The 144,179-nt window shown below is 40.5% G+C and overlaps 1 protein-coding gene across 1 annotated transcript; it reads right to left on the bottom strand.

The window, feature by feature from the left end:
• Nucleotides 1-68,654: 68,654 nt before the first annotated feature.
• ANO6 (anoctamin 6) lies at nucleotides 68,655-137,474 on the bottom strand. The gene is made up of 20 exons (XM_075209078.1): nucleotides 137,076-137,474; nucleotides 128,314-128,396; nucleotides 124,605-124,742; nucleotides 98,749-98,814; nucleotides 98,060-98,338; nucleotides 97,561-97,674; nucleotides 96,955-97,070; nucleotides 96,182-96,316; nucleotides 94,948-95,053; nucleotides 93,943-94,003; nucleotides 89,592-89,737; nucleotides 89,424-89,501; nucleotides 88,616-88,841; nucleotides 85,083-85,252; nucleotides 78,166-78,263; nucleotides 76,339-76,466; nucleotides 74,486-74,691; nucleotides 71,996-72,198; nucleotides 70,515-70,620; nucleotides 68,655-69,779 (listed from the first exon to the last, which is right to left on the bottom strand). Exons 1-20 carry the CDS (start codon nucleotides 137,140-137,142, stop codon nucleotides 69,573-69,575), a joined length of 2,733 nt encoding a protein of 910 aa, XP_075065179.1. The 5' UTR covers nucleotides 137,143-137,474; the 3' UTR covers nucleotides 68,655-69,572.
• Between the last annotated feature and the right edge of the window lie 6,705 nt (nucleotides 137,475-144,179).

Raw genomic sequence — 144,179 nt, 5'->3', positions numbered from 1 at the left:
TTTGCAGACCTGTTCAGTCATATATATATATTGTGCATGTTACTGTGGATCGTGTATAAGGTGCCTGTGTATATCCTGTGTTGCAGTCTCTCCCCGTGCACCTCCTCACATATATATTCAGTGGTACAACTTGCTGATGACAGACCACTGATCCCTGTTCCCTGTATCACCTGTTCCAGTATCCTCTCACATAGCAGTGGTACAACTTGCTACCGCAGACCACTGACTACCCGGATACCTCCACTTGGATTCCATTCCTTCACTCAGACAGCGGTACAACTTGCTATCCGTAGACCGCTGACTCTAATCACCTCCTTGTTTCTGTTGGACATTCCTCCTCACTATAGCAGTGGTACAACTTGCTATCGCAGACCACTGACTACCTTCACGTGCCCTTGTCCATACAGTTCCTCGTAGATTATTACCTCCATATTACCAGTGCTGCTAGTCATAGACTTTCCTGAGCATCTCATCATCTACCATTTCCTGTTCCGTGATCACCCAGCTACCAGAGTACCCTATTACCATCTATATTGCTCTGGTAAGCCTACCACCTGGTGATCCCTGGGTAAAGACTCCTAGTGCCCATGACATAAATGTATCTGGTGTAACTACCATCTATAACTGCCATGTGTATTTGTTACAAAAAAATCTAAATATTTTTACATATTGGGCAATATTAATAAAAAAAAAAAAATATTTGAAAGGCAAGCATAGTTTTACAGTTGTGATTGTAATTTTTCTGTAGATATTAAACTGGTTCACAAGGTCTAAAACTGTTCCAGGCTTGATTTTCATTAAAGTCAGTGGGGCATATTCAATTACGATACGCGACTGCACGGGTCCAAGTACCGCAACATCGTGTATGGGGTGCGCACAGAAATCTGAGATATTGCACTGCCGCAATGATGCTTTATATGCATTGTGACCGCGAATTGTAATTGAATATGCCCCAATGACTTATTACCTTTTAGATACATCCCTCATACACCAGAATAATGTGCCACATCATGTTCCTAATAGGTTACTATTAGTGACTATAAGAGCGTGAGATCAACAGGGGATGCCCGATTCATTAAGGCACGCAAAACAAACATTTGTTTTTAAGACGGCACACAAATCGTCCATACATCATCATCATTTATTTATATAGCGCCACTAATTCCGCAGCGCTGTACAGAGAACTCATTCACATCAGTCCCTGCCCCATTGGAGCTTACAGTCTAAATTCCCTAATATAGACACACACTCCCGTATTCAATCTGGAGCGAATGTAAAGAAACATCTGTTGATGAATACGGTCTAGGTCCACTCTGCTCTAACAGACAATACACTGCAGGATACGTCCAATACATATGTGGAATATAAAGTCACAAAAGATTGCTCAGAAAAAAAACTATTCAATTAATGTCACCTGTTAATAATATAGTCGGAACATTGTTTTGGTTTTTTTAAAAAAAATATTATTCCTATAAGGCAAATTCCTATTAAATACATTAGGATATTCTTAATTGTGACGATTATGTATTATTGTTATTTTCCCTTAATATTCAGGTATGACAATGTATACTGTATTTAACCTTGTAATGTAATCTCAACGTGTTTGCTAGATGACATGAGTCTGAACCTATGCAAGTGTCAATAATCTTTTGAAACTAGCCAGGCCCGGAATAGATAAGGATCTTGGATGAGTTTGGGCACGTCAGAGAATCTGTCACCTCTGCTCTGCTTTGGTACTTCAAACATATATCTTAGTAATAGATAATATACTTTGGAAAGCTACATGTCATTTTGGGAATCAATCTGACTTAATGAAAAATGTAATTGGTGAAGAGCCTGTAAGAATGGTTTAAAATCTTCTCCTTTAGACATTACATTGTGCATTTTCATGAGGGAGTCTATCAAGACTGAAATGTCCCATATTTCTCAATTGTGTTCCCTCACACACACCTAGGGGTAAATGTATCATAGTGCGGGTTGTACAAGTCGCTGGAAATCGGCGAGATGACAGCTTAAATTTAAAGCGGCGCTGCCTTGTAAAGGGAAGTTTGCCTTTACAAGGCAGCGCTGCTTTCAATTTAAGCTGTCATCTCGCCGATTTCCGGCGACTTGTACAACCCGCACTATGATACATTTACCCCCTAGTCTTAACTAGTAAGTAGTGTCTCTGGTTTTATTTCCTATTTTATTTCTGAAACTTATTTGTGTAACTTATTGTATGTCTTGTTATTAAAAAAAAAAAAATGTAATTAAGCCTTGAAAACATTTTTAGTGTGTTCTTCGTAATTCTTTGTGACCTTACGAAGCCCAGGGAGCTTCTTGCTACATGTGTATGTGATTTAAGTGTGAAACATTAATAAGTGGTTTTGGTGAACGTAATGACACCATAATGAATCCTTTGTGTTGGCAGAAAAGGTGTATTTATTGCTAAGTGACTAAGGTGATGCCAGTCATGGCCAGCTGTTCAGATTGCTGTATCTGGGACAGGCTAGGCGTTTGTGACATGAATGTCTTTTGTACATAAAATGCATTTTCATAGTTGCTCATGATTGCCAACACATGGTTTAGCATGCCTACACAGTCGTCATCACTAGTAATCACCACTTACACCAAAATATTTACGCAAGTAGCGTTGTTCATGCACAATGAGCTACGTTACTTGCGTAAGCTCTATGTACAGTATTAGGTGATTCCCCCACTAGCGTGGGAAAATCACATAATACAGTAGTTAGAGCTTACGCAATGAACGTAACCGGACCTTCTACTAAGGTAGGAGGTGTTAGCGTCGGGTCCACACTTTTTTTATTTTTCTGCAATCAAGATGAAAGAGTCGGGATGTACAAATATGGGGCCCTCCTGGCCGAAGCAAAGAAGACTTCAATCAAGAAGGGGTCCCTTCTGGGCGAAGTGAAGAAGATATAATTCAAGCCTGGACATTTTGGAAGTATAATTTTGCTGGGACTGGGGCAAGCCTGGACATTTTGGAAGTATAATTATTAAGGGACTGGGGCAAGCACGGACCTTTTGAAGAAGAAAGAAGACATCTTTGGTTAGTATTTGGGGTGTTTTTATTTTTAATAAATAGATGTGGTTTAAATGAGGGTGGTTAGTGTGTTTATTGTGGGGTTTTTGTTTTTAATAAATATGTGTGGTTTTTACTAGAGTGTTGTTATTTATTTAAGCTTTTTTTTTGTGGAACTACAGGTCCCAGCAAGCCAGGGATGTCAGGGCATGTTGGCACTTGTGGTTCTCCAAGTGCCAACATGCCCTGGCTGCCGTGGGTATGCTGGTGCTTGTAGTTATACAAGCAGCAGCATGGCCACACTGTTTTTGGCAACCTGGCTGGCTGGGACTTGTAGTTCCACAAATCAAAATGGCGTCCATTCATTTTTTTCAATCTTTATCGCCGTATTACCTTACTACCCACAGCCCAGGGGTAGTAGGAAGAGCCCTAGTGCTATCAGCACTGGGCTGGTTCTTTCTAGGAGGGGGGGGCCCGCTCATTTTTTTCAGCGGACCCCACTCCCTAGGGAATCCAGCCCAATGCTGAACAGTCTAGGGTCGGTTAGTCATTATGGCAGGGGGACCCCTGCTGTTTGTCCCACTGCTATAGTGCCGCCAACCCTGGCTGGTTTGCCTAGTGCTGGTAAAGTGAAAATCGGAGGGACCCCATGCAAAATTTTTCCCCAATTTTCACGGGACCAGCACTAGTCAGGCAGAACTAGGGTTAAGCATGAATAGAAGGGGGACCCCACACTTTTTTTTTTTCACTTTGAACTATTCTTTACAGTTTTTACAGCTGCCGGAGCTCCGGCAGCTGTATGACAGGTCAATGTAACAGTGATGTGTTTACAACTCACTGTTACAACACAGGAGAGTTTGCCAAACACAGGAGAGTTAGCTAAACTCGGGAGTGTTTACAACGCACAAAATCGCGAGAGATGACCAGCGATTTTGAACTTCAGTGTCAAAATCGCAGCTTGATACATTTCAGGGTATTTTTTCAAAACTCGCAATTTTCCGCGATTTAAACACGCTGGAAAACTCGCACTTTCATATATTTACCCCCAGATCTGCATCTGGTGTGATACAACACATAAACACAAACCTTTGAGATGTCCAAAGCTTGAATTGGGCGCTGCTGCATATGCTTGAGCTTGGCACGCCCTTAATGTACATTGACTACTACGGTCATTTGCCGATTTCCCACCCCGTTTCGCCTATGAAATCTTAGGCTGTAGAGTAAGGGTCATTTGCACTCGAAGAGGCATTGGACATTGCGGTGTTCTCTGGTGTGTGGTTTGTTTCTGCGCATTTACAGTGCGGTTTTACGGGAAATACGGCACATATTGGCATTTACGTGCTTTAATGAATCAGGCCCCATATTTGTATTTGTTTCAGGACTGTAATGTGCAGAACTAATCATAGTGCACCTCTACCGTGCATCGTGGCCATGGAAAGTATGGGGTTAGAATTGTAATATCTAATTAATGACAGTAATTTTGTTCTAAAATTGCCATTTACAATGCAAAATAAAGTTAATTACTTAATGTAAGAAAACTTAGAAATATATGCTATAATAAGCCTTATTTCTGTCACTAAGATATCTGTTTATTTTTTTTACTAAATGTTTTCATCATTTGAATCTTCATAGTTGTTCTAACATTGACATTATCTAATTACATATACTTGTTTTCATTAAATGTGCCTAAAATGTCCATTATAGTATGATTATATTAAATCAGCAAATTGCAATTATTATTAACAAGTAAGTAAAAGTTTAAACATGCCCCAACCATGCAATCATACTTTATTACAAATAATAATCTGCCTTTTATGTACTGCATGTACTATAGTAAAAGAATGTCATATCAACAGGTTATTTTAGAACATAATATATTTATTTTCTCTTCTCCTCTTTCGCTCTCTGTTCTCAAAGAATTATTGAAATGTATAAAACACTTAGAAAAAAATAAAATGAAATTTTGGACACAAACCAACATAATACTAATTGCATTACAGTTTAATATCCCCCCTCCTCCCCCAATAAAACAAAACACACAACACAATTTAAAACTTAATAATGTCTCTCACAGAGGACAGTACTGAGCTGAGAGGAAGTAAAATGAAATGTTAATGAAAATGTTTTTATTTCTCTATTTTGATGTGATGTATAATCTGATCAAATTAAGAAAACTGATATTTAATGCCTAACACCAGTGAGTGGAGATGTAGGAAATACTTGTGTAGAAATATGGCATTATGTAGTGTGCAGTCTGAATCATTTTCTGACAACTGTTCTGATTTTCAAGTACAGTTCACTCTCCTCTAAAACATGAAAAGATAATTACGATTAGACTGTGTTTATTTGACTTTTCACAACTACAGTGATTGGTTTGTTATTTTGGCTGTTAAATGATGCATAGTACGAAGCGTTGAGGCTTTGCAGGTGTCTGTTGTTATTTCTGCTCCTGTGTCTCAGAGGAAAACTTGTAGTGTAAGATTCACAGACACTAATGTTGTCTACAGTCTTTTTCTAATGTTTCACATTTTCATCATAGGAAAGTATAGTTAGAGGTTGCAGACTTGCAATTGGTGCTTCAAAGAACAAAGACATAATCACAACAAAAACGGTTGGTGAAATCTGATCTTTATGTGCCATCCCATTCTGCCTGGTGTCTTCATTCTTTACCTTCCTGTAACCTCTGCAGAGGTGGGGGATGTACTTCAACACTATTCATGAGGATTCTATTGCACAAATCTCCATCCAGTGCAATCCAATAATAGAATACTTAACCTAACCTAATATTTAACCTAAACAAATAAAATATCAGTTTGAGCAAGAAAAAGGTGGGGGTAGGATCAGTTTCAAGACAGGGAGCAACATTGTTTACTTTTCGAAAGATACATTGTAGAAAATATTAGCTCAAGTTGGTAGCAAAAACAGAGAGAAGAAAGGTAACGTTGTGATAGCAGGAAAACTATACACTGCACACTAGTGTACAGATAACTAAAGGGAAATATTAAAAACAAAAACTGAAATGTTTTTTAACAATGTGTTTTTATTTCAAACTGACCAAGTAATAAACTGACATTCATATACAATTTTATACAGCATATAAATTAAATAACGTTTTGAAAAATATAAAAGTGAATTAGTGTTATATTTTACTTTTGAATATTGTTTAGTGGGGGGGGGGGGGGGGGGAGTAAACAAATAAACAAAACAGGAGGAAATTAAAAGGGGGAAAATAAAGGGTAGCACTGTCTATGCACAAACATTTAGTAAGGCCTAACTGAAAGGAAAAAGAAAGATGCATTGTATCAACAGATGTTTTGTTAAAATCAATTCTCATTACTTATTTTACTAGGGGGTGCATCAGAATTTAGCTATTGTGCAATTAGCTGCTAGTAAAACATAGCATGCTAGATTATTGGAACCTCTACCAGGTCAAGGTATAGGTGAAAAAGGTGGAAAAGGCACTTGTCTGTAGATATCCTTAATTAAAATTTGAATTATTTTTCAAAAGATAGAGATCTTGGGACATGACCACCAAATGGAACAGAAGTCTCCTCTTTGATTACATTCTCACCAGCATATAGGGGAGGTAGATGTAAATATCTTAATCTGACAGGAACAAAATACCACCTATAGTAAATATTACATGCATTTTCTTGATAATGTGAAAACGTAAAACTTAGCTATCCTGTGCCTGATTCATTAAGACATGCAAAACAAACGTATTGAGCATTTTATTGTGCATGTAATTCAACCATGCGCACATTCATATTCAACTACAAGCGGATCAAAAGAAACGTCTCTTATTGAATACGGGTCTAGATGCGCTCTGCCTATACGGCCTTATTGAGGTGAACACAATACACTGCAGGACACGTACAATACATATGTGGAATATAGAGTCCCAGCAGAATGCACAAAAAAATTTGTCATCTGTTAATAATGTAGGGCTTGATTCATTAAGGATCTTAACTTGAGAAACTTCTTATTTCAGTCTCCTGGACAAAACCATGTTACAATGCAAGGGGTGCAAATTAGTATTCTGTTTTGCACATAAGTTAAATACTGACTGTTTTTTCATGTAGCACACATGTTTTTTCATGTTTCTTTGCTTTTGAAAAATCAAACCAGACTAAAGGGTAAATTTAAAAAAAATAGTGTTTGGTGTCTGTTTTAAACCGCCACATATAATAACCGCCATCAAAACCGCCAGAAAAAAAGACAGTTTGTTTTATTTTAATACCTGCTTCTGATTTACTACATAGCTCAAACAGCATGTTTGAGCAATCTTGCCATTCTGAACATAAAAGAAGGCATCCTTGACTTATAAATTATGGGCAATCATTATTTATCGATTAAGGGCCAAAATTAATTTATAATTAACTTATGGAGGCAAATTTTATTTTTCGTTATATTAAGGGGGCAATTTTATTGTATTATTATATTATTGAGGTACTATTTAGTGCCACATGTGTGCATCATCAATAATTATAGCCCCCACTAGCAGTCAAATAATATCGCCCAATTAATAAAATTATATAATCATATTTCCCCATATTTAAATACAATAATATTGCATTCTTAATATAATGAAACATTAAATATGCAGCCATAAATGAATTTAAGTTTTCCCTATAATCCAGTGGTTCCCAAACTTTTGCAGTTCGCGGCACCCTTAGAGTCTCCAAATTTTTTCAAGGCACCCCTCCAAAATAATTATTGAGCAGTCCTGTTTTAGAAGTAGTTGGGTCAAAAAATTGTAATAAGTATTTAGGTCAGGACAGAAATACTTATTTAGTTGTATGCAAAAATGCCTCTCTCACACTGCCCCCTCTGCATCCAGACACACTGCCCCCTCCTCTGCTCTGTCACGCTGTCCTCCCTCCTCTGCCCTCTCTCACAATGTCCCCCTCCTCTGCCCTCTCACGCTGTGTCCTCCTCTACTGCCCCTCGCACGCTGTGTCCCCCTCCTCTGCCCCGCTGTGCTCCTCCTCTGCCCCACTGTGCCCCTCCTCTGCTCTCTGTCTCCCTTCTCTGCCCCGCTGTCCCCATCCTCTGCTCTCTGTCCCCATCCTCTGCTCTCTGTCCCCATCCTCTGCCCCTCTGTCCCCCTCCTCTGCTCTCTGTCCCCCTCCTCTGCCCTGCTGTCACCCTCCTCTGCTCTCTGTCCCCCTCCTCTGCCCCGCTGTCACCATCCTCTGCTCTCCTCCTCTGTCCCGCTGTCACCATCCTCTGCTCTCCTCCTCTCTCCCGCTGTCACCATCCTCTGTCACCAACCTCTGTCCCGCTGTCACCATCCTCCGCTCTCTGTCCCCCTCCTCTGCCCTGCTGTCACCCTCCTCTGCTCTCTGTCCCCCTCCTCTGCCCCGCTGTCACCATCCTCTGTCCCCCTCCTCTGTCCCACTGTCACCATCCTCTGCTCTCCTCCTCTCTCCCGCTGTCACCATCCTCTGTCACCAACCTCTGTCCCGCTGTCACCATCCTCTGCTCTCTGTCCCCCTCCTCTGCCCCGCTGTCACCATCCTCTGCTCTCCTCCTCTGTCCCGCTGTCACCATCCTCTGTCACCAACCTCTGTCCCACTGTCACCATCCTCTGCTCTCCTCCTCTCTTCCGCTGTCACCATCCTCTGTCACCAACCTCTGTCCCGCTGTCACCATCCTCTGCTCTCCTCCTCTGTCCCGCTGTCACCATCCTCTGTCACCAACCTCTGTCCCGCTGTCACCATCCTCTGCTCTCCTCCTCTGTCCCGCTGTCACCATCCTCTGCTCTCCTCCTCTGTCCCGCTGTCACCAACCTCTGTCCCGCTGTCACCATCCTCTGCTCTCCTCCTCTGTCCCACTGTCACCATCCTCTGCTCTTCTCCTCTGTCCCGCTGTCACCATCCTCTGTCACCAACCTCTGTCCCGCTGTCACCATCCTCTGCTCTCCTCCTCTGTCCCGCTGTCACCATCCTCTGCTCTCCTCCTCTGTCCCGCTGTCACCAACCTCTGTCCCGCTGTCACCATCCTCTGCTCTCCTCCTCTGTCCCACTGTCACCATCCTCTGTCACCAACCTCTGTCCCGCTGTCACCATCCTCTGCTCTCCTCCTCTGTCCCACTGTCACCATCCTCTGTCACCAACCTCTGTCCCACTGTCACCATCCTCTGCTCTCCTCCTCTGTCCCGCTGTCACCATCCTCTGTCACCAACCTCTGTCCCGCTGTCACCATCCTCTGCTCTCCTCCTCTGTCCCCCTCCTCTGCCACGATCCCTCTCACTCTGCCCCGCGCCAGCCAATAAAAAAAACAAAACACAGAAACGTACCAATCCGTCGGGCGCCGGGACCCAGCAGTCTCCTCTCTCCTGCAGCTTGTTACTGACGTTGATATTCAGTGACAGCTGCAGGAGAGAGGAGGCTGCTGGGTCCCGGCGCCCGACGGATTGGTAAGTTTCTGTGTTTTGTTTTGTCATGTCTGGCCCGCGGCACCCCAGTGACAGCGCCGCGGCACCCCTGGGAGCCGCGGCGCACAGTTTGGGAACCGCCGCTATAATCAATAAATAATGATTGCTCCCATATTTTATATATCAGTGGTGCCTTCTCCTCTGTATGTCAATACAGCTAAACAGCATGCAATTTGAGAAATCTCGCCTCTCACAACTACCTCTTTTTTCTGGCGGTTTGTCAAACAGCAATGTAGTAAATCTGGCTGTTTGTATTTTGATCATGTTAAAAATCAGGATGGTGATCTGTAAAGTGGTGGCTTGTAAAACTCTGGTTTTCAGCCTTTTAACTGGCGGTATGGCGTTTTGTAAATCCTGCGGTTTTACAACCATCAAAAGATGGATGTTTCATCAAACCGTTTTTAGTAGATCTAGCTCTAAGATTCCTTCCTGAAGCTGGTTACAGGGGAGTGGGTGGGGCAGAAATTAGTTATTAATGGAGGCCCTCCCATGCTGTACAGTTTGTTACTCCACCTTCATATTATATTGAGGTCCCCAATTGTACTTAAGAGAATTGAATACTCCCTGGAATGACAGTTGGGCGAAGTCAAGGCACCCATACAATTAAATACTACTACTAATGATAATTACAATATCTAGTTTTGATAAACTCCTGGATCTTTTAGGTATATTTTAAAGCGAGGCTGAGCTCCAAATCCCGCCATCGGATCTCGCGAGACTCGGATTCTATAAATTCCCCGCTTGCCGCCGCCATCTTCAGTCGGGCTCAGATCAGGGAAGAGGGAGGTTGTTTTTTTTTAGTGCTGCTGTGTCCTGTCACTCTGTCCTGCTGAGTCCAGTGGTTACTTTGTCCTGTGCTCTGTCCTGCTGAGTCCAGTGGTGCTGTGTCCTGTGCTTTGTCCTGCTAAGTCCATTGTTATTAAAAATTTATAAAAAAATAAAAAAAATTTTTTAGAAAAAAACTATAAAAAAAATTCTACTGCAATATATGAATACGTTCACTGTTCCTGCAGTCCAGAAATATTAGTACTGCAATATTAAACTACGTTCACTGTTCCTGCAGTCCAGAAATATTAGTACTGCAATATTAAACTACGTTCACTGTTCCTGCAGTCCAGAAATATTAGTACCAGGGATTAAACTACGTTCACTGTTCCTGCAGTCCAGAAATATTAGTACTGCAATATATAAATACGTTCACTGTTCCTGCAGTCCAGAAATATTAGTACTGCAATATTAAACTACGTTCACTGTTCCTGCAGTCCAGAAATATTAGTACCAGAGATTAAACTACGTTCACTGTTCCTGCAGTCCAGAAATATTAGTACTGCAATATATAAATACGTTCACTGTTCCTGCAGTCCAGAAATATTAGTACTGCAATATTAAACTACGTTCACTGTTCCTGCAGTCCAGAAATATTAGTACTGCAATATTAAACTACGTTCACTGTTCCTGCAGTCCAGAAATATTAGTACCAGGGATTAAACTACGTTCACTGTTCCTGCAGTCCAGAAATATTAGTACTGCAATATATAAATACGTTCACTGTTCCTGCAGTCCAGAAATATTAGTACTGCAATATTAAACTACGTTCACTGTTCCTGCAGTCCAGAAATATTAGTACCAGAGATTAAACTACGTTCACTGTTCCTGCAGTCCAGAAATATTAGTACTGCAATATATAAATACGTTCACTGTTCCTGCAGTCCAGAAATATTAGTACTGCAATATTAAACTACGTTCACTGTTCCTGCAGTCCAGAAATATTAGTACCAGAGATTAAACTACGTTCACTGTTCCTGCAGTCCAGAAATATTAGTACTGCAATATATAAATACGTTCACTGTTCCTGCAGTCCAGAAATATTAGTACTGCAATATTAAACTACGTTCACTGTTCCTGCAGTCCAGAAATATTAGTACCAGAGATTAAACTACGTTCACTGTTCCTGCAGTCCAGAAATATTAGTACTGCAATATATAAATATGTTCACTGTTCCCGCAGTCCAGAAATATTAGTACTGCAATATTAAACTACGTTCACTGTTCCTGCAGTCCAGAAATATTAGTACTGCAATATTAAACTACGTTTACTGTTTCTGCAGTCCAGAAATATTAGTACCATAGATTAAACTACGTTCACTGTTCCTGCAGTCCAGAAATATTAGTACCAGAGATTAAACTACGTTCACTGTTCACTGTGCCAGGATCCGAGGGTGGTCACTCTTTTACAGTCAGAGGAATACATTCTGGCCACCGTGCTCGATCCTTGGTTTAAAGCGTATGTTGTGTGTCTGTTTCCGGCGGACACAAGTCTACAGCGGTGCAAAGACCTGCTGGTCAGGAGATTGTCCTCTGAAGAGGACCGTGACATGCCAACAGCTCCTCTTTCATTTTCTTCCACACCTGTGGCTGCGAGGAAACAGCTGAGATTTCATAAATGACCCGCTGGCGGGGATGCTGAGAACATCTGGTCCGGACTGAAGGACCTGCCAACCATTGCAGACATGTCTACTGTCGCTGCATTGGATGCTGTCACCATTGAAAAAATGGTGGAGGATTACTTTGCTGACACCATCCAAGTAGACATGTCAGACAGTCCTTATTCTTACTGGCAGGAAAAAAAGGCAGTTTGGAAGCCCCTGCACAAACTGGCTCTATTTTACCTGAGTTGTCCCCCTCCAGTGTGTACTCCGAACCTGGTCAGTGAGCGGCGAAGGAGGTTGCTTCCGCAAAACGTTAAGAAGATGATGTTCATAAAAATGAATTATCAATTCCTCAATCAAGTACAGCACTGCCCTCCAGATAATACAGAGGGACCTGTGATTGTGGAGTCCAGTGGGGACGAATTGATAATGTGTGATGAGGAGGAAGTACACACTGAAGGGGGCGAGGAATCAAAGGATGAGGATGAGGACGACATCTTGCCTCAGTAGAGCCAGTTTAGTTTGTACAGGAAGAGATGAATAGCTTTTTTGGTGTGGGGGCCCAAACAAACCAATCATTTCAGCCACAGTTTTGTAGGCCCTGTGGCTGAAATGATGGTTTGTTAAAGTGCGCATGTCCTATTTCAAGAACATAAGGGTGGGAGGGCCCAAGGACAATTCCATCTTGCACCTCTTTTTTTGGCATTATGTGCTCTTTGGGGCCTAGTTTTTCAAACTGCCATCCTGTCTGCCACTGCAGTGCCACTCCTAGATGGGCCACGTGTTTGTGCCGCCCACTTGTGTCGCTTAGCTTAGACATCCAGCTACATCGCTGCAACCTTTTGGCCTAAAAACAATATTGTGAGGTGTTCAGAATAGACTGGAAATTAGTGGAAATGATTGTTATTGAATGTTATTGAGGTTAATAATAGCGTAGGAGTGAAAAAAAACCAAAAAACTGGTTTTTAGCACTTTTTATGCTTTTTTTTTAAAAAAAACAGAACCCAAAACCCTAAATCAGAACCAAAACCTTGAGTGGGGTGTTTTGGCAAAACAAATCAGAACCCAAAACCTCAAGCTAATCAGAACCCATGTGCTACATGAAAAAACAGTCAGTATTTAACTTATGTGCAAAACAGAATACTAATTTGCACCCCTTGCATTGTAACATGGTTTTGTCCAGGAGACTGAAATAAGAAGTTTCTTAAGTTAAGATGCTTAATGAATCAGGCCCAGTATCTTTAAATATAAACGTAGAAACAAAGTTTGTCCACTTGCAGATTGAATATAAGTTCCAAGCTGGGTTTGAAATAGGGTCTTCAATATATTGTATGGCGGTGGTCATTTAAATTCTAAAGATCACTGGGTCCAGCTGGACAGACAACAAGTTTTTTTACTTCACATGGAATTTCAATGCATACTTGGTTTCCTGAGCTGGAACTTCCCTAAAAATGACCCCTGTGCTCTCCTTTATCTCCTGCGCTGTGCCAGAATTGTACCTACTCCATACATTGCTAGAAACGTCTTCACTCTACCCAGCTCCACCCCTCTGCCCGTGCTACCATCTACTCCTCCCCAAAAGCCACCATTTTGCTCTGTAAATCCAAGCACCTCGTGAAAATCTATGCACACTTGTGCAAATCGAGATGCACTGCAGTAGAAAGCTAGTGTTGCACTGCAGTGGAAGATTAGAACTATGTAAATGACCATCTTAGGCTACAGATAAGCCAAAGAGTACAAATATTGACATATCATGTTTTCTCTGCTGAGAGCTAATACATTAAACATGTTTTTTGCATGAATCTTTGGCAATTAACGGCATCACTGTGGCTTAGTGGCTATCGCTTCTGCCTCACAGCACCTGGGTCATGAGTTTGATTCCCGACCTTGGCCTTATCTGAGTCAAGTTTGAATGTTCTTCCCGCGTTTGACTGGGTTTCCTCCGGGTGCTCCGGTTTCCTCCAAAAATCCCAAAAACATATTAGTAGGTTAATTGACTGCTATCAATTTGACCCCAGTATGTCTGTGTGTGTGTTAGGGAATTTAGACTGTAAGCTCTATTGGCACAGGGACTGATGTGAGTGTGTTCTCTGTACAGCGCTGCAGAATAAGTGGTGCTATATAAATAAATGATGATGATGAATTCTAACCTAACTAATGATTTATGATTCACCATTTTGGCAGTCAGGATTTACTGCTTTACAAACGTTAATAGTTTTCATCAACAAAGAACAATTCATCTATGTTTGTGGAGTTGTAATATGATTACTACTAGACAGACTCCAAAGAAAGAATGCCTATATCTCATACTTGCCAACTACCTCCACACAACTTGCGTTTAAAAAACGAGCATGGAACTTGAACGTAGTTATGACCGTATTCAAATTCATGAAGATGTCAAGGTGCATTTCTATTTGAATCTGGGTGTAAGTCCGCTCTGCCTTATGTAGATATACAGAACAAAGTGCAGGGTACGCACATGCATATGTGCAAAACAAATTCCCACTGGAACACATGCAGAAAAAAGTGTAAATATAATAGTGAATACATAAATCAAGATGTTCTTAATCTGTACTGTACATACAGGGCCTGATTCATTAATGTAAATGCTGATATGTGCTGTATTCTACGTTAAAATTCCTCTGCACATGCCCAGAAACAAACTACGACAGATAATATAAGTGTATGCAATTCGTCTTCAAACGCAAAGGACACTTACAGCAGCTTAAGATTTCATGGGCAGAACAGGGAAGGGAAGGGAATGGGCTTATGCACGTAGTCAGAGTACAGTAAGGGTGTTCCAAGCTTAATCGCATGCAGTAGCGTCCCATTCAAGCTTTGGGCATCATTAAGATTCCTTTTTTTTCTTCGTATAACTTGCCCCAGCTACAGGGCAGGTGTAAGTGCCAAGTAATAGTGTTAGAATTACCAGTGTAAAATCCATGGACAGTAGTTGTGAATGCAAACAGAGTATCTTTATTTAGAACACCAGTCACATATTTTATAACCAAATGCAGATAATGGTAATATAGCTATCACCAGTCCATAGTGCGGAAAAAGTAACCACAATTGAACCTGTCCAGGAGGGAAAGGTATAGAAATGGTTAATGATCCTGCTGTTACCTTGATAAAGGAATTTACACACAGGTACTCGACATGAGTGTGATTACTGTCAGGGGCAGGCTGGCCCAGGGGGCAGGGGGCAGGTGCCTCCCGGGCCGGAAAGAAAAAGTGTGTTTCCCTCCCTGGGACCAGCCACCATCTATATTGGCTGTGGATCCTTCAATCTGTCCCCCCTCCCACTCAGTGATAGGCCAAACATTCAGCCTACACTGAGAGCTCGTGTGACATGGGACACACACCTTGTGAGAGGTGCCATGCCATGTCTGAAGATTGCAGAGCGTGTGGCACGGATGGAGATAGGTAAGTGCGGGGAGGGGGGAATATTAATATAGTGTGTGTGTGGTATATTGTATGTGTGTGTGTGTAGTATGCTATGTGTGTGTCAGGATTCGAGCCCAGAGCTTCTGCCTCCGTGGACTGCTGCTCTGCTGACTGAGCTATTCTGGCTGCTGGATGTTTCCTTGCCTTTATTCGGTGTTCTAGATCAGTTCTAGTGATCTCCTGATCTTCCAGCATGCCTTAGCTCCACCCCTTGACTTCCTATAAAAGCCTAGCCAGTTCCTGTCTCCAGTGCCTGATTATTGTGCTCTGTGCCTGTGATCTAGCTCCTGCTCCTATTGCTGTTCCTGTCTACCCACATCTACTACACGTGTACTGACCTCGGCTTGCCCTCCACTACGCTTCTGCCTCAACCTTTGGACCTCTACGCCTTTCTGTGTACCGAACCCGCCTTGTTTGACCTTTCTTCCATCTATTCTCCTGTTAGGCAGCCTTCCTCCCTGCCACTGGGCTCCTATCCAGTCTCTGGACGTGACAGTGAGTGAGGGGGGTATATACTGTGTGTGAGTGAGGGGCTAGTGCATTTTGTGTGAGTGAAGGGCAATATACTTTGTGTGAGTGAGGGGCCAGTGTATTTTGTGTGTGAGTGGGGGGCCAGTGTATTGTGTGTGTGTGTGTGTGAGTGAGGGGCAAGTGTATTGTGTGTGTGTGAGTGAGGGGCCAGTGTATTGTGTGTGTGTGAGTGAGGGGCCAGTGTATTGTGTGCGTGTGTGTGAGTGAGGGGCCAGTGTATTGTGCGTGCATTGCTATTTTATTTGTGCTGTGATGATGGGGCAATTTAATTTAATAGTGGGGCCTATAAAGTTAAGATGGGGTAATTGGACCTTTAATGTAATGCTGGGGTGGTTTGGGATCTATTAATTGAATGGGGCACTGTTTGGGGAAGATGAGGTCTATTTATTAAAAGTGATTATGAATTATTTAATGGCTGGGATGGTTGTGGGAAATGGTTATATTTATTAAATGTAAATGCTATTTAATGTATTGCTGGGGCTGTTTGGAGGGAGGTAAATAGGTCTATTTATCAAATGTGAATACTATTATTGGTTGGAGTTTTCTACATTTCATGTACCCATTTTTTTCTCCAAGTAGGGCCTCCAATATTCCAGGATCCAGACAAGCGGCAAATGAGCTAAAGAAACCAGCAGCCACAAGTGGTGACAGCAACAAGAACAGGTAGGAGAGAGCAGGACAGTCTGCCAACTGTCCTAAATCTGATGGGGCAGTCCCGAATTTGGTTACTATCTCGCTTAGGACAGCTGGGAGGTATGTCCCGCTTCACCGGGTTCTGCTTGTGAAGGCAAAACTGTGTGCACCTAACAGTAGTGCACACAGTATTGCCTGTGTATTTGTCTAAAATGATAACCATGCTACATCATAGGGGGTTACCCTGTCTAAAGTGCCCAGTCCCCCCAGAGCATTAATCCAGGTCTGGGCCTGGGCATAAAAATATATATATGGATTAAGCAACAATAAAATAGCCTCTTTTATATAGATAAATATATATTATACCAAAAACCACCATTTAAGGTTGGGCCGCTACTTATGGGCCAGTGCTGTGTGTGCCTGTGGGTGAAGCTAGTGTTTTAGGAAGCAGTGGAATCTTTACCTTTTGTGTTATGCTGTTTTATGCTGAAATCAGACAGCTACTGCTTAAGAAGCATGAAGTAAGGAGTCTCTTAATTTCTACAATAGGTACAACAGGTAATGCTGGTAAAATAAATCTGCAGACAGAACAAGGCACTTGTGCTGGTTAGATATACTGTAGACAGGAACAAAGTACTTGATAATGCTGTTTACCAGAATTAAAAGATGAACTGGAGACCAGGTAAAATAGGTGAAGTGCAGATTCAGATTACCAGGTTTAGCAGATGAAGTGCAGCCACAAGGATACTAAATAACAGGTTAGTCAGGAGGCATGAGGCACTGCATGATCCATGGGAGAATAAGGCAAGCCAGGGTCAGAAGTCAGGAGATGCACAAACAATACCAGGGAGTAGACAGGAGCAAGGGCAAATGAAGCCAGGGTCTGGGTCACAGGCAAAGATGCAAAACATTGGAACAAAGCGTCAGGGACAAGTCAGGATCCAAACAGAAGTTTCACAGAGATACCAGCAGCAGCAAAGACGAAATGGCACTGGTCTGTTGGAAAAAGCAGTCTCAAAAAGGCCAGCCACAGGTGATCACGATCCTGAGCAGATGATGAAGGCTTAACCCCTTGCAGGCGAAGAGAAACTATCCAGGTATAGCAGTAGCACTTCTGGTAGCACAAACGTACTGCAGGCCTAATTCAAAATAAGGAGTCCTAACAGATAATGATGACAGCATGTCAACTACAAGCTGTCATAATGATGAAAAAAAAAACGCACAATACATTTCTTTTGTGTGCTTTAATGAATCAGGCCTACAATGCGTTTTTATTTTCTCTCTTACTTGCATACAAATGTTCTTTGCTAGCTATTGGCACGCATATATGTACTTTTTAATACAAAGACGATACTGTGACAGTCATCCATATCATTCATAGTTGGCACTTTCACCTGCCCTGTAGTTAGTGCAAGTGATATAACTACAAAACATTTACTTATGAAAAACCCAGAACTTGAATCAGCCGCATCTGTGTTAGCATGCTCTCTGCACACCCATACTGTACATTGCCTACGTTCACCCGCCCCTTCCTACCCTTCAAGTTGTAGGCAATCATAAGTGTAATTTGCGTTCAGATGTAAGGTGGATGGGGGTCTGGGACAAGAAAGGAACTCACATTTACCCTACCCACTGCGCCACTCTCTGGTCGTCCTCGAGAGAGTTTCCTTTCTCAATGGTGTCTGCCCGTAAGAGAGGGGGGAGATGTCTGAGTAACCAAACGCAACAGGGAAGAGTGCCCCTTGTCTCGTAAGCCGGGCGCTCATTTTGCTGTAAAGGGGTGGGGTGAAAGGCGGGGAGGACAGTTCCACAAGGGGGAACAGCCCTTGCCAGACTATACTCACGGAAGCTGGTCCACTATGGCGATGCCCTCTGTCCCCGCTACTACAGGGGGGTCTCACTGGCTGGGGCCTTACAGTGTCCTTGTCTGCTGACCGATGCCTGTAAACAGAGCACAAACTCCCTACCTAGGCTGTCCCTATCTTAACTGCTGCTAAGTTTCTAAACTCGCTTGCACACCAAACCCTGATAACTATCTGTCATACACAATCCGCAACAAGAGATACACAAGGCACACCAATGATACAACCAAGAGGACAATTAGAGATAGAGGGAGAGGGTACAGTGTGCAGTATAAACACTAGGCGTATAAACACTAGGCGATACAATCGAACACAATCACTACGTGCGTTAGGCTACTGGTGACCTACTAAGGTGTTCTTGGAGTAGGGGGTACTGGCCGAGGGACCTAGAGAGGCCAATGGGGCTGAGCTGGAGGTCTAGGGGTAGTGGCTGTGGCCTAGGGGCAGTGGCTGTGAATCAGACCTGTGAATGTGAATCAGACCTGTGACTGTGGTTCAGGCCTGTGGCTGTGGTTCAGGCCTGTGGGCAGTGGCTGTGGCCTGTGGCTGTGAATAAGGCCTGTGGGCAATGGCTATGAATCAGGCCTAGGGGTAGTGGCTGTGAATCAGTCCTGTGGGCAGTGGCTGTGAATAAGGCCTGTGGGCAGTGGCTGTGAATAAGGCCTGTGGGCAATGGCTATGAATCAAGCCTAGGGGTAGTGGCTGTGAATCAGTCCTGTGGGCAGTGGTTGTGAATCAGGACTGTGACTATGAATCAGGCCTGAGGGCAGTGGCTGTGGTTGTGAATCAGGTCTGTGGGCAGTGGCTGTGAATCAGGCCTGTGGGCAGTGGCTGTGAATCAGGCCTGTGGGCAATGGCTATGAATCAGGCCTAGGGGTAGGGGCTGTGAATCAGTCCTGTGGGCAGTGGTTGTGAATCAGGACTGTGACTATGAATCAGGCCTGAGGGCAGTGGCTGTGGTTGTGAATCAGGCCTGAGGGCAGTGGCTGTGGTTGTGAATCAGGTCTGTGGGCAGTGGCTGTGAATCAGGCCTGTGACTGGGAATCAGGCCTGTGGGCAGTGGCTGTGGCCTAGGACTAAGCTTAATGGAGAGGAGACTATGGAAGGCCGGTCTAAGGGTTAAGAGGCCAGAGATGGGAGCTGGTGGTGGAGGCCTGAAACTACGCTGGGGCATACACACAGACAAAGAGCACTTAACTGTTTTTTCCTGGTCACAGTGTCCTTCTGCAGCTGATCTCCGCCACGTGGACCGGCAGAACAGTCTTCTTCCTTCTCTTGTGGCTGATGCTAGTGGGGCACTCCTTCGCTGCTGTTTTTCCCTTACTCTGCAGGAAAACACTTCCGTTCTTGAGTCTCCTCTGTGGACTGCTTCTGTTGCTGCTGTTGCTTCAGAGCTGTCTCTGTGTCTCTCCCTGTGTCTCCCAAAAGACTGCTTCTTTGTTCTCACTTTCTCTCCTCTTTGAAAAGCCCGCCCGGATACAGGGGGCTGAGCTCTGGCTGGATGGCTCGTGATTGGTGGGTTGCCTGATGACGTCACCAAGGCACCGCCTAACAGCCAGGAATGCAACCTTGCAACGCTGGCCCCGGATTCTACACAGGCATGAATTGCATGCAATTGCGTTCATTTTAAGGTTCATGTCTGATCATGCGCAGAGCTATTAGATACAGTATGCAAATTGACTTACATCCAAATATTAATCAGGCCCGATATGTACATCTCAGACACAGCTTATTTACATTTTTGAGATCCCCAGGTCCATTTTGTTGTGTTTATAGACTACAGTCCTGAGGGTGCAAGGTTTTTTTATATAGTTTATGGCCTTTGCTTATCGTGTATGAGATAAGCGGAAAGACTGAGTATGCATTTTAGTGACACACAATGGTCCTAAATCTTCACTGATTCAGTTTTAATTTACACAACTATATCTACTGAGTAAACTTTTACAATGGTTCACAGCATTTATTACACCTCAGATTATTTATCAGTTATACCTTCTCTGACAATACATTGCAGAGGATATAACAAGCCAAAGTGATTTTGGATTTGCCAGGAGTCGGATTGTTTTGGCATAAATAGACAAACAGTCATAGTGAGAATAAACAAAGTGGGCCTGATTCAAAAGGGATGTAAACGCGCACAATTAATCTGCGCATGAGCAGAACCAGACAATACGCAAAAGAACACAGCAACATTATTTAATCTTTGAACGCGAATGACTCTTACTACAGCCTACAATGTCAGGGAGGGAACAGGGCGGCAAAGGGGTGTATGCCCCTAGTCAATGTACAGTAAGGGCGTGCCAAACTAAAGAGCACACAGCAGTGTCTGATTCTAGCTTTGGGTATCCCTCAGGTACTTGTTTTTCAGTCGTCCCTCCTGCTCCAGCTACTAGTCTAGTCTAAGTGCAGATTACTATGATCACGGCTGTGTATGTATGCTATCACATGTTTGCAATCAGGAACAACTGTAAAAATGTTTTTTTATGTACAGTAGACATTGAAAACATCCTAATAAATGTATTTCATGGAAGGAGAAACAACACTTTTTATTTCTTAATATTTTCTCATTAGTGCCTATATTTTTAACTGGTGACATTAATTGAATAGTTTTTTTTTTCTTATGCATTCTTTTGGGACTTTATAGAAAACATATGTATTGAATGTATTGTGCAGTGTATTGTCTACTACAGCAAAGCAGACCTACACCTGTACTCATTACCACAAATACAGTATCTTTAGATCCGCTCCTTGTTGAATTCAGGCGTACGCATACCCGATTTACATTGTGCTCAGTGTGCATATTTTAATGAATCTGGCCCAGTGTGTATTTGGGAGTAATTAAAGGCTTGTTCCGAATTTAATGTCAAACAAAATCATTTAAAGCCATGGCTAGATCAATCACTTGGCTCTCATTTAATTCAGAATTCTAAAATATCTAGGATGCTTCTATAAATAACATTATTTGATCTTTAAATATAAACAATCTTTTTTGATTTTTGACTTTGTTTATTTAACTTATAAATTATATTTATGCTTTAGGACTAGTAAGTGATGTAGTTTGCTGATTTAAGATTAATTTTTATATCTTAATTTACTTTTCACTGTAGTTATCTAATATTTCTGTTTGGTAATTTGGAAAATATAAAAATATTGAACTGAGAAATATTAACACTTTTGGAGAACAAAATACAATTCTAGCTATTATAGACATACCGGGGTACCAGTCCAGATACACCGGTAACGGGGTACACCCGCAGAGTCAGTTACCCAGAAGAAACCCGGTTCAAGATACCGGTAAGGAGTCCCTCCCACTGCAGCAAGAGGGTGCACTTGGGATAACAAAAGGGAACAGTGGCAAGGTAAGCCCAGCAGCAACAGACAGGGTGGTATAGGCGGTCCATCCTGTCCCATTGAGGTTAATAATAATGTAGGAAAACAAAATAAAAATAAATAAATAATATACAGATCCAAAATACGGGGGTCAGTGACATACCCATTACTATCATCTTACTTTACATTGCTATAATTCCATCACTTTGCAAACACAATACCGCTATATGTCATGTTGTGCTGTATTTATAACAATAATAGTTGCTAGCAAAGCAGTCATTTCCCCACCTTACTCTGAGAATGTAACTTCTCTTTTACTGATTAACAGATGGGGCCTGTTTCCTGGTGGTTTCCTTGAGGCTGATTATCTCCGTTATATGGAATGCCTTCCCTCTACTGGGTATTCAGTGGATAGCACAAGCACATTTGACAACCATAGACAGAAGAGCTACAATTATATTCAAGGGAAAAGTTTATTTAAAATTCATTATTATAGGCATATATTCATTCTTTTGAAAAGTGTTAAAACAGCGTTCTAAAAAACCCTGCCTTTGCTCACTTGGTGTTGCCATGTTGGTCTTTTTCAAAACATACACTATATGGAAAAAAGTATTTGGCCACATCTGTTATTTATTGAATTGTGGTGTTTCAATCAGACCAGTTGCCAGAGGTGTATAAAATCAAGCACCTAGCTATGCTGTCTCCATGTGCAAACATTTGTGATACAAAATGGGTCGTTCTGAAGATCTCAGTGACTTCAAGCGTGGTACTGTGATAGATGCCACCTTTGCAATAAGACAGTTCATGAAATTTCATTCTTGCTGGATATTCCACAGTCAACTGTAAGTGATGTTATTAGAAAGTGGAAGTGTTTAGGAGCAACAGCAACACAGCCACGAAGAGGAAGACCACGTAAAAAGACAGAGCAGGGTCAACGACTGCTAAGGCACATGGTGCGTAAAAGTCGCCAACGCACTGCTGATTCCATAGCTAAAGAGCTCCGAATTTCCACTGGCATTAATGTAAGCACAAAAACTGTGCGGCTGGAGCTTAATGGGTTGAGCTTCCATGGCCGAGCAGCTGCATGCAAGCCTCACATCACCAAGACCAATGCCAAGCGTCAGATGGAGTGGTGTAAAGTACACAGACACTGGACTGTGGAGCAGTAGAAAAGTGTTCTGTGGAGTGATGAATCACGCTTCTCTGGCAGCCAGATGGGAGAGTCTAGATTTGGCAGATGCCAGGAGAACTTTACCAGCCTGCCTGCATTATGCCAACTGTAAAGTTTGGTGGAGGAGGGATAATGGCATGGGGCTGTTTTTCAGGGTTTGGGCTAGGTCCCTTATCTCCAGTGAAGGACAATCTTAATGCTTCAGCATACCAAGTCATTTTAGACAATGCTTCTAACTTTGCGGCAACAGTTTGGGGAAGGCCCTTTTCTATTCCAACATGACTGCCCCAGTGCCCAAAGCAAGGACAACAAAGACATGGTTTGATGAGTTTGGTGTGGAAGAACTTGACTGGCACGCACACATCCCTGACCGCAACCCCATCGAACACCTTTGGGATGAACTGAAAAGGAGATTGCGAGCCAGACCTTCTCATCCAGCATCAGTGCCTGACCTCATAAATGCTCTACAGAATAAATGTGCACAAATTTCCACAGAAACACTCCAACATCTTGTGGAAAGCCTTCCAAGAAGAGTGGAAGCTCTTATGGCTGCAAAAGAGGGACCAACTCCATATTAAAGTATATGTATTTGAATACAATGTCATTATAGTCCCTGTTGGTGTAATGGTCAATCGTCCAAATACTTTTGTCCAAATAGTGCACTTACAGCAAAGAAACTTGCATGGTATTCTGTGCACTGATTATCTATTACAAAAATAATATGAAAGCAGGTAAAAGAGAGTACAAAAATATAGATAGCAGGTCTTTTTTTACTAATCCAATCACGTTTTGTTGTTTACCTGCAAACAAACACATCAGTGACTTATTTCACTAAACACATTCGTAATTGCACAGATCCAGATGCTCAGACACCACACAACTGGATTGCAGTGCAGACTTGATACTTTCATGTCAAACAGTGACATCATCAACATCATCAATATTTATTTATATAGCGCCAGCAAATTCCGTAGCGCTTTGCAATTGGACATTACATGTTTGGCGATAAAGGTGATCTTTCAACAAAGTTTTCCATTATACTCCTAAAATCCGATCCATTCAGATTTTGATCAGGCATGAAAAGCCCACATATAGTAAAATGATCGGTCGATTTGGAAAACCTGATAACTACTAAGCAAATAACAGTTGACTTATCTAAAAGAGCTACAGATAACATTCAGAAATTGTTTAAACGTTTCAGAAGCTTATCAGAAGAAAAGATATTAAAGATAAAGTTATTGTGGGGAAGATATTTCCTATGAATACAAGACTTCCTGTCTCCAATTCTATTGGTAAATACTGTAGTCAAAGTCCCCTCAGTCTGATATGACTGATTATAGAGACCAATACTTTACATCTGTGTATGTTATTTGTAAACAAATATGTAAGGCACCTTGTGTTATAGTGGTAGTGGTTATTTAAGATAATACAGTTCCCATTGTACTGTAGCATATCAAAATTGTGTTTTACTTTTTATTTCAAAAAATATGTTAGAAATTGCAAGAATATGCATTATATCAAATAGCTTGGTTTATGCAAATGATAATAAACAATAATACTTTATTTATTTGCAGTTAATATTCTAGTTGTGAACACACTTCTTTTACTTCAGTAACAACATAGTAGACTGTTTAAAATAACTATTCAGGAGGGGAAAATATACAAATACATTAATGCAATAATATGTAATATTTATACCATTCTATTAATTTTTATATATATTTTGAGATTATATATATATATATATATATATATATATATATATATATATATATATATATATTATATATATTGTGGCAAAAGCCCGCTACTGCAGAAGCACACGCGAACAACTTCTTCCTTTTTATGTAGTTTTATTGTCAGGATGGTAAATGTTTTGACACCGTACAGATTTCACAGCATTTCTTGGAGACCCTAAACGCTAGCTAGACATAGCTCAGCTCTCTCAAGACCAGCCAGCTTACCCAGCGTTGATCTCTCTGCACAAATGATACAAACAAGCTTCTATACATGTTACTCCTCCCCCAGCCCTAGCCCGATGGACAGGTGACACACCCACCTTCTCTCTAAAAGAAAACACCCATCAGTGGCTCTGTTTGCACAGACACACCCTGTCTGTTTGCTGAGAGGAAATCATGTAAGTTAACAAACTTTAAACTACACATACGTTTTTACCTGGATTAATCTCAACCTAGGTGCATAACTGTGCCAATGTTTTATTCTGTTTGTATACTTTCTCTGCCTCTTGTCAGAAAAATGCCTCCCTTTGTTACAATATATATAAATATATATATATATATTTGTTTCAGAATTTCGTTCAAGCTCCTTACCCTCACTTACAAAGCCCTTACCAGCACTTCTCCCCATTATATCTCTGACCTTTTCTCGTGGTAGATATTCACCTGGCCATTCCACTCTGCCTCTGACCTCAACCTCAATTCACCTCTCATTACCTCATCCCATGTAAGTCTCTAAGACATTTGCCGTGCTGCACCCTATCTTTGGAACTCTCTACCTTGCCTCACTCGACTCCCCCCCAACATTCAATTTTTCAAACACACACTGAAAACCAGTGTCAGACATGAAGGGCACACCGGGGAATGCAGTAGTAGGGGCCTACCAGAGGGGGTGTGGCCAGAGTGTGTGACTAGAGGGCCAGCCCACAGAGAACATGACTAGTGCCATATTGCAGCATATTTGAATGCAGTGAATATAAAAAGTTCACAGTCTGGGACCCAGCCCTTAGATCGGGACAAAGCTGAGCAGAACAGTCACCCAAAATCAGGACTGTCCAACCAGAATCAGAACAGTTGGCAGCTCTCCTGCTCTCTCCTACCTTTTCTTTCAGCTTTCACTTCCTGGTGTCTAATGCTCAGTAGTTGCTGGTTTAGATCCTGGAATGTTGGGCCTATTTGGTGAAAAAAAGGATAGGTACAAGAAATATGATAGGCCAAGTGAACATTTTAGCCCTCCCCCTTCTCAACCAGCCCAGATGTTACATCACATGGCAACCATGTTTAATAATTAGGCCTCCCCCTCTGCAACCTACACTCACATTAAATTAAGAGTATTAACATTTAATAGACAGTATTTACCCCAAAGCAGCCACAACATTCAATTAATTGTATTTACATTTAATAGACATATTTACCCCCAATTAGCCCTGACTTTAAATGAATAGTATTTAATAAGTAAATCTATCTCCCTCCCTAAACAGTCCAATATTAATTAACAAGTATTAACATTAAATAAATAGCTATCTGTATCCCTAAGCTCAGACCGACATTCAATTAGTAGACTCCCAAACCACCCCAGCATTACCCCACTTTAAATTAATACCCCCCACCAATAAATCAATATCTCCTGCCCACTGTTAAAATATGAAAATATGACCCCCCACGTCCTTATCAAGAAATTATTAGCCCATCCCTCAACTACATTACATTAAAATCACATATCTTCCCAACTCCCTTTACCCTATTCAAGTCATTAATTACATCATTATATTAGCCCACGGGACAAGGGCCATGGGAGAGATGGGTCTCTTTTGCTTTGTCCTGGTGGGACATCCTGTGCTGTCTCAGCGATATCTAAGTCACATCTCCCCCTAACTATATGAGACATGACATTTTCATGGGCAATACTTTGGCACAGGAATATGGAGTGTTGCTTTGAACCACGTGTAAGTAGCATATTAGGCAGAGGGCATTTTGTACAAGTTTCTCTGTCCCCCATCTGCACCTCTCTGCCTAAGAATTTTGACAAAGCCAAAACATTCTTCTGTCATCTCATTTATTTATTTTTAAAGCTATATTCTATTAGAGTCTTTGCAAATTTATAATAAGTCATTATAGAAAACCCTAACAGAAATATTTACATACCATTTATTAAACTTATGTACCCAATGTAGTAAGAATTAATATTACCTTATAAGTTACCCAGGGATGGTGTGGCAGGGAGAACTGTAGGAAAGTGCTTATGGGTTTGGATAGCAGAGTGTTCTAAATTAGTCAAATTAGATATATAGTGGAATATGTTATATGCTTGAAGTTATGCTACCATACGTTTTGCTTTATAAAATAATTAATAATCCTCATTTATTTACTTTGTTATTTTTAATTAATTTTTAACTGAGAAGTTAAAACTGAGAAGAATTTTAGACATATTTAAGCTACAGACACATGTACAGTCTAAAATTAAGCTACTCCAGAAGGTAAATATACTTAGTTGGTCGCAACTTAAATGGCTTTACCCAGAACTCTGTTCTCTTTTTCAGTGTCATTATTTTTGTGATTGGTGCATTAAAAGGAATTGAACATTAGATATGAATGATATATGTGTTTCCATATAAATTACATTTTTGGAAAATAGAATTAAAGCATGCATGTATTTAAATCATGTATCCTTATTCTAAATTAAAAATTTGTATAAACCGACAGCAAATGCAGGAACCAGAGTACAGTATTCATCTACTTTCTGTATGTCCGTCCCGTACCTGCATTAGTGTTCAAGTAGGGGCCCATTTATTCCTGATGGAGTCAAGTACTTTACATTAATGTGTAGAGAAGAAGGAACACAGGCAACGTGCGCCTAGAGGGAGGACCACAGGCGGCGTGCGTCCAGAGGGAGGACCACAGGCAGCGTGCGCCCAGAGGGAGGACCACAGGCAGCGTGTGCCCAGAGGGAGGACCACAGGCAGCGTGCGCCCAGAGGGAGGACCACAGGCGGCGTCCAGAGGGAGGACCACAGGCCACAGGCAGCGTGTGCCCAGAGGGAGGACCACAGGCGGCGTGCGTCCAGAGGGAGGACCACAGGCCACAGGCAGCGTGCGCCCAGAGGGAGGACCACAGGCGGTGTGCGTCCAGAGGGAGGACCACAGGCCACAGGCAGCGTGTGCCCAGAGGGAGGACCACAGGCGGCGTGCGTCCAGAGGGAGGACCACAGGCAGCGTGCGCCCAGAGGGAGGACCACAGGCAGCGTGCGCTGAGGGAGGACCACAGGCCACAGGCAGCGTGTGTCCAGAGGGAGGACCACAGGCAGCGTGCGCCCAGAGGGAGGACCACAGGCAGCGTGCGCCCAGAGGGAGGACCACAGGCAGCGTGCGCCCAGAGGGAGGACCACAGGCAGCGTGCGCTGAGGGAGGACCACAGGCCACAGGCAGCGTGTGCCCAGAGGGAGGACCACAGGCAGCGTGCGCCCAGAGGGAGGACCACAGGCAGCGTGCGCCGAGGGAGGACCACAGGCAGCGTGCGCCCAGAGGGAGGACCACAGGCAGCGTGTGCGCTGAGGGAGGACCACAGGCAGCGTGCGCCGAGGGAGGACCACAGGCAGCGTGCGCCCAGAGGGAGGACCACAGGCAGCGTGTGCGCTGAGGGAGGACCACAGGCAGCGTGCACCCAGAGGGAGGACCACAGGCAGCGTGCGCCCAGAGGGAGGACCACAGGCAGCGTGCGCTGAGGGAGGACCACAGGCCACAGGCAGCGTGCGCCCAGAGGGAGGACTACAGGCAGCGTGCGCCCAGAGGGAGGACCACAGGCAGCGTGCGCCCAGAGGGAGGACCACAGGCAGCGTGCGCCCAGAGGGAGGACCACAGGCAGCGTGCGCTGAGGGAGGACCACAGGCAGCGTGCGCCCAGAGGGAGGACCACAGGCAGCGTGTGCGCTGAGGGAGGACCACAGGCAGCGTGCGCCGAGGGAGGACCACAGGCAGCGTGTGCCCAGAGGGAGGACCACAGGCAGCGTGCGCCCAGAGGGAGGACCACAGGCAGCGTGCACCCAGAGGGAGGACCACAGGCAGCGTGCGCCCAGAGGGAGGACCACAGGCAGCATGCGCCCAGAGGGAGGACCACAGGCAGCGTGCACCCAGAGGGAGGACCACAGGCAGCGTGCACCCAGAGGGAGGACCACAGGCAGCGTGCACCCAGAGGGAGGACCACAGGCAGCGTGTGCGCTGAGGGAGGACCACAGGCAGCGTGCGCTCAGAGGGAGGACCACAGGCAGCGTGCGCCCAGAGGGAGGACCACAGGCAGTGTGCGCCCAGAGGGAGGACCACAGGCAGCGTGCGCCCAGAGGGAGGACCACAGGCAGTGTGTGCCGAGGGAGGACCACAAGCAGTGTGTGCCGTGTACAGAGAAAGACTCTTGGACAGTGTACAGAGAGAGAATGATGGACATTTGCAGCATGCTCCTGCATGGCTCTGTGAGCATGGTTAAGATGTAACCAGTGGTGCAGTTGTATTTAAAGCCCGTGGAAATGAGAGCCAGACAAAAAGTTCCTCTTATCAATAATTAATATAAAAATCTGTAACTATAATCACTTTTGGGAAAATCTCCCTGATGGGTGTGCTCCTGATGTTGCCAAAACTGATTTGACTATCTGTTGCTGACAATACATATATGCTGTATATTTTTGCAGACTTCTCTTATAATGTATGAGTTGTTGGGGATTGGATTTAGATTCATTCAAATATTCTCTTGCCTTGTCCTTTTGGATTTGATGACAATCTCAGGCAATCCTACTACTCTGTACATTATCCAGACCCTGTTAGCCAAGAGTCTCCAGTAACAGTGGTCATTGCTTTCTTCAGGCTTCCTTCTATATACCTGTCAGAATATCCAAGCCTAAGTATGGAAGCTGCATAGTCTAATGTCCTGACTACCCTCTCCCAGCAAATCACGGCCCTTACACAATGAGCATGAGAGTTTGTGCTACTTCAGGATGAAATGTAAGATCTTCAGTCTACAGTTCCACTGCTACACTTAATGTGGTACCCCAAAGCCCTGTTGAACAGCACAGAGGAAGTGCATAAATGCTTTTAAAATGCAGGGCTACAAGGGGTTAATTGTGCTCCTGAAAAGTTGTGCCCAGGAGTGATTGACAGGAGAAGGATGAAGGCCCTGATTGGCTGGGGGAGTAACAGGAAGAGGTTGTGCAGGAAGGAGGAGAGGGAGAGAGCAGCATGGTAGAAGGAACAAGGGGGAGGATGTGCAGCCGAGCAGAGAGAAGATAAGCTGCTGCCAGAACTGTGACATTGCCAGCAAAGCGGACGGAGAACAGCTGGGGACACGCAGCGGGGCGCCAAAGACAATCTCCACTAACTGCAGAACCGTCTCCAGGTGAAACCCTAGCCTGCAGTGTACTGCATACACCCCAGTGTCAGAGGGAAGATTGATGAGAGAATCTATCCAAAACTGACATTGCATTCTTGTACAATGAAGGATTGTGAGGGCTTTTCCCCCAGATCATACCTATACACAGACTGCAGGGAACAATTAAGACGGTCGTGTGTGTGTGTGTGTGTGTGTGTGTGTGTGTGTGTGTGTGTGTGTGTGTGTGTGTGTGTGTGTGTGTGTGTGTGTGTGTGTGTGTGTGTGTGTGTGTGTGTGTGTGTGTGTGTGTGTGTGTGTGTGTGTACATTATACCCTGCTGCAGAGCACATGTGCTGATATTCATTGACTGTTGAGAGAACAGCGCCATCTTGTGGCTGAAATGAGCAACAGCCCTGCTTTCTACTATAATACTTAACCCTTGATGGAAACCTCTGCAGGACATTGGAACACTACCCAAACTCCTGTGCACAGGTCAGCCCAGGACTGAGTGGAAAATATGGTAACATTACCGGGGATAATATTGGTGCACCAAATGTTTTAGATGATGCTAATGTTATGTGATTTACCTAAGAATTGATTTAATAATATTGAAGGTGTGACATTCAGTGTTAGTGGTACCACTGCAATTCAAGTTAACTCAGCAGTAGATGCTAAAAGTGGGGCGCCTGAGCCATAGGGAATAGCACGGTACCCCAAATACCTGAATAAGAAGGAGCCCTCTAGTGGGCGCGGTAGTGACCGCAAGAGTCTTGATGGGCTATTATTGATGGTTATTGCATCATCACCAGTCAGCTATTGTTAACGTGAAAGTAGTACCTGTGATTACCAGTGTGCCTTATTAGACAATGTGTATTGAAGATGTTATCGTTATTCTGCCTTATACTCACCAGGTGTATGTTATATGTTAAATGCTATTGTGCTCTATGCTGATCAGACGCATTATTTTGTCATTACTATTGAGCTGAAGGGGTCAGTGGCGCGGTGGCTTACCAGAACTATCCTTACCGCATTCTCAATAAACCCAAGTTGTTTGACCAATCTTTGTCCCTTTCATTGAAGTATTTATCTCCTGACCACCGGATATCCAAAAGAGAAAAGAACCTGACTCGTATCTGGGAGACAAGGTAAGGGAAGGATTTCCCATCAGTACACGACCACCACACTAATGCTTCTACAGACACCTCAGCAGCACCTATTCAAATGCTGCCTCTTGTTTTGCTGCTCCACAACCTAAGTTGCCTGGCTTGAGAACGTTTCTGTGGACCACGGTGCATTCATTTACAGTTGGTTACTATGTCTTTACCTAAAGATGAGCCCTTGTTATAACACCACATAAAACAAGAAAAGTCCCCTCTTGCCAAACTTTAATGCATTTGTAGATGCCGTATCTCTATTGTGTGATGAAGCAAGAAGTTTTTCGACTGGCTCTCTCTCTGTATACAGTTACCTTTGTTCATCCGGCACTGCACAAGCAGAGACTTCTGACTTCTTTTCTCCTCTTCTGCACATGTGCACTAGTACGTGATGAGCCAAGACGTGATGAGATCACTACAGGAGGCCAGGAGGGGAGAATCCGGATCATTACACTCTGCAGAGGCAAAGCATTAAGGCGACTGGTCTTGTGGAAAGGTCCAGCCTGTCCATCAACTATAGTGTAGAAGATGGGGCCATCTGGCATTGGGGCCCTCCGGGGGATATTTTCCCGTTGGGCCAGTCCGACCCTGTGCTGACACACTAATACATTTCTCATACACATTATTGCATTTCTTGCACACACTGACTCACACCCCCTCTCTCATACACACATTTATTATACACACTGACTCACACCCTGTAACACTTGTATAATGTGCAGGGAAATAGATAATAAATATGGAGTACTTGCCTTACTCTAGATCAGCGCTGGCCGGCTGGTGGTGCAGAGTCTAACGAACCCCATGGTGTTCACCAAAAACCGCCGCAAGGCGGGATGGGCTTTGCTGCGGAGGAACGCAGGTCGCGGTCCACTGGTCTGCCTCTAGAGGTAAGGATGTGGGAGGTAGACTGAAAGGTAATATAGGAACCACTCCGTGGTCAGGATAACTGAGGTCTGGTACACTGGACATAGAGATATGCGTGATACAGCAAGCCGGGGTCTGGTGCACTGGAGCAATGAGGTAACGTGGTCAATCAAGCCTGGGTCTGGTACACTGGAGTAATGAGGTAACGTGGTCAATCAAGCCTGGGTCTGGTACACTGGAGCAACGAGGTAACTTAATCAATCAAGCCTGGGTCTGGTACACTGGAAATCACGGGAAATCGCTAAGTCAGGAACAGGAGAAGTTGCTCTGACTCTGCCCAGGCGTCAGAGCAGGTTTTTTATAGAGCAGTTTTGAATTCCCCGCCTGCAGGGTCATGTGAGAGCGCTGCCGAGACCCGGAAGTAGCGGAGATCGCAGCACTGGAACGGGGACAGGTAAGTGTGTAACACACCCCCTCTTTCATACACACATTTCTTATACACACTGACTCACACTCTGATACACACAAACTGACTCACATTCTCTCTCATATACACAGACACAAACTTACATTTTCTGGCAGTATGGGTAGTCGGCGTGTCTGTACTCTGATTGGCTGAGTGACTATCAGCTAATCGGAGCACAACACAGTCAGTGAGGAGTTTCTGCATGAGCAGGAAGCTCCTCTGCATTACAGAGCACCACAGGTTGCTCCTACACTGCTTCCACTGTGAGGGCACTGGTGATCGCATTCCAGCCCCGCTTCCTAGCGAAAGAGGATGGGACCATCGTGCAATGGGACCTACCGGGGATCTCCCCGTTACCCTGGTGGGCCAGTCCGACACTGTTCAAAACTCACCTTTTCAAACTCGCCTATCCTACCACTTTCTGACCATCTTCTCCATCACTTCCTCTTCCTTCACCTGCCATCACCATTTTCTTCCAGTCTCTCACAACCCCTCCCTCTAGAATGTAAGCTCTCATGGACAGGGTCCTCTCTACCTATTGTCCTATATCTGACTACAATCTGACTCCTTTGTATGTCCTGTCATGTCTTTTGTTGCACTCTGTCCCCATAGCATTACTCATACTCATCTGTGCTGCTTGTATATATATTACCTCATCTATATGTTAGTTGTGTCCATACCTGTCGAATCTATGGCACCTTATAAATACATATGCAAATATTGAGATATAAATATTATAATAAATCATTTAATAAAAGTACATTGTTAAGTGAACTTCTTTTGCATGGTGTGAATGTAATCTGTAATTGTTTGAGAAGTCCTACCCTCCCCTTAGATTGTACGCTCCTCCGAGCAGGGCCTCCTCTCCTTCTGTTCTCCACCACCTTAACTCTGCTCTCCAGCTCCGTGTCTCCTCCGTGAGGTCCTCTGGCCCCTGTCTCTACCCCGCTGGGGGCTCTCACCTCTAATCTAGCTGTTCATTGAGCTTCTGAGTTACTGTGATTTCTGTTAACTGTACTGTGCTGTCTCACCCCGTATCGTGTTTCTGTCTGTCCCTGTACGGCGCTACGGATACCTAGTGGCGCCCTATAAATAAAAATTAATAATAATAATAATAATAATAATAAAAGTTCAAGGCAGCATAGTGTTGCTCATACATTCCATTTCTCTTTCGAAGTTACTGAGGATTGTAGAATCTCTTAGAGCAGCTGCTTGAGGTTGTTTTCGTTTGTTTTTAAATTGGAGTGCTGTAAGAAATTTACTTTTGTTTTAGTTCTCAATATCCAAATGTGCAAAACATGAGCAAGTAACCATTATTTTCAGACATGCAGTTGAAGGAGCAGGATATATGTTCAAAGCAGAGTGGGATTAAGGCTTTGGCCTAAAATCATATATATGATAAAGTTAAAAAATAGATTAAAATTAGTTAAAAAAGAAAAATTAATAAAGAATGCTTTTAATCTTTGGATTTTAACAAAGGATAAAGATTTTTTTAAAAACTATCCTGAGATCTTACCCATTCTAAAGCAATCTTACTACCAGCGATAGAGATTCACACATAGGGGGAGAGAAAAGGGGACACAAATATCACACAATTTGGTGGAGCAGATAGAAACACACTTGGGGAGATAACTTTATTTTGCATAACATACAAAAAAAACAGACTTAAGACATTACATTCAAGTATACTATGTCACAGTGCAGCTGAAACACAATACACTGTGAAACATAAATCAGACATACTTTATGGTACAATATAAGACATATGGCACAAGATATGACATCCTATTCTATACATCAAGTGCTGCACTAGTCATGCATCACTTTAACAACTGTTAAACTGTAAACTGTTTTAACAAGCCATGGATGTGAGAGGGATGTAGGTGAAGGGAGAAAGGGAGGGTGTTCACAGGCTCTAAGCGGACATACATGGGCAGGGGGGAGAGGTGCATGTGGGCAGAGGCACACATGAAGAGGGAATAATGCAGATGGGTAGGAGGGTGAGCTGACATGGAACAGGCACAGGCTACTGCCATTTGGGTCACAGATTTCTTCTGAGCACCTCTTTTACTATATACCGCAAAGAAGCTACTCAGATTGCCTTCTGCCAGACCTATCAAAATTAGAATCATAAGGGAATTTGCATTTTCACCAAGCACACACACTTCAGACCCGGCATACAGGGATAGATAAAGTAAGAGGTTCAGGTTGTGCAAAGTCAAGAAATCAATAAGGGCAGATATTTCTGTGCAGTCCAGATAATCAAGGGCACTTTATGTTGAGGCAAGAAACAAAATAAAAGCTGTAAAGTAGTAATGTTAAGATAATAATGCTTAATGTATTTACATTGACTGGTCAAATATATTATTAAGAACAGCTACCAAAGCTGTTCCCTCATTTGTTTTCAGAACAGCCTGAATTATTTGGGGCATAGATAGCAAGGTGTAGAAAGTGTATCAGAGGGATGCAGGGCCATGTTGACCTCATTGTGTCCCATAGTTGTTATGAATAGAATGTTTCTGACCACAAGAGTCGTTGGCTGGATGCTGTTTGCGTGGCGTCACTTTCAATACACATTTGACACTGTTATGCGTAGAAATATTATTGATATGCCTATGCCATATTATGTGGAGAGTTTATATACACACAGAGATTCAAAACAAAGACAACCCCCCGACCTTTCCTTCTCCAGACAAGCATTTTTCAAGATGCCCCAAACAATCTAAAAGGGGATTCATCATAGAAAATGACTTTACCCCTGTCCTCAGTAGTCCAATCCCTGTAATTTTTGCAGAATATCAGTCTGTCCCTGATGTTTGTTCCTGGAGAGAAGTGGCTTATTTGCTGAGTGAGCTCTGTACTGGTGGTGCCCCAATCCCACAGCTGAATCCACTTTAGAAGACGGTCCTGGCACTTGCTGAACATTCTTGTGCCCCCTGAAGCCGCCTTCACAACTATTGAACCTCTTTCCTTGAAGTTCTTGATGATCCGATATATGATTGATTTAGGTGCAATCTTAGTAGCAGCAATATCCTTGCCTGTGAAGCCCTTTTTGTGCAAAGCAATGATGACTGCATGTATTTCCTTAAACGAAAGAACGTTACCAAACCAGGTGGATTGAATACTTTCCCAGGAAGATAATAGTATACTTTATATATATATATATATGTATATGGGAGATTAATATAACTCCTAAATAATGATAATCCCACTGGTAAAGGGGCACCCACACATTCAAAATCACATAGATACACAAAAGAGAGAAGAGAGGGAGTGTATAAGTGGGGCACTTTGAACCCTAAAGTAATAACATAAAATTATCTTTTATTAGTATCCATTAAAATAATGACAAATTATATAAGATAAAAAAATAACAAAAATAGCGAAATAATTAAAATTTGAACAGAAATTTTAAATTTTAATTATTTCGCTATTTTTTATCTTATATTATTTGTCATTATTTTAATGGATACTAATAAAATATAATTTTATGTTATTACTTTAGGGTTCAAAGTGCCCCACTTATACATTCCCTCCCTTCTCTCTTTTGTGTATCTATGCATGCGTTTCCTTGCAGATAACCATGGTTAAAGGAAGAACAATGATTTCAAGCACCACCCTCGTTTTAAAGATTCCAGTCTGTTAGTCTAACTTAATCAGCATGACAGAGGGATCTCCAGCCTTGTCCTTGTGAACACTCTCACCTGTGTTAAGGAGAGAATCACTGACCTCATGTCAGCTGGTCCTTTTGTGGCAGGGCTGAAATGCAGTGGAAATGTTTTTGGGATAAAGTTCATAGTCATGGCAAAGAGGGACTTTGAAATTAATTGCAATTCATCTGCTCACTGTTCATGACATTCTGGAGTATATGCAAATTGCCATCATAAAAACTGAGGCAGCAGCCTTTGTGAAAAATAATATTTGTGTCATTTTCAAAACTTTTGGCCATGACTGTACAGCTGCTTGTGATCACCTGCAATGCCCAGAGGAGCATTGTCTGATCCCTGGGAGTTACCTATTTAACATTTTGTCTTCCTCACAATAAATCAGTCTTGAATGTCATATACTATGCTCTTCTTGCTTATCTGTGCCAAAAAGTATTGCATTTATTAGGACAATAGTTTCAGGATTCCTAAATTAATCATTTAAACATATATCAAGCTATTGCAATACAGTTAATCTACTATCAAACAAATTCTACCATGTGGCTTTTTTTTTTACCAGTTTTCTGTTAATAATGGAAATATGCACTGTAGACACGATATAAAAGATCTACATGGCACCACTCTCCACCTAGTGGTTGTTTACTAAACTTCTTGTACTTGATTTTCCTCAATCTGTATATATTGCATTTTACACAAAATATATATAAACAGTCAAATATTGGCATTTCTGACATCTATTTATGAAAAGTGTAAAAAATGTGATATAAAATGTAGAAATTAAGGTTATAGTGAATTAACTTGGGTAGTATAGATCGCCTAACTTCTGTATTGTAAGCCTTCCCACAAAATGTCCCTCACTGTAAATTGTGTGGGTTTTGTACTATAAAACCCTAAAGTTAGCACTATGTAAACACTGATAATTGTACAGTATATTGCGTGTGATTAAAGTATACAAAACTGCTGAATATGCTGGTGCTTTGCAAATAAATCATACTTATCAACCTATGGTAAATTAATTCCCGGAGATCCCAGACAGGGGGGCGTGGTTGGAGGGCGGGAGGGGCGGGGAGCGGTAATTCACGTAATTTTGGCTCCACCCCCGCGACCAATAGACATTTTGGTCACGGGGACGGGTCTCAAATGACGCGATTCACCGCAAATTACGTCATTTTGAGGAGCAAGATGCCATATGCAGGATATTTGCTTGCTCTCTCGGGAGCCCGGGAGACCTACCCAAATTTCGGGAGTCTCCCGGTCATTCCGGGAGAGTTGGCAAGTATGAAATAAATACATTACAATATGGTCATATGATTTACAGTATATGGATTCCAGGTGATCAGACATCCACATAAAGTATTAACCATCCTTGCAGACAAAGCACACAGCAAACATAAGAAGTTGGCATTATGTTATTGTAGCCCCTGCATTACCCTGCACCTGAAGGGAAGTTTTAACTCACAATTAGATTCGTCTCACCTTTTCCACATTTTCTTCTTGACACAGTGCCTCTAGTGAGTCAATTTCACTTACGTTACGTATAGCAAAAGTCTTGGACTATGATGCTGGATAATAAAATGCAATGGAATAACAATTGACTGTAAAATGGACATAGAATATGAATGCAATAGCAATACACATGGACAGCAATAATGCAGTGATAATGGTATGGAGGCAATGTAATAATAGTAACTCACAACATGTATCAGGCTAAGACAAACAATGCGGTCTTTAATAATGTCTCTGCTAGGTAGATGCTTTAACATATGCAGAAACAAATAATAAGGGTGATAGTCTGGGTCAATAGAAAATTTAGCACACTGTAAGAATACACTGTGCCTCTACAGGTGGGGGGTTGATGTAGTAAAAAGGGAGGAGTAATCCCTTAAATGGTAATCACTAATAAATGTCTGGTAGGGTTAGGTGAAGACTGTGAAATCCTAGCAGTGTAGGGCAATGCACGGTGGTACCTCTGTCTCAAAGAGACTGTCATATGGGGCAAATATCTCTGGGTGTAATGCAGTGAAGTATTGGACAGGTTACTCACATGAGCAGCGTACACTGACCAAATCTGGAAAGTTAAAGGATTCTCTGAACATGAATCAAAGATCTACACTGTCTTCCAGTGATTCTCCACCTCAACACATGGCTATGTGAAGGGAGCACTCTCCGAGAAATAGTCCTGGGGGTATATTTACTATTTACTGTCATTTTGTAGAATGTACTAAAAAAATGATTACTAGAATCTGATTGGTTGCTATAGGCAACATCTCCACTTTTTCAAACCTACAGTTTAGTAAATATACCCCCTAGACTCTCCCTGGGTCTCTAATGCATCTGGGACCTCTTATTACCTCTGTACTGGTGTCTTGCTTTTTCTTTTTCTCTGGACCGGTATGTGGCTCTCACTCTCCTCTTTTTGCAGGACCTGGATTCCCTGTGCCCCTGTCGCAGCTTGTGCAGGATCCTGCTCTATAGTCTCACTGTAGATTCTGTCTGCCTTGCTTCAGCACCTCTAAACAGACAGTAGTTTCTCTTGCTGTGTGTGTCACAAACTGCAGCATGGATTACTTTAGCACAGGCTCGGACTGGCCTGCAGGGCAGCAGGACTATCCACCGGTAGGCCCCGCCACATTATAGCCATGCCCCCTCCATTGTTAGGGAGGAGCTAAGAAAACAGCTGACTCCCGACTTGCATACAATTCATCTTTTGGACATACGCGAGAACAGGAAGGGACAGATGCGTTCCACGCAGGCACCTTCCTCTCCAACAGTAACAAGCATGGACCACGAGAAACATCCTCTGATTTCAGCACACTGGGTACCCGGCCACCATCTCTATGTACATCGAAACTGCAAGTAAACAAAGCTAAATTTGAAAGCATCGCAGCAATAACCATGTGATATATGTGGACAGTGATCTGAATATTTATATTGCACTAGCAGAGACTTAAAGAAATACCAATTCCCATCTACTGGACTTGTATGCTATGAACATTATTTTATTGAGATATCAGTGACTAGTCCAGGTCTATATACCTAGGTTTGTCTGATTTTTTATGTATGTTCAATTGATGCCATACCATATGTATGTATATAGAAATCAATGCCTCATAATATAAATACTGTGGTTTAATTGGAGTATTTTATTTGTCTATATTAATGTATTTTAATGTATTTTAACCAGGATTCAATAAATTGTGATAAAACTAACATTAAATGTTATCCCACTAATTGAACCGAGCCTCTTGCTCACAACCTAATACAAGATATAGAAAAATACGAATTGTATTCAAGATAAAAGAATACAAATTTTATTATTAGCATTACACTTGGAATAATACATAAGTCAATGAGTGCTTAACTTTCAGTATATTATTAGTTCGTAAAGAGGGATAACCTGTGTTAATGCTGCTCTTGCAACAGTAGGGGTAGAGCGCAACTCCTCCCCCCCCCCCATTTTTGCCAAACACTCCCGTTAAACTCACTACCACACAGGTGCAGAGAGTCGCGTCTGGGCTCTCTGAACCTGCGCGGTAGTGTGTTTTTTACTTTGAGCAGGGCAGATGAGAGTAGGAGTTCCGGATATCCAACTGCCAAGAGGAGCATGAGCAGGTTAGTAACTAAGTGCGCAGTCAGCCTGTCATTTTAAAAGAGAAGGATGAGCACACTACATTCTTTATATACTACACTATGGTGCTAGCTGTCCTTCGTGGGCTGACCACTCTCCCTTTAGTGTCTGGTCTCGCCTCTATGATGGCTGGCCACACCCCCTCTGGTGGGCCCCTAGCGTTGCAGTCTCCCGGTGGGCCCTTCATGCCCCAGTCCGACACTGCTTTAGCAGGTGTCTCTATGTGCTAAAGAAAGGTTGTTATAGAAGGTGGTCAGGAGGATATTAGTCCTCCTGCTTACTAGCAAGTAGATTGAGGAATCACAGCTACAGGTGAGCGGTGACATTAGTAGATGAGACTGGCACTGCTATAAAAGACCAACACTGGCAAAACACAGTTGACAGAATATTAGTGACTGATCAGTATCTCGCTGCTGTCTCCGTTCCTTTGTGTACCGGACCTGTGATTCTCTACTCCAGTGTTTCCCAATCCTAGTCCTCAAGTACCCCTAACAGTGCATGTTTTCCATATCTCTTTGCTGGAGCACAGGTGTAATCATTACTGACTGACACATTTTGAAAGATCCACAAGTGGTATAATTTTCTCACTGGTCACCTGGAAAACCTGCACTGTTAGGGGTACTTGAGGACTAGGGTTGGGAAACACTGCTCTACTCTGAGCCTCCTACATCTGATGGCACAGTCCATCTCCGCTTCCAAACCTGCATAATATCAGGTTATAATCACCATGGTCTCTGTACCATTCATTCCACATGCTTCATGTCAGAGTCTGGTGCTGCTAATTACCAAAGCCTGCATATTTGAACTTTTTACCTGGGAAGGGGGGGGGGGGGGAGATTGGTGAGAAGGGTGAAACTCTCAAAAACAGAGGTAGAGCTACACAAGAACATGAGAGATTACACCACAAACTAACAATATAAAATTATAGGGACAAAGAGAACCAGAGAACATGTGTAAAACTAGTACATAACAATATCAAAAGATAAATGGAAAATGAGAAATACCCCTAGATGTAATTACGGTATGATTTACTGGTAGTTGCCTTTTGTCCATTGCAGATACTTCAGTCTTCATTATAGGTATCAAGCCTTGCCAAAACTGAAGGCTGTAGAGGACTGAAAAACAATAGAACAAACAAATAGAAAAACATTACTGTAAATAGCGAGCAGAAATATAAGAAAGGTAATGTTTTCATATTTCCTGTCTCAAATCAAAGGTTGTCCAGAAGTCGCAGAAAGGATTAGAGATAGGTTCTCGAACAGGCTACTGAAGATAGTGCATGTTTTATAGCTATAGAAGCTACTTATGACCATAGTCGATAAGGACAGCCATAGTCTCAAAGGTTGCAATACTAGAAGTATTCAGGTATCCAGTGGCCATTGGATTGGGTGCCCAGACATTCTGCATCTCATTGTGGACAAAAGATTCCAGTTAAGATAAGAAATTAGCTCGTAGGCATGTCACCAAAGGCATTGCGTGCATTGCATTAGTTAAGGTTAATTGTCTGAAGAGTGTAGCTTTAAGGGTCTTGAGACTGTGGATTTTTGTCTTTTCAGTGTGGAAGGACGTAAAGTATTGTTGCTGAGTTGCTCAGATTCAGGAGGATTTCTCCGAGCGAAACCAATCTTATGAAGGAGGTTTTAGGTTTCTCCCAAACACCTAGCTGGAAGTTGCTGAAATTGGTGCTAGAGAAATAGGTAGAAAGGAAAACCATATCGATATTGTACATTGTCTTCCCGGAGAAATTAATTGATGGATTGGAGTTCTCTTCTGCAAGCAATGGTAAAGGGGAAAGATCCTCAAAGATCTGGAGGGAACAACCCTCATAGGTTAAGGTTTGACATTTTACTCGCTGTTTGTAAGATAGCTTCTTTGACTGTAAAAAAATTAAGGCATACAATCTTTTGTTAGGGCCTTCAGGAATTCCTGGGGCAAGTTGATGGAACAATTTCCATAGGTAAGGGTCCAGATGTACAAGTTTTATGGATTCAGGAGTCCCCTTCATCCTAAGGTTGTTCCTCCAGGCTCGATTGCCCATATCTTCATGACAGTCATTGATAACATTAAGCTCCTATGAAATATCTTCTTCCATGGGTCTGGTACGTTACTGTGTTCTTCATTCTCCTCTCGATTTGGTCTTATGAGGGCCTAGTGAGGTCACTTTAGATATAAGAGTGTAGAGGGAATAATGGAATTCAGCATGGATTGAAGAGTGTAGGTCTTTCATTTCCTGAATGGAGAGGAAGTCTCTTTTAGAGACAAATGCTCATCAGTGTCAGAATCAGCAAGAGACAGATGAGAGTCTGATATTTCTGGTCTGGCAGTGGAGGAGAACTTATTAGGGTAGTACTGGGGAATTCCCTTAATGTGAGATTTTTTGCTTTCCAGTATAATTTGTAGAGGTAAATTGGGTAAAGGTAGGAAATCTAGGAGGGTAGGTCAAAGCTTGTAATCACCTGAGCAGAAAAGTCTGTCAGCAAAGGCCACTTAAAAAGGTAACTTAAAAAAGATGCAGTAGCATGGCAGTAGAGAGTCCACACCTCCCTGACTGATCATAGAGGTTCATTAGAGCAAAAGGTTGTCTTTCTATTGGAAGAATGCAGGTAATATCGGTTGCAAGTGCACATCTGAAGGAGAGACAAAAGATTAGAAATGTTGGTCAGAGGGTCAGATGGTTGTTCGAGTATAAAAGAACGCATGCAAATTTTGTGTGAACTGTGTAGAGGGTTGGGAATAGGGTAGAATAGCCAAGGGATGTTAAGAGGGTAGTTGAGGAAGTTGAGGAATTTGATAAGCGTGCCTGAAGAGGTGGGTTTTCAGAGAACACTTTAAGGTTTAGAGACTAGAGGAAAGTCGTGTAGGGGAAGGGTATTCCACAGAGTGGGTGCAGCCCAAAAGAAGTCCTGTAACCAGGTAGCATGTAATGAATGTGGATGAGAGACACAGATTGTGAGAGGATGGACAGCCTATGCCACCCTGTCTGCTGTTGCTGGGAACTGGTTGGGCTTGGACCCTTTCGCTATCCCAAATGCGCCCTCTTGCCGCAGTAGGAGGGACTTACAATGCTGCCACCACTGGACTCCTTACCGGCATCCAGAACTGGGTTTCTTTGGGGTGACCGACGCTGCTAGCGTACCCTGTTACTGGTGTACCTGGGCTGGTACCCCTGACCTTGTCCTATAGATCAAGGTGCTGTAGATGGATCCCCCTGGCCTATCACACTGGCCAGAGCTGCTAGGTAGCGGCAGAGCGGTGGTACTGGTTGCTGGGTCCAAACCTCAGAACAGCCGGGAACGGATTAGATTTGGGTCTAATCTGTAGGTCACAGGATAGAGCAGTTTTGTTTAAGGCCTTGCATGTTAATAGAAGTATTTACATACGTATATTGGTTTTGGTAAAAAAAAACATGCAACCAATATAAGGACTGACAGAGCGGAGCAGAAGTGAAAGAACATTTTTCAAGGAAAATCAGTCTAATCACTGCATGCAAAATAGATTGTGGGGGTGAGAATCTGGTTCAGGGGAGACCATATAGGAGGATTTTGCATTGTCTTGTGTGACACATGTGCATATTCTTGAAATGTTTTTTAGATGTATGTAACATGATTTAGATAAAGAGTCAAGGATAACACTTAGGCAGCGAGCTTAGGGTTTATCATCATATTGTCAAAATAATGAGATATGTCAGATATGTAGCTTCTGTTGGCTGGTAGAAATATTATTAGCTATTTTGAAATATGGCCTTTGAGGTGGTGACATCCACCATGAAATGGCAGAAAGACTGATAAAGGAAATGGAGATGTACAGTATCCTGAAGACCTAGGGTTTGTAGCAATTGCATGAGAAGAGAATGGTCAACAGTGTTAACTGCAACAGCGAGATCCAAGAGAATTAGAAGCGAGTAATGGCCTTTAGATTAAGCAATGATCAAATAATGCACCACCTTAGGCAGTGTATTCTCTGTGGAGTGCTGGGAACAAAAGATTGACTGAAGACAGTCCAATAGATTGTGTGTGGAAAAATAATATGTGAAGTGAATGTAGACAATTCTCTCAAGAAGCTTGGAGTGGCGTGGGAGCTGAGAGATTGAACAGTAATTTGAGCAAGAGTTGGGTCAGAATTTTGCTTTTCAGAATAGGCATAATAACTGTGTGTTTGAATAATGATGGAAAGTTAACAGTAGAGCGGGAGATATAACAGATTTTAGTTAAGGTTAGAATGAGCACAGGAAACAGAGATCAACTGATTTGTAAGGGTGTGAAGGAAGCAAGATCTTGGGCATTGACAGTAGTCAGAGGGTTTGGGGTGGGAGGTTTGAGAAGAGATTTAAATGCTTTAAAAAGGCGTTTGGGATTAGAATCCTGAGCGAAATTGAGAGATTGGAAATATGTTCGTTTGTCAGTGTCCAGAGCATTTTGATAGGAGTAATATATAGTTGTGCATGTGAGGAAATAATTAGAAGTACAAGATGACATTCTCATTGCAAGAACATTTTTGAAGATGTTGTGTTACTTCAGTGTGCCACAGCTAATATTGAAGTCTGGGTGGAGTGTGAAGTCTAGCTGGGTCTGGGAATTACACTATCATAACACAACAGCATCACCAATATTCATATAATTCTGCTCGTTAACTAGATAATTCTTAAGACAGGTCTGTGTTTATCTATGGCATATTTTTTTTTAAGTTTCAAATAACTTATAGTGACTCACAGAGAGATTACCATTCTAATGCCCATTAAAAAACAATTTTCCACCCTCTATAGTTCATTTTCACCATTTATCAAAAGGCAGAACTACTGTGGTTGCAGGGGCTGCAGCTACTACCATGCCCACAGCTGGGGAGGGAGGAAATGTGGAGGGGGTGGCAGGGTGGCTTATAGCCCAAATGGGGGCTACACTGCACATGCACATTATTAGATTATTATTATTATTATAGAATGAACTGCGCAACCATCCTTACCTAGCTACCTTATTTAGCCCCTTCTACAATATGAAATTGCAGTGTAGGATGCCTGGCTTTCATCTGCCTAACAACCATTTGACATATGTGGACACTTGTATCTCCAAGGTGCTAACTTGCTGTCCCTGTATCAATATCAGGTGCTGCTTTCAGATGTGATAACATCTTATAGTAAAGTACAATGCAATCATCTCCTACCACATATAGCATAGTATTTAGGCACACAAAGCAGCTAGGCAGCATGTTGGAGATGCAAGTGTGCAGATTTATCATGCTGTTGCCAGGTAGAGCTGAAAGACCACCTGCTATTCGATATAACTGATGTGGATAAGTAATGATGGGGGCACAGTTATTTTATAATAATAGTAACACTCTGTTAAGAATTATGGGTGAGGGATTAAAAAGGTTTAATGTTAAAATGTGATTTATCTCCACACCCATCGCAAACTTAAGTCAGCTCTCTAGTAAAACAGACTTTTTTTTTTAAATTTATGAATGAAACTGTTCAGCAGGTTTCACAGTTGTCTCAAATTTAACAGATTCAAGACACAATACACAATTCACAGATTTGGATGAGATCCACCATTCATTTTTCTTTAACCGACAGTTAAATATTGGCAATTGAAAGCACACAGGTGACAACAAAATATGTTGGCAGTCACAGAGCATACTCTTAAAGCAGGAACTTTTTCCTTTATTTGTTTCTTCAGTCTGCTATTAATGATTTATGATTCTTCAGACTTTCCAGTGTAATGTGACATGAGAGCCTGTGTCTATGTCTGGCAGCCATAATTGTTTTCACCTCCAGACAGATTTTAAGAAGGAGATGATGATTTATAGAATAGCTAGGAAAAATGACTATAAGATGCATACTTAATAGATACTTAACTTAAAGAAAACAAACCTTTGATGTGGGATTTCTGCTTTAATTATTTTTAACACACTGGTACATTTTGGCATTACTTTCCAACCTGCTTATCTCAGTCATGCCAATTTCCAGAGGAATGAATCAAAGAAGTAGAAGGCCATACAGGACTTGAGGAACCAGTTGGCAATTTGTTTGGTTTGGGCCATTCTACTTTTATTAGTGCACAATTCTGCCACTACAAGGGTTGCCAACCTATCAGTAAGTCTATTGGCAATGAAAATAGTGAACTTCTTAGTAAAATGATCCTACTGGCACCACCACCCTCTATAAATGATCAGTCACCATTAAAGCTTGAGAAGGTCAATTCCTCTTTGCAAAGGTAGACAATCAGACACCTAGCACAAACCAGGCAAGGCCCCCATAATTGCAGTCTCTCCACTTGTTAAATATGATTTTAATATCTCTTCTCTGAAAATGTATTTTTTGCATGTGGACGTACCATGAGGAGCTCACAGTTGTCTAGCTCCAACCAGTAGAACATGCTAAATGCTGTAGCCCTGCAGATACTGCGACTATTATATGCAAACTTCATGCACAAAATCTAGCCTAATCATTTAAAAATTTCACGACAACACAAAACATTTTACACTGCATGCTTTCAATTTTGCACTTTCAGAAATGATCCTTACTATTCCTGGTAGCAATAAAGTAATTGTAAGAAATATATGATTTTGGTTCATGTATAATCATTTTAGGTTTAGTTGGATGTTTAAAACAGAGGACAAACTGAGTATGAATGCCCCCCTCCCCCCGCCTTCCCCCATCACACACAATAGCACATACACACACCCTTCACAATAGATAACACTGATTCAGACACACCCTCATGCCACACAATGCAAGCTCACACACCCATGAACAGTGATTCTGACACACATACACACATATATACAAAACATATATTTGTCAAACAGGCAATGAATGTAATGTATTGTATTAACAGCTGTCAAATTTCACTAGGAACAATGGACGTGTTACTAACTAGTAGTTGAGACTACTGAGCAAAAAGTCTAAAAGACCCCCGGTATTCACCAGGGACCATTGCAAGGAGGCATAGTCTTAGCTTAGTTTGAAGGCACTGTCCTATCCTGGTTCTCATCCTACCTATCTAATCGCTCTTTCAGTGTTAATTTCTCTGGATCCACCTCTGCTCTGCTTCCTTTATCAGTTGCAGTACCACAAGGCTCAGTCCTAGGTCCTCTGCTATTCTCTATCTACACCACTTCTCTTGAAAAACTAATAAACTCATTTGGATTTCAGTATCATCTCTATGTAGATGATACACAAATCTATCTATCCTCTCCTGATCTTTCACCATCTGTGTTGTCTCACGTTACTGACTGTCTTTCTGCCATTTCATCTTGGATGTCTTCTCGCCAACTCAAACTCAATCTTTCAAAAACTGAATTAATAATATTCCCACCCAAAAACAGAAGCTTTCTGCCTGACATATCTATTGATAACATGACCATAAATCCCACCCCGCAAGCTCGTGGCCTAGGTGTAATCCTTGACTCACAACTGTCGTTTATTCCCCACAACAGCTCTATATCTAAATCATGTTACATAGACCTAAAAAACATTTCCAGAATACGCACATATCTCACACAAGACACTGCAAAAACATTAATTCATGCACTCATCATCTCCCGCATCGACTATTGCAATTCCCTCCTTACTGGTCTTCCCAAAGTCAGACTTGAACCCCTACAATCTATTTTGCAGGCAGCGGCTAGATTGATTTTCCTTGCAAACTGTTCTTCCTCTGCTGAGCCACTCTGTCAGCCTCTACATTGGCTGGCTGTATTTCAACGAATCCAATATAAAATTCTTCTACCAACATACAAGGCCGTCAACAAAATTGCACCGACATACATTTCCTCACTTGTCTCAAAAAATCTCCCAAATCGACACCTCCGTTCTGCACAAGAAATACGTCTCTCTTCCACTCTCATCACATCCTCCCATTCCCGGTTACAGGACTTTTTTCGGGCTACACCCACTTTGTGGAATTCCCTCCCTCGCACAGTAAGACTTTCCTCTAGTCTTCAAACCTTCAAGCATTCTCTGAAAACCCACCTCTTCAGACAAGCTTATGATATTCCTCAACCACCATCTTAATCTCCCTAGGTTACCCTATTACCACCCTCTACACAGCTAACACAAGACAACAATCCTCTGACCAACATTGCCACACACACTGCCCACTCAATACTTTTACCTTTGCATTCTAGTTGGTCCATTGTGCAATATGATGTAGCACATGCCCTTGTGTTTCAAACTCCCATTGTTCTATAGATTGTAAGCAGGGTTCTCTTACCTCTCTGTTTGTATTACCCAGTATTTTCTTATTAATGTTTGTTCCCAATTGTAAAGCACTACAGAATTTGCTGGTGCTATATAAATAAATGATGATGATGATGATAGCTTAGTAGAACTTACAGGTCGTGGCTCTCAGAGCAAGTTGCTAGCGAAGTAGCTGAGGTTACCTAGTAGAGAATATTAAACAAGCCAGGTCAGTACAAGAACAGACAATGGAAGTACTGATGGATTATCACAAGAGTTGCCCGGGTAGCCGGGGTCAGAACCAGGAGATCCAAAACAGAACCAATACATGAAGCAGAAGGATAGTCAGAAACAATGAACGGTCGGAACCAGCATAATCAAAGACAATCTGAACTAGAGGAGAACTGAGGAACTGGATGCACACAGAATCAGAACAGCAATGCTAGAGTCTGCCTTAAATAGGCAGTCCAATTACAGTTGCAGTGGTCAGTGGCGTCACCCTGCCCACTGATAGGATGCTTGAATCACATCCTTTTGCCTAGCAACAATCTGGCCAACAAACCACAGAGTTCACGTTCAGTTGCTAGGCAAGGGCACGCACTGCTGGCACAGAAGCTGCGTCTCCCTGTGGCAGAGGAGATAAACAGAGACAGTGCCTGGCAACATCTATGCTATACCATCTATGCTAGTGCAGTACACGAAACTTGTTGATGTTATATCATATTTTTTGTTTAATACACTGTTTTATATTATGTATAGGATTGTTACAATTAGAATGATAATTATAATACAACACATTTTAAATGAAACTACATATTGTGTGGAGTATTTCTTGATAATATAAGCATAAGCTAATGATATACAGCAATCAGTCACAACATTAAAACCACCTGCCTAATATTGGGTGTGTGATCCTCGTGCCACCAAAACAGCTCTGACCCTTCGAGGCATGGTCTCCACAAGACCTCTGAAGGTGTCTTGTGGTATCCAAAGGCAGATTGGTCATAGGTCTTACCGGGAATTTTCCCGATATGCCAGTGGGTTAATGAGGCTGTCCGTAGGCAGACTTGTGTTTTGTTTATTACATTTTTTTGTGTTTTATCTTTTTTTCAAACTTTACTTATTTGGCTCCGCTTCAGTGCCGAATTAGGGAGGGAAGCACCGGGGACACATGCCCCAGGCACCCCTCTTTCATTTGGCTTCCTGGACCAGGTATACCAGCCGTGGTGACAGCATAGTAGTTGGTGGCTGGCCCCTTCCCAGGACCAGCCACCTCCCCCTATGCTTGTCCTCGTCCTATCACAGAAGAAACAGATGGGACGCGCACCATGTGACAGATGCCATCCCATGTGTGGAGAGATGCAAGCGCAGCTGCAACAGGGTGCGTGTCAATGTATGCGTGTGACGGTGGGGGGGGGTCTTATGTCAATGTATGTGTGTGACAGCACGGGGGGCTTATGTCAAGGTATGTGTGTGACGGTGGGGGGGGGGGTCTTATGTCAATGTGTGTGACAGCACGGGGGGCTTATGTCAATGTATGTGTGTGATGGTGGGGGGGGGGTCTTATGTCAATGTATGTGTGTGACAGCACGGGGGGCTTATGTCAATGTATGTGTGTGACAGCACGGGGGGCTAATGTCAATGTATGTTTGTGACGGTGGGGGGGGCTTATGTCGATGTATATGTGTGACGGCAGGGGGGCTTATGTCAATGTATGTGTGTGACAGCACGGGGGGCTTATGTCAATGTATGTGTGTGACAGCACGGGGGGCTTATGTCAATGTATGTGTGTGACAGCACGGGGGCTTATGTCAATGTATGTGTGTGACAGCACGGGGGGCTTATGTCAATGTATGTGTGTGACAGCACGGGGGGCTTATGTCAATGTATGTGTGTGACAGCACGGGGGGCTTATGTCAATGTATGTGTGTGACAGCACGGGGGGCTTATGTCAAAGTATGTGTGTGACAGCACGGGGGGCTTATGTCAATGTATGTGTGTGACGGTGGGGGGGGCTTATGTCGATGTATATGTGTGACGGCAGGGGGGCTTATGTCAATGTATGTGTGTGACAGCACGGGGGGCTTATGTCAATGTATGTGTGTGACGGTGGGGGGGGGGTCTTATGTCAATGTATGCGTGTGACGGTGGGGGGGGGTCTTATGTCAATGTATGTGTGTGACAGCACGGGGGGCTTATGTCAATGTATGTGTGTGACGGTGGGGGGGGGTCTTATGTCAATGTATGTGTGTGACGGTGGGGGGGGGGTCTTATGTCGATGTATATGTGTGACGGCAGGGGGGCTTATGTCAATGTATGTGTGTGACAGCACGGGGGGCTTATGTCAATGTATGTGTGTGACAGCACGGGGGGCTTATGTCAATGTATGTGTGTGACAGCACGGGGGCTTATGTCAATGTATGTGTGTGACAGCACGGGGGGCTTATGTCAATGTATGTGTGTGACAGCACGGGGGGCTTATGTCAATGTATGTGTGTGACAGCACGGGGGGCTTATGTCAATGTATGTGTGTGACAGCACGGGGGGCTTATGTCAAAGTATGTGTGTGACAGCACGGGGGGCTTATGTCAATGTATGTGTGTGACGGTGGGGGGGGCTTATGTCGATGTATATGTGTGACGGCAGGGGGGCTTATGTCAATGTATGTGTGTGACAGCACGGGGGGCTTATGTCAATGTATGTGTGTGACGGTGGGGGGGGGTCTTATGTCAATGTATGCGTGTGACGGTGGGGGGGGGTCTTATGTCAATGTATGTGTGTGACAGCACGGGGGGCTTATGTCAATGTATGTGTGTGACGGTGGGGGGGGGTCTTATGTCAATGTATGTGTGTGACGGTGGGGGGGGGTCTTATGTCAATGCATGTGTGTGATGGTGGGGGCAGCTTATGTCAATGTATGTGTGTGACAGCACGGGGGACTTATGTCGATGTATATGTGTGACGGCAGGGGGGCTTATGTCAATGTATGTGTGTGACGGTGGGGGGGGCTTATGTCAATGTATGTGTGTGACAGCACGGGGGGCTTATGTCAATGTATGTGTGTGACAGCACGGGGGGCTTATGTCAATGTATGTGTGTGACAGCACGGGGGGCTTATGTCAATGTATGTGTGCGACAGCACGGGGGGCTTATGTCAATGTATGTGTGTGACGGTGGGGGCAGCTTATGTCAATGTATGTGTGTGACGGTGGGGGCAGCTTATGTCAATGTATGTGTGTGACAGCAGGGGGGGCTTATGTCAATGTGTGTGTGACGGCGGGGGGGCTTATGTCAATGCATGTGTGTGATGGTGGGGGCAGCTTATGTCAATGTATGTGTGTGACAGCACGGGGGACTTATGTCGATGTATATGTGTGACGGCAGGGGGGCTTATGTCAATGTATGTGTGTGACAGCACGGGGGGCTTATGTCAATGTATGTGTGTGACAGCACGGGGGGCTTATGTCAATGTATGTGTGTGACGGTGGGGGGGGCTTATGTCGATGTATATGTGTGACGGCAGGGGGGCTTATGTCAATGTATGTGTGTGACAGCACGGGGGGCTTATGTCAATGTATGTGTGTGACAGCACGGGGGGCTTATGTCAATGTATGTGTGTGACAGCACGGGGGGCTTATGTCAATGTATGTGTGTGACGGTGGGGGCAGCTTATGTCAATGTATGTGTGTGACGGCAGGGGGGCTTATGTCAATGTATGTGTGTGACAGCACGGGGGGCTTATGTCAATGTATGTGTGTGACGGTGGGGGGGGGGGTCTTATGTCAATGTATGCGTGTGACGGTGGGGGGGGGTCTTATGTCAATGTATGTGTGTGACAGCACGGGGGGCTTATGTCAATGTATGTGTGTGACGGTGGGGGGGGGTCTTATGTCAATGTATGTGTGTGACGGTGGGGGGGGGGTCTTATGTCAATGTATGTGTGTGACAGCACGGGGGGCTTATGTCAATGTATGTGTGCGACAGCACGGGGGGCTTATGTCAATGTATGTGTGTGACGGTGGGGGCAGCTTATGTCAATGTATGTGTGTGACGGTGGGGGCAGCTTATGTCAATGTATGTGTGTGACAGCAGGGGGGGCTTATGTCAATGTGTGTGTGACGGCGGGGGGGCTTATGTCAATGCATGTGTGTGATGGTGGGGGCAGCTTATGTCAATGTATGTGTGTGACAGCACGGGGGACTTATGTCGATGTATATGTGTGACGGCAGGGGGGCTTATGTCAATGTATGTGTGTGACAGCACGGGGGGCTTATGTCAATGTATGTGTGTGACAGCACGGGGGGCTTATGTCAATGTATGTGTGTGACGGTGGGGGGGGCTTATGTCAATGTATGTGTGTGACAGCACGGGGGGCTTATGTCAATGTATGTGTGTGACAGCACGGGGGACTTATGTCGATGTATATGTGTGACGGCAGGGGGGCTTATGTCAATGTATGTGTGTGACAGCACGGGGGGCTTATGTCAATGTATGTGTGTGACAGCACGGGGGGCTTATGTCAATGTATGTGTGTGACAGCACGGGGGGCTTATGTCAATGTATGTGTGTGACGGTGGGGGCAGCTTATGTCAATGTATGTGTGTGACGGCAGGGGGGCTTATGTCAATGTATGTGTGTGACAGCACGGGGGGCTTATGTCAATGTATGTGTGTGACGGTGGGGGGGGGGTCTTATGTCAATGTATGCGTGTGACGGTGGGGGGGGGTCTTATGTCAATGTATGTGTGTGACAGCACGGGGGGCTTATGTCAATGTATGTGTGTGACGGTGGGGGGGGGTCTTATGTCAATGTATGTGTGTGACGGTGGGGGGGGGGTCTTATGTCAATGTATGTGTGTGACAGCACGGGGGGCTTATGTCAATGTATGTGTGTGACAGCACGGGGGGCTTATGTCAATGTATGTTTGTGACGGTGGGGGGGGCTTATGTCGATGTATGTGTGTGACAGCACGGGGGGCTTATGTCAATGTATGTGTGTGACAGCACGGGGGGCTTATGTCAATGTATGTGTGTGACGGTGGGGGGGGCTTATGTCAATGTATGTGTGTGACAGCACGGGGGGCTTATGTCAATGTATGTGTGTGACAGCACGGGGGACTTATGTCGATGTATATGTGTGACGGCAGGGGGGCTTATGTCAATGTATGTGTGTGACAGCACGGGGGGCTTATGTCAATGTATGTGTGTGACAGCACGGGGGGCTTATGTCAATGTATGTGTGTGACAGCACGGGGGGCTTATGTCAATGTATGTGTGTGACGGTGGGGGCAGCTTATGTCAATGTATGTGTGTGACGGTGGGGGCAGCTTATGTCAATGTATGTGTGTGACAGCAGGGGGGGCTTATGTCAATGTGTGTGTGACGGCGGGGGGGCTTATGTCAATGCATGTGTGTGATGGTGGGGGCAGCTTATGTCAATGTATGTGTGTGACAGCACGGGGGACTTATGTCGATGTATATGTGTGACGGCAGGGGGGCTTATGTCAATGTATGTGTGTGACAGCACGGGGGGCTTATGTCAATGTATGTGTGTGACAGCACGGGGGGCTTATGTCAATGTATGTGTGTGACGGTGGGGGGGGGCTTATGTCAATGTATGTGTGTGACAGCACGGGGGGCTTATGTCAATGTATGTGTGTGACAGCACGGGGGACTTATGTCGATGTATATGTGTGACGGCAGGGGGGCTTATGTCAATGTATGTGTGTGACAGCACGGGGGGCTTATGTCAATGTATGTGTGTGACAGCACGGGGGGCTTATGTCAATGTATGTGTGTGACAGCACGGGGGGCTTATGTCAATGTATGTGTGTGACGGTGGGGGCAGCTTATGTCAATGTATGTGTGTGACGGTGGGGGCAGCTTATGTCAATGTATGTGTGTGACAGCAGGGGGGGCTTATGTCAATGTGTGTGTGACGGCGGGGGGGCTTATGTCAAAGTATGTGTGCGACAGCAGGGGGGGCTTATGTCAATGTGTGTGTGACGGCGGGGGGGCTTATGTCAATGCATGTGTGTGACGGTGGGGGCAGCTTATGTCAATGTATGTGTGTGACAGCACGGGGGGCTTATGTCAAAGTATGTGTGCGACAGCAGGGGGGGCTTATGTCAATGTGTGTGTGACGGCGGGGGGGCTTATGTCAATGTATGTGTATGACAGCTGGGGGGGAGGGCTTATTTCAGTGTATGTGTGTGAGGGCATGTGGGGGCTTATGTCAAAGTAATATGTGTGAGGACAGGTGAGTTTATGGTAATGGCTATTTATTAAATGTGACTATGAATTAGTTAATGACAGTGATTGTTGTGGGAAATGGGTATACTAAATGTAAATGGGGGGTCTCTATTGTAGTTTGGGTGGGAAGTAGGTTATGAATTTAATGGTAGACTGTGGGTCGGAGATAATTATTTAATGGTGGATGCTATTAATTTATTTGTGGGGTGATGGTGGGGCTATTTAAATTAATAGTGGGGCCCATTAATTTAAGATGAGGTGGGGGGACCTTAAATTTAATGCTTGGGTGAGTTGGGGCTATTAATTGAATGTGGGGCTGAGTTTGGGGAGGAGGACTATTTATTAAATGTGAATATGAATTATTTAATGGCAAGATCTGCATGCAGCCCTCTGCAGCACATGCTGCTTATTGGCAGCTCCTGCTTCCAGGACCATGGACTTGTTTTTTTTTTACGTTTATTTTGCAGTACTCTGTTCACCAGAGGTGCTGCTATTTTGCCTTTTTCTTTGTTATTACTAGGGGTTAACCTGTCTCACTAATTATCTCCTGCACCTGGGTGTTCCCTACTTATACCTCCCTCTCTTCCTCTCCTGTGCTGGTCATTGTTGTTCTTCCTATGGGTTAGGTGCCTTCTGATCCTGTAACTTGGATCCTCACATTTTGCTGCTATACCACTTCTCCGGATCTCTCACCACATACCTTGCTACCTGTGCAGGGGCGGATTGATCATAGGCCTTATCAGAAAAATTCCCGGTAGGCCGTTGTTCTAATGAGACCGTCTCTCTTTTTTTTTTTTTTGTGCCTGTGACTTGATCACTTATAAATAATTTATGGTATAAATTTATTTTAAGGAAATAGCGCAGGGCGCTTATTTATGTAATTGCACATGCACTTATTTTTGATATTGTGTATATTTTGGTAAGGGAAATCTTTATGAAACCAAAGGAAAAAATTATTTTCATGTTTAGCCTTGCTAGAGGAAATGTATTATTTCTTAAGGTATATATCTGATACAATAAGCCTTTGTGGATGGAAGGCTTTTGTGTATTATGATGTGGGTAAATGGCTTGCTTGGGGTTTGTGACATTTTGTGTGAATGTGTATTCTGAACTGTCTGAAGAAAGGTCCGTATGTTAATCAGGCCTTTTGATGTGTGAAGCCTTTTGAAGACAGAAAGGGTTAATTAAGACATTGCTACTAGATTTTCTGTGTCTAAAAACAAGATACAGGACATCACTGAATTTGTAAGATATCACAGATAAGTTTAAATATTGTTTGCTTTTGCTATGCATGTAAATCTATGTTTTGGTAAACATGTTACATTCTGATTCTAAAAATAGCATGTGTCCAAATCTGTATAAAAAACACTGTCCTGTGCACTGCAATGTATCATTCTGATGTTCCATCTGACCTGACCACTGATACCTTTAATCAGTGGAACTGTCCTTGTCAGGGCACCTGAGCAAAATAAAACATCAGTCTTTGCTTCAAGATCCTGCTTGACAACTTCTTCAATATTGCTGTAATACTGTGATCTGCAGATTAGACCCTAAATCTAATCCGTTCACCGGCTGTTTCTGAGGTTGGACCTAGCTCTCCAGTACCACTGTTCTGCCGCTACCCTGCAGCTCTGGCCAGTGTGATAGGCCAGGGGGGATCCATCTAGAGCAACCCTGATCCATAGTAAGAGGTTCGGAGTTACCAGCCCAAGTGTACCAGAACAGGAGTACACTAGCAGTGAGTTACCCAGAAGGAGCGTTCTGACCGCCAAAAGGAGCTCAGTTGTGGCAGCATTGTAAGCCCCTCCTACTGCGGCAAGAGAGTGAATTTGGGATAACATAAGGGAACGGTGGCAAAGTAAGCCTAACCGGTTCCCAGCAATAACAGACAGGGTGGCATAAGCAGTCCATCCTGTCACAGTACTATATATATATATATTTTTATTTATTTTTTAACACAAAGAATGTGGCTGGTTCCTTTGTCCGGGACCAGCCACATACCTTCTACTGGCCGCAGACCCATCCCTCCCTCCCCGTGTGTGAAGCCTATCCGATTGGACATGGATATCACATGGGATGCGCACCATGTGACAGGTGCTGTCCCATTGTGAAGAAGAGAACAAGCGCAGCCAGAAGCGGTAAGTTTAAGGGCAGTGGGGGGGCCCTGATGTTACTGGTGTGTGTGTGTTGACAAGAGGACTTGCAGCAATGTGTGTGTGTTTTGACAAGGGGGCTTGTGGTAGTGTGTGTGTGCTTTGACAATGAGGCTTGTGGAAATGCGTGTGTGTCTTGACAAGGGGGCTTGTGGTAATGTGTGTGTGTGTCTTGACAAGGGGGCTTGTGGCAATGTGTGTGTGTGTCTGTGATGACAAGGGGGGGTTGTGGCAATGTGTGTGTGTGTGAGGTAGGTGTTGGCTAATTAATGGGTGCTATTTTGTTTGTGGGGTGATGGTGGGGAATTTATTTTAATAGTGGGGACTATTTTAATATGGGGTGGTTTGGGGGCTATTAATTGAATGTGGGTGTGAGTTTGAGAAGAATGAGGTCTATTTTTTAAATGTGAATATGAATTTCTTAATGCCGGGATGGTTGTGGGAAATGGTTATATTTATTAAACGTAAATGCTATTAATTTATTGCTGGGGCTGTTTGGAAGGAAGAAAAAGGTTTATTTATTAAATGTGAATGCTAGCATTTTAATGTTGGGGCTGGAGGAAGGCCTATGTATTAAATGTGTTTTTTTTTATTTGAGTTTTCTAAATTTCATGTACCCATTTTTTCCCCCAAATAGGGCCCCCAGCATTCCAGGATACAGACAAGCGGCAACTGAGCAAGAGAGCTCTGTTCTTGTAGCTTTCCCTAACCATAGGTAGGGAAAGCAAAAAGAACAGGTAGGAGAGAACAGGACAGTCTACCAACTGTATTTTTCTATACGGGCAGTTCCTCTGCACCATGTTATAAAATAAACACAAATATGTATATATTGCTACCGGTTTACTACTGCTGAATTTAATTACTTATTTTGTCCTACTTTCTATGTATCAGTCAAAGTGTACCCATCACTCGTACACAGAGGAGGCAGCCATTATGTTTAGACAGATTGTACCTTTGTCTCTTACCTGTTCTTGCAGCTTTGTTGTCTTCTTGCTGGCTTCTGGAAAGTTAGGGTCCAGTTTTGAAAATATGCAAAAATTGTTTTATAATCAGTTATTTATATAGCGCCACTAATTCCGCAGCGCTGTACAGAGAACTCATTCACATCAGTCCTTGCCCCATTGGAGCTTACAGTCTAAATTCCCTAATAAAGACACACACTCACCCACAGACACAGAGAGACTAGGGTCAATTTTGATAGCAGCCAATTAACCTACCAGTATGTTTTTGGAGTGTGGGAGGAAACCGGAGCACCCGCGCACACACAGGGAGAACATGCAAACTCCACACAGATAAGGCCATGGTCGGGAATCGAACTCATGACCCCAGTGCTGGGAGGCAGAAGTGCTAACCACTAGGCCACTGTGCTGCAAAATGTTTACAAACCCGGAGTGATTAGGCTCTTTAAATCAAACACAACACTCCATTAGGTCAGATAAAACTACCCCACAGCACCAGCATATATAGGCAATATATGAACATTTGAGGTCAAAGAATAATATAATCAAATACAAACACATACCAGAACCATCTACGCAGTATTTAGCATTTCAGTGAATGCAGAGACCACAGAGAGCGTCCAGATAACCGCCAACGAATTCAGAGATCATGCCCCCTCAAAGCTACTCTGTTTTGTACATACCCCCTCAGCCATTTCATTACCTCCTTAAGCTGATTTCATTATCTACCTCCCTGCAGCCACCCCCCACCCAGACTCACTTACCTCATCACAGCAGACTTCCTCTTCTACATGACAGGCAGTCTGACAGCAAATCTTCTTGCTGTTGGCTGCCTGTCAGTGCAGGGGCGGAGAATACTTAGTCAAGTCTCACGAGATGTAATATCGCGCGACCTGACTAGGAGCAGCCTGTCTGTGCAGCCACAGAGCTAACAGCATGAGATTTGATGTCATACAGCCACTGAGCATATAAAGTAAAAAAACAAAAAGGTAGTAGTCTGCGCGCACTCTATGTGTAAATTGATAATGTGAAACGGTGTAGTAGTGTGCTAATTAGGTTATAAAAGCTGAATCAAAAATATATTAAAAATAGCCTTTAATTATAATAAATAACAAGCAGTTCAAATCTTACTATAAAACAAATGAAAAAAAAAATAAAAACTATATGCATAAGCACATGGCACAGTTTGCAAAAAGCTGTGTAATTTTTATAATCAGAGTCTCAACCCATAGAAAGAAGATTTTATGACCACACAATACTTAATCTGTATGCTAAATCAGTTAATAGATATTAACTAATTCCTTCAGGAACTTTCTATATCCTCCATTTCGTGTAGAAATTCCCCTTGGGGGGCAGACGGGAAAGTGGGGAGGGCTGTAGGGTGGAAAGAAAAGTGAGGAACATATCAGGCGGTTGTTCCGCAGTACAGCACTTACAATAAGGTGTCTGGTCACCAAGAAGTGCAGTAATGTCCAGACCACCCAGTCTAGCCACCTCGTAGGAAAAAAAAAAAATGAGGCAAAGTCCTCCCATTCTTTCCCTGTTGTATACACTATCTTGCATAATAGTTGTGTTATCTGTCTACACATTATGTAGTCGATCTGGTACTCGGGCAAGAGCAGGATCCAGGTTAGTCAGCACAGAATGTACTTCAGCACACAACACAAATCAAACGCTCTGCTTTCTGAAAAAGGTAGTCTGGACTCTGTTTAATTGGTGGAATTAGAAATAATTAATAAATCATATAGCCAATTGTCAAATAATGTATGTTAAGTAAATAAAAATGATTTTGTTTTTTATTGATTTTCCTCTTTACCATTATCCTGAGTTTTCCGTGTGTTGCACAGGATCGGACTGGCCATCTGGGGGCAGAATAAGTGAAAATGACTGCATCGGGGGAAAGTGAATGAACAGGGCCGCTGAGGGGGGGTGGCAGAGAGTGAGTAAACTGGGCTGCTTGGGGGGGGCATTGAGTGAGTGAACAAGGATGCTTGGGCAGGGGCAGAGGGTGAGTGAACAGGGTCACTGGGGGGGGGGAGTGAGTGAACAAGGCTGCTTGGGGGGAGCAGAGGGTGAGTGAACAGGGTCACTGGGGGGGAGTGAGTGAACAAGGCTGCTTGGGGGGAGCAGAGGGTGAGTGAACAGGGTCACTGGGGGGGGGGGGAGTGAGTGAACAAGGCTGCTTGGGGGGAGCAGAGGGTGAGTGAACAGGGGTGCTGGGGGGGGGCAGAGTGAGTAAACAGGGCTGCTGGAGGGGGGGGGCTGAGAGTAGAAATGGATGTTAATATAGTAATATAGTGTGTGCATGCTATGTTAATCTAGTCCACAGTATGTTAATGGCGCGTGTGTGGGTGGCCGCAGTATGCTAATATGGTGTGTGTGTGTGTGTATTGGTGCAGTATGTTAATATGACGTGTGTGTGTGTTGGAGCAGTATGTTAATATAGTGTGAGAATTAGGCCATTTAATGGTGGAGTGTAGGTAGGGGCTAATTATCTAAGGTGAGGTGATGGAACCTTTAACTTTAATGCTGGGACTGTTTGGAGGGTGGGAAATAGGTTGTGATCAAATGGGTATACTGTTAATTTAATGTAGGGGCTGGTTGGAGGGAAATAGGTCTACTTATTAAATGTGAATATTATTATTGTGGGGACTGGAGGGAGGCCTAATTATAAAGTGTGAGTGCTATTGTTTTAACACTGGGGCTGATTGGAGTTTTCTAAATCTCATGTACCCATTTTTTTTTATATATAATATTCCAGGATCAAGACAAGAATGAACTGAGCTAAAGAAACCAGCTGCTACAAGTGGTTACAGTGACAAGACAGGCAGGAGAGAGCAGGACAATCTGCCAACTGTCCTGAATCTGGAGGGGCAGTCCTGAATTTGGGTGACTTTCTCCCTTAGTGAGGATTTGATCCGACTGCAAGGACAATTGGGAGGTATGTCCTACTTCACAACGTACTGCTTGTGAAGGCAGAGCTGTGTGCTTCTAACAGTAGTGCACACATGATAAATGATAACCATGTTATGTAATAGGGGCCCTGCTGTCTTAAATACCCTTGGACCCCCCGATCCTTAATCCAGCTCTGGTTAAGTGAAGGGAGTTGATAGCAGCTCCCGGTCCTTGGACAGGACACAGCCTACAGAGGAAGCCAAGAAGCTCTATGTATCACAAGATTTGGTAATCTCGTGAGACAAAGAGCTTCCCTGCTCACTCTACAGGTTCCCACCCTGATGGATGTCAGCTGCACTAGAAGCATAGGTAAGTACAGTGGGTTGGGGGTGTTAGTGTGGCTGGGAGGGCGTGATAAAATGTAATGTTTTATTACAACACAATGTGGTCACACCCTTTTTGTCCCCGCCGCTGCGTGGCGGAACAGTTTATTTGCTACTCGTCTATGGAGGAGGACCCCAAAAATTCCTAAATTTTTCTCGCTGGTCCTGTACATACCATAAGCTGATACTGGTAAGCCCTATTGCTACAAATAGAGAGTCAAGCTGCACGTAATGAATTTGTATCTCACAGGACACCATATAACAATGACCTTTGCAAAAAATACTGTAATATTATTATTATCTAGAATAGAGGTGGGCCTGTGTGCTTTAAATGCCATGGCTGATTTTTAGTCCCAGTCTGGCCCTGGTGTTGCACCAATTGAATTGGTCCTGGAAACATGAGACAGCTGTTTGCTCTTGCTTTAACTTCAAGCTAGCCCTGCCTTCTGCATTTATATTTGTTACAATGGGTCATGTAACATCCAACAAGCAGCCTCCAGTCCCCAGAGAGGAAATGTGTAGGGCCCATCAACCAGCACAATGTTTGGGTGGCGATGTGGAGGACTTTGCAAAAAGCTAATTTTTAAAGCTAATTACCTTTAACTGAAAACATTTCTGTTTTCCCTCTTTTAAACACAATAGTCTTTTACTCACACTTATAACTATAAAACACATGACTGGGATATTCATTTGACATGACATTTGGGAAAAAAAATGCAAAATGTAGGAAATCCGTATACCTTTAGAGTTCAAGTGGTGGAATCTTGTCCTAGTAAATCAGTGTACATGGTAACACAGGTAATGTAACATTATATATTACTGAACTTGCATAGGCTTTTAAGTGACATCATGTAAAAAAAAAAATACAAATAAAAAAATTATATCAAATACTTTATAATAAACCGAAGATAAATGGCTTTAACATTAAATCTTGTTGAAATATGCAAACAATAATGTATACATATTAAAATCACATTTCAAATCAACCTTCAGTTTTAATTATGCATTGACACTGGACACAGAACACAGCTCATCTATAATACACAGACTTATATAATTATAAACAATGTAACTCTTATAGGCATAATTAGACACTGAATTATAAAAATAAAATAAAAAACATAGTAGTGGGGTTATGACATGAACTGCATGCGTTGTTAATTGCCATCACAGTTATTCTCTTGTAAGTAACCAAAACATGAGATTGGGTGACATTTACAGAACTGTGTGGTAGGGATAATTAAATCCATGAGCATACTTGACAACCAGTAAGGGTCTATTTAATGTTGTCCAGCCATGCAAAATGTAGAACTCTTGTATTAAAGTCTGCTCAATAGCATTTTCAGATGGTTTGTACTGTAGATGTAACAATAAAATTCCTTGCTTATGCGGTCCATATCATAAGAGATAAATTTAAAACAATGTAGTCAATTGTTGTCAAATTTTTTTAGTTTACACAGTTATGATAAATTGTAAGTGTTAACTTCTGAAAGGTACTCAACAATTTGAGTAGTAAAGCAAAAAAATTAGTAACTTTGAACCTTGGCAAAACTGTTACAATGCAAGGGGTGCAAATTAGTTTATTATTTTGAACATAAATGAAATACTGACTGTTTTTCATGTAGCACACAAATACTTGATTGCTTTATTTTTACACCGACATTTAAAAGTTGATCTGGGACATGTCCTATCCCAACTATAAATCTGTCCCCACATTTTACATTTACCTCCCCTCCAATGCAACATGGTTTTGCAAAGGTGCAAAGTTACTCATTTTCTTTGCTTTCCTTTATGAATCATGCCCAATGTGATTATATAATTGTAATGGCAAACTCCAGTAATTTACTACATCAATTTGCAAATTTCTATGCATATCTGTAGGTAGGCATCAAGTAGCAGGACCCCTCCACCCTTTATGAGCCTATCGATTCTTATATAGATATGAGAAACATTGGAGTTTTATTATAATATTCAGTACCTGCAAAAACAAACCAAAGCTAATCTGTTTTATGGGTTTCCTGTAACACCGTTTGGAAAAATCTATCGGAATAAAAGCGTAATTGCATTGTACAGTTAACACACATACCATTACTGAGAAAATCAAATCTAAAACTTTATCCTGCTAAACCGCTCTAGGCGTTATTTAGATTAGCTGTTGCAGGGGTTTTACCGTGATCCAAGGAAACACTAATCTCAAATGATCATCATTTACAGCCAATCAGGAGCTTGTGTGGAAAGCTTGAATACTATGTGACATAACCTGTAGTGTCTTCTAAACATTTTTACGCCTGTAGTTATGGGTTGTCTGTTGAGATATTGTTTTAATACCTTGTTGTTTGTAGGTAACAGCTACTGTTTAAAAGAACCATGAACTGCAAATTAAGTGTTACAGATTAGTAAAATTACTGTCCTTTAAATGTAAAAATGGATTTGGCAAGTGTTTGTATTTTCAGATTGTAACAATGGTACAAACAATAAACATGTACACATTTATAATATTACATATTTTTGTTACAAGTTACTTGTACATTTAACAAGTGTGTGCATACAGTGTTTCCAAATCTCTCATGACAAATGTAATTTCATTTTTCAATACACCAGTGTTAAATATTGCAGCAAATAAGACCGAACCACGACCAAAATGTGAGAAACCAAGGGAATCGTGCATAATGTTCTATTAAAATTTATTTCACATATCATTTTGCATACTGTTACATCTGTAAATCTTAACACTGTTGCTTGGCAATCCATTGGTTGTAAGGCTTGACTCAGCAGCCTATTAGGAACATTTTTCGGGGAAAAAATACAGATGGCCCAGTGACCCAGCCCAAGGTAGCCCCCTATGAGACTGACATGGGGGGCAGATGCCCCCAGCCCAGCCTGCCCCTGCAAGTGGCAATTTATTATACATTTCAAAGATATGCCGTAATTCCCAGGCAGTTCTTCACAGAAATAAAGGGGATTCCACTTTAATTATGTTGGGCTCCTTCTCCTAGGGCAGTGTTGGCTAACCTGTGACACTCCAGGTGTTGTGAAACTACAAGTCCCAGCATACCCTTCCAGCAATAAGCCGCTATATATATTGGCAAAGCATGCTGGGACTTGTAGTTTCACAACACCTGGAGTGTCATAGGTTAACCAACACTGTCCTAGGACTTCCACCATTTGCTGTATTTATCAAGCCCCGGGCCTTACAAATGGACGGGATCACGTTTGGCTTTCTCTATAGCAAGGTAGCTCCAATGTAATGTCAGATGTCCCCTGTTCTGGATAAAGCCCATTAGTGCTGAACGTGACTGGCAGTACTCCCGACTATATGTAAGTGCTGGTCCCATGTCAAATACAGCGAATGGTGGGAGGGAGATCCAACTAGGTACTCTTACTAAGAAGGCGGGGAATAACTCAAATTCAAACTTATTTTAGAAAACCCCTGAAGATAAAATAATAGTTGAACAACTTCATTATGAAAAAAATATTTACTATAGGGTGGCATTTATGAAGTGTATATAAATCCAAACTAAATTGGAAAAAAGGTGAAAGGCAGTATTATCCCCCATTAACTAAAGTGCTGTTTGACTAGGAAATTAGTGTAATTTCCTAACTAGGACACAAATATCAGTCAAAATGCCAGCTGGCCACCCTGTCAATTATATTATACAAGTTATTTATTTTTAATCTTAATATTGTGCACAAGTGCCTAGTTTCCCTTTCATTTACAATAATTATGTAGACAACTGGGAATTAATTCAAAAGTATATCACTAATAAAAATAATAATAAAAAAAAACCATGATTGAGACTTTAAATGAGTCCTAAATGTAAATGGTTAAGAGCTCCAGTTTAGTCACAGAGAAACTTCCACCAACAATATAGACTTCATATTACCCAACTAACTCTATTTGAGTCTGGGATAACACGAAATGATTGCTAGTTTGAATCTAAGACAAGGAAGCAACAATATAGGAACAACGAGAGAACAAAACAAGGATATTTATATTTGAAGGAAACTCTCAGATCCAATATATTACATATGTTATTTTAGTCCAAATATAAATTGCTAAGTGGCATTAATAATATCAACGAAAGGTTGAATATTCACCCAAAAAATTTTCATTCTTTTGTTCCCATAATGGGTTCTGCAAAGCACTATAAATCCAAACCAGCTGAAATTACATCTTTGCAATTCATCTCTAAGGTGATCAGTGCTAATATATCAACACCACATTTTAGAGTTATTACAACACCATGAAGGTCATTAACAAAAGAACAAAAACAAAACAAGGGATTAATAATTAAGGGTGTGCACCGGCCACTTTTAGTGTTTTGGGTTTTAGGTTCGGATTAGCTTGAGGTTTTGGGTTCTGATTTGTTTTGCCAAAACATCCGACGAAAGGTTTTGGTTCTGATTTATTTTTAAAAAAGCATAAAAAGTGCTAAAAAACAGTTTTGTGGGTTTTTTTTTCACTCCTACGCTATTATTAACCTCAATAACATTCAATAACAATCATTTCCACTAATTTCCAGTCTATTCTGAACACCTCACAATATTGTTTTTAGGCCAAAAGGTTGCACCGAGGTAGCTTGAGCACATAATGCCAAAAAAAGAGGTACAAGATGGAATTGTTCTGGGCCCTCCCTCCCACCCCTCGCGAGATTCGACGCGAGACTTGGACGACAGAGCCTCGTTTTCAATTTTTTGCCCGCCGGAAATATCCGAACAGTGCTCGGATCCCGTTCGGATCCGCACTGTTCGGGTGGGCTCGGATTAGCGGAATCCGAGCCCGCTCATCTCTATTAATTATTGAAAATACCTAAATAATCATTACTTTGTACTACTAGTTGTATCAACAAATTAGGCTTCTTGTAAATTTGATTTATAAATAGTTACATCAGTAATCACAGTAAGGGTCATTACTGAATGTATTAAAATGTACCCTCTTAAAGGTGCACACGGGTGTATTTACAAGAAATGCATAGTCTATGTATCAAGTGTGGCATATAAGCTTTGGATCTTCTGATGACCCAATGACTGGTCATTCCTGGTTGTTAACTGTTGGTTTGGTTCATGAAGACACCTAAGATTTTGCCCACATGCAAAGACAAGCTGTTTGTGCCTTATCCAATTTTCAATAAAAGATAGTTAAAGGAGAGTCACATTTATGGGGACATTCCCTATTTAATGGGTGTCTGCAGAGCTTCTTTATCCCTTCAAAAAGTGTTTTGTTTGTTTTTACATGTGCTCAGCAGGTGCCAGTAAGTGTGAATTATATTATATGTTCCATAGAATAGCTGTTTTACCAACCAAATCACATTTAATGTGAGCACATTCACATATGCACCCATGTAATACAAATATTCACACACACAAGGGACATGTAATAAAAGCAGTTATAAAAGCCATTCACAGTTGTGATTTACTTAAGAAAAATGAGGCTGGAATGAGCAGTATTTTAGGAGAAACATTAGTAAGTTTATTTCAAGGAAGGGGTGGTAAAGATTTTCATGATGTCCACCAGGCACATTTTCAGCTGGGATTGCAATCCCAAGCTACCATATTTGCTCTTGCAATGTAAAAACGAAACAAAACGTACATCTAATAAAAAGAAAAAGGACAGTTTCAAGTAAACCTATGATCCTACATAAATCTTATTACTTAGTAAATTCCTTTTTGAAAGAAACCAGTTTCAAAAAGAAAATGTATTCTAAATGAGACTTAAGGGGTGAGAGTATGTATTTGTGGAGGGATTCACCGGTTGGCTTTTCTCATCCCACTAAAGGACTTTATGTCTATAGTCCTTAGAGCCTTTGGAGATTGGACCTTAGACTATACTTTTAATTAAGTCTTTTGCATTTTCCAGGCACACTATATGCACACCTGTGCATTTCTAGACATATTTCTACTAATGTATTTAAATGTACAATAGCAAAAGAGTAGCAGGAAATATTTGAAAAGAAAAATTATACATTGAAGTTAATGAAGGGGTGGTCCAAAGGCTATAGGAGGTTGGACTTTTATGTAACACATTGACTCTGCCCACCATGTGCATTTCCAGCTTGACCCACAATCATACAGAAGTAGCAAAGGGATTTTACTGGGGCAGTTCCAAAAAAAAAAAAAGGCAGATTAATAGGTAGATTTGTGCAAAATTATAAGTGCAGTTGGTGCATTTTTAAGGTCTGAAATTAACTCCAGAATGTTTATGAAATATATTGTCTCTTAATGTATGTCCATAAGAGGTGAGATTTATTAAAGAGCAAATGTAAAATATGTGGAGTAGGTGAATTCGGTTTGTTAAATAGATACTTCATGTACAAATCATTGATGGAAATGCCACATAATTCATGTGTCCCCCCCTTTCCCCTACAGCACCCCCTCTCTTCTACAGCACATGCGCCCCCTCCCTTTTACCCTACAGCACTCCCCTCTCTGCTCTACAGCAAGAGCCACCCCCCTTCCCCTACAGCACCCCCTCTTTTCTCTACAGCACATGCCACCCCCTTTCACCTACAGCACCCCCTCTCCTACACCACGAGCCCTCCTTTCCCTACAACACCCCTTCTCTCCTCTGCAGCTCATGCCCCATCCCCTTTCCCCTACAGTACTCCCTCTTCTACAGCACAAGCCCCCCCTTTCCCCTACAGCACCCCCTCTTCTACAGCACTAGCACCCCCCCTTTCCCCTACAGCACTCTTCTAGTGCACCCCCTCCCCAAAAGGTCCCAACTCAGCTCTGAGCAGCGGAGGCTCGGAGGCTAGAGCAGCATCGCATTGCCTCTACCCAAGTGTTGCTATGGGGCCTAGTGATGCACATGTCCTCCACTGATTCAAACACATTACTCTGGACTCTAATTAGGGAAAATTAGCATAATTGACAATTGGCATGGCGAGGGCTTAAATGCATGCTTTATAAAAGTGCAATAAGTATAAATATCACATACACCAGGTATATAATGAAATGTTATAATCACAGGCGCTTTCATTGTGATCGTTATTTAAAATAGCTATGGGTTAGATTTTCTTTTTCAGTTACATATTACCAATTATATATAAAGTTTTTACTAAATATATAGCTGATTATGTCATAAATGAAACAATTTGAATCTATCATTATGCAAAACACAGTAAATGTTTTCACTGACTTCAATGTCACAACAAGGCAATTTTTTTTCTTAATGATAAAATGGATTTTTAACTTTGATATAGTAGGTAGATGTGAAATATCTTTCATTTATTGACCAGAATTCTAAAATACAACTTGTGTTTATATGACAGAATGAAAGACCTGCTAATGAGAGAACATTAAACAAATATATTTGGAGATATTTCAGAAGTAGGTTAGAACTAAATATAGTTGATTTTTTATTTTAGAATAGTTTACATTTTAGACCGCGTCACCTTCATTATAAGTCTTAGAAATGAAGCATATAATAATACACAAAACAAAATATAGAAGTTATGAATTGTTGAAGGGCCAAAGAGTCAAATAGTCTTTGTATGTCTCAGAACAACAGTAACTGTAAGGGCAGCATGGTGGTTTAGTGGTTAGCACTTCTGCCTCACAGCACTGGGGTCATGAGTTTGATTCCCAACCATGGCCTTATCTGTGTGGAGTTTGTATGCTCTCCCCGTGTTTGCGTGGGTTTCCTCTGGGTGCTCTGGTTTCTTCCCACACTCCAAAAACATACTATTAGGTTAATTGACTGATATCAAAATTGACCCTAGTCTGTGTGTGTTAGAGAATTTAGACTGTAAGCCCCAATGGGGCAGGGACTGATGTGAGCGAGCTCTCTGTACAGCACTATGGAGTTAGTGGCGCTATATAAATAGATGATGATGACTTATTAAGGGTACTTAAAACAGCAAGAGCCTATTGCAATTTCAGTCCACACTAGGTTATTGGAACATGTAGTGTTCCTGCATGATAAAGCATTTGTGAAAAGTGTGTATGGACATCCCTTTCATTATAGAGATCAATGGGCTCTATATTCCAGCTGTGGTGACTGTATGAGCCCTTAGATTAAGGCTCCAAGCTACAATGTACACCCTGTACTTTATGAATTGCTTAATGGTAACAATTTGGTTTTCAAAGGCAACTTGAGGTTATCCAACAAGACTTCCTAGATAAATACCTGATTTATTGATTTGATTAATCTATTCACATGAGTCAATATGGATAAAAAGCTTACCACAGTGTTTATGTTCATAATTACAATCATATCAATCATATTTGGCACGGCTAAGAGAGGTTACATTAGTTGAAGAGGTCAAGCCACAATCCAGCTGTGACTTTAAAAAAGAATATAGTGGCACACAGAAAATAGGAGATTTCCTTGGTAAAGTTCTGTAAGGCAATATTCTTAGCTATGAAGTGGTTTTACCCTTGCAAATTATAATCAACTCCCCTTCTCAAGGCAAATAGTCCACTGCTCAAGGCACTAAGGCCATGTAATATCCTGGTTATTTTACACATAGATAAATTCATGACTCTGAATATTGTAGACCAAACTTATTTGACACATGAATTATTATGCCTATATTGGATGGATGACGGTTACAGATGTGGCAGTTTTCATTGATGTTTCAGGTCACACAAGTGGTCTGTGAGCCACTTGGGAAACAGTCGTACACCCCAATATTGTGGGACTTCTAGGAAAACCTCAGAATATGAAATGCTAGCCTCTATAATAACCATGCCAGTGGACATATAGAAAAAAAGGCAAGTTATCATATATTAAGGTATACTGGCTATTGTATAGCACCTGCAAATACAATGTAATACAAATATAAAATATTTAAGTATTTTTTGCATGTGTGAAAACATTTGTAAATGAAAAATTACACTGTAAAGAATTAATCTGTAGAGAAATATTTTTGAAAGTATATAGTGCATAGGCATGCTCATGTTCCTTCTATGTTCCGCTCAGATAACATCCTAGACACACTTGTACTGCGTAAGGTCTTGAGTGATGAAGAGCAAGAAATGACTGTAGTCTGCGATGTACTTGGCTTGTACAACTTAGACCTATAGAGATCTAGTCAGATTTGTTTACAATCAGGTTGTCCACTCCTTTCAGAATCCTGTCAGCAATATTTCCCATCTGTTTTTTCGCAAGCTTCAGATGTCTCTCATGTAAAAGCTTCTGGATGAGGTACTTTTCCCTCTTGATATTGGCTTTGGTTTGGTCTGACACATCTGGGATAATGTAGGCTATAATGAACTTGACAAAGTAGACAATATGCTGTGCAATGGAGGAGAATGGTAGAATTAAGTTAGAGACTGGAAAGAGGACAAAAAGATCAAAATGTAATTATTACTTGAGGCAAATCTGCACCCACTAACATACTGATATTGTGGCAAACATTTACATTGTAACTACAATGTTAGCAAAACACTATTTGTAATCAGTGGAGTCATAAGCAGACACTCCCAACATTGTTTTACTTTCAGAACACAACAGGCCTAACATAGCATTGGTATTCATATGGTAGTCATGCTTGGTTAATGTAGGATACAATTGAGTCATCTTATACTTTATTTTGCATTTGTAGCATACTTGTGCCTACATTTTTAAAACTAAATAAAATAGCAATGTACAGTGATATCCTCATGCAGGGAGAAACACATAATTAAATTTGCTATAAACAAAATTGCTTGCATGCTCATTGTTAACATACACATATACAGATTTGCCAACTGATTGGTAAAAATGATTACTTAAAATAAAAAATACCGGATTATTATGAAATAAACCTTCACGTTTACCAAAATTCTTACAATCACAGAAACAATGCTTATACAGGCCTTGCGAGATTTTGTTAACTTGGTATCCTACTTGCAGAATGAACAGGATTTCAATATAAAGTGGATACGAGTTACTCACTCTTGTGTATAATCTGGTAATTTTATTGTAGCAGCCATATAGATGGTTAATTGTTTAACACAAAAAAAATAATTATTTATGCTGTAACCTTACCTCCATAACAATAAGAAAAGAGAGCTTGGCAGCAATAACATGCCAGTAAAATATACTGTGCTCATACTGGTGCTCATTACCAGGTGGATATCGGAAATCACGGTATCTGGAAAATATTTAATAAAAAGTGAATTTAGCAACTGTAGTAACACATAATGCCCACAAGATGGAGCAAAGAAGTTACTGGCACAACACACACAGTTTTATAATTTCATAGCAGCTGGAATAACTTTCAGCATTGGCAAATGGCAATGACATGTGTAAGTAATTTTCATGTTATGTTGTATAGGCCTTCAGAAAAATCAGTTTCTACAGTGCTTGCTTTGTAAAGCTTGGCAGACATATAATCAAAGAACAATGCCAATTTTTCTTCTTTTATTTAATATCTTTTCAGACAGTGGGTATGTTTATCTGTTCATTGTTTGTTTCTTAAGAGAGGAGAAACAATAGGGTGTTGTTCAAAAATATGTTCAAAATATTAGTAATAAAAACAGAAAACTGAAAGAAAATTGTGATACATTTAGCCAGAACCTATACAATTATGATGTTTGTAATTATTGTTTTCTATTAGCAAGGCACCACAGTGCTCCTCAGCACCGAACAGGAGAACTGGGCGCACACAGTCCGATTGTGTGGTTGAAACCAGAAGTTGTGATGGAAAATTTCTTCATTTACAATTTTCTTTTTAATAGTACAAGTAGTACTTACTACACGTGCAAATATTCTCTGTTAAGAGCTGTATAATATGTAGGAGCTATATAAAAATAATAAATAGCCATTATCATTTTTGCACTTGATAAATTAGTTTATAAAATTTATTTTAGTTATAAAGGAAAACGTTCAAAGGAAAAAAAAAGAAATAAGCTAAAAACAAAGTAAAATGAAAATGTACAAATAATTAAAACAAATCTATTAATGATGCACCACGCTATTTAATTACTCACAGTCACAAATGTTAAATTCTATGTTTGCTCTCTTAAAAAAAAAGGCTGTAATTGACCCATTATGTGGTTGTGTACTTTTTTGCTTACTAAAGGTTTAGCAGTTTCATTTTCAAATGACAAGAGAGCCAGCTTCCCATGTGTACTTATTGTCTGCCGATGTCCTGCCGAGGCAGGAAAGTATTGCTCAGCTACTTTGGTGGTATTTTATTGATAAATTGCAGCAGTAAGCCGTTGCCACTGCTACACTGGGTATAATGCTAAAAACGCTTTATGCATTTCCATACCTTAAAATAGCTAATGTGCTGATTTGGTGACAAAGCCCTAGAAATGTGAATTTCTATGTAAAACGGAATGCATTACTTTACCAAATATAAAGCAAGAAAAACTAGATTTGTATGAGCCAAATACAGTTCAACTGACAATAATTCTTGTGATCTGATTTTGCGACAGATGTTTTTTTATGACAAGTTGCAGAGAAATGCAGCCATGTAACACAGGACTATAATGTTAGCTCAGGTTGGTCTAGTCAGTACTTGCCTGCATGTAGTTTGAGTGCCAAACCAAGCTGGTGGAACCGGTCTGCTTTCATTTTTGAAATCGGATATGCTGAAGACTGAAAGTGTGTTATTAATGTATCCTTCCATGGTATAGGAAGTTTGTGTGCCATAGGGTGGTACAGAGAATGACCAGTAATAAACCAAACGGGGTATCATATCAGATGTAAAAGCAATGATCATAGCCTACAGAATAAAAAAAAAAAGTGTTAAAATTAGCCTGCAGTGGCATCAACAAAAAAATTCACACAATTGCATTTGGTTGGGTTGGAACTAACATGTCCATGCCATTAATTATATGGGGATTAGGAATGTTTTTGTGATTGATGAATAGGTAGGGTAAAATAAGGATTGAGGATGTAGAACTTTTGAGCAAGACTAAATATCTGTGTGACGAGACTAGTCATTACATGGTCAATCATGAGTGTCACAGAATTAGAGTGACAGATTCATTTCAGACTCAAGCTTTTACACTGCAATAACAACATCTCAGTCTCCCTGCATGTACACGTTATTTTCCTCTGTGGAGGCAATTTAACTTCAGAAGATATGACCTCCAGTAATTCATCGTTCTTCTGAAGTTTAACCCAACCACATAATTCTTCTTTTATGTCCCAGCAGGTTAGCAAACATCTTTTTGAGAACCACAAATATATGCTGGTATTTTATTTTGGGAAAAGCAACCATACTACCAACCCTGGTTCTTTGAGTCCTACCACATCATCCTAATGTACCCACCCACCACCCATCTCCTTAGATACCATATCCTTTCTCCTCCCATATCCACCTATTTTCCTATTGAGGTCTTCTGTGTAGCATGTCCCAAGACACGACTCATGATAGGGGGTTGAATGATCGCTGTCAGTTTGACATGGTTAGAGAAGTGATCGGAGCAGTTGGACAGTGGCTAGAATTAGAGACCGAATAAAGTGCGTCACTTAGCTACTCTAAGAATGGAGTTTGAAATATTTCTGCAAGGTATGATCAAAAAAGTAGATCACCCATTATACAGATATTGGAGGACATTTCTGAAAACTGATTGACAGGTAAAAGAAATGGCGCTGTAACCCACAGGAATCTACTGTAACATTTGCTTTGACTTTTTAAACACTACTAGAAAAATGACAGTGGTAATAGCACTGCAGAGATAGCACTGCCTGTCCCACTGTCAGGCATTGTGGACACAGTTGTCAGTTACACAGTGGCTGGAAACAAATGACCATGGTAAACAGCTAGATTACTATGAAATTCCATGATGATGTGGCCATTTTTCATGGTAGCGTTTCATAAGGGAAAGCAAGGACGTTGAACTTGTCAATTCTGCTAGAATGAAACTAACTTCATGCAATATATACTAAATTATTTATAGAGTGTAATATGAAAAATTATATATATATATATATATATATATATATATATATATATATATATATATATATATATATATATATATATATATATATACACACACACACACACACACACACACACACACACACTGCTATAACATCCACTCTTCAGGGAAGACTTCCACTGGAGTTTGGAACATGGCTGCGGGGATTCACATTCATTCAGCCACAAGAACATTAGCAACGGCTCTCCAATTCATCACAGACTACTTTCCTCAACCCTATCATTGTTCATTCAGTTCTTCCACATCAAATTTGGGAAACCATTTTTTGATGGAAAGAGCACAGTTCATCATACATACAATGACACAGAATGTCATTGTATGATGTTGCATTAAGATTTCCCTTCACTGGAACTAAGGGGACCAGGCTAAACCATGAAATACAGCCTCAGACTCTAATTACTCCTCCACCAAACTTTACAGTTGGAAGTACACATTTGGTAAGGAAGCATTCTCCTTGCATCTGCCAAACCCAAATTCATCCGTCAGACTCCCACATGGTGAAGCATGATTCATCACTCCAGAGAAGGTATTTCCCAGCAGTAGCAATTGTTGCAACCAAGGACAGACTATTTTTGTGCGATATGCGCTTCATCACTCAGCCGTCCCATTCTGTGATCTTGTGTGGCCTATTGCTGAGCAGGTGTTACTCAGACATTTCCACTTCATAGTAACAGTATTTAGAGTTGATCAAGACAGCTCTAGCAGGAGAGAACTGACTTAGCGCCTGTATATACACACTCAGCAACTACTGTGAAATAAAGAAATCTGAAAGGCCCACCTATTTTCCAGTTTGCTGACGGGAACATATTTTGGAAGCTATTGAAATATATATATATATGCATATAATAATGCCAATGACAAAACTTCAGAACAATTTAAATCAATACTCCCAGCAACAAAGTTCAGATTTGGCATTTTGTGCTCAAACATTCCATTAAAAGACTGAGCGGTTTCGCCAAATCAGACATGTTTAATCCCGACAAAGCCTAATCAGGGTACGTCTGTGTGTTCTAATTATTATTTTATAAAATAAAACGTAATTAAAAAACATGAACTTACATTTGTCACCACAGCAAGTATTGCTACTCCTTGCATGATTGGCTGCCAGGCTCCGATGTGCTGTGCTTTTTCCGGTACCATTCGGCGGAACTGAGTAGTAAGCTTCCAGGCATCCAGCCGAATTTCCAATAAATTATTCACAAGGGCCAAAAGAGGGGCGAGAGGAAATGATGCCACAAACAAAGTAACAAATCCAAACTGAATCACTGTCAGGAGGGAGAGATAAATACAGACAGCTGAGCAAGTGCGCTCTGGAGTAGAACAGTGTATATTGGCGGCACTGCATTTTCTTATGCAAGTATAGGTTTCATCTTCTCCGATATGAAAATACTAATAAATTCATTTCTTTCATGCAGTAATGGGTGAGCTGAATTGTCTTACCTTTCTTTTAATATCAGACCAGGGGGTAAATGTATGAATCTCCGGATTCTTCATCTCCGGCGTGTTCAGCCTCTTCAGCGCTTAAATTTAAAGCGGCGCTGCATTGTAAAGGGAAACTTCCCTTTACAATGCAGCGCCGCTTTAAATTTAAGCGCTGAAGAGGCTGAACACGCCGGAGATTAAGAATCCAGAGATTCATACATTTACCCCCAAATGTCTTTACTACAGATTTACAGCTCATGTTTTTTTAAAGTAAGTGACTTGTTTTTCTTTCAGTCTAAACAGCATAGTACTGCCCTTTGCAGGGGCAAACGCAGGATTTGTAGAGGGGGATTTCCACACCACGCCGCCAGTGGGCGTGACCAGCATGCATAGGGGCATGGCTATATTTTAGAAAGTGCTTGGCTGCTCTCCAACTTTTCCTATCCCCATAATATACATGGGCAATGCTGCGTGCACTACTGTTAGGTGCATGCAGCTCTCTCTTTTCAAGCAGTGCTGTGTTAAGTGGGAGCAGGGTCCAGCCACCTCAATTATACATTGCCCCAGGCTTGGAGGGGGTTTCCAGGCACTAGAAACCCCCCCCCCCCCCTTGGTTTGCCTATATTTTGCTAACTGGGTGGTGCCACAAATGTCACATTAAATGGCTGAAATTGTATATAGCAAGTAATAAAATCTTTAGTGAGTGGTGGAAATCAGTCTCTCCAGTAAATAGCTGGACATTGGCAGCCATGGTGGAGACAAACTACCAAGTATGGCATAATGCTACAGGATGGGAAGAGGAACTCCAGTATCTTTATAACGCATAGCATATTTTGATTTATGTCTTCCATAACTAAAAACAGTACAGTGTTGGTGTAGTATATTAAAGTTATTTTGAAAAAAATCTGACTAAAAAGCAAGAAAATTATGTGAAATTAAGTAGGAGAAATTGTGGAAGTTTAGGGAGAGAATTAAGCATTGTGCGTCTCCGGAACAGTCCACGGAGACACATTGTGCCAAATTAGAGGATGGAACCTTGTTAATTTTTCCTTGCATCCCATAGAGGTGCAAGGAAAAATGAGCGTAGATTCCTTACCATAATGACCAGCAATGTGCGCAGCCGGTCATCACTGCAATGTCCTGCTGGACTTCTCGCACCTTAGCTTCTTTATGTCATGTCTTCCTTGTTTTAGGTGGGTTTTTCCAAAGGCAAGAAACACCCTCAGTGTATGACATCAGCCATACCGCAAATGGGTTAATGTGCAAATTAACTTTATGTATAAGTTTGTACATCACAACACACAGATTGTAAAGCTATTTGGCGTAAACATGTACAGGTATATTATGGTCTATATGGATTATAGAACAATGAGAAATCGGTGTTAATAGGAGTATGGCCAGCCACTGATTACAGTCATCTTCAGAAGGCTGCATTTACATGGACCATGCCAACAAAAGAATTTGGAAAGAAGGATATACAAACAACTTACCCATCTCAAGATATTCATAGAATAATCCCAGTTTCCCCACAGGTTGCAAATGGTAATCCTGTTCCCACCGTGGTTTAATCGTTTCTATCCCTGATGAACGACATCGGCCAATAAGGTTTTTTATCCAGCTATTAGATGAAAAGTAATATCTGTATTACTTAACACTGCATGAATACCATCACATACTAATAACTAGAACAGCAGATAAAGTTAATATTTGACATTGTATATCCTTCTTGAATAAACTGGAAAAGAAAACCTCATAGAAACTTTGTTACGATTTGATTTCTAAAAGAGACTGAGAAGCACCTGACAGTCATTGTAGGGGAGCTGTTGTAGTAGTTGGCTCAGGGTGACTTCAATAACTACAGGCTAAGTATAAAGATAGAACTGTACTATGTGTAGGTAGAAAGCCTTTGGGTAATTCAGTCATTAATAAGGAATGGTACAGATAACCCAGGACCATTTCTTCCCAGAAATATTATATGCATGAGTATGTATGATTGTGACTTTTATTCTGTTTAAAGTGTACTTTTCAGGACCCCATATATTTTAGCCTGCAAAAGGTCTTCCCTATGAGTCACCTTAGTTTGGCATTTCAGAGAGTGACCTACCTACCATAGAGGCCTAGGTAGAAGGCAGCAGAAGCACAGGGGTGGCACCCTACCCACTGTGCACAAAATTGCATTTAGGTTTTTCTCAAATTGTATAATAATAATCAGTTATTTACATTTTCTGAACATTTAACATTGGGATTTGATTGGGCCAAATGACATCCCTTTGAACTATATAAATTGGGTTGGAACCATGGAGGGCTAAGATTGTGTTTGAGGGGGGAGAATAGAGCAGTATTAAAAAGAGGTCTAGGGTGATAAAAAACGTAAACCCATCTCTGAACGCACGGGAAATGTGTCTCTAAAAGCCAAAATTCTGCTACCACCTTGTGACTGTAACTGAGACCCTGATGCTTGAGCACATTTTTTTCAACAACAGTATAATCAGTTTTATGAGAAATATCCGTATTTTCTAAATTTCATGACTGTAAAATCACAATTACCAGGATGCCCAAGTGAACACTATAATAACTATCAAATAATTCAAAATATACTTCCTTTTATGGCTTATAATTATGCAAACCAGCAGTGGACAGTAAGTATATTATGCATGTTTAAGCTTGTTTATTATGCTTGTTAACAGTATGGAAATCTTGAAGTGTTATTTGGATAAGATGTTTTTACTGATGATTTTAGCACTATTTCTGGCATATCTATGCATCTGCATATCCTTACTAGAACATAAAGCACCTAACTGGGAAATCCTAATCATTTAAATACATCACTCTGATGGATGCTAAAGGACACCGACCATTCCTGAATAATGTGGTGAGGCAATAAGTGATTTTAATTGATTGAGCAGGATTCATTTAGATGAAAGGTAGGATTGACTGTACTACGGATGGCACACTCCCATCAAGGGTAGAACTGCCCAATCAGACACATCCTTCTAGCTATGGAAATTAAGCAGAATCTCCACACAAAACATGCTCCATCTGTATATAAAGGCCACTGGTGGGCCAGATCCCTGGGCCTAAATCTTGACTTGCCAAGACCAGGAAAACAAGTCTGAAGAACTGAGGTAGAAGAGGGGTTTAGGTCAGTGGCTTTCATGTATAATTGGTAAGATCTGATGTCAGGGTATACACTTTATAGAAATATAACCTTTATAGAAAAGTCAAATGTACGTTAAAAGAAAACATTTTGTAAATATTATGCACCTTATGTGTACAATGTGTAAAAAAATGTTATTTGTAAGAGGAAAAGAACTTACGGTACAAGAATTTCCTGGATATTATTCCAAATAGCTTTGCCTCCTATTATAATTGTCAGTTGTGTTGTAAGTTCAAGAAGACATCCACCAGGATCACACTAGAAATATTGAAAAAAGCCACTTTGTTTTAATAGATTAAAACGTAATACACGTTTTATGTTTGTTACAAAGATCATACATGCAAACAGCAATGGACAGCTGGTCTTCTCTTCAGGATTCTTCACTTATTCTGTTGTTGACAGACTAATGTCACTAAATATACCAGCACCAACTTGCATATTTTGTTGTATTGATAAATACATCACATTGGCTTTCCATTCACTATAGAATAAAGTGGATATAGCAATACTCTCCAAGCCCTTTACACTTGGAGGTCTTAAGAGTTCTTTCTATATAATCCCTTCACATCACCAACACCCTGAATGCATTTTACCAGTAAAAAAAATTATATAAAAAAAATTTCATACAAATTACAAAAATGCATGTGCGCACACACATTTATCACCAATTTGGGATAGAAGGGAATAGGATATGGAGAAGAAAAGTAGAGACGGGGGAAGGTAAATGTACTACCAATATATTTTACTCATCATTGTATTATCTATAAGTTTTAAGGTGTGTTTTGGATCATCAGGGATTGGCTCTGGGAGAAGGTAATATGAAAGATTAGGTGTAAGCAGAAATGTAGTAATTGCACGGACAAGACCGCAAACATCTTGCCAGAAGCTCTCAACTTAGGACAACTCCACCAAATATGAGACAGGGGGGTAAATGTATCAAAGTCCGTTTTTTTCATCTTGCGGGAGATCGGCATCTTTGCAGCTAAAATTTAAAGGGGCGATGGCTTGTAAAGGCAAACTTGCCTTTACAATCCATCGCCCCTTTAAATTTTAGCTGCAAAGACGTTGATCTCCCGCAAGAGGAGAAAACCGGACTTTGTATATGTATGTATTGTGTGTTTGTGGCGGCAGTATGTGTATGTATTGTGTGTTTGTGGTGGCAGTATATGTATGTATTGTGTGTTTGTGGTGGCAGTATATGTATGTATTGTGTATTTGTGGGGGGCAGTATATGTATGTATTGTGTGTTTGTGGCGGCAGTATATGAATGTATTGTGTGTTTGTGGCGGCAGTATATGAATGTATTGTGTGTTTGTGGCAGCAGTATATGAATGTATTGTGTGTTTGTGGCGGCAGTATATGAATGTATTGTGTGTTTGTGGCGGCAGTATATGTATGTATTGTGTGTTTGTGGCGGCAGTATATGTATGTATTGTGTGTTTGTGGGGCCAGTATATGTATGTATTGTGTGTTTGTGGGGCCAGTATATGAATGTAATGTGTGTTTGTGGCAGCAGTATATGTATTTATTGTGGGGGCAGTATATGTATGTATTGTGTGTTTGTGGTGGCAGTATATGTATGTATTGTGTATTTGTGGGGGGCAGTATATGTATGTATTGTGTGTTTGTGGTGGCAGTATATGTATGTATTGTGTATTTGTGGGGGGCAGTATATGTATGTATTGTGTGTTTGTGGGGCCAGTATATGTATGTATTGTGTGTTTGTGGCGGCAGTATATGTATGTATTGTGTGTATGTGGGGGCAGTATATGAATGTATTGTGTGTTTGTGGGGGCCAGTATATGAATGTATTGTGTTTGTGGGGGCCAGTATATGAATGTATTGTGTGTTTGTGGGGGCCAGTATATGAATGTATTGTATGTTTGTGGGGGCCAGTATATGAATGTATTGTGTGTGTAGGGGGGGGCGGCAGTATATGAATGTATTGTGTGTGTCTGTGGGAGCCAGTATATGAATGTATTGTGTGTGTCTGTGGGGGCCAGTATATGAATGTATTGTGTGTGTTTGTGGGGGCAGTATATGTATGTATTGTGTGTGTAGGGGGGGGGGCGGCAGTATATGAATGTATTGTGTGTTTGTGGCGGCAGTATATGAATGTATTGTGTGTTTGTGGCGGCAGTATATGAATGTATTGTGTGTTTGTGGCGGCAGTATATGTATGTATTGTGTGTTTGTGGGGCCAGTATATGTATGTATTGTGTGTTTGTGGCGGCAGTATATGTATGTATTGTGTGTTTGTGGGGCCAGTATATGAATGTATTGTGTGTATGTGGGGGCAGTATATGAATGTATTGTGTGTTTGTGGGGCCAGTATATGTATGTATTGTGTGTTTGTGGGGCCAGTATATGAATGTATTGTGTGTTTGTGGCGGCAGTATATGTATGTATTGTGGGGGCAGTATATGTATGTATTGTGTGTTTGTGGGGGCAGTATATGAATGTATTGTGTGTTTGTGGGGCCAGTATATGTATGTATTGTGTGTTTGTGGGGCCAGTATATGAATGTAATGTGTGTTTGTGGCGGCAGTATATGTATGTATTGTGGGGGCAGTATATGTATGTATTGTGTGTTTGTGGGGGCCAGTATATGTATGTATTGTGTGTTTGTGGGGCCAGTATATGTATGTATTGTGTGTTTGTGGGGCCAGTATATGAATGTAATGTGTGTTTGTGGCGGCAGTATATGTATGTATTGTGGGGGCAGTATATGTATGTATTGTGTGTTTGTGGGGGCCAGTATATGAATGTAATGTGTGTTTGTGGCGGCAGTATATGTATGTATTGTGGGGCCAGTATATGTATGTAATGTGTGTTTGTGGCGGCAGTATATGTATGTATTGTGGGGCCAGTATATGTATGTATTGTGTGTTTGTGGGGGCCAGTATATGTATGTATTGTGTGTTTGTGGGGGCCAGTATATGAATGTATTGTATGTTTGTGGGGGCCAGTATATGAATGTATTGTATGTTTGTGGGGGCCAGTATATGAATGTATTGTATGTTTGTGGGGGCCAGTATATGAATGTATTGTGTGTGTAGGGGGGGGGGCGGCAGTATATGAATGTATTGTGTGTGTCTGTGGGAGCCAGTATATGAATGTATTGTGTGTGTCTGTGGGGGCCAGTATATGAATGTATTGTGTGTGTTTGTGGGGGCAGTATATGTATGTATTGTGTGTGTAGGGGGGGCGGCAGTATATGAATGTATTGTGTGTTTGTGGGGGCCAGTACGTGAATGTAGTGTGTGTGTGTGTGTGTGTGTGTGTGTGTGTGTGTGTGTGTGTGTGTAGGGGGGCAGTATATGAATGTATTGTGTGTGTGTGTAGGGGGCCAGTATATGAATGTATTTGTGTGAGTGTGGGGGCCAGTATATGAATGTATTTGTGTGTGTAGGGGGGACAGTATGTGAATGTATTGTGTGTGGGAATGACCAGTCTAGGAATGTAGTGTGTGTGTGTGAGGGAGGGGGTCTTAATATAATGTGGGAGGTAGGCTATCAATTTAATTGAGGAGTGCAGGTGGGGGCTAAGTATTGGGTGCTATTTTATTTGTGGGGTGATGGTGGGACAATTGAATTTAATAGTGGGTCCTATGAATTTAAGATGGAGTAATTGCACCTTTAAGTTAATGCTGGGGTGGTGAGCTATTAATTGATTGTGGGGCTGTTTGGGGAGAATGAGGTCTATTTATTAAATGTGATTATGAATTATTTAATGCCTGGGATTATTGTGGGAAATGGTTATATTTGTTAGACGTAAATGCTATTTAAAATAATGCTGGGGCTGTTTGAGGGGAGGGAAATAGGTTTATATATTAAATGTGTTTGCTATCTAATGTCAGGGTTGGTTGGAGGGAAAGAGATCTATTTAGCAAATATGAATATTATTATTTTAAATGGTTGTGGCTGGAGGGAGGCCCAATTATAAAACGTGGGTGCTATTGATTTAACACAGGGACTTGTTGGAGTTTTCTAAATTTTATGTACCCATTTTTTTTTTCCCAAATAGGGCCTCCAATATTACAAGATCCAGACAACCAGAAAATGAGTTAAAGTAACCAGCAGCCGTAAGGGGTGACAGTGACAAGAACAGGTAGGAGAGAGCAAGACAGTCTGCCAACTGTCCTGAATCTGGTGAGACAGTTCCGAACTTGGGTGACTGTTTCCCTTAGGACAGTTGGGAGGTATGTCCCACTTCACCGTGTACTGCTTGTGAAGGCAGAACTGTGTGCACCTAACAGTAGTGCACACAGTATTGTCTGTGTATTTGTCTAAAATGATAACCATGTTACATCATAGGGGGTTACCCAGTCTAAAGTACCCAGGCCTCGCAGAGCCTTAATCCAGCTCTGGGCCTGGGCATAAAATATATATATGGATTAGGCAACACTACAAATAGCCTCTTTTTATATAGATAAATATATATTGCACCAAAAACCACCCTTTAAGGATGGGCCGCTGCTGTGTGCTTGCCCCCCGAGCTGAAATCAGCCAGCCCTCCCCTGTCAGGAAGTCCTCTTGGGGGGAAATTAGCTGCGTTGATATATGGCAGGAGGCTGGCAGACGCATATGCTTGGTCATTTCTGAAAATGAAAAGTAGCTGAGTAACACGAAAAAGCCCTGTCTACAGGATGTCAATTTCTCCATATATCTTTTATTTGTAAGCTTTGCATGACAGAACAAAATTCCTCAACATGGCCTGGACATGGTACATTACAGGAGAATGTCTGTTAGCTCCTCTGCAGACAGACTACTTTGAAACATCCCATCCATAAAGGATATATTTAAATGGTGGGAGGACATAAACATTGCAGACATGTATGGTCACCTACTATACATAGCATAACTATATATCTACCTTGTAGCTAGGTGTACTTCAAACCTGTTTTCTTTATCAATATAGACACTCCCCTAGAATAGTTTGAGTAGATAGCTCAGCGATGGGCAAAAGGTGTCCGGCGGCTGCCAGCGGTTCTCCAAGCCTTCACCTGTGGCCCCCCAGCCAGCTGCTTCCAATCGTCTCAGAACAGGGGCAGCTGACTTCCGCGTCACATGATCGCCTGTTCACTGCAGGGAGATTATGTGGCATAGCTAGAAGAGGAGGAGGGAGTCCACCGTGCTCTCCCTCCTTCCTCTCAGTGGCCGCTTTGAAGGTTCTTTCAAGTTATGCATGGCAGAGATAGCATGTATGGTGCATCCCACCCAAGGACGTTTTATAGATTTGACTAGGGCATTTGTTAAATTTATTTCCTGCAGACAAAGAATGTCTGGAGCCTATTGCTTCAGTAACTGGAACACTAAAGATCTTTAGATTTTATCATTTAGGCCCCTGATGTTCCAGAATATATCTGTGAATCCTCCTCACGGTCACTGTTACCTGTCATGTCTGATTATGCATCTTATACATACTTGTCTACTGTCCTGGAATTTCCGGGAAGCTCCCGAATTTCGGGGAGTCCCCCCGGACGAGTAGGCAAACCTCCCGGACCCTGTAAAATGCCAAAATTCACGGCATTGAATAGCGGCGGCGGGGCTTAATCGTACCATTAAACCCCGCCCCCCGCTATTTAATACCTCAAATTTCTGTATTTTATGGTAGGGGCGGGGCTATAGTGATATAATGATGTTGTCACGCCCCCTCCTACCCTCTGTCACATGACCTGTACTCCGATCACCCAGCGTACAGATTTAAAAAGTAGTAATTATGATCTTATATAATAGGTGTGCGGACTAAACCCCCTATTCTGTTTAGCACTTTGAAGGCTGCGACTGTCACTTTGGCCCAGCACCCCAACCATTTATTCATAGGTGTTTTTATTTACGGTAGCTTTTAGCTAGTTAGGTCCTACAAACTGTATGCAAAAGCAACAAAAAAAAGGTATGTACCCTTCTATAGGAATGAATTGTTAGTGTAAGTAACCATTTGAATGAGGTCACCTTGTTGATCACTTTTTGCACTAAGATTTTAGCATTTTTAAATAACACTTTCCCTAGCTTCCTGGCAGCATGCTGAATGGCACCTAGATTCCTGAAGTCTCAACAGGTTGTGATGAATCAGAAGGGGAAGGGTGAGTAGGAACGTGATAGGCTCTTTCCATAATCACACAGATGGTCATAGAGGTGAAGTTCAGGACTTGTGTAAATAATTTTCAATTTTTCAGGCAGCCTGACAATCAGGGGAGGGCTGGCAAATTTTAGCCTGGGGGGCAAAACTTGACTCAGTAGCCTATTAGGAACATTTTAAAGAAAAAAAAAATGCAGGTGGCCCAGCCCAAGATATCCCACTGTGGGACAGGCCTGCGGGGCAGATGCCCCCCTGCCCTCCAGCCCAGCATGCCCCTGCTGATAATTTTCAGCATCATAGACCTTTGCTTCTGCCATCGCCATATGCCTCCAGGTGCTGTAACAAATCCTCCAAATTGGATATTCATCACTGCACCTCTGAGATTCTATCGGTCACTGAACAATTTGTGGCCCTTATTTACTCTGTCTTGGTGGTTACTGTATCTGACAAGGAGGTTTGGCATTGGCTGCCAGAATCTGTCATTGCGAGGTCAGCAGCACGTTCTGGCATTGAGGCCTCCTTATCTTCTAGGTCTGTAACCTGGGTCTAGATTAGAGCAGCTGACCTGGAAACTGGTCCAGTGAGGTGGTAGCAGCTGAGCTTCACTTTGGCTGCCATTCTTCCATGCTCTTGATGATTCTGAAGATTTCTGGGACTGCTAAACGGCAATTTTCACTGTTTAAATAGCTTTTAATCGGCAGCTTGCCAGTATTAAGTAACGGAGCTCGGCTATGATGCTCCAGGCTCCCTCACATGACCACCTGTCTTTGATATCCAACCCATACTTCAGTTCAAGACCATATGTCCATGGCTGCTTTATTTTGAACAAACATACACTTTAGGGATAGGTTATTCAAAATAAAAAAAAAGGTTTATTTCCTAGTGGTCCACAATAGATTTGCAAGAAAATGTTCATGGGAACCTACCAAACATTGCCTGAGAAAGAAAAATAGATTACCCTGAACTCTTTATAAATGGTAACTGGAAATAACTTACTTCCTCATTACGAAATCTTCCAAACCAATACACTGGATCTCCAGGGTACCCTACAACTTTCCCCTTGAAGAAGGCGATGTAGAAACAAGAAGAGTAGTAATTGACAAACTGGAATAGAAACATCTTTGTGGTAAGACTGTTTTCATACTCGGTCTTTGTTCTTGGTAGCTCTGCAATAATACAACATGTAACTAATAATATTTTGATTTGGTACAACACAAGTAAAGTAAACATCCTAATAAAAATGTAACATGAATAATACATTTATTTAAAACCAATAAAATAAGTAAAATTTTATTGTAAAAGTATAACGAATTTGTGTGTTTCATTGAAGAAATGTAAAGGAGCTTTAACAAACATAATGGTAGGCAGGGCCGGCGCTACCATTAGGCAGCCTTAGGCAGCTGCCTCTGGGGGGCGGCACTGTGGCCGAGGAGACTGATTATTAAAAAAACAATCATTCATTAGTTAATTTTAAGCGGGCGGCGCGATCGCCCAGGACGGATCGTCCGCCCGCAATATAGTGGTCCTGTAGACCTAAGCGGTGCTGCACTGTAGCAGCACCGCATTTTCAAATGTGCCCGGCGCCCGGCAGCGTCGTGACGTCACGACGCTGCCAGTGTAGAGAGCCGACAGGAGTCTGACAGAAGTAAAGAGAGAGGAAAGAAGCAAGAAACAAGAGGCGGAGAAGAGAATGGAAGAAAAGTGAAGGTGAGTACAGAAAATTGGGAGGGGTAGTGAAAGTATGCAACAGAGAAACAGAAGGGAGAGAGAGTAGTATGCAACAGAGAAACGGAGGGGAGGGGGAGTGGATGCTACAGTAAAAGGGGGAAGAGGGAGAATGAATGCTACATAAAATGTGTGTGGTGGGGGGAGAATGGATGCTACATAAAGTGTGTGTGGTGGGGGGAGAATGGATGCTACATAAAGTGTGTGTGGTGGGGGGAGAATGGATGCTACATAAAGTGTGTGTGGTGGGGGGAGAATGGATGCTACATAAAGTGTATGTGGTGGGGGGAGAATGGATGCTACATAAAGTGTGTGTGGTGGGGTTAGAATGGATGCTACATAAAGTGTGTGTGGTGGGGGGAGAATGGATGCTACATAAAGTGTGTGTGGTGGGGGGAGAATGGATGCTACATAAAGTGTGTGTGGTGGGGTTAGAATGGATGCTACATAAAGTGTGTGTGGTGGGGGAGAATGGATACTACATAAAATGTGTGTGGTGGGGGAGAATGGATGCTACAGAAAATGTGTGTGTGTGGGGAAGAATGGATGCTACATAAAGTGTGTGTGGTGGGGTTAGAATGGATGCTACATAAAGTGTGTGTGGTGGGGTTAGAATGGATGCTACATAAAGTGTGTGTGGTGGGGGAGAATGGATGCTACAGAAAATGTGTGTGTGTGGGGAAGAATGGATGCTACAGAAAGTGTGTGTGGGGGGGGGGATAATGAATGCTACAGAAAATGTGTGGGGGGGGGGATAATGAATGCTACGGTAAATGTGTGTGTGGGGGGAGAATGGATGCTACAGAAAATGTGTGTGTGGGGGGAGAATGGATGCTACAGAAAATGGGGGGAGAATGGATGCTACAAAAAATGTGTGTGTGTGTGTGTGTGGGGGGGGGAGAATGGATGCTACAGAAAGTGTGTGTGGGGGGGGGGGGAATAATGAATGCTACAGAAAATGTATGGGGGAGAGAATGGATGCTACAGATAATGGCGGGAGAATGGATGCTACAGAAAGTGTGTGTGGGGGGGAATAATGAATGCTACAGAAAATGTGTGTGTGGGGGGAGAATGGATGCTACAGAAAATGTGGGATTACACCTATAAATGTCCTTAAGTTAGAGACTATGGAGTCTATGTACTAAAATAGTGCCGTAACAAATTGCAGCTATGCAAGGGCATATGTGACATATGTGAGAACAGCTAGTGGGCAGATGGGCATGTGTGAGAGAAGTTGGCGGGCAGCGGGGTACATGTCAGTCTGTAACAGGTGAGTGATGTAAAGTTTTCTTTTCTTGTTTGTTTTGTTCTGAAATCTAACATTTAGAGCCTTCCCTCTAGATATCCTGTGTTTGCTTCTGGGCAGCAGTGAAGCCTGGACAGCATTCTGCATCAGACATCAGTGCTGCATCCTAGCCAGCCAAGAGGAGAAGAAGAGGTAAGAGTTATTTTTATTTCAAAAATTTAGGGGCTGTGAAATAAAAAAAAAAATTTTTATTGGGGAGGGGGGGGGGGGGGGGGGGGCGACGAGCTTAAGTTTTGCCTAGGGCGCCGGGCAACCTTGCACCGGCCCTGATGGTAGGTTATCCAAAGTCCTCTGCAAAGTTGCTTAGTTATATCTAGGCACAGTCATTACAGTGTCTGTATTTGCTTCTAATTAGCATTTAAAACTCATATAGTGCTCACATGGAAAAGCAATCAATACCACCAATTAATTCATCAAGTGTTAAAGTTGGGAAAAATGTATGACTATTACTATTTACTATACTAATAATACTAAAAACAATTGTGTGGTTATTGCAGAAAGTAGACTGGAGGTATGGGGGAGGTCTAACCGGACAGTCACTCTCCCAACTAGGAGGTTATTTACTGGTTCACCCCCTTGGCGAAGAATTACAGAGTTGTACTTAAAAAACACTGGGGTCCTAAAATATGGATTTCTCCCCGTTCTTCTAGTCATATGACACTTTTGTTGTTGTTTTTATATAAATATTTCATAATTTCTTTCTTAAAGTAGTATTAATAATGCAAACTTATAGACCTCTACATCACACGCTCTATCCTGGAGGACAAGCACCAGAAACAATTTCCCCCGATCATAGTTCATTTTCGAAAAATATTCTGTGTAGTATCAGCAACACACAATCATTAAAATAGAAGGAATAATGGATACCACCCAGGGGGCACATAATTATGCTGAAGCTGATGAATGACTGAATGCACTGACATTTGGGGCACATGATGATAATGCTGCCTATGTTATGGAAATAAGGTAGACTTAACTATTTTATATAGTACTAAGGTAGCTATTATTTCATGAGTATTCATGTAAACAAGAAACTCCATTTTGTAGTCAGAATACACAGTAACAGTGTAAACATCACTAAAGTATAAAACACACATTATATGTGTATATATTCCTGCAAATAATATTTGAATAAACAGTGAATTCTAATATCGCTTCAGTGTTCATGTAGAAAACTTAGGATATAAAGAAGTAATGCACCCACTACTGTAAATCATTATGAGTTTTAGAAGACACCTCAGACTTCCATGACCTATATAAAAGCACTCAGTCTACAGCCTCGTGCCTTCGTATGCTCTCAGAACTGCTCGGTGACTTCTAATATCCATATAGTTTACAGCAGGAGAATACATTATGGTACAAGAATGTATGACAGTAGCACCAGATATATATTGGTAAAGGCACATCCCTTCATTATCATTTTCACACATATAATATATGATAATTCCTCTTCAGGTGGCTCAGGAATCAATGCAGAGAAAGAAGCGGTTATTCTTACCAAAGTCTGTGATCATTATTGCTACTCTTTCATACAGCATGTTTAGCAGCATGATAATGATGAAGCTGATTATTGATGCAGTGACTGTGGTGGCAGTCTGTGGAGTCAGGTATTTCTGAACTGCTTCTATCCCATTAATATTCCTTGGTAATGATGCAGAAAACACCAGGAAAACAGAAAGTCGATATACAATGATCCCAACTACTGATGCAATGATTAACAAAATCTGTGAACATGCAGAGAAAATGTTACACTCGGCCATAGAAAAGGCAAAAAAAATAAGTGAGAGGCAACAATGGTTAGGTTTACAATTACAAAAATAAAAATCTGATGGACGCTAGTGATATATATAAATGAAACAAGGCATGTCATCTGTGGTTGAGGAGCCAGGGCCATAACATACATATTATATAAAGATTTTTTTATAATAAAAACACACATTTCAGACTACACTTATGGCTCTCATGTAAATAAAATACTCACCAATCACTCACATTAAAATTAAGTAATTTGGAAAAACTGACAATAATACAGCCTGAGCAAAATAATCAGCTATGAATCTGTGCCGCTCCTTCTTTCATAAGGTATTATTGCAAATTATATGTTTATGTTGCACAAAAAAAATATTATATATATAAAAGAAAGAAAAAAATCATCAATGACAATGACGAGAGGATGAAACGGCTCATCTAGTGTACCACAGACAATTACTTGTAACCAAATCCCTAAGATCTATAGGCAGCACAAATGCCACATATGGTAGTATATATTATTTCTTTTCTTGGAAGAATAGATGAAACATTATTACCCAGAATAAGACTGCACTTGTACAGAAAGCCATCCTCAGACATTTACCACAGGCAGTGTAAGGCACATGTTCTTCTTGCTGCAAACAGAGGAAGCAGAGTACAATCAAGTACTTTGACAGAGCACATACGTTATATACCCCAAGTATAAAATGTACAATATTATTTACCTGAGTAATGGGATTCACAACTACATGGGTACATTTTGCTTCATATTCTGGAAGAGGCTGTTCTTCTTGCTCTAAAAACTCAACCGTGTCCCATTCGTATTCAAGTTCAGCTTGTCTGCGCTTCCAAAACTCAAGAAACAAAGTAACTGTAACATATGAAACACATTTGTGCTAGAAAAATGGAGCGTACCTTAGAGCTTCCATACATCTTGTATCATCTCCCTTTGCTATAACAAAAATGTTGATGTGTTCAATTCTTATAAAATATACATACATACAGCGGGTGAAATAATACTCTCCACCCGCTCCAAGGACAGTTGCAGGTGGGGAGGTTGACTGGGGCGGTACACCTGTCAAACGGTAGCACAGGTGTCCTAAGGCGAACTCAGGGAGGACAGAAACCTCCAGTGAAGCAGTAAATATATATTTAATGTGGCTAGCGTAATGAAATTTACAACAAATGTCAGCAATAATCCTTGCAATCCACTCATGCAAAGGAATCAAACCATAGATGTCCATACTTTAAGTTTTGTGTAATAATGTGAAATGACACAGGGAAAAAGTATTGAACACATGAAGAAAGGGAGGTGCAAAAAGGCATGGAAAGCCAAGACACCAGCTGAAATTTATCGGTAATTAGAAAGCAATCCTTCCAGCTGGTTCAGCCACAACTGATGGCCTATAAAAAGGTGTCTCATTACGAAGGTGTCACACAAGAAACATCTCATGATGGGTAAAAGCAAAGAGCTCTCTCAAGACCTTCACTACTTTATTGTTGCAAAACATACTGATGGCATTGGTTACAGAAGGATCTCTAAACTGCTGAATGTTCCAGTGAGCACTGTTGGGGCCATAACATGGAAGTGGAAAGAACATAATTTCACCATAAACTGACCATGACCAGGTGCACCTCGCAAGATTTCTGACAGAGGAGTGAAAAAAATCATCAAAAGAGTTGTCCACTTGTGGAGAGCTTCAGAAAGACCTGGAATTAGCAGGTACAATTGTTTCAAAGAAAACAATAAGTAATGCTCTCAACCGCCATGGCCTGTATGCACGCTCACCACGCAAGACTCCTTTGCTGAAGAAAAAAACACGTTGAAGCTTGTTTAAAGTTTGCTGCACAACATTTGGACAAGCCTGTCAAATACTAGGAGAATATAGTGTGGTCAGATGAAAGCAAAATTGAACTCTTTGGATGCCATAATACACACCATGTTTGGAAGAAAAATGGCACTGCACATCACCCCAAAAACACCATACCAACAGTGAAGTTTGGAGGTGGGAACATAATGGTGTGGGGCTGTTTTTCTGCACACGGTACTGGCATACTGCATGTTGGTGTTCAATACTTATTTCACCCTCTGTATTATAAGAAATCTTAATGTATATCTCATCATCAGATTTATACCTGATGATGATGATGATGATGATTAGATATCATAGGGAGGGAGAGGGAGAGAGAGAGAGAGAGACACACACACGGGTCAATTTTTGATAGCAGCCAATTAAGATAGTAGTATGTTGTTTTTGTTTTGTTTTTTGAATGTGGGAGGAAACCGGAGCACCCGGAGGAAACCCACGAAAACACGGGAGAACAGACAAACTCCACACAGATAAGGCCATGGTCGAGAATCAAACTCATGACCCCAGTGCTGTGAAACCGGAGCACCCGGAGGAAACCCACGAAAACACGGGAGAACAGACAAACTCCACACAGATAAGGCCATGGTCGAGAATCAAACTCATGACCCCAGTGCTGTGAAGCAGAAGTGCTAACCACATATATATATATATATATACACGCAAGTCCCGTTGCGTGTCGTTTCTTCAATGAAATAGCTCTGCGCATGCTCAGACATGGACCTTACACCAGTGACCACAAGTGCATGCAATTCCAGTCTGAATGCAAATGAACTTACTTGAGAGGTGGAACAGGAGAGCTAAGGGGTGAGCTAACATAGGCAATGTACAGTAAGGGCGTGCCAGCACAGATGCGCCCAATTCAAGGTCTGCGTTTCTCGAAAATACATTTCTTTTTAACTGTATCTTTTGCACTACAGGGCAGGCGTAAATGCCAAATGATAATGATGACTGTCACAGTATTATCTTTGTATTAAAACTACACATATATGCGTACCACTAGGTAACACAGAACATGTGTATGCAAGTAAGAGAAACTATAAAAACGGACTATGTACTGTACGCATTATGAAATCCTTATGTATTTAAAGTACAAAATAAAAATTTTGTAAAAATTTTTTTTAGTTAGTTACGAGCACACGTACTCTCAAGTTTCGTTTTAAAAATGCAACTTGCATGCGTTGGAAGATGAATCAGGCCCACTATGTCTATATCTGGGCCTCAGCAGAGTATTCGCAAAAAATAATGTTTCATGCTTGAGCAGAAAGCTAGGGAAAGCACTCCTATCTGCTAGCAAGTGAAACGCTGCTTGAAAAGTTTTACATATTATCTAACCAGGTTTTCATCAGCTGTTTAATTGCTTGTGTGACAGGTGCAGAAGAAACAACAGTATACTATAAGCTGCATGAGTGGTTATGCTGCTGGTCATAAATGGCATTTGTATCATTTTTACAGCTAGCGCATGTGACCACCCACTAGGCATTCCATAAAATGCAGTTTTTTTTAAAAAAGCTGTAGGAATTAAAAAATAAGTAAAAAAAAACCTTGTTTGACACTAACTTAAGCCGTGAAATAGATACAGGTGTAATCCAGGGCCTGGCAATGCTGGTCCATTTACTCCAGAGGCCTCCACTCTCCTGAGTGGTAGAACTGTGCTGGAGCGGATGGACCACCATTGCTGGACTGGTCTGGTGGTAGCTCTGTCACTGGGTATAATCATCTGTCATGTATGCGCAGGAGGAGATAAAGGGCAGATAAGTGAGTGCAGTGAAAGAAGAGGAAGAGGTTGCTGATGAAGCTATACGTGAGAAATAGGGAAATGAGACAATTTATAAAGAAAAGGGAAGAAGAACAAGACAAATGTTGAGATGAAGAGATTATTAAGGGGTTAGGCAATATTATGGGTGACGGAAGGGACAGAAGAGGGCATAGAGAATAATAGCAGTCTATGTCTCTGCAAATGTATTCTGATATAGAAGGGGATCAGATACTAGTAAATAAATCTGGATGAATGTTAGAATTCATTATAAAAATTGAATAAAGAATTATTGACTACACATAAATTAGATTGTGATATACACTGGAAATATAATGGATTTTAGAATTTTATAGTTAATTGGGATCTCTGTAATAGGATTGGATGTTATTTGCAAATTACTAGGAGTTTTATTTTAATATTGTTGTAAGTTTCCATAAGTTTAAAAAGTTATTTGCAATGAAATTGAAACCAATAGAAGTGATATGTATTACAGATTACTCCAACTGTAGATTGATCACATCCCTTTTTAGCAGTAAAGTCACCTTATTATGTTTTCTCATTTCTATAGAGTTCCAGCTCTATTTACATTTTCACTCACATTTATACACTAATATATATATTATATATAATTATATATATATATATATATATATATATATATATATATATATATATATATATATATATATATATATATATATATATATATATATATATATATATATATAGGTTTTACCAGTTAGAGACAGCCCAGATTGATGCTCTTGTAGTAAATCAGTGTATTCATTAATTAGCATGGGAGGCTTGCTGTACTTCACTTATGAACTTAGAACTGCAAATGTTTGTTAAAAACTTGGTGCACTATACTTTTTGTAATGATTTGTCCTGCTTAACGTAATGAGTACATAGCACTTTGAATACAGTTATTTGACAGGGGACATATGTATTTTTTAATAATAATCCTCTATTTAATACTTTGTGTAAAGGTATTAATTTGGCTATTTCAACAGATTAATATTATACCTTTTTTAAATCACTAAGCTGTTACATTTTTAAAGGGCAACAATTGCCCACTGTAATAACATACAATTGTGTTTGTTATATGTATTCCCTACATGCATTATTTTGTGAAGTTTTTGGTAATGATGTATTATGTTATGTCAGCAATTAATATATGTTAACAACTGTTAAAACACAAAGAAGAAGGATGGCGCCATGGGAATGAATCACTACCCCTGTCTGCACCTTTGGTTTTTCAGGCATATATTTTGAACTTAGCATCTCACAGACATGGAAGAATCCTTTATTAAATCAACCAGCTAAGTCATGCAAATACATTCAGAATAATAATGCATTATTATATTGTTAATATGAATGGACCATGGACAGTATACCATTATTATAGCAAACAGTATAGTACTGGAAATGTGAGACCTTCTGCAACCTTACCCCATATTCCCATGAAGACTGCAAACACAAGTGTTCCAAAACTGTCAAAAATGCATAGTTTCTGAAATAGAAAAATAATTCAATTTACAAAGCAGAAAATCATCACAATCAAGTGGACAACAGTCACTGGGGGGAATTCAATTGACCGTGAGATATTTTTTAAACACCGCGTTAATTCATTTTAACGCTGTTTTGTAACATTTTCGAGCGGGTTAACTTTACCCTCGATTCAATTCCATTTTAAACGCTCCGTTTTTTTAATTGAAACGGTCCTCTCACGCTCCAGTAGAAGGTCTAGTGATAGTATAGAGTGGGTGAGAGCCCTCCGCGTTAAAAGCTATTCAATTGTTATTTAATGCGGCGCCTTAAACAGGCCAATATGCTGTTGTCTAATGTATGCCAATCCTTTTTTTTTGTTATACATGACCACGTTAAACACTCCTCTTCACTCCCCTAAAAACTCGCAAACACCAATGATTAATGCGCAGCGTTACTTCTTTTTCAATTGAATTGCACGAGTTTCAAACGCTGTGTTAACTAGAAATGGTCGTTATAGCAGTTAAAAACCCGCGTGGGATTTTTTTTTTTTTTTTAACGCTGGGAAAAAAACAAACAAACTCGCGGTCAATTGAATTCCCCCCACTGTGTTTTGGGACAAATAGCATGTATGATATAGGGATAGTTTTTTTTTCAAAAATCAGAAAACAATTGTTAATTCATTGTAAAAAGGTGCAAAATAAAAGCTTATTTCCGTTTTAAAAACATACAAAAAGTCATCAAGCTTTAAAAAAAACAAATGACTTTTTACTTAACATAAAATCACACTTTAGGATACAAAATGCTGTATTGAAATAATAGCTGCCATACACAGTGTATTTTTTCCAGCTTGAAGCTAAATGGCTGATAAAATAGCAACACCATATAAATGTAATAGACATGCAACTCCCACATAAATCAGATTCATATTAAAAAGGATCCATCCTATAATCATTTTGAAAACATTACCTTCGATGACTCACAGGTGATATTTAGGTACCAATATGTACACTCCTTGTCACACTGTGGACACATAATGATGTTTCCTCCAATATTGGGGTCACAAACTTCTTTGCTGAAACAAAAATAAATTACAGTTCCATAATTATGCATTTTAGACACAAAGATAACAAATATGCTTTAAGATATACAACAGTATGCAGTGTCCTTAACCATTAAACAGAACGTGTACCTTCATCCTATTGTGTGCAGTGCGCTATGTCATAAAAGCGCATGTAGCAGAACCGCCAATAAATGAAGTTTATACCTAAAGTTTCATTGGCAAAATCTAAAAATAAGTGCAGCTTACTGCCAAAAAAATAAAAATAAATAAATGAAAATAATAATAATAATAATAATAATAAAAAATAAAAGAAAATAAATAAAATCGGTAAATAGATATGGGAGCTATTAAAGATGACATCTAGGTAATTAGCAACAATACGGTCATCTGTGGCAAAATTACCATCACTGAAGGGGGTGAATATGATTTCTTTTTTTGTAATTAAAAACTCAGTAATGTACATGTTATATGAAATATGGCATATGCTCTGAAAAAAAACAAACCCTAAAATAAAAATACCATGCAGAGGCAATAAGATCGTATCACATACATGCCACAACTGTCTTAGAAACAGTACAATGTCATTGGCAAGCAATATATATATTTTAGATATTCAGCTGTTGGAGTGAATTGTTTAATTCAATAACAATAGATATACAAACCGGCCAGTGCTATTTTTCAGGATGACGACTTTTTAATACCGTAAGAAAAAAAGAACGTTTAAAACCAATTCCTCACCACAAGATAAGAGACACTTGTATTTTACTTTAAAGCCTATACTGATCATCGTTCTTCTTTAAGGAAAATCATTTCCTTGAAAACACATACAATTTTGGTTATTCAGTCTACCTTTCGTTGGAACAATTGAAAGAATACTATCAGGTATATTTAGTTAATGTTTGAAAATGGCTTCATCCAATGAGGTTTTTGTCATTTTTAGGAAGAGTTGTATTGGCAAGAATGTGTAAATTATAATATAGATCATCATCTATTTATATTGCGCCACTAATTCCACAGCCATGTATAGAGAACTCACATCATGTGGAAATAATCAGACTACATGAGCCAACTGGATTTATTTCTGCATATAATTTCACATTTCCAGCATTTATTTTACCCACATGGATACTTTGTGCTTACCTCCAGGTGCATGATTCCTGAGATTTATAGCCATACAAGAAACATCCAAGTCCCACTACTCCTGCCAGCAACAACATGCGAGTGTAGAAACCGAGCCAAGCAAAATAGATTCCAATTTTCTCACCATAGTATTTTCTGTGGAGTAAATACAATAACACATTGTTTTTTTTTTTAACCGTTTAGCTCAACGCCCTTGTATCGACGATTAAAATATTTACCAGCACCTGCTTTATAACCCTCTCAAGTTCTATAGTTTTAAAGGCAAAAACTAATAAAAATAACTTTCAGGGATCATCACTAGATCATCTCACTTTCTAGCAGCCCAAAGCGCACTCAGTTGCCACAGAACAAGCCAATGTCTTATCAGTTGGAGTTATGTCTTGCACTAGCCCGATCAAAGCAAATGTTATATTGATCATTATGTATTACATCACTCTTACTATTTAATCCTATTTAATAAGTCATATTGTGTCATAACATTAAATTTAGAAATAATGCAGCTAGTGGATTTTGAAAGAAAAACATTAATTGACGGATTTTATATCCTCTATTACAGTGAAATGAATCTGTTATGTTTACAATGGCAGACTTATCCCCTAATAGGAAGGCCTGATAACTGGAGAGTAAATAATGCAGTTACTTCTTGATAGGCACAATATATGTTGCCATTTAACTGCAATAATGACAAAAAGGTTCCATGGATACATTCCACCATCATGAATGAATGATTGAAACAACTTTTGTATGATTAATACAAAACCTATTGTTCCTACCTTACAAGATCCAAAGGCTGTAATTTGTAAAAGCTACAGGGGTGGACCCATTCTTTGTACAACAGATTTCTTTCATTGGGACATCTGGGGTCTTCTGATGGAACGTTAAACCTACACTACAAAATAAATAAATAAATAAATCAATCAGCCACTGTGGGAAAATATGCAGCTTATTACTGCAACTAAATGCCAAATTCCATGTCTTTGGAATTGTGATTTTGCTGGCAGTAGTTTGTTATGCAACCCTTCACAGACTTATGATTGGTTCAAAGATAACTCACTTTTTACATTTGCTCACAGACACGCAGCGTAGATGATTAATACGTTTAGGAGCCAATGGAAGAGTTTGTCTATACCAATCTATACATTTAAACCTATAGAAGGTCAACAGAGAGACACCTTTTCTGCACCCAAAGAAGAAAAACTGAGTTATGGTTTGTTAAGTTGTGTTGTAGAATCAATGCTCCGGTTTAAAACTTCTAAAATTACAGGGAGAAAAGAACTTACAGAAAAACCCAAAAAGTCCCAAGAGTCTAGGGAAAAAGTCATACAGCTGTACTATAGTGTATGACGTTCAATGAAATCCTAAATATTTAAATGCCTTACATCGTGAAGAGGAAATGCTGCCTTGTAGATGCCAGAATCCAGGAGTTTGTTAATGCCAAATTTTTTCACATGATCCTTTACTGCATACTCAACCCGAGATAGAATGAACTGGACCTGGAAAATGGGAAAATGCACAATGGTGAAAATATCCAGAATAGGTGCCCTTATAAAGCACGTTCTGTAATAAACCTTTTTATCCATCTGATAATAAATACAGGGACGATTTTTCTTTAAAAAAATAACTGTCTAAGATAATGGATTATGCCTCTATTCAACACGGAATGCTACTGGCCTAAATGATAAATTGTACCATCATGTCAGATAATAATAATTGATTGTGACTGGTCCACTTTAACAATCCTATATTTAGTGGTCTACAGCAATACACTTGTGGCATAAATCAGCAGGAAATCTAATTCATTTGCCAGATGTCATGGGAGAAATGACAGAGCTTGGGAGGCAGACTAAGAGGGACAGTTTAAAGCTTGTAGTTACTTACAATGCGGCTTCTTGTTGCTGGAGTGAAAAAAGTCTCTCTGTCTTTGATATAAAAGTCAACCATACGATCCTTTTCAAATGGTGCTGTGAAGAATTCTTGTTCTGGCTTTATTACATCTTCACTTACACTGAAGATTTTTCTAAACCAATTAAAAGCCGATTGTCGTTGCCTGAGGTCATTGGGTTGTATAGGCAGCTTGATGTGCATCACTTCTGCATATGTACACAGAACCTCCCATGGCGCATGGACCTTCACAAACACTAGACCATGATCAGCCACCTACAGCGGGATACATAGAGCTAGTTATGCAACCACTGGTTTAAGTACTACATTTTAAACCAGCTTAATTGTATCCATGCAGAAATCAAAATGCAAAGAATTTAGTATATATTTTCATCATTCAAAATTAAAGATAACATCTAATAAATGTCACCACTGCAATACAAGACACCTACTACATATATTATCAGACAGCTGTGTTTTAAACAGTCAAAAAATGCCCTACAAAAACTTAGTCATAGGCATATTTTCCAGAGGTAATGCAAACAGCTTGTACACATTTATAGGGCCAATATACTAAATGCTAAAACATATGACCAATAATGATTTCTCTGCACACAATTATATGTATTGTGTGTTAGAAACTTGTGCAGTGCTTTGGGAAATGTCAAGATAATTTGGAAACTTACAGATTTTGTTGCCTCTAGCTGCAAGCCATTTCTCATAAGATTGGATTCGTAGGCTTGTCGTTTTTTCTGCAAAGTGATATTAGACAGGAAATATTTCAGTATATGGGGACAATGGCCTTCTTTTACACTCAGATACAGAACTAAAAAGCGGCAGTATACATCTTAAAGTCTGTATAAAAATGTAATTAAATGGAGGCAACATTAAAAACATAAGACAACAATTGCATGGGAAGTACCAGGAGCCGACATGTTTGCAGTCCAAGTATTATGCTAAAATAATCTTAGGCTGTCGGAAGTGTCATTTACGTGCGACCATGACGTTCATTCTTTGGCGTATGTTTCGTGTATGCTTGGATTGAAAAAACGCAAGATATGCCCGTAAATGGACTTGCATTCTTTAATGAATCAAGCCCTGAAAGAGGGAAATAAGAAACCAAACAAGTTCTTCATAGTATGTAATAGATTTGCTCATGTGTATCATCCGCACATTGAAAGAAAACATAAATCACACATAATAGATGAGAATATTTCAGCTACTGTATGTTTTGCAGAACGCGAAAGTAGCAATTTTACTACACTGATATTCACCAATATTGATCCGGTTTCAACCACTATTGGAGGAGGAAAAGATATAAAATGCTTCTCAGAAGGGAGATTTATTGGATTCAAGAAATAAGAGCCTTTGCAATAAGGAGGTTTGATTTCAGTCTATATTTGTTGTTTTCACCTTTGCTACAATAATAAGTTTCAGTATTTTGATTATTTAGATTTGTATCAGTTGTATGGTAATAGGTATTAAATGCTTAATTGTTAAAAAATGATTTTGATATGTTTGTTCTACTAAAAAGCTCATTTTTTACTGATATTTATATATGATATACTCTTATAGTGGACAATGATCTAGACATAGCTTGATCAGTGTACTATTACAAGTCTCTAGGCCTATTATTGATAAAAAAAATAACTAATACAAACATATCCTTTGTAGTTTATAATCATAAGTACTGTTGTAGTTACTATCATTTGCACATTTCTAGTATACGTAATAGAAAAGAAGTACTTGCATTGTTACAACAACATGTTCAATTGTGAAATCTGTATCAGTCTAACCACGTTGTGATTCTTGCCAATGTAACAGTCATGTGATCGAACTGGTTCTCTTTAATACACATGACTCACTGTGTTCAACAATTCTTTTAATAATATGTCTTGCAGGCGCTGAAACCAGTAAAGGAAATCATTTGTTTTCATACGTGTAATAAATGTATTACACCTGGAGTCACTGCAGTTTCCAGTAATTTTCACAAAGTTACCAAGGGGGACCACTTTATCATTTACCAATGACGGGTATAATGTAAGAAACTGAAAATCAGTTGGGCTGCCAAATTTCAGAGAGCAATGATGCCGGGAATTCCCAATAGAAAGACATCCGTTATTGAGCATTTTACACCCGAAATTTCAATGGTATAAAACAAAGAGAAGATAAAAATGTGAGCATATTGATGTAATAATGTTGTAATGTTGATACTATAAAGGAATTATATAAAGTAAAATGTATAATCTAGTATTCTGTGTATAAAAGTAAATTGCTCATTGCTTCTTTGGTCCTCCATTTTTTGGTAGTTTGGCTCACAGGTTTCATGAAGCTTGCATAGCAACTGCATTTTTTGGAGGGGGTGGGGATTGTGGTGGGGCCTATTTACACTTTAAGCCACCGTCTGCTTTGTCTTTTCATTAGAAGTTTGGATAATTGTATGTTAATTACTTGCTCTGTACTAAATTATGATTACAGCAAGTAGATAGCATCTACCACTTCATTTCCTAGATCCCAGCTCCATCAAATAAGTTGCACTAAAAAGTACTTGAGCATTTACAAACAATCTGTGTTATAGTTACCACACCTTAACAGAACCTGAAACGTTTGGCTTTGTATTGCTTTTTTTGTGCAGCAAAGTTTAAGCAATTTTCTGTTAGCAATCATTTCATTCTCTGAGATACTAAAATACACTTCTAAGACAAATGGGTAAAAAGCCTTATTCTCACTTTGCTCTATATACTAACTGATGACCCACTGGCTCTTTTCTTCTGTGCCTCTTTAAAGTGAATAGAGCTATTGTCCCCTCCTCAACCCAGAAAAAAATGATTTTCTTGTGGGAGAAGAGGAAAGATATAATATAACTTATTATATGAATATACAGCCAGTGGTGGAACTGGGGGTGTATACGGAGGTATTCTATACCTCCATGGTAAAACTATGAAATTCCATTAATTTACATTCCCATTACATTTTTCCTATAGCACTTTTAAATTTACATACCACCACTACTAAATTCCACTTCGACCACTGTCTACCGCTATATTATAGTTCCTCCTTGAGTGGGACCTCTATCTAGAGCATTAAGTCCTTCTTATCCCTATAGACAGGCTTCGCTATGGGCATAACACTTTTTCCCTTTGCTGGCAGCATCAGGCTGACAGTGAACAGAAAGAAAGGTTTGTGGCTGTGATTTGCAGCGATACCCAATGATTGTTACTGCTGCCGTATCATAAATAGACCCCAAAAATGGTAAAACAGTGATGAGTACTTTACTACTGCAATAAGCCGTGAAAATTACCTTTTTTGCCCTCAAGCCCTCTCCCCCTTCCCCAAAATTACAACTTTACATCAAGTCATGTCAGTTCCGATATCCTACTACAATGTTGAATGTTATTAGTATTTCTTTTTACTATACGACAACTTGTATTTCAGGATTAGTGGACCCTTAAATAAATGGCTGTAAAAGAGTTTTTTGTTCACCATTATATCAGCCCCGGCTAATGTAAAGTATAAGGGAAGCAGGAGAAGGTAAAATGAGGCACATAAGAATGTATACATACACAAAAAGTACCGTTGCTATGCTTTTGTGTTTGTTAGTCAATCCTCAGATTAATATATTACAAAAATAAGGTGTGTTTTTAATGCAGCTTGACTCACTCTGGGCATGTTCGACATTTTCCGAGGTATAAAAATATTTAAAAGTGAGTACATTAGTATAGTTATATTTGGATAAATAAGATAAAATTTTGCCTCCCCGTAAAGAATTGTCTTGCAGTGATTCACTCATCAACAATGCAGGTGTGTATGGCTAACATAGAACAGCACTGCAGTCTGTGATATATACAAATACAATTTGTAAGCAACTATGGGAAACAGCAGTGTCCAGATTTAGAAGAAAAATGAAAAAGATGTTCGAGTCTAATTTTTAGTACTTAAAAGTAAAAAGTGATTTCTTTTTGTGCAGTGAGATAAGGAGCAATCACCAGGTTTAAATGAGCATCTCCAATACCTCTCTAATTAAAGTCACTGTTTTTCACTCAATACATTTAAAGTAAACACTAAAGCTATACAAAGCAAAACCATGTAAATAGCTGCCATAGTCTGTAGTTTGCAACATGCTAGTACAGGAATAGTAGTTGCATTCAGTTATAAATGATTCTCAGTAAGGCTAATTGTAAAAGGGGAGTATTTTTGCACTTTAGTAACAGTTTTATGACAGTGCTTTTTTGTGCTATTGCTCCTGTTTTTATATGAAGAGCATTGATCTTATTAATATCCAACAGTTTGCAACGTCTGATGGAAAATCGTGGGAGGGCATTGGCCGTTCTTTGCTAAACATGATTAAATACACATTGAATTCTCTCTCACCTTTCGCAAACATCTCTTTTCCCATTGGGATTTTTGGTGGTCAAACCACAGCTTGATACATTGCACGATTTGCATTCTTTTTTTTTTTTTTTAAAATCCAGTATTTTTATTGAAATTTTTTAAGATATAAACATACTAAACAACAAAAAGAAAAGAAAAACAATCGCATACATATCAGAATTAAATGATGGAATTTACAAGATTACATTAAAGCATAATAATACGATTTGCATTCTTACTGAGAAATTAGGGCGGCGACATATAATGTGACGTATAATGTGGTAGTTTCAAAATACAAAAGGTTTAGTGAATCAGACCGATCAAACTTGGTGATCAAAGGAGTTGTTATAAAATTATATATATATATATATATTTGAATGGTGCCCATAAATTTGAAATTGCCAAAAATAATAGTCTTTTGTGTCATCTCGGACAACACTTTAGTTCTACATCTAGGACCTATAAACCATAATATAGCAAACAATACTAAGATTACTTTACTAGACAATTTGGGTTTCACACTCAGCTGAGGGGGAAAAAGCCCATCTACCATGAGAGTGGAGATGAAGCATGCCCCTTGATGTATGCTGGGTAAACCATTTGGTGCTGCTCCTCTCCTCTTGTGTGTCAATAACAGGCTGTGAGTGTGGCACTGAGCTGTAACATGACAGTTGAATCCACCCCACGCTTTACTCCACACATCCAGTCCCCTGTGTGGTCTTCTCGTCTCCTTCTTTGAAACAATGCCAGAATACACACTCACTGAAGATGTTGCCAAAAGCCATATCCAGTATTTCATCAACTCTTACTATGATTACTCAAATTTCTTCCTATCCGACTTTGCTAGTCTACCTACTCCAATCCATCTTCAATGCCACGACGTGGCTGATCTTTCTCTTTCACAGTTCCACATCTGCTACACCATTCTGAAATTCCCTACACTGGCTTTCCAGAACTTACAGAAACCAATTCAAGCTGCTTCACCTCATACATCTCTGACCTTATTACAACATACTCTCTCTCATGCCCTCTTAGATCTGCCTGGTTCCTGTACGATTACCACTGCAAATACTTCTCTTGTGCTTCTTCCCTCATTTATATGCTCACAATAACCCATGTAAAATAAAGACAATCCCAATACCTCCTCACTCTCATCATTAATAGATATAAACAAGGCTTGAGTTAGCAGTGTTTTAAGAGAGAAATAAAATGAAAAAGTTTAAATAAAGGGGGGATCCTAAAGTGTTAGCAAACAGGACTTTGAGGTGAACCTTTTACTGTGTTCACCATTTACCAGACCAATAATACTGCAAAAGTAGGTATCATGATATATATGTGCAAATAGAAATTTATTACTGTTTTGCACTTTATTAAAATGACCCTTAAAAGTATTTTTACACGCTACATTTTTTACAAATCATTTCAACACTAGCCATGAATCAAAATGTTGATGAACTATTTGAATGAAATCAGCACTTCCCCATCTTAATCCAACAAAGGTTTTTAGGTATCCAGTCTTGACTTAGATAAGTGTGGTTCTCTTCTCAGAAAGTGAAACAAACCCATAAAACGGGCGGGGAATTGTTTAACGAAAGGGGAAGACAGGATTATGGGGGGACGACGACACAGAGAAGTTAAGTGGGAGTCAAAAGAGTATACCAAATGCACCAGGTGGTGTAGACAACTGTGTGTGTTTTGCGAATAAACCTAGAAAAAGTGCATTTCATCTGATTAACGTGTGGTCCAAGGATCAAGAGGACAATTTTAATCTGCAATTTTCTTTAATTCTAGCCATGACAACCAGGTTTTTACATAAACTGTAGACCTCTGGTTATATAGAATTACCACTTTCTTCATGTTTTCTCTGCAACCAGCAGAGGAAGGACTCTCAGTTATGATAAATAGTGAAGGGCAGTTAGAATTGCCATGATTTCTTCAGTGACTGGCTTATCTTTCAGGTCTCTGCCTTCTTCGGTTTCTGCTTGTGCCAACCATACTACACCAACAGTCTCTGCACAGAACTGCCAGTCACCAAGGAATATTTTAATATTGGAGGCTGATAATACTGCAGCCTAATTATAGCCCCTGCACTTTCCCCACCAGCAAACACAATTGTTATTCCATTGCATTCCGTATAATGTGTTCCTCCCCTTCTCCGATTGCAAGCTTATTTGGGCAGGGATGTCTTCACATTCTGTTTCATGGCATTATATATAATTGTCCATGGTCTCATTTACCTTTTCCACTCAATGATGGATAATGTATCGGATTCCATTAGACCAGGATCAACGGTTGAACATGTACATCAGTAATTTAGATATCTTCACTCAGTAGGTGTTATGATGAAGAGAAAGGGCCAAGCAGAATGTGATACCAGTAATCAGTCTCTGAATTTCATGCCAATATGGGGGGTTGGGGAAAGATGCCTCCTCCATAGGTGTATAATTTGCCACACATTTCCAACATCTGTCTGAAACCTGTAAAGATAGCTTTAATTGTAACCGTGAGCAGTACCACTGGAGAGTAGATTCCTGTGTATTTTGTATCAACATGAAAGTCTTTTGCCACGGTTTGGTGATCAAGGTAAGACACAGGTCTCCCCCATTCTGTAGCATAGGATGGTAGAGGTATAGGTTTGTCTAAAAATAACAACAAACACCTAAAGGACAAAGTCTCTTCAAAGTGTTTCAATACCGTCCCCTGACTTTGGTGCTGTGACAAGTTCAAAACTTAGTTCTTGGGGATTTGCTCGCCCAAATGAAGCGGGAGAAGTTTGATTTTACAGGTTGGTACTTTGATTGTATGGCAAGGCTTGTAACATCTATAGTACTCACTGGAGCTTATTCATATTCAGAATGCTACACCTGCCAAATCTTGTTTGCATCAGTTGACAAGAAAGCTTTGAAGAAGAGTATATGAAGAATAAAAGCATATTTTCCAGCATTTTAGTAATTCACGTTTAATAAGGAGATTGGGTAGATGCTAGGGTAAAGTGCTGGTTTCTTGCCTTCCTTAGGGAGAACAAATATATAGGCTTGAAAGGATGATGTAGACGCTGAGAGCCGTATATATATGACTTTAGGAGAAAATATTGACCAGGAGGCCTTAAGGCTGCTTGTAATATTTTTTTCCCTACAGTGCATTGTGATAAGGCTAGAGCAAACTTTTGTTGTGTCTGGATTTCCACCATGAGGCCACTGAAGACTAAAAAGTCTATGGGGTATAGTTACTAAACTGTGGGTTTGAAAAAGTGGAGATGTTGCCTATAGCAAATAATTAGATTCCAGCTATTTAGTACATTCTACAAAATGACAGCTAGAATCTGATTGGTTACTATAGGCAACATCTCCACCTTTTCAACCCCACAGTTTAGTAAATATACCCCTATGATTACTTCTGTCTGGTTTGGCCTCTGCAACGTGTGGGTAGAAAGATTATAAAGTGATAGATGGTACTCTAAGCAGTACTAGGCAATCTCTCTCAATGAATTAGAGGTTTCAGACCTATACAATTAAGCACACACACACACACACACACGTAAGTATGAGCTCTTGTTAATACTTTTCCACGCAGGTAGATGCATTTGTTGTAATGTTTTACACTACTCTTGTTTTGTTTTATGTTTCGCCACATCCTTGCAAAGGTAGGGCTGAAAGAAGACTTAGCAAAACAAAGCTTCAACCAAGCTGACAGATGCGTGAACACGATATCTCAGTGCACGCACTGAAACATTACCAAGGTAGGCAAACCAGTTTTGCCTTATTTTCATACCTGTGCTTTGTGTTGCAAATAACAGAAGAAAACTATGACATTGCTTTGTATAACACACACCTAAAACGAGTACATCTTTTATATAATATGACTGCTGATTTCAGAAAGATTACCGATTTACACATATCTAGTGTATATTGGGGCATGAGGATATGGGCTTTCCTAGATTTGGTTTGACTTAACCAACATATCTTACCTTTGTTTGTTTGGGGCTCCCTCCTCACCATTTTCATGCCTTTTACTTTCTAGTTATATTGTCCTAAGTGTCAATAATTATGACACCTTACCTTTCTGACGGGACAACCATTTTAACCATCATCCCAGCCTCAACCCTAACACCAATTTTAGGTGTATTAGTTACTTAGTTTTCTAACCAAATATTGTCATTCAATTACTTTTGCACATGCTTTTCTTCTCCATTTAGTGGTATACAGTATTAAAGTACTTATAACAGACTTCATGGCACAATTTAACACCTATTTTTTATATTTTATAAACTTCTGCATTAAATTATATTACAGCAAACACATTGGTTGTCAATGTTTGACTATTTTGATATAGCATAACCAATTGTTATTAAAAAAATTCTGATCATGTAGATATATGAAACTTGTCTACTCTTAGTGAAGATCTGGGGTACTCCCTGCTGTTTTTCTAGTGAGGGACATGACTATTTGCAGTAAATCATATCATCATGGCCCTGCCTATGTTGTGCGATGCCACGAATGCGGCATTGCGCAGAGCTGGCGGAGCCATGGCGAGTAGAATCCTGTCACCACAATCTCTTGCACTTGCCAAGTATCATATGTATACAATTTTTACTTTTACATCGGGTTACAGTTGTACTCACTATTTTTATCCTGAAATTAAATCTTGTTTACCACTGCATATTATTTGAGGCTTTGATTTTTAGATCTTTACTTTTCTCAGGCACAGTTTTGATAATTTCTTAAACATGAGACGACATTTACAAATGAACTAGTGAACCTCGCTTTTCCATCCAATGCACATTAGGGGGTATATTTACTGAACTGTGGGTTTGAAAAAGTGGAGATGTTATCTATAGCAACCAATCAGATTCTAGCTGACATTTTGTAGCATGTACTAAATAAATAACTAGAATCTGATTGGTTGCTATAGACAAAATCTCCGCTTTTTCAAACCCGCAGTTTAGTAAATATATCCCTAGGACTCCTCTGTCCTTAGGAGCAGTTTATGCAAACTGAAAAGGCTGATGAATGTAGGAGGAGGAAGGAGGTTTATAAATGTTACGAATAAAAGTCCAATCTGCTACACGTTTACTATAATTCCTTTCAATTATATAAATAATACATCATTTCTGTCATTTTATTGTCCTTACTGCTCGGTTTAGCCTTTACTATGGCTTAAAGAAACCATAGATAAATCATGAGCATTAGACTGTCTTTATTACACCTGGTCCTTTGTGTGTGAAGATTTGTATTACATAGTTTGGAGTACACCTACAAAATGTGCATTTGCAGGCGCACTCACATGTAATAAAACATTACACACGTTTTCCTCAACCATCCCCAGACAACTGGGCTGGTTTCTACCATGACAAGGAAAACATGTGTGGGGTTCCCCCCTGGTACATTGAAAATCAGTGCAGAGCTGGTGCCTATGCGGGATTGTGCCAGCGTAATTTATAAGATTAGGACCCCTTGAGTGGAAAACAAAAAAAAATATAAATAAAAATAAATCGCTAAACAAATACATAACACCTCAAAACTAAAATCATGCTTCCATTAATCTGGCTGCAAATAGGAACTCTTTAAGTAGAGATGCTCAGGCTCGGTTCCCTAGCACCGAACCCACCCGAACTTAGCAGATCCGAGTACCGAGCCGAGCCGACTCAGTACTTTCGCACGGCCTCAGAAATGAAAACGAGGCAAAATGTCATTGTGACGTCATCGGATCTGGCAAGTTTTGGATTCTATAAGTACCGCCCTCCATGGTGATCCAGCGCCATTTCACAGAGAGACACAGAAGGGATAGTGCAGTTCTTGGCAGTCTCTACTGCAGTTGAGCAGCGTCATAGCTATAAAAGAAAGAGGAGGGGTAGCAGCGTTCTTCAAAGTCTCCAGTGACATTCTATCTAGTTATAGCTCACACAGAAACAGGAGAGCTCTATTGCTAATTGTCATTGCTGAAATACAAATAATTAGTTTTCTTCAGAATCTGCAATCACATTTTACTGTGTTATCAAAATGGATTTACAGCAGTACACAGAAGACCAAAAGCACCAAACAGCTGCTGGCACCAGTCAAGATGATTGTAATCCCTCTACGTCATCTGCTAAAGCCTATGTTAAAGTGCAGTGTTTTTAAGTCAGGGAAACAAAAATATAAAAAACAAAAACAAAACAAGACACCTTTTACCTTGGTAAAGAAAAAAAAAACTGTAATCCAGGCAAAGTTATCTGCAAAAAATAAATAAAAAATTGCCAACATGCCATTCTACACATGCAGTGGTGAGGAAAGAATGAGGTCTTCGCCTATCTCTATGAGTGCTAGCTCTGTAACTGTCACTGAGGCATCTTCTTGTAAGGTCAGTCATGACCAAGCAAGACCTTGTCATTCTGACTACAAAAGTTGTCTCCAAATACTTTTACGCGTAAAAGCCGACCTGGAAGAAATCTGGAAGGCATTAGAGGAAAATATATGTTCAGATTCAGAAATGACACAAATCCCTTAGGAGAGTGCTATGTGTAATCCTGACCTTTCTGATAGTGTACCCATAAAGAAGGCCCCTTTCAGCATTTCTGCAGATGTGTGCCTGAACAGCCTGAGTGTAGCCGCGAATACACCAATTGAGGATGCCACTTTGGAATTGCAACAGGATGAGGGGAATATTTGTGTAGCAGATGAGGGAGCTAATGAGGACGTTGATGAGGATGATGTTGTTTGTGTAAGTCCTGCACCAGTGGAAACAGTTCTGGCATGTGATAAGAAGAAGGTCGTTGTCATGCCTGGACATAAGACCAAAAAAGCCACTTCTTATGTGTGGAATTATTTTTACCCAAATCCTGCCAACAGTTGTCTAGCTATTTGTAGTGTATGTAAAGCCACAGCCAATAGAGGGAGGGACCTTAACCATCTAGCAACCTCATCCATGTTATGCCATTTGACGCAAGTTCATCACTACACCATTTTACTAGAAAAGCTATTTCTCACCTCTACCAGAAGGTTCGTAAAAATGTAATTATTTGGCTACAAAATGCCATTCTACCCACTGTACACTTAACCACAGATATGAGGACAAGTGGAACTGGGAAAACTAAAGATTATAGGACTGACAGCCCACTGGGTTGGTGATTCGCCTTCCCAGCAGGAATAGCAGCAGCAGGTACCCAAGAATGTTACATTTGTCAGAGGCAGGCTACTCTGTATCACTGGCTTCATTAAGAGGCATACAGCTGACAATCTGTTGTTACAAAACGAATGGATGTCATTGCAACATGGCTTATCCCGCTTCGACTCTCCTCAGGATATGTATTTTCTGATAACGCCACCAATATTGTGAAAGCATTATAGCTGGGTGAATTCCATCACATTCCCTGTTTTGCTCACACAATAAACTTGGTGGTGAAGAACTTTTTATAAAATCACAGGGACGTGCAAGAGATGCTGTCTGTGTCCCATAAAATATCTGAACACTTCCAGGATTTGGCAACAGCGTGTAGGAGATTGCAGCAGCTACAAGAGCAATTTAACATGCCCTGCCACCAACTGAAGCAAGAGGTGGTGACAAAGGAGAATTCCACCCTGTATATAGTTCTGAGGATGGAGGAACAGCAAAAAGCCATCCACGCTTACTCCACAAGCCATGAGAGAAACTTATGCTAAAAAAAAAAACTAACAAGCAGCAGAAAGAGGGGGGGGGGGGGAAGGGGTGTATTTTACTCAAGCAAGGTGCTGAGACCATTCGAAGTAGTCACATGTGAAGTGAGTTCCGGCACTGCTAGCCTAGATCAAGTGATTCCCTTAATTAGACTATTGGAAAAGCAGCTTGAGAAACTGAAAGGAGGAGATTAAACAAAGCAATTATGCCAAGTATGTCGGACTTGTAGATCAAGTACTTTATTCGCTTTGCCACAAATCAAGCGTTATAAAAATCTTGAAATCGGATCACTACATTTTGGCGACTGTGCTTGATGCTAGGTTTAAGAGCTATGTCTTCTCTTTGTTTCCAACCGACCCAGATCTGAAGATATGCAAGGAGCTCCTGGTGAGCAAGATGATGACAGGTCAGATGACAGGGGGAGTCAGCGCCCGTCGACATTTATTAGCTGTAGAATTACCACAGTTATCCTAGCAACTGGTGGAGCGATCAAATTAATCATAACCGATTTCATGAGCCACTCCCAGTTTCACTGTACCGGCCTTGTACGCAAGGTGACGGCAATCTCCTTGTCTTAATCTTCCAAAGCTTAGTCTGCAGGGGCCGATGACACAACCATTTATTTTCTCAGGTTTCTTAGGTGTTCTTTAAACTGGACATATTTATTGTCCTGCCTCAGGGTCTCCTCTGTATTATTCTTCTGAAGCCCAGTGTATCTCTTGTGTACAAGCTCTCTTAAATCCGGGATCTCATCCAGTGGGTCACATTTTAACTTAAGTATGGTCTCAACTGTCTATATTTTGCTTCAAATCTCTGTTCAATGCAGCGTATTCCAACATGACAGATTCCATGCTGCCCACATGTTCTGTGTCACAGTCTGTCTGAAGCAGATGTAAGGCCACTCCAGTTGTAATATCCATTCATGTGTCTACATAAGTTTGGCAGTTCTACAGGAATGAGAGGGAGGTATCCACAGAGGTGAAGGAGATTAAAGATGCAGCATGAGCAGACATGGTTTAATAATATAGAGTTCATTAACAGCACTGTTCGGCTTAAGGCACCTAAGCTATTGGTAGCTTGTTTTGTGGTGGCCCAAACAAACCAAGCACTTCGGCCCCAAAAGTGGCACTGCTTGTCGCTGGAGTGCTTGCTTTGCTGAACTGTACATGTCCTTTTCAATATCTTACACACGGGTGGGTGGGAGGGCCCAAGGACAATTCTATCTTGTACCACTTTTCTTTTCTGCCACTGCTGTGTGGCAATGTTTCCTACATGTGCTATGAACTGCCGTGTGTTTGTGTCGTTGCTCTGTCGCTTAGCATCCAGCCAGGACGCTGCAGCTTTGTCCGAAAGTATGAAAATAATATTGTCATCTGTGAAGTGGTCAAAATTGACTGCAAATTACTTGAAATTAGTGTTGAGGTTAATAATAATAATAACAAAAAAGAGCAAAATTATGTGATATTAGCATATTTTGGCTATTTTTCTAAAAATAAGAAAAATAGATCCAAAAGCAAAACCAAAACCCGGGGTAGGGGGTGGGGCCAGTGAACATCTCTATTTTTAATAAGTTAATTGAGCTCGTACATTAAGTTGCTGAGCAGGCGGCCATTGTAGGAAAAAAGAAATAATTTCATGGCACTGAAACGTAAACACTTCTAGACATCACGGATTGGTAATAAGTTTGAATTAAATGATTGCCAGAAGAATTAAATGGTAATTTCATTGAAAACGAAAAATTTAGTTTTAACTAAACTAGTTTAATTAGTTTTAATTTCAACAAGTTAATATGATATTATACTTTGTGTTAGGACACAGAAGTAAGCTCTTGTAATAGCACACAAATCTGAGTGAATGGTGGTGTACATTGACCTTCAAACTGCGCAGGAGCTAGTTTGTACCCATGTCCACAAAAAAATTGTGCACACTAAAAAAATAAATGTTACATATATTCAAGAAATACTCTTGAGATGGCGACAGGTGGTAATTTTGTTTTACTTGGCGGTAAAGACACAACCCTCCCTCTAATTATACTACAGAGACACAAACCAACAGTAACAAAACTCTCAGAGGAATTCCACTCAACACCACAATACAAGACAATGATATAATTAGAGCTAAATATACTCCAGTTCTGCAACCACATCTTTCAAGGAGAACATTTTCTCAAGTTGTGAGAAAGCAGATTTTGTAAAGGCCCAATTCTGAGCCTGGACATAAGGAATCATTTACATTTTATATTTAGGGGTCTATTTAAAGGGAGACGAGCCGGGGGCCTCCTGCAATGAGGAAGCCTGTTCACCAAAGACAGCAGCTCATTTTTAGTTGTTTTTTTTTCTTTTTTAAATAAAAAGGTTATTTTCCCAGTTTTCTTCACTTTTAAACTTTATTATTAATATACTTTTATTTTAATGAAGCTGAAGCTGAAGCAGTAGCCCAAGTGTGGACTTTCAGTTCCAGTGGAGGAAGCTGGCTCACACATGTGCTAATTGATAGACTACTCTTACTGCGGCCTGGCGGTGTCTCCTGGGAGCGAAGCATTGCTCAACTGCTCCAATGACATTTTCTTTGGTAAACTGCAGCAAGTAAAGAGTTATCACAGCTATAGAAAAGCATCATTAAAGAGGGGTGTTGCTAAATATTTTTGGGTATTGTACTATTTTCCTACAAATAAGGCATTTAGAAATTAGGTTTACTAAACAGCAAAATAATTTGGAAGCATTTTTTCTAAGAGCTTGAAAACGCTAATTTTCTATCTGTTTGCAACTGCTTTCTGAAATGAAAGTTTAATGAAGTCAGAAACAGGGATCACAGATTCATTTGGATAAAAAAGCCCTGTATCTACACAATATGATAATTTACTATAGCTGCAACCCTTATTTTGTTTGTATCCACATTCTGCGATCAATTTTGTATAACAAACAAAAAATAAGTCCATGTGCACATAAAGTCCATTTTCAGTACCAATCAATGATCCTTATTGTAGTCCAAGTGCTGGTTACAGCATAGGCAAAGCAACAAAGCTCAATAATGCAAATATATTAGAGCTTGTATATCCTCAGTTAAATAGTAGACAACACTAATGTGCAATTATTTCTGGCAGCATAATACAAGGGGGAACAAATCATAAGGAATGACATTTTAAGATGCATATTTTCTGGCTGCTGTTGTCTGAAGCAGTGGTTTCTCCTATGTTGGTAGAATTTTTTTTTTTTTCATTAAATGGCAATATATATCTTATACATTATATCCTATACATTACATTTACGAAACATAAATTAGACATTTTTCAGCATTCTCATAACAAATAGTTAAACACAGGGCAGGATTACATTTCAAATCACTAAACAAGTCAAACTTTTCAGTAATTAAAGTTGATACCTGCTTGGATTGCCTAAACTTTAAACGGAGATGTTCATTAGGACCTGTTCATAATCTCCAAACATTTTCAACCAATGGCTACTTATAAAAATATTGCTAATTTGCCATCAATTCACACAACTATTCCCTGTTTAATTGTACTATTTTCATATCTTTATTGCTTAACATGAATAAGCATAAAATGTTGACCACAAACTCCCTTTTCATATTGTTCCATCTAGAGATGCTCAAGCTCGGTACCACGAGAACTGTACACACCCGAAGTTAGCAGATCCAAGTACCGAGCCCTCGGAATTGAGAACGAGGCAAAACGTTATTGTTACGTTGTCGAATCTCAGATTTCGTGAGCTTTGGATTCTATAAGTACCGCCCTCCACGGCGATCCAGCGCCATTTCACAGAGGGACACAGAAGGGGTAGCACAGTTCTTATCAGTCTCTAGTGCAGTTGGGCAGCGTCATAGGTAGAAAAGAAAGAGGAGGGGTAGCAGTGTCCTTCAAAGTCTCCAGTGACATTCAGGACTCCAATCTCCACTCTGAGCCACACTTGCTCCTCTTGTTTTAGCTGTGCCCTCTTCCCTTTAGAATGTAAGCTCTCGAATGAGCAGGGTCCTCCATACCCTTTGTTTTTATGTCTCCATTAATTTTGTTTGCCTTGACAGTTCTTGCTTTACGTATATCCTGTGTTATGTATGTCTTGGTCTTCCCTACTGTAAGGCGCTGTGGAGCACTGTGGTGCCTTACAAAATGTATGATATTATTAATAAATATTATTATTAATAATAAGCCTCTTAGTGAAGCAGATGATACACAGAGTAGCCTGCCTCTGAAAATGCGATGTTCTTGGGTACATGCTGCTGTCCCAGATTATATGAGTGACAACCCAGTGGGCTGTCACAGTCATATAATCTTTAGTTTGCCCAGTTCCGCTTGTCAATATATCCGTGGTTAAGTGTACAGTGGGTAGAATGCCATTTTGTAGCCCAATAATTACATTTTTACAAACCTTCTGGTAGAGGTGAGAAATAGCTTTTCTAGTAAAATGGTGTAGTGATGGAATTTGGTAACAGGAACAGAAGACCTCAAGTAACTGTCTAAAACCAGCTGCATCAATAGTGGATTTTGGACGCAGATCTAATACTAGCATAGTCGCCATGGCGTCTGTAATCCACTTTGCGACTGGGTAACAGCGTTCATACTTGCTTCCTCTTGCAAAGGATTGTTTAACAGTCAATTGTTGTAAACTACTAGTAGTCGTCATCTTCTTGGTCTGCTTCTGGGATGAAGATCTACCCCCAGCAGCAGTAGCAGCAACAGTGGGTCTAACGTGCAAGGATTCTTCTGAGGAGTCCTGGATAGGGGAGGAGTCATCTTGCCTTAGCAACTTGGATGCAGGACTAACTCCGATCACTTGTGAGGATGTTGATGATGAAGGTGTTGGGGGTGTAGATTGCAGGTGCTGGGATCTAGCTGACAGATGGGAGGTAGCTGATGCTGGACTGCTTGTTGGTATTTATAGCATAGGTTTCCGATTTCCACAAAAGCTTTCCATGAACTCGCTTCAAATGGCGTTACATGGAGGAGGTTCCAATATGGTTAAGGTCCCTACCTCTACTGACTGTGGCTTTACAAAGCTACATATGGCTAGACAACTGTTGTCAGGATTTGGGTAAAAATAATTCCACACATAAGAGGTGGATTTTTTTGGTCTTATGCCCAGGCATGACAATGGCCTTATCACTGGCAAGAACTGCTGCAGTCTTTGTTTGAAAGTGTATGTAAATAATATTGTGATCTGTGGGGTGATCAAAATTGACTGCAAATGACTGGAAATTAGTGTTATTGAGCTTAATAATAATATAGGGGGGAAAAAAACTAAATAAAAAATGTGATTTTAGCAAAAAAAATAATAATAAATAAATAAATCAATCAGGATCTAAAACCAAAAACACGCAGGGGCAGTTTTGCAAAGACCAAAACTCTAAGTTAATCCATATCCAAAACCAGAACACGGGGGTCAGTGAACATCTCTAGTTCCATCTAGTCTTTTGTGCTGAGTGTATAAAAGCAATACTGTTAAAGCCCTTCTACATTATTTATTGCAGAGCCTTAGCATTATAGCATTATATGTAGCAGGTAACAAATATTTGCAATCAATGTAGAACAGGGTTGTCCAAGTGGTGCATTTATGACAAGTTTTATGTTTGTAAGCCAGATCAGTTAAAAATTAGGTTATACACACAAGGCAGAGTAAGAAACCTTTAAAATATATGGTCTATATTATATAACAGAATACGTCAGATGCATCCAACCAGAAATGTTGATGTTATTGGATTCTATTAACTGAAGCTTAACATTTGATAATCCCCTCTGATTTGTGACATATAAATAATCTGAGGCATTGTATGCCCTGCAAAATTTTGAAAAAAATAAATATATAAACATACACACACATATATATATATATATATACACATACACACACATAGATACTTTAAATGAATTACTGTAGTAAACAGATATGTTCTTCATGGTACATGTCTGCTGCCGCAGGAGGTGCAGTTATGCATAAGCACAATTAAGACTCAAAGCACCTGAACTAGACCCAGATGACTCATTCAGGTGTGCTAAAGCAACCAAGTTTAGTAGTTAATGAACTAGGGCCTGATTCATTAAGGATCTTAAATTAAGAAGTTTCTTATTTAAGTCTCCTGGACAAAACCATGTTATAACAGATTCAGACTGGGCTAAAGTTATTAATGTTGTGCTACTGGGATCAGTGTGGAGCCCTGTTTTTAAAAATCTTCATCATCATTTATTTATATAGCGCCAGCAAAGGGTGTTCATTCTGTGATTTCATTGATGAAGAGTGCAAGACTGGTTTTGAGTTGTCGTTCTCTACTATAGTCTATATATGCAGCTGAGAGAGATCCATGGGTCGTGAAGTCTGGGCAGCTAGGTGACTATAACTCCTTACGCTAGTGGGGTAAGGGAGAGATGATGTGGTAAACCTGCCTGGAATTTATTTACTGTGTGTACATAATATTCTAGTGTTGTTTGTATGACAATAAATATATGGTTGTACTTTTGAAACTGCATTTGCCTGAGTGACTATACGAATCCCGGAAGGTACTGGGTAGACTTCCCTGGCATAGGAAGGCACCCGTGGGTGGCCAGCCAGCGTGAAGTGGGTAGCATCGGGCCAGAAAACCCAGTATCTTCACAAGAGGGTGCTACTAGGGTAACCTAGGGAGTTTAAGATGCTGGTTGTGGAATATCATAAGTTTGTCTGAAGAGATGGGTTTTTTTAGAGAAAGCTTGAAGGTTTGATGACTTGAGGAAAGTCTTACTGTGCGAGGGAGGGTGGGTGCAGCCTCAAAAAAAAGTCCTGTAACTGAGAATGGGAGGATGTGATGAGAGTGCAAGAGAGACGCAGATCTTGTGCAGAATGGTGGTGTCGAGTTGGGAGATATTTTGAGACAAGTGAGGAGATGTATGTCAGTGCAATTTTGTTGACAGGCTTCTATGTTACTAGAAGAATTTTATATTGGATTCATTGAAAAACAAATGTAGAGACTGCAAGGAAAATCAAGCCGCTGCATGCAAAATAGATTGTAAGGGTTCAAGTCTGATTTTGGGAAGACCAGTAAGGAGGGAATTACAATAGTCGATGTGGAAGATGAGCACATGAATTAAGGTTTTTGCAGTGTCTTGTGTGAGATATGTGCATATTCTGGAAATGTTCTTTAAGATCACACCTAGGCAGCGAGCTTGTGGGGTGGGATATATGGTCATGTTATCAACAGAAATAAAAATGTCAGATAGGAAGCTTCTGTTTTTGAGTGGGAATATTATTAGATCAGGAGAGGATAGATTTGTGCTTCATTCGCATAGAGCTGATACTAAAATCCAAACGAGCTTATTAGCTTTCTAAGAGAAGTGATGTAATCTTTTGTTAATGATCTTGCAGATGACACAGAAAGTAAGGTTTCTATATGCCGATGACACCAAGTTATGTAGGTGTCACACCGCAGCAGCCCTGCTACAATCTCCAGGCAAATGCAGCTAGTGTAGTTTTGGACACTAAGGCCCATCACTATAAGCATTTGCCAATATACTTACTGTATATCACCTACATTTTTCGCGTTTGACTTCTGGGGTGTGGGAGGCTGCTTCAGTGCAGGAAAAGCCTTTTTGTACTTTGCATGCTGGTGCCAGGAGCACCTCAGACACTATATTAACCAGGCACGCTGAGCCCCAGGTTGCCAGATTATTGCGTGTGTTATCAGTGACTAGTGTTACTACTTGCTCCTGGTGCAGTTATGTGTACCAGATCCTTTGTTTCTGGTAAGGAGTCCCGATTCTCAAAAATAAATAAATAAATAAAATCGATCTTTACTGCACCAATTTCATTAACACTGTGTATGCTTAATAGGGAGATCTTGGGGTAAATGTATCATGGTCCGTTTATTTCAACTCGCTGGAAATCGTCGAGTTTACAGCTAAAATGTAAAGCGGCTCTGGCTTGTAAAGGCACACTTGCCTTTAAAAGCCAGCGCCGCTTTAAATTTTAGCTGTAAACTCGCCGATTTCCGGAGAGTTGAAAAAACCGGACCATGATAAATTTTCCCCCTTGTTTCCAGTCCTCATTAATACTGCAACTTGTGAAGTTGAAAGAAAGTTGTAACTTGTGAAGTTGCCAAAGTTCATAACTTTATTCCCTAAATTTTCGGTGCTTTCCTAACACTAACTTCAATATGGACAATTACAATTCACACCTGTAAAGCTTAAAATTACATTAGCTCTAGAGGGCTTTCTGTGTTGGTGCACTAGCACAGCCTTCATTTTTAACCTCTGCATTGCCACCAGCAATGGGATTCATTGTCTAGAATAGTGGTTCCCAAACTTTTGCAGTTCGCGGCACCCTTAGAGTCTCCAAATTTTTTCAAGGCACCCCTCCAAAATAACTACTGAGCAGTCCTGTTTTAGAAGTAGTTGGGTCAAAAAATTGTAATAAGTATTTAGGTCACGACAGAAATACTTATTTAGTTGTATGCAAAAATGCCCCTCTGCATCCAGGCACACTGCCCCCTCTGCATCCAGGCACACTGCCCCCTCTGCATCCAGGCACACTGCCCTCTCTCACGCTGTCACTCTCCTCTGCCCTCTCTCACGCTGTCACCCTCCTCTGCCCTCTCTCACGCTGTCATCCCCCTCTGCCCTCTCTCACGCTGTCACCCTCCTCTGCCCTCTCTCACGCTGTCACCCTCCTCTGCCCTCTCTCACGCTGTCACCCTCCTCTGCCCTCTCTCACGCTGTCACCCTCCTCTGCCCTCTCTCACGCTGTCACCCTCCTCTGCCCTCTCTCACGCTGTCACCCTCCTCTGCCCTTTCTCACGCTGTCACCCTCCTCTGCCCTCTGCCCCCCTCCTCCTCTGCCATCTGCCCCCCTCCTCCTCTGCCATCTGCCCCCCTCCTCCTCTGCCATCTGCCCCCCTCCTCCTCTGCCATCTGCCCCCCTCCTCTGCCATCTGTCCCCCTCCTCTGCCATCTGTCCCCCTCCTCTGCCATCTGCCCTCCTCCTCTGCCCCGCGCCAGCTATAGAAAAAAAGAAAGCAAACAGAAACTTACCAATCCGCGCGGCGCTAGGACCCAGCAGCCTCCTCTCTCGCGCAGCTGTCACAGACGTCGATATTCAGTGACAGCTACGGGAGAGAGGCGGCTGCTGGGTCCTAGCGCCGCGTGGATTGGCAAGTTTCTGTTTGCTTTCTTTTTTTTAGGGCTGGACCGCGGCACCACAGTGACAGCGCCGCGGCACCACAGTGACAGCGCCGCGGCGCACACTTTGGGAACCGCCGGTCTAGAACATTAACTGTACAATTCACCTGCAGTGTACATTACAGTAAGATTATTAACACACAGGATAATAACTTGTGACAAATATTTAGACAAAATGGCAAGCGTGACATGGCAAATTAAGTTTATTGTAGATAAATGTAGGGATAGTCTCCATGTTTGTGGTAACAACTGTGCTGCCTAAAAATTAAACAGAATGTATTGGGAAAAAAACCCAAGAAGAAGAAGGACTTAGAAACACTAGCTGATAGTAGAATAGCAGCATACGGGGCCAGGCAGTGGCTTCAAAGGTGACCTTTATTTTCATGCTGTACTAACTTTGCGATTGTATACCAACCACTAGCTAGACCACAGCTTCAATATGGGGTGCAGTTTTGGGCACCATATTGGACATATGATAACATTAATAAATGGAAATTGTAAAGATATATTTAGAAAAAAAAAAAAAAAAAAAAAAAGGGTCTTAGAGTTTATAGAGTTTATCTAGCGAACATGTTTAAATTTGTTCAAGATCGATGCAAAAAAGAAAAATGTGGGGCATAGCTACGGTGACGCAATGGCGTCACAATGGTCCCTCCAACAATGACCTCTCCTCCGGGTTATGTATGTTTTATACCTGTGTATGTTATGCGTACCAGTGTTTTGTTAGACTAAGCTGTTTAGATTCAAAGTGAAATGGAAGAGGTCAGGCAGTGTGGCTCACTGGGGATTTACCCTATATCCGAGTGGAGAAATCTACCACTGATGTGTAGTCCCCCATATAGTGACTGAAAGAAACATAATAGTATAATACAAGCTTTAGTAAAGATCCATGGAAATCATGCAGAGAAACTTTGCAGTAAAAAAAACCCCAAAAAACAATATGAGTGAGTGATAGATGGCCAAGACCCACTACCTTCTATATAGAAAAACACATTTGATCAGTTGAATGAAATGATATCTGCTGTCATTGTAATGAATAAAACCAGGTAGTTTGAATTGCTTGTAAATTCCTGCTTTAAAAGGATATATATTGTGATTATTCTGTGAAAGCAATACTGTCACCATATTAAATGCAGAGATTCTCATTATTCATCCCACAGATCAGCTATATAACAAACAGAAGTGGTTTTCTATTTACCAATAATTAAGTAAACACATTTTTTATTTACCGATGTTAATGTACCACAAAGTATGCTGCCCCATTCACAGCTATCCTCTGTAGGAGCATTTTGCAGCCACTAACCAACACCAAAAACACACATTAAAAATAGATAAATAGATATTTTATAGGCTAGTAACCATCTTTGCATTATGTGGCACAACCTATTAACATGTGTGAATGTGCACTACCAATACATTACATTGTAAAAGTGCAACTTATGAAAATTCCATGGAAAACACTTAAAAAAATAACTCACTAAAATACATAAGCAAGTTATTTTTCATGCGTTTTAAATCATGTTCCAAGCGTATATGACGCCATAAAAATCCAATCAAAATTGTAGCCTAGGTGAGATTGCGTATTGCATTTTAAATTCCCCTCCTCCAACAATAGATTATCTACAGCTATTTAAAGTGAGGTAAACCATTATGAAAAGGGAAATATCCACATCACCAATACATATACACACACATATATTTTACAGTCTAAATACCTTGCAACCCATGCAAAACACAGGAAGAACATACAAACTCCACATCGATAGGGTCCTGGTTGGATTCAAAAGCCCTACAACTGAGAGGCAGCAACGCTAACCTCATGTGTGGTGCCCCAAAATCTGAGTACCCTGGGGTGTATCTATATGTTTTTAATTTGTTAATTTAATTTGTTAATTGTTAAAAGTGTTTATAAAGATTTAAAAAAATATATATATTTTCTTGAGGGAGAAGTGACAGTTGGGAGTGGTTGGTGGTTGCCGGGAGTAACAGGAAGGAGGAGTGTGGGGCACAGCAACAAGTCCACTAACTTTGGTAATAATTGTGAACTCCCAGAAGGCAGTGGGAAGAGGAAAGTTCTAGACTTCTGAGGGAGAGAGATCCCTGTGTCTGCATAGACTGAGAGAGAAAAATAGGGACAGAATGAAAATCGGACAAAGTGATATATAAGCAGATCAAAAGTGAAGTAAGTGTAAGAAGAGAAGAAGATAAGAAGTGAGCCAAAGAGAGGTGTGAGTAAAAAGGAAAGTACTGAAAACAAATAAGCAGTATAGAGATCTGTGAAATCACATTAAACAGACTGAGCTATGTACAGAGAACAGTGTGAGAGGAGAGAAAATAGAGAGGTCTGTGAATACACACAAAAGAGACTGTAATACAAAAGATCATCAGTTTATTTGGCGTGAAAAAGTAATTTAGTAATTTAAAGTAATTTATGGGCCCCAACCACGTGCAGCATTTCTACAAAATTCCTGTGCACAGTTCAACCCAGGACTGAGTGTAAAATATGGTAACGTTACCAGGGATAATATTGGTGCACCAAATGTTTTAGATTATGTTAATGTTATGTGATTTACCTGAAAATTCATTTATTGTTATTATATGTTAAATGCTATTGTGCTCTAGTTGAATATTAATATTTTGTCATTACCATTGAGTTGAAGGGGTCAGTGGCGTGGTTGCTTACCAAAATTATCTTTACCGCATTATTAATAAACCCGTTATTTGACCAATCCATGTCCCTTTCATTGAAGTATTTATCTCCTGACCACCGGATGTCCGAATAAAAAAAGAACCAGCTGGAAGGAAAAAAAACCAAGACAAAAAACCCTTCTCTCCTCTCTTCTCCATTCACACTGACTGTCGGGCGTGACGTCATCAAGTCACGCCCGTCAGTCAGTGGGGAGCACCGCAGACAGGACCAAGCCAGAAGAAAGAAGAGAAGACAGAAGACAGAAGAGAAGAAGAGACAAGAAAGAAGCTAACAAAAGGTAAGCAAAGAAACGGAGAGGCAAGGGGGGAAACAGAAAGGGACAGTGCTATAAAGAAGGGGGAGAGAGGCACAGAGGATAAAAAAAAAAAGGGAGAGAGGCACAGAGGATAAAAAAAAAAAGGGAGAGAGGCACAGAGGATTAAAAAAAGGGAGAGAGGCACAGAGGATTAAAAAAAGGTAGAGAGGCACAGAGGATTAAAAAAGGGAGAGAGGCACAGAGGATTAAAAAAGGGAGAGAGGCACAGAGGATTAAAAAAGGGAGAGAGGCACAGAGGGAAAAAATGGGGGAGAGGCACAGAGGGGAAAAATGGGGGAGAGGCACAGAGGGGAAAAAAATGGGGGAGAGGCACAGAGGGGAAAAAAATGGGGGAGAGAGGCACAGAAAAAGAAGGGGGGAAGACAGCATGGAGGGCGCAGTGTGAGCATAAGGGGGCACAGTGTAGTTGTGATGAAGGGGCACAGTAATGTGTGTGTGATGGCACAGGGGGCTTGTTGCAATGTAGTGAGTGTGAGGTAGGTGGTGGCTAATAAATGGGTGCTATTTTGTTTGTAGGGCGATCGTGAGGCAATTTAATAGTGGGGACTTAATTTAAGATGGGTTGGTTTGGGGGCTATTGAATGTGGGGCTGAGATTGGGGAGAATGAGGTCTATTTATTAAATGTGACTATGAATTATTTAATGGCAGTGATGGTTGCGGGAAATAGGTATTGCTGGGGCTGTTTGCAGGAAGGGAAATAGTATTCACATTTAATAAATAAACCTATTATTTTAATGTTGGGGCTGAGGAAGGCCTAATTATTAATCATGGGTGCTATTGATTTAACGCCGGAGCTGGCTGTAATTTTCTATATGTAGCCATTTTTTTTCCCAAATAGGTCCTCCAACATTCCAGGATCCGGACAAGCCACAACTAAAGAAATCAGCAGCCACAGGTGGTGAAAGTGAGAAGAACAGGTAGGAGAGGGCAGCACAGTGTGTGAAATGTTGTGATTCTATAGGGACAATGGCAATTTTTGGTGAGTGTTGTGCCCAATGTACGGTGCAGGCCAAGACTGAACTGTTTGTGTACACACTGCATTCTTTCTATACTACACTGTGGTGCTAGATGTCCTGAAAGTCAGGAGTGCCTGGACATATGTGACGCTACGGCAAATTCAGAGCCTAGTGATTTCGATGTGTTAAGCCACGCTCCAATGGGGCATTTACCATGCCACCAAATGCATGACCACACCTCCGAAAAATGTTGCGGCGCCGTGTGGCGGCACAATTTTTTTAAGCATGCTCGAATATAAGGGGGGCCCCATGAATTTGTTGTACCGGGGCCCTGAATTCCTCTTGGCAGCCCTGCGTTTAAGTGGTTACCCATATATCACTTACCACTGTGATCTGTGGGTTTTCTGATTCTGATGGAGCAAAGGAAACTTTCCTCCCTTAGAATTGTGTGTGAGCATGCACAGTCAATTAATGTCTATGGGAAATGTCAGGAAAAGGGGAGAGTGGGCTTGGTAGAGTCTTTATCTCCCTATCCTTGGCACTTAGAAATCTGAGATTCAAAGGAGGGTTGGCAAATCTTAGCTCGAGGGGGTAAGACTCCACTCAGCAGCCTATTAGGAACATTTTACAGGAAAAAAAAAAAAAATGCAGGTAGCCCCGTCACCCAGCCCAAGGTAGCCCACTGTGGGACCGGCCCGGGGGGCAAATGTTCCCCAGCCCAGCTGAGGTTAGCCATGTTTGAAAGAGGGTATGCCCATCTTTCAAATGATGGTATCCCTGTTTGTTTATTTATTGCCTGCTGATCAAAAATGTTCAGCAGGCATTAAAAAAATGTGATGAGCCTAAAAGTGCGCAGGGGTGAGAAACACCTCAGCATGAAGGAACTCATTCCTAATTTACATGCACCCAGAACTTTAAAACACCTTACTAGAAATTGGCACAAAGAGTACCCAGCCACTAGAAAAGCACAGCTGGTCAAGCACTTCTTTAATTAAAACCTATTAATGTTCCTTAATAAACAGCCATAGATAGCTGGTATAACAAACAAACAAACAAACTAAAGCAACCATAGAGTGTTAAACCTTTTAACTATACTTAGTGGTCTGGAAAATTAACTGCTCATCAATTCTATTAAACCTCCAAGATCAATGTATAGCATATGAAACAAGACAGAAATACCATCAGCCGCTGTGGGTCTAGGAAACACCCAAATTAAACTTCCTTTCAGACATTGGGATGTTTCTCAGTGTTGATGCCACAACTTAAGCACATCAACATGTCATGTGATCTACAAAGGTTCAAAGGAATCCAAGGACTCTACACCTTTCTGCATTAGAAATGATTTTAGTACTTATAGCAGCATTTCCAAGCGAAAAATAAACAAACATACTTAACATACCTGCTGCTTAAGAAATAAGTATTTCTTGGTGTTCTTGGTCTGCTCCTTCAGGGTCTCATCTTCATATACTAAAATATAATCAATTCGCCTTTGATCATCATTGAAGAATAAGGATTCAGAGTTTTGATTAAATTCTACCTAGGTTTGATAAAAGAGGGGGGGGGGGGGGGAAAGGCTCTAATTGCGATAGATAAAAAGTACACAAGAAACAGACAGGCACATTGAAGTAACATAGTTGCCAATTTAGCTTGCAGTAAATAACACTCAATATAGTGCTGGAAATCCACACTATTTTCCACAGGAGTCGCATCCTGTGACAAAAAAAACACAGGAAGTCTACAAAGGTTGCTAAACCAATCACTTCCTGACATTTGCAATGTTCGAAATAAAACAAAAAACAACCTTGGTACAATTTAATATCATATTAAAATGGTAAAAATACAACTATGGAAAACTTGGTAAAGCACTGCATATAAAATATCGTGGCATTTGCCAATTCAGACTTGTCTACTCTCCTGGAATGTCCGGAAGACTCTAGAATTTCAGGGAGCCCTCCCGGACTTCCAGCTGTGTAGGTGGCAATCCCGAATCCCACTTCACTTGTTTGTTTGTGAATAGCTTTATCAAACCCTTCCGCACATAAACACGGACATGACTCACATAATTACACAGAGGTCTGGTGAAGCGAACCGTGTTATGATGGCTGAACCCCCGCTGCAATATTACACAAATTCGCTTCATCATGCCCCCCTGTACATCTCCTCTGGGATCTCCCAGAGGGAGAGTGAAAAAAAAGTAGGCATGTATGTTATTCTGTATAATGTTTGATAGTCTGTCATTTTTAATGGATAAAAAATTTATGTGATGCTTTATGTAAAGTTTTGGTTAAATAAATTACTGTTTTACATAACATTGCATCCTAAAGATTATATGCTATTAATCTACAAGTTTGTAAAGCCAATATGTTAAATTGTGAACGTCTTAGCATTCTAAAAGCAACCGTCCTGTTGTAAAATATTGTATTTGTGACTGTGCCCACTACACTAGCCAAACTTTTCTTTTTCATTAGTATTAGAAAACTAACCAATGTAAATCATACTTGCCTACCTTTGGCAAGCTGTATCTGGGAGAGGGGCGTGTCTAGAGGGCGGGAGGGGGAAGGAGGGGGCGGGGGCATAGCAAATTGTGTCATGTTGGCACCGCCCCCGCGTCAAATATGCCGTTTTGTTGTGGGGCAGGGTCAAAATGACGCGATTCACCGCAAATCGAGTCATTTTAGCTCCACAATTGCGGGATGCGGGAGATTTGCCAGCTCTCCCGGAAGTCCGTGAGACAGACCCGAATTTCGGGAGTCTCCCAGACATTCCGGGAGAGTTGGCAAGTATGATGTAAATCGAAAAATTATAATTAAGATAGACATTAATTGTGTATGGTAGTAAAATTAGCCTGCAGAAAAATAGGCTTTTCCTTTTTAAATATGTAGCTACTGGATAAGACAAGGCTTAGGGTGTCAGATTGTGTGCCTATAGGCTCCTATGAGGGTGCAAACCCAGCCATATGGGTATGACAGAACAATAACATACAAAAAAAATTACATGTGAATATATGAAATATATAAAACCCACGAGTGTCATTGCTTACAAGTACTTTTAAATTGATAATAGTATTTAGAGTTATTTTTCCCCCCTTAAACTAATAGAGATGAGGTAACATGCAATTTAATTAATGGGCGACCTGAACTAGATAATTGAATTTGAGGTCTTGGCATTAGATTTAACTTTCCATCTGAGCAGAAATTGATTTTACAATAGGCTTTGTTGAGATGCGGGTTTAGTCACGGATATAAATCAATTTTACAGAATGAAGCAGTAGATAGTCTGTGGTAATTAAGGACGTTAAAGTCTGGGTCTTGTACACTGCATTCAGGAGTAATAGAAAATAAACACATTTCTTTTATAGAAAACCATTGCAACAAATCATAAAACAGTATAATACTTTATCATACAATGATTCTGAGAACCAGTTTGTCTGTAGAGGCCTATAAAATTATCTTTAGTAGTGAATCTAAACAATTTAGAAATAAAATTATGTACTTTTGCAAAAATATAGCATATTGATCTGTCACAGACTGGGGCTGGGGGGGGGGGGGGGGTCAGGGGGGAGTCTGCATTTTTTTTCTTTAAAATGTTCCCAATAGGCTGCCGAGTCGAGTCTCCATCCCCTCCCCCCCCCCCCCCCCCCCCAGACTAAAATTTGCCAGCCCTACCCTGGTCATAGATGAATTGTGTGGATATTTTTTTTTCTATACCACTTTCTACTAACTGATACTTGAGACTTATTATTGTCACATATTTTCTGTTGGGGGTGGTTGTCTTCCAAGTACTTTAAATTCCTGATTGTATTTTCAAGTGGTGACTATGCAGATATTTATACTGATAATGTCCTATACTATGAGCTTGGACTAATCTAGGTGTTTTATAGATAGATATCAGAATATTACAGTTTTCCACTGTTATTACCAGTTATTCTATTTATAATCTATGAATTAAAGCTGTTGGTAAACAAACATTTCAGATTTTTATTAAAATATTTCATAGTAAAATAAATACAGTTTTTTTAACAATATTTATATTTGATTATGGAAGAGATCCTTTATTTAGTGCTTTTTTTTTATCATTATCATCTAGTTGAAAGAATACTGACAGTGAATATTAACATTGCTTTCCCCATATTTATACATCAGTGCAGCTCTATATTTCTGGACATTCTGCAGAGAAATAATTGTTTTTTAAAACTTGATACAATGTCTGCAAAGAAACACTGATACCTCTAATGCTACATTGACACTTATTATGTAACTTCTCTATGTTAGTCTGTATTAATAGGGGGGTATTCAATTGTCAGCGAGTTTTTCATCATTTTCGAGCGGCTTAACTTTACCCGCAACTCAATTCCATTCTTAACGCTACGTTTTTTTGTTTTTTTTTCAAGAAACGGTCCTCTCGCGCTCCAGTATACGGTCTATTGAAAGTATAGGGTGTGCGAGAGGCAGCCGCGTTAAAAGCTATTCAATTGTTTTTTACCGCGGCTGGTAAAACAGGCAAATATGCTGTTTAATCTCTTAACACACCCCAAGGAGGTGCGTTCAAAATAAAAAACCTCTGAAAAAGTAGTTGAAATCATGTAAAAATGTTGAAAAAAAGTTAAACTTATGTTTATCACTGATGACTAACTTGTGTAAGTTGATTTTCTTGTAAAAAAAAATAAAAAAAATAAAAAATAAAAATAAATCAATTATATTTGTTTTTGGTACAAATAAAAAAAATAGTTAAATTTAAAAATATGCTAAATAAAGTACTGTAATGCAGATATCAATGTGTGATGCAATCTAATGTATGGAATTTTTTTTTTTTTGTCTTATACATGACCGTATTAAAACTCCCCTAAAGTCTCGCAAACACAATTTTTAACGCGCGGGGGCAGCGTTACTTCTTTTGCAATTGAATTGCACGAGATTCCCCACTGTCCTAACTCCAAACGGTCGCTATTGCCGGCAAAAACCTGCGCAGGACTTTTTTTTTTTTTTTTTTTTTTAAACACTGCGGGGCCAAAAAAATCTCGCTGAGATACCCCCATAGTATTCTAGCACCAACAGATATTTGCACGGTTTACCTCACATATCACTCAATAAACACATAAGTTTACTTACCATTTCAGCAATCTGAATTCTAGGTGCATTTTCTTGGACTGTTCCATATGTAGGCAATATAGATTGCTCCATTTCCTCAGAAACTAAAATATAAAACAAGAATCACATACTGAGACTTTTTACTTTCCAAGGTGGACTGGGATTGTGTCCGTTCACAAGGAAGCATACTATTTACATAGTTACCTTACATGCATAAAGAGCCACAGAAATTAGACCAGCTAATTTATTCTGTTGCAAAGAAAAAATACATTGGGTGTAAATTCACCTCACATTGTGATTGTTCTGATGTGTATTATCTTTAAAGCTTCTTTACTCTTAATCGTGCACGACTCCCCTTAAAATTTCCCCAGCTTCCAGACATGTTTACTACATGTGTCAGTTATATTCTGAGGCATTGTTTTCTGTCAGTCATTTCTAAATGAGGGCTTCCATCCAAACAGAAAACTTGGTCAGGAAGGCAAGGATCATGGGGCCAATCAAGTGACACGATTGCCCATTCAGACTTAACCCTATGCTTTCTGTTGCCGCACCACTAGCTTAAGATCAGTTTCGTACTAGTTCTGTTACTCTTCATGCATCAGAAGTCTGTGTGGAAAAAGGTTATTACAAGTAGAATGTTCTAGAGACAGAAACCTAGCACGATGCTGTGAAATCTAAGACACATAGAAGCTCTACTTTTGATGTATATAAATGAATCTTTCTACCATATTTATTGCCTGATAGATCCAGCTTTCAATCATTTCTGTGATTGTCTTTTTTTGTTTGATATTTTGACTGGAGAAAAAACAATAGTTGAAGGATATTGTTTAGCAGAGTTAAACTAGTGGCTGAGGCACAACAGCTGGATGTACAACCTGTGTGACAGGGGTATCTGATTGGTAATCAGGAACCACAACACCTTCTCCTTATACTTCTGAAGTTGGACACCAGCATCTCAAAAGTGTGTGAAGCATCCCTCCGTGCCAACTGCTTGTAGAATCTAATCTGACAATATAAGTGGTCTGATACAGAGGAAGGGCAGCAGGCATCACCAAAGCAGCAGTTTGTGACATATATAACCAAATGTTTACAAGACAAATCATGCAAAATGAATCACACCTTTACACTATTCAGTTCCAATATGCAATGAGAAACTAGAGTCCTTTAAAACCTTTCATTTCCCTTGAGCCATTAGGCTTTAGTAGTCAGTGCACTTAGTACTTTACATCATAGAATGGATTAAAAATCATTTACAACTGTTTCATCTGGCAGACACATTTTGCTGCATTCATAGAAAACGCTAACAAAATAACAATACATCTTCATTTATTTCCAATGTTGTGAAAATGCAACCACGATTGGAATTCAACATTTAACAAAAGGTTCAGAAAGAATGGAGTGCAGAAAAGCTCTCTAAACAATTAATGTTCATCTCTTTAATTTGTGACACTGGGCCTGATTCATTAAGGATCTTAACTGAAGAAACTTCTTATTTCAGTCTCCTGGACAAAACCATGTTACAATGCACAAGGGGTGCAAATTAGTATTCTGTTTTGCTCATAAGTTAAATACTGACTGTTTTTTCATGTAGCACACAAATATCAACTTTAAATTTCAGTGTACAAATAAGCTATCAAGTATTTATGTGCTACATGAAAAAACGGTCAGTATTTAACTTATGTGCAAAACAGAATACTAATTTGCACCCCTTGCATTCTAACATGGTTTTGTCCAGGAGACTGAAATAAGAAGTTTCTTCAGTTAAGATCCTTAATGAATCAGGCCCAGTGTCTTACAATGAGATTTTCGCTTTATCTGCAGTACTGTATAGTTCAGAGTAAATTATTTGAAGCAGAAAGTTTCCAGCTGACTGCAGAGTTTGGTCTTGTGTATTACACTTCCTGGAAATTTAAGAGCTTACAGACTTTGCAACTTCACAATCAGAAAGAAGTATACAGTTCAAAACATATTATTTCAAATACATTTATATTACATTGTGTAAAATTATATATTTAATGAATAGAATACATAAAATCATATCCCTTTAAACAGGAACTATAAACCACTAAAGTAATATTATCGAATTTAAGATATATACATTTAATATATATTTATGTCCTTTTTAAAGCTCCATTACCACCTACTGTTTACTAATCTGCTCCTCCCTACCCCAGGTGCTGCTCCATGCAGCCATTATCCTGGGGCTCTTCCAAGTCTGTATTACACCCTCTTCTGTCTGTACAAACTAGATTGTTTTTATATACAGAAAAACCCCCCACAAACAAAACAAAACTATTTCCATAACTCTTCCTATAGCTACTCTGTAAATGATTAGTGCAATGTTGGAATGTTGTATCACATACGGGAATACCAAAAAGGTGTTCTTCATGGAAGCAAGATGCTATTGAGCTTACAAACATAGGTCAGTTTATTTTTTTTTTACTTTTTCATTTATTTTGACTACAGAGCCTTCACATGCTTGACTTGAGAGTTTCAGTATAATTCAGATCTAACAGCAGCTGGAATGTTAGATCCAGTGTAACCTGACACTGGCTATTAGTGCTTACAGGTGGACAAATCTGAAACAGGACTCCCCTACAAAATACCAAGCTTCCATTTACTTAGGAAAAATTTGCTTAAGCCACCCTGCGATTGCTGTAGAAGCAAAGGGACCCCAGTCGAAGAATCAATTCCACATAGGTTTATTTGTTTTCTTTAAATGGGAAGTTAACTACCTTGCATGACTGTAATTTTTTCTTAATTGTCCTCCTACAAATTACAAACTGTTTTTCAAAATCTTTTTGGAGGACACAATGTTTGGCTACCAGTCACACAGAGGCCTTCAGCTCTCAGCAGGTCATAAGAAAGGAGATAAGAAAGGAGAGATGTTTGAGGGAAAACGGAGGGGTTGGTGGAGAGTTAGAATTTTACAGTGCACTGAGCTCACTACATTATCGGTCATGTGACTGTGGCTGCCATGGTAGCCCCTGACACTCTGCAGAATTATAAATCGTTAATACCAGCGTGAAGCAACAAACCAAGGAAAGATGACAAAATACCAAGATTATGATTATGTTTTTATGTTAAATCTTCACAGAAAAGTGGGAGGCTAAGTATAAGTTATAAAATATTGTTATCCACAAGAATTTATTTTTTTTATACTTGACTCTTAAAAACTTATTTATTAGAGGGTTTCAATGGTTAATGTTATTATTCTCATCATTTAAAGGATAACACAAAATTCCACAAAGCGTTACTTTGGGTAACTAGAGCACAGTTCATAAGACGTAAAAGATCCAAGAAATAAAATATAGTACAAGCAAAATACATAATGTTCAAGAAGAATAAATGCAACAATATCAAGAAATGAAGCACCATATGTACAATGTAACAGTCAAAGTATAGAACAAGCAAAGTATATTAGAACGTGCAAGAAGCATAAGGTGCACAGGAGGACAAAGTGGGAGCAGACAACAGAATGAGAGGGCCCTGCGAGAGAGAGTTTACAACCTAATGGGTAAACATATCTTGCATTTTAGGATTCCTAATTTACATTAGACCTTTCACAATCTCACTATATGCAATGGGCTCATGTTCTGTTTGAGTAAGGTAGTGCTAAAACATATAGTTATATTCTCAAGGAGAAACGCAAATATTTGTCTTTCCAATTCAAAAGCCAAATATGCTGCTTTAAGCTTGGAGCAGATCATGCTTATCATCTTCTGCTCTTCAGCAGTCCTCTAATTGACATTTATAAGCTTAGTAATTCTCCCAAACTGGGCATCCTGTATCTGATACAATTACAGTTAAAGCAGACTGTAGAATGTTTCCATTACACAACTTCTAAAAAGGGAGGAGGATTTGATGGGAGAATATTTGCTCCCACAGTAGACACTGGAAAGAGGTACACTGCAGGTCATTATAGTTATACCAGATGTCTATATCTTCCAGATACTTCAGGTTAAAGTTGACCATTTCCACTTATGGGAAAAAGTTCATATGTTCTGGGTTTTCATTCCTCAAAACTTTGGAGCAAGTGTTAAATACAGTTACTAATAAGGAGCTTATAGTGGATCCAAGAGAAATATCTACACACATTCTATAAAACAAATTGTCATATTGACTTGCTGGTAATTTCCTTTCTGTCTCTTACACAGACCAGCACTTTTTTATGACAGGAATTTCTGTCAATAAATTTGCATTATCAAATACCCCTCTAAAGTGTTCTAAATCCCAAAGGTTAAATAGAAATATAGAAAGAGACATACATACATAATGGATTGTGGCAGCTTCTAGCGCTTCACTCTGGGCTGTAGCAGGAAAAGCAAACATCAGATACTATTGTTTCTTGCACCTAAACTATACATGAAACTTATTTCCAGAAGCATAAGGTTTTACATAGAGTGGCATGACGTTGTCTGAATGTTGATTGGTCTGTAGTATTCCCAATGGAAACGCAGAGCTAACATGACATGCAACTTTGTTGTTGCAACAAATACAACTCTACACAGCGCAAGTAACAGATATGGTTGTATTACCTGGACTAACAATTATGTCACGAGTCAACTGCATTTTTTACATAAAACCAAATCATTATTCAAAATGAGTAAGTTGCAGCAAGAAATAGAAAGATAAAAAAGGAAGAATAAATGCCTGTTGCTGCATTGAACCCAATACTACTACTTGCTTATGCAAGTAATTGTTGTGGGTTACTGGCAGGATGTATTACAATGTGGACATTAAAGGACAGGCCCATTTAATGTGTTGACAATATAAAATAAATATGCAAATGTTTAGAATAATGAGGGATAAAGTATATTTATAGGGACTTCTATAACTCTGGAAAAATTATAGGGTCAAGTTAAAAACATACAACAATTATAATAGCACTCACTGGCGTTGAACATGTATGAGTTATTGCTAAAATTTCAAAGTCAAGAAGTGTATAAACAAGGAGCAATGCGGAGTAAGTCCAAGACAATGATCATTAGAAAAAGATATGGGAAACAAGGCGTTTTGTAAACTATGACATGGACACAAGTTAATAGTTAAAGTGCTCCCATCAACTTTATATGAAAGTACTTTCTACATTCCCGGGGCATGCGATAAAAAAAAAAAAAAAAAAAAAGTTCATCCACCAGAGAGCAAAAACATATTAGCGTGCGCTGTAAGCAAGTGACCTAATTCCCTAAGTCACAGCTTCCCGGCCACATGTGCACTATTGTGAAGAAAGCCACCTGGGAGCAAGCATAACAGTATGTGGCCAGAATGAGCATGTACATACAGTGGGTGATATAGTGGTTTACCCCTGGTGAGGCATTTTTCTTTCTGCACGCATAATGCGCTACATAGATATAATTTGATGTTTTTCCCACAAAATTAAAACAATCTAATTAATGTATTATAAAAATAATAGTTGAGCATTGTAAAGTGGCAGAGATGTTCAAAAACATAGGGGCCTATTTTTATAAGCTCCTAATCCCCACCAAAATGGATGCAAGTTTAAGTATCCCTTCTAATTATAACTAGGGGATCCCACTGCTAACGCCCACAAAAGCAGTGCTCATAGGTTTCTATGAGGCCTGCTATTGTTTGTGATTTATCAAGTTCTGAAAAATCAAAGATTTTCAGAACTTGTGCCTGATGGCTAACGCCATCTGAAGATGACATTAGCCATTGACGCCTATCTTACCTGACAGTTGCAACAGTGGCCACTTTGTGATAGTGACCATAGAAGATACAGGCGTTTGCTGGGAAAGCCGTTTGTCGTGACTGCTGTCCTGGCAGAACACTTTTAATAAAGGTCACAATCTTTCATTGTGGTAAGGAATGAAAAGGACCATGCCAATAAAAACAGCAATTGTTAAATATGCCCATTAAATACTTCTAAAGAAATGTGCCCTAGAGCAACACAAGGAGAAAGACATAAAGCAGCAGGTTTCCTTCTAGGGCAGTGCTGGCTAACCTGTGACACTCAAGGTGTTGTGAAACTACAAGTCCCAGCATGCTTTGCCAATATATAGCAGATTATTGCTGGAAGGGTATGCTGGGACTTGTAGTTTCACAACACCTGGAGTGTCACAGGTTAGCTAACACTGTTCTAGGGGTTAGACTACACTTATTGTTTCCTATGAGCTCTGCTGCACAAGCATATTTTTAGTGTCATGATCTTGAATTGCACAACATAATTATCGTCAAACGTTTAATCTGCTCTACAAAGTTAAATAGGACAAGGGATTAAATCGCTCTTTCAGGAGATTTCAGGCAATACTGGGCAGGAAATGCTCACAGGGAGTATACAGGAAGGTGATATTTTAATAGCACATAAAGTTGTATAAAATCACATTGTGTTTTCTCGTAGGATTTAAACAGACTAAATAAAAAAGCATTTATTTTGCTGTAATAGTCATAAAGCAAATGTTTCACATATACTTAATAATCTAACCCAGATGTTAAATGGAAGTAGATCACTAAACAGTAACCCTTCATCTCTCAGTGAGCGTCACATTCTGACATTTATGATGTTACTCTACAAGCTCCACTACCACTGATGTTATCACATTACATGAAGTGTACCAGGCTTCAAGATCTGAACAATTTAAATGCTATAGAACTTATGACAGACATGTCTGGCTTAGTACAATACATCAGCAAACCAACAACTGGTTTATTTACAGCATATTATTTAGACCTGAAAAACTTTAGAAAACAATCCTTGGTTTAAGTATAATGTGATCTTCATAAAGATTCTAACTCGGCTCTTAATATCAAGGTGGAGCCAATTGGAATTCCAAACTGTTGAATAATATTCAGTTAAAAGACAGCTATTGACAAAAGTGAATTACATTAGGTTACTCTGCCAAGGACTATTCATTAATTGAATACTGAAGCCTGCAGCTACACAAAAACACAAAATTTAAAAAATGTCTCTTTTGCAAACAAAACAATATGGAGCCTTTTCATTTATGTCCGCAAATTATCCCAGTTAATTACAATCCCTTATTGCTTTTCACAGCAATAAGGGACGCATTTTCAGACCTATGTATAGTCATCCGATTAGAGGCTGTCCTGGCGGAGAGAGCCCAATGATGTGAAGCCTTTCACCAGCAAAAAACTAAACGTTCAGGTTTTGACCTGGTGTCTTTTTTGCGGATGTGTGACCATCAGAGCATGAGCAGAGAGAGATTAGTTACAGGAAGGTATCCAGGAGTGTCCAGAAGATCCTTCACTGGTGGTGCTTTAGCTATTGGCAAGACCTGCTAACGCCCTCCTCAGATGGTGTTCGCTTTTTGGAGCTGGCTAAATAACTTCTCTTCACAGTCCCCATTGAGAATTGTGGGGACTGAAATATCCTGCGATACTCAGTTGTTAGATTTGCTTTAACAATAAGGAAACAGTCATTTCCGCTTAATTTTAGGTAAATGGTTGAAAAATAGGCCCCTATGTTTTTACATAGATCAGAAGATTTATTGTGTCTTTGTGGCCTATTTGACAATCACTTCTTTCATTAAAATCCCCCAAAAACAGCAGTTTGAGGATAGTCACATATTTAAGTATCCTGTTAATTTATGACTAGAGCATCGCAGCAGATATATCCGATATCTGCTGCTGTCCCTGTCCCTTGGAATGCAAAAGCAAATCCCAGATGTTTCTATGGGGATTGCTTTTATGCACCATTTAACAAGTTGTGCCCGATGGCTAACACTATCTGAAACGGACGCTAGACATTGAAGTCTATGAGGAGAGCATTGCAGTAGAGGGCTCTTGAGGTCCCTCACCGCAACTTATCTGCCCTCCCCTCTGGTCACTATTGTAAAGGTGACCACTATGCAATAGTTACCATAGAGGACACAGGAGACAGCTCTTTGCAGGAACAGCAATATGCACTATGTTCTAAAGATCAAAAAATAACTACAGATTGTGAGAATTTAATAAAATATACAACATATTAAATCGGGATTAGGTAAAAGTCGAAACTGCTGGAATGCCAGAATGAGCCAACTTCCTACACTGCCCTCTGCTGCTTGGTGTCTTGAGTGACGCTTGCTGTGTTTTCTCTCCCTGTATAGTGCACTCTGTTCTGCTACACAGATATGTTCTCTGCACTGTGTGTAGTGGTTTTAAGAGAAATATATATTATATATATATATATATATTTATATCATTATCCATTCTGTCTATACACACACGCACATATATTATATGTAGAAAAGTTGTGCCACACTTAGCAGAGTATATATAAACACTACACACATTTCAGTGAATATATCTGTGTAGCAGAACATAATGCACTAGAACATAATGAACAGGTAGAGAAAATACAGCAGGCCTTGTTGAAGACCCCAATCAGCAGAGGGTGCTGCAGGGAGTTGATACATTCCGACGTTCTGAGTTTCACCCATACCCCAAATGTTTAAAATCTGGGACTCCCCTGCATAGTAGGGACAAGTGACTCAATGTAGTAAATATAAAAATGCAGAATACCAGATTGATCTGTCATACTGAGTAACACAGAGGGGTTCTCAGGTTTCATCCTGAGCTAAAACAGTAGACGAAAGTTCTGTCTCTGAAAAGCAAAACAGAAGTCTTAAAATTGCTGAAAATGAAAGCAGTTCCCAGCAACAGGCAGTGATCTTATCACCCTCACTAGCAGCATATGCGAGTTGGTGATACTAACAATAAAAAAAAAACAACTAAGCAAAACTACAAGATAGACAGTTACTGCTCCCGCTACTCCAGAACTATACACAAGGGAAGGGAAGGAATACATGCAGTGAACACACCTATCATCTCCCCATCCTCTGACATTTCATCCAGCTCCAGCACTGTTTCATCGCTGGCAAAGGCCATCGTGTTGGTAGAAAGTTATTCTCTGTAAGACGTTGAAGATAGCTCAGATCCAGACAGCAGCACAGAGAAGGAGAACAGGATCTAAGTGCTCCGTTGCAGTGACCGATGAATAGTTGAAGGGTGTTGTCTCTTTAGTTGTCGAGCATGGGTGGGTCAACTTCTCCTCTGACCTTTTATGAAGCTGGGGAAATCCTAACTCAACAGACCCAGATAGTAGGTTCACAGTCAGCGCAATGCCTAGCGCAGTGTGCGCATTGTTGTGGGGTAAATACCAGCGCACTGCAGCGTTGTGCACACAGGGACTGATGTGGGGTGGAGGAGGGGCTGTGGGAGATGAATACAGACATACAAATATTGTACTGAACACTGTTACTCTGCATTCTTTAGTAAGGCTGCAGCTCCCCTCTCCCTGTAGACATGGTTAGTCCAGTACTACAAGTCCTTCTTGAGACACTATAGAAGATTTATCAGACAGAGTAAAGAGCTCAGCAGCTCCGAGTTATGCAGGGAATTAAAGATAGGAAATCACTGCTGTTCTTAATTATGTTATTGTTCTGTAATTCTGGCACTAGAGCATTTATATGGCAGCTATGCAGATTATTACGGTTTACTAATAGTTAACCCAATGTGAAATGGATCATGTTAAAAGCAACGATGAAACCTATTTAGTAACAAAGTGCAAAATTTGTAGTAACCCATAATAGCCAGTCAATCATTAGCTTTATAGCCGAACCTGCTCTAACTGGACTAATGTCATTGGTGATATGTGGCTGTGGTTTGCTGCAGTTTTGCATCTTCTTAATACTTAATTACCACTTTCTTTCTTTTATAGCGAAATTGTTACCCTGTGAAGTAAGTTTACTGACAGTATAATTTTATAATACTTCAGTGGCGCACGCAGGGGGGGTTTCTGAGTCTCTAGAAACCCCCCCCTGCGCTAACTAAGTGGCCACTGTCCTATACAGCAGCTGCGGCGCTGTCAAAGAAGCGTCCGCGGCGGTGCTGTATTGTATACAGCACCGCCGCAGACGCTTCTTAGACAGCGCCGTGGCTGCTGTATAGGACAGCGCTGGCGAAACGGAGCTGCTGCGCATGGGTTTGTTTTTTTTGACTTTAGACTTTTTGACTTTTCCTAATCCACATTCTTGCTAAACCGTTAATGATGTGTATTTTGTATCTTTGTGACTAGATACAGTTTAGCATTTTTACTAGGTGCAGGTTAAACTTTTTTTTATTTGTTAGAGCATAATAGTGAATTTTATATAGTTTTATATGTGACAAAAGGGCTAAATGTACGTTTTCTTATGATTTTATGTGCAGTAAATTAACAGAAAGATTGAGAGATTTGCTACAGACAAAAAACGCACATAAAACCTTGATTTTTTTTAAGCCTCCATCATCAGTTTTACAGATGGCAGGTATACAAATCATGTGATTTATTAAGCTGCAATTTTCATAACCACATTTCAAGCCAATAGAGAAAAGGCAGAACATTTAGACCTGTGTCTGATTGGCGAGATAGCTCAAACAACATGCAGTATGAGCGATCTTGCCATTTTATGACATCTGTGTGCAATCATTATGTATTGTTTAAGGGGGAAATAACAGTAATGTCTGAATATTTTTTGTTGGTAAATAATGAACCACTATATATATTAATTTAAAGATGACAATAATTATATATAATGATATCAAGGATGCAATAACATTAAATTGCACATGGGCAATAATACCTTATTTATGACAAGGACAACACTTCAGTACACGTTTTAATATACTTGTATACAGCGATGAGCCATGGTTTTCTTATCAACTTGTGATTTTTTATAACTTTAATTTGTATGGTCAAAAGTAAAGATACACACTTTGGTGCAACAGGACAATGGGTCCAAAATTGTAGGTGCAGACCAATATACATCAAAATCAGACATGATAAAACACATCGGGCCTAATTGATCAAGGCATGCATACAACCTGCATTTGGTTTTAATCGCACTTATTTTGACTTTGTGCATGCCCGAATTCATCAGGGCACAGATCTCAAGATACGTGCTTTGTTGAATTCTGGTGCAGGTCTGCTGTGCTCTACTACACAAGACACTGCACGATACATCCAATACCTATGTGAATTATGGATTTGCCAAAGAACACACAGAAAAAAATATGTGATTAATGGCACCTGTTAATAATAAAGATAATCAAACAGTAAACAAAAAGTTTTTATTCGCATGAAAATCCTTTATTAGTATGCTGTTAATGTCTCCTGAACATAAAATAAATTTGTACAGTTGCCCTTCATTGCAAACACATGTTATAGCATGCATACAAGACTGTCTTCACTACTGCTTAGGACTTAGACTAGCCCTGTAGCTGGAGTAAGAGCTACAGCAGAGACACAAGTAACTCTGAGATGCTCAGAGCTGGATTCGGACGTGGCTGCGCGCGCTTGAGTTTGGCACGCCCCTACTGTACTTTGACGGCAAAACATCCCTTCCCTGCCCCGTTCACTCCCCGAAATCGTAGGCTGAAGTAAGTGTCCTTTGCATTCGAAGACGGAGTGGACAGTGCTGCGTTTACTGGCATATGTTCCGGTTCTGATCATGCGCAGAGTGATTTTGTGTACAGTACGCTCAAAATCGACAGATACGTGTCTTGATGAATCAGGAACATGTAGAGGGCTAGCTTCTTGGTACCATCTTCTGATAATACACAATTGGTTAGTCATGTCCAACAATGTATAAATGACAAATTTTTCACATACATGTGATGTGTACATAATGTTTAACTGATAAACTGTGTTTTACTTAAATAAACATTTCTTGTGGTTTTTAAACTCACAATAAAATTTAATGTTTTGCTGATATTTGAATGGGGCTCCTGCGGTATGGATAGTGCGGCCTCAGCCTCGTTCACCTCTAATGCTGACACTTCTATACGGGGATTGTGATATTCCCTCTAGACAGTTGGTGTTAAACTCACACACTGATGAAACCCTGTTGGCTGTCAAATCTCTCCATTACTGTGTGTAATACATGCTTGCACATTTTTGTTTCTACTCCTGAATTGGTTAGCCCTCATCATTTTGTGAATTTGACCGGTCATATAGTCCGTCTGAAGACAACGGAAGTCTGCTACTGCTGAACGGATGTCCATATAGGGGTCTGCGTCAGCCACCGGAGGCATCTAATGCTGAGGCTGGTGAGTTTAAGGTGCAGGAAGGTCCAATTCAATATCCACCACATTTAATATAATGTTGGTTTCTTCTTCTGCCTCAGAAGGGGCATCCATGATCCACCACTTTGAATATAGTGTCCTGAAGTACAGTAATGTTTGGTTCTGTTGACACTCTTGTAAATGCAAACATATTTATATTAGCAATGTTTTATGGACAATAAATCATTTTTAAATATCTCGGTCCTCATTTTTTTATTTTTTTTTAAAAAGGTGGACTCATCTGCTACCTCTCGTGTGCTGGGAAGGCTTGCTGGTGGCGGATCAGGTCTGTGTGATGGACCTGGAGGTTAAAACATGTGACTACAACACCATTCATTTTTGAAAATTGATTTCTATGTTAGTCAAAACGTCTACCGCATGGCATTTTTTCACTGCTTACCTTTAATAGCCTGTTTGCATTGATGTGCACCAAATAGCATGATATCAAATATACTTTACAAAACACAGCCAATAACATATATGACATAATTGTTGCTCCTGGGAGGTGTTTTGCAAGGCCAGAGGAGGGCCACATACTGTGCATGCCAACTACTTGCTCTCACCTGTCAGTTTCTCTTTGGTTTGATATCTGAGTAGCGCTTTCTACAGTGCTGCGCTGTTCTTTTAAGTGGCCCTACAATGCCTATCCAATGCCAGAGCAATTTCCTTTTCCTAATGCCAGGATCTGCTCATAACATGGGACTATATTGTGAACTGACCACAGTTCTCTGTGTTCAGCCACTCTTAGTTTTCTGTTTACTCTCCCAAACCTCATCATCCTCTCCTCTACCTCCTCTATCCTCTACAACATTTCCACCCTCTTTCTGTCCTCTCTCCATAATCTCTCAAAGACACTACACAAATAGCAGAAAAAAATAAACAAACTACACTAACAAGAACAATCACACCACAATCTCACACACAAAACAATGACAGGATAGGACTTTAAACAAATTAGAAAATCAACAGTAATAAAGACACATCAATAAAGTACAATACTACAAGACTACACAAAAGCACAGTACAACTTTCACAAATCACAAGTTATAAATCAAATATATTGCCTACAAAACTCTTACATCCTACTCTCTCTCCTTCCTCTGACTCTGAATCAAAGAAATTCATGAAGTTGCCAGGCAAATCCCATGTGTTTTGATAGCCAATACTAAACTGCCCAAAAAAATAGCAAGTTATTTTCTATTGAAAACCTGTGTTTGTTTAATACTAGCATTTTACAGTAATTCAGAAGTGGTTTTTAATTTTGCAAATCGCCACACATCGCATGTGGTTTGAGTTCCAGCCTACAAACAATAAATTCTACAGTTTGGCGCTAAAACCGCATGCAAGGCGATTTTCAAACCGTCAAATAAAATGCTGCTTAAATTTTTTTCTCCACATGTGTGTTTTTAAATAGTATTTTATTTTTGGTGGCTATAAAAGCTAAATTAGTTGAAAATAGTAACTTAAAATACTTTTTCTAGCATTTATTTTGATGTCTAATATGTGTCAGACATACCAGCTCCACATACTGCTGAAATAAACAGTTAATTTTTTAAAACATATCTTTTTACTACAAGATCTAATCTGTTTAGTCTGATCACTGAAGGTATACAGGATGTGAAAGTACCACATCCTATATACACTGCACTGAATGCAGAGATGATTTAGCAGTTAGGAACCATTCATAATGGTTGCTGATAATTTTTCTGAGCCTTGTCCTGGGAGCGTGGCCACACACGGCAGTGTACTGCCAGCATACTTATGCATCATGTTTTTATGGAGCAAAGATTTAAAACCTATTTCGTACCAACACGTAAAAGCATTGGGCAGGTGTTTATGAGTTACCCGTCCAATCTGTAAATAAATGAGATAGAAGCTTAGTCTATGGAGAACCCACAGTGTACTGTTACATTGGCCACCTGCCGTTGTGTGCAACCACATAACATAGGTTGAGTTTTAACCATTATTATTTCCAGATCACTCAACTTAGTGGACATAGTGCTCATACCAGTACACTTTATATAGACAACTTGTGTAACATCCAGAGGTGTAGCGTGGAGCCATGGCACCTGCAGCAAGAGAAAGCTATGGCATTCCTCCACCCTCCCAATATAGGAGGTGTGGCTAGCACATGGGGGCAGGGGAGAGGCATGGCCTTTATGTAGGGGCAAGTTGAAGTGAAAACCCCCCAGCAGGGGCAGTGCTACTGGGGCATGAAGGGCCCTATGGGGGAATGCCTTTGCATGTAGCAATGAAACAGTGTTTGGGTATTATGTAGCTGGGTGATTGACAGTGTAATCTATGATTCTCCAGCTATTTTGGAACTACAAGTACCAGCTTATCCTCTGGCAGGACATGCTGTACTTTGTAGTTCCACAATACAGAAGGGCTAGAGGCACTGATTAAAGTAGAGTCAGTGACTCAAGGCCCAGCTACCTTGCATCTTATATTCTGGCTTGTCTGCTTCTTCTCTGTAGCTTCTACGCAGCAATGCAGGATGGTGGAGTGCAGCCCTGTGGGAAACTTGTATTATTATACAAAGTAAATATGCTATGTAATCAAAAGTCTGATATTATCAGGTATATTGCTATACTAAAAAAGATATGCCACAATGATTTTTTGATTATTTCCATCTTTATAGTAGAGTAATTTTTATACCGCTTGTCTAAACTAGTGTTACCAAGATGACCAGGGAGCATGATTAATTTTTGTTCTGTTAAAAGCGAGAGATATAATTCAGAGATATATGAATCTGTTTATCATGGTGATATGTAACATTTTTTTTTATTGCCGCTTATCACGGTGATAAAAAAAAACCCCTTATCACCACAACTTCTCAAAAAATGTCGCTAGTGCAGCTCAGCAATTTACAGCTGCCTCGGTAATACTGGCCAGAAGCTATAAGGATTAACTTAACGCTTTGCCAGCCCAGCCTTTGAGTCGGCTTGCCAGATTTGAGCATACATTTCCACTAAATTGGGAACATTTTTTAAAAAAGATAAAATTTATTTAAAAATTATTTAAAAACCTTTATACTTAAAAACAGTTTAATTCAAGGAATAAACCATTTTTGATAGGTTTAAATGTTTTTAATCTGTTATTTATTAACAGAATAGGGAACAGGAGTACATGTACTGCCATAACACTAGTGCACATCACTTGGCAAAGCCTTCGCTGGCGTTAGCAAGTTTATAGGGCAAAAATTATTACTATCAGAATAATGTGCTTACCAACCTTCCTCAGGTTCGTCCACAGCGCCTCTGATTGGCAGCCAGTAGGACTCCATCAACATTAGCAGAAGAGGAGGAGAAAGGTAAGGGGTGAGAGGGAGAAGTGGAAGGAGGTGGATGTGGGAAAAAGTGCAGGGCAAGTGGAAAAGTGGGTTGTGAGGGAAACAGGGGAACAGCAAAGAGAGACAGAAGTGCAGATACAAAGTTATAGACAGACACTCAAAGAAGTGAGGAGGGGGGGCACAAACATGGGTCAAGGGACGCATATGTACACTGTACACAGGAAGAGGCTGCCCCCCCTGGGAGAAATAGAGGTCGCATGTAGCCTCTATTAGTGAAATAGGCAGCATGTGGTCAATAATGGGAGTGGCCCCGATATTGCCCTCAGCATAATAATTATTCAAATGATGCAACAGTGTAATTTCTGTGGTCTATTAGTAAGAGAATAAAAACTGATGTCCAATTCGTCCCTGGCGACATCCACCCCCTTGCTGCTGGCGCTGAGAGCATCTACTCCACCCACTCCACCATGTTACGCCCCAGGTGACATCACACAAATGGCTAAAGCTTTTAAGACCACATTTAGAATTGAAC

The sequence above is a fragment of the Mixophyes fleayi genome, chromosome 4 (genome assembly GCF_038048845.1).
Source record: "Mixophyes fleayi isolate aMixFle1 chromosome 4, aMixFle1.hap1, whole genome shotgun sequence".
NCBI lineage: Eukaryota > Metazoa > Chordata > Amphibia > Anura > Limnodynastidae > Mixophyes > Mixophyes fleayi.
The sequence above is the reverse complement of the archived record's forward strand: the minus strand, read 5'-3'. Positions and strand labels throughout refer to the sequence as shown.

Bases quoted from the DNA above. Each gene is read 5' to 3' on its own strand.
- ANO6 (XM_075209078.1), bottom strand. From the start codon at position 137,142: ATGGCCTTTGCCAGCGATGAAACAGTGCTGGAGCTGGATGAAATGTCA. The intron at 98,339-98,748 runs GTAAGTTTCCAA...ATCCCGCTGTAG, and splicing joins AGCTAGAGGCAACAAAATCT to GTGGCTGATCATGGTCTAGT. The intron at 69,780-70,514 runs GTAAGGTTACAG...TCCATTGCACAG, and splicing joins CTTTTCTTATTGTTATGGAG to CATATTGTCTACTTTGTCAA.